The following is a 144,179-nucleotide window of genomic DNA, read 5'->3' as shown; positions in this document are numbered from 1 at the left end:
GATGTGCCTTGGTGTGTTTCTTCTTGGATCCAACTTCTTTGGGACTCTCTGAGCTTCCTGGACTTCCTTGAAGTCTATTTTCTTTGCCAGATTGGGGAAGTTCTCCTTTGTTATTTGTTCAAATAACTTTTCCACCTGTTGCTCTTCCTCTTCCCCTTCCGGTACCCCTATAATTCAGATGTTGGAACCTTTAAAGATGTCCTGGAGGTTCCTAAGCCTCTCTCATTTTTAAAAAATTCTTGTTTCTTCATTCTTTTCTGTGTGGTTGTTTCTTTCCTCCTACTGGTCCACTCCATTGATTCGAGTCCCAGTTTTCTTCCCATCACTATTGGTTCCCTGTACATTTCCTTCATTTCACTTAGCATAGCCTTCACTTTTTCATCTAACTTGTGACCAAATTCAACCAATTCTGTGAGCATCCTGATCACCAGTGCTTTGAACTGTGCACCTGATAGGTTGGCTATCTCTTGGTCGCTTAGTTGTATTTGCTCTGGAGCTTTGATTTGTTCTTCCATTTGGGCCATTTTTTTTTTGTCTTGTCACTCCTGTTACATAGTGAGGAGCAGAGCCTTAGGTGTTCACCAGGGCGAGGCACCCCAGTCGCTGGGTTGTGGGGGTGGTGTCCAAGAGGGAACAATGGTGCTTGTTCTGCTCTCTGTCGGACTTCAGTCCCTTCCACCACTTCCCCCAAGCAAACTGGGCCTTTCTGATGCTAATTCCCGTGCGGTGGGCTTGCGCACGTTCTAGGACCCTGTGGGTCTCTCCAGTGAACTCTCCTGTGAGGCTGGAGTCTCTCCTAGCACCTCAAGCCCAACAGGTGTTTTCAATCAGTGCTCCAAGGCTCTATTTCCTGGCACTGGGACCCTGGGTTGCGAGGTCTGTCTTGCTCCCCAATTTCTCCTCGTTTATCTGCGCACAAATGTGGGACTGCTCGGTCAGCCTTGCGTGCAATGCCTCACTTCATAATCGCTGCCTCGCTAGGTCTGCAGTTGCCATCCTATGCCCAGGGTCTGCCAGCTGCCACCTGTGCACCCAGGGTCTGCCTGCTGTGGTCTTGTGCCCCCAGGATGCCTTACGTGCTCAGTGCCACTGCTTTTTGTGCCGGGACACCTCTCTGCCCAGCTGCCCCATTCGATCCTTCCTACTGGTCTGGATGAATGTGTCTATTTTAACTTCTTGGTTGTCTGACATCCATACAGGTCAATTTTCTGTCAGTTCTGCTTGTTATTTTGTTTCTAAATTGTTGTTGTCCTTATTTTGGTTGTGCGAGGAAGCACAGGGTGTCTATCTATACCTTCATCTTGGCCAGAAGTCCAAAAACTTTTCTTATGGGTCATTGTTTTATATCTGTGTATAGGACTTTGAAGTTTATCAGTATTAAAAGCTGGTAATATGTAGTGATACTTTGCAAAATGATAGAATAATAGATATATTTAAATGATTACAAATATGATCAGAATAATTTTGAGAAACAAGCTCTAAGGGAAAAAATCTATAAGTGTCTTTGTTTTCCTAGATCATGTAAAATTCTGATGGAAACCCCCCCAAAAAATCCAGGAACAAAATCCATTCTACTACTTCAGTATATAGTATCTTTAGCACTATTTTTTTCTATATCCATATGGCATTTCCCATCAAATGTGACGACAGTATTTGTGTGTCTGTGTTTGAGTGTGTGCACATTTATGTAGGCAAGAATAATATTCTTTTCCTTGGGTATATTCCAAGTAACTGTGATAGTGACTGAAAGATAAAAAGCAGAAGAAATATTCCAATAAAAAATTCTGACTGTATGAATTTGACATTTTCAAAGAAAGTGGGATTAAAGTAACTAATTTATATTCTCCTGAAATGGTAAAAGTAGTAAGCTTTTCAAAATATGCCTAACTGTTAGAATCCTGCTATTCGGACCGCAATGCAGTCTTTTACATCAGAAGAGAGGGGAAAAGAAATAAAGTAGAAAACAGGAGGTAAAATACTGTATTCTAACTAATACTATCAGATTTTCAAAAGTAAATTACAACACTTTGTGTTCTGAGATGCATTTTTGTCTGTATAAGAACCGTATTTCCCCATGAATGAGAATAGATGTGAAGATTTCTAAAATGTCTTTCAACTATAATTTTGTTGGTTGATTATACTATACATCATATTCTTTCATACCATCACCCTGAATCATTTAACATGGGACTTAAAAAAAATCTCACAAGCTTTACTTTAAACACAGATTGTATCAAGTTTTTAAAAATCCAAAATAATTTATGCTTTGTTTCACCTGAGTTATACCTATGCTACTAAAGTACATAAAGACAGAAAGGTATAGTATACATATATATTGTTAGTTGTTTTATTGTTGTTCAAGTACAGTTGTCTCCATTTTCACCTCACCAATGCCCCACCTCCCACCCTTGAACCTACCCCCATTGGCTTTGTTCATATGTCCTTTATAGATGTTCCTTGATGGCCCTTCCCCTATTGTCCCCTATTATCCTTACCCCCTCCTCTCTGATTACTGTCAGTTTGTGTTCTTTATTTTATTGTCTTTGGTTGTATTTTGCTTGTTTGTTTGTTTTGCTGATTAGGTTCCACTTATAGGTGAGATCCTATGGTATTTATCTTTCACCACCTGGCTTATTTCACTTAGCAAAATGCTCTCCATATCCATCCATGCTGTTGCAATGGGTAAGAGCTCCTTCTTTCTTTCTGCTGTGTAGTATTCCATCATGTAAATGTACCATAGTTTTTTGAGTCATTCATTTACTGATAGGCACTTAGGCTGTTTCCAGCACTTGGCTATTGTAAATAACACTGCTATGAACATTGGGGTGCATAGGTTCTTTTGAATTGGTGTTTCAGGGTTCTTAGGGTATAATCCCAGCAGTGGAATTGCTGGGTCAAAGGCAGTCCCATTTTTAGTTTTCTGAGGAAATTCCATACTGTTTTGCACAGTGGCTACACCAGTCTGCATTCCCACCAACAGTGCACTAGGGTTCCCTTTTCTCCACATCCTCTCCAACACTTGTTGTTTATTGATTTGTTTATGATAGCCATTCTCACTGGTGTGAAGTGGTATCTCATTGTGGTTTTAATTTACATCTCCCTGATGGCTAGTGATGTTGAACATCTTTTCATATGTCTCTGGGCCCTCTGTATGTCATCCTTGGAGAAGTGTCTGTTCAAGTCCTTTGCCCATTTTTTAATTGGATTGTTTGTCTTCTTGGAGTGGAGTCATGTGAGTTCTTCATATATTTTGGAGATCCAGGTTATCATTGTCCAAGGTATCATTAGCAAACATGTTTTCCCATATGGTCGGTGCTCTTTTCATAATAATGCTGTTTTTTTTAGCCATCCAGAAGTTTTTTAGTTTGATGTAGTCCCATTTGTTTGTTCTTTGCTTTATGTCCTTTGCTCTAGGGGACATATCGGTGAAAATATTGCTGCATGAAATATCGAGATTTTCCTGCCTATGTTCTCCTCTAGGACTTTTATGGTGTCTTGACTTATATTTAAGTCTTTTATCCACCTTGAGTTTATTTTTGTGTATGGTGTAAGTTGGTAGTCAAGTTTCATTTTTTTGCATGTAGCTGTCTAGATCTTCCAACACCATTTGTTGAAGAGGTTATTTTTACTCCATTTTATGCTTCTGCTTCCTTTGTCAAATATTGACTGTAGAAACTTGGGTTTGTTTCTGGGCTCTCTATTCTGTTCCATTGGTCTATGTGTCTATTCTTATGCCAGTACCATACTCTTTTGATTACAGTGGCCTTGTAATACAGGTTTTTTTAAATATCAGGCATTGTGATCCCTCCTACTTTCGTCTTCTTTCTCAAATTTGCTGCAGCTATTCAGGGACATTTATAGTTCTGTATAAATTTTTGAAATGTTTGTTCTGATATAGAACTGGCTCGCAGTGTCCACATCATTATGGATGAAATGAGACATTCACACAGACTACCGAGTCTGGTGGAGGAAAAGGGACAGCATGGCTTTTCTCTCAAGGGGAGCAAAAGCCTTGGCCTCTGCCATGACAGGCCTTTATTGGGTTGCTCCACCCATTACAAGATGGTCCTCATTTACTTGGCACAGATTTGCTTTAGGTGGTTACCTTTTACAGAAAACAAAGGAGCCAATGCTGCTAATCACATCACAGAAGAGGGATATTTGCAAATGAAAAGGCAAAAGTAGTTGGACTAGTTATACTCATCCTTGGAAGGTTTAGCATGGTTTTTAGGAAGCTGCTTTGCAGTAAATGTCCTCAATTCAGGGTGAGGGAGTTTTAGTGAAAAGCAAGACTCATAGCAGCCTAGGCACATTGCAGGCCTGATTCCCCACAGGAGAACCTATCTGTGGGTGTGGGTTCTGTGCATCTCCGAGTGGGAGCTGGGCCCACACCATGCAGTATGGTCTACTACATGTTCTTTATCTGTGAAATATGCCATTGGTACTTTAATAGGGATTGCATTGAATCCATAAGTTGCTTTGGGTAGTATGGACATTTTGATGATGTTAATTCTTCCAATCCATGAACATGGTACATGCTTCCATTTGTTTGTGTTTTCCTTAATTTCTTTCTTTAGTGTTGTATAGTTTTTTGAGTACAGGTCTTTTACCTCCTTGGTTAGGTTTATTCCTAGGTACTTTATTTTTCTTGTTGCTATATCACATGGGATTTTTTCCTGATTTCTGTTTCTGATATTTCATTATTGGTGTACCAAAATGCCTTCTATTTCTGAATATTGACTTTGTATCCTGCTATTTTGCCAAATTCACTTATTAGGTTGAGTAGATTTTTGGTGGAGTCTATAGGATTTTCTGTGTATACTATCATGTCATCTGCAAACAATGACAGTTTTACTTCCTCTTTTCCAGTTTAGATGTCTTTTATTTCTTTTTCTTATCTGATAACTGGCCAGAACTTCCAATACTATGTCAAATAGGAGTGGTGAAAGCAGGCATCCTTGTCTTGTTCCTGATCTTAGTGGGAAAGCTTTTAGTTTTTGCCCATTGAGTATGATGGCTATAGGTCTCTTGTATACAGCCTTTATTATGTTAAGGAATGTTCCCTCTATTCTCACTTTGGTGAGTGTTTTTATTATAAGTGGGTGCTTTTTCCTCAACTTATCAGTTGCTTTTTCAGATGCTTTTTCCTCATCTATTGATACGATCATGTGATTTTTGTCTTTCCTTTTGTTTATTTGATGCATTATGTTTATTGATTTGTAAATATTGTACCATCCTTGCATCCTTGGGATTAATTCCATTTGATCATACTGTATGATCTTTTTAAGGTACTGCTGGATGCAGTTTGCAAATATGTTGTTGAAGATTTTAGCATCTATGTTCATCAGTGATATTGGCCTGTAGTTTTTTCTTTGTTGTGTCTTTGTATGGTTTTGGGATTAGGATGATGCTGGCCTCATAAAAAGAGTTTGGGAGTCCTCCCTCTTCTCTGATTTTTTGGAATAGTCAGAGAAGATTTTCTGGAATAGTCTGAGAAGAATAGGTGTTAGTTCTTCCTTAAATGCTTTGTAAATTTCTTCTGTGAAACCCTCTGGCCCGATGTTTTTGTGCACCAGGAGCTCTTTGATCACTGCTTCAATTTCATCAGCTGTTATTGCCTTGTTCAGGCTTTTTGCTTCATCTTCACTCAATTTTGGAAGATTGCATTTTTCTATAAATTTGCCCATTTCACATAAGTTTTCAAATTTCTTGGCATATAATTCTTTGTAGCAATTTCTTACAATCCTTTGTATTTCTGTGGTATCAGTTGTAATCGCTCCTCTTTCATTTAGGATTGTGTTTATTTTGCTCCTCTCTTTTTTTTTTTCTTGATGAGTCTGCTTAAAGGCTTGTCAATTTTGTTTATCTTTTCAAAGAACTGGCTCCTGGATTTACTGATCCTTAGAATTGTGCTTTTATATGTCATTTAATTCTGCTCTGATCTTGGTTATTTACTTCCTTCTACTTGCTCTGGGCTGTCTTTGTTGTTGTTCCTCCAGCTCTTATAGATGTAGGGTTAGGTTGTGTATTTGAAATGTTTTTATCTTTTTTAGGTAGGCCTGTATCACTATGAACTTCTCTCTCAGGACTACCTTCATTGTGTCCCATAAATTTTGGACTGTTGTGAGTTCATTTTCATTTGTTTCCAGAAACTTTTTGATTTCTTCCTTGCTCTCATTCTTAAACCACTCATTGTTTAATAGCATGCTATTCAATCTTAATGAATTTGAGTGTTTTTGAGTTTTTTCCCTGAGGTTGGTTTCTAGTTTCACCAACCTTTGGTTGGCGAAAATTCTTGATATGATTTCAATTTTCTTGAATTTGTTGAAGCTTTTGTGTCCTATCATGTGGTCTATCTTTGAAAGTGTTCCATGTGCATTTGAAAAGAATATGTATTTTGCTTCTTTAGGATGAAAGGTTCTATATATATATCAGTTAATTCCATTTGATCTAGGGCATTGTTCAATGCTGCAATATCTTTGTTAGAGCTTTCCTCAATCCCTGCTCATCGTAATTAGAAGAGCTAAATCCATTTATTAGTAACAAAGTAATAAAATATTAGCAAAATATATTAAAAATCATATTTTACATTTTTATTATTTTAAATGATATGCAAATTATCAAAATAAAAATAATGATTTGGGGAGCTTTTTTTAATCAAATAATGATGACTTTTATGAGTAGTGTTGCTAAGTTAGAGCCTCATTTCAGAGGCCACATTTAACAATTTTCACATTCTACCCTGCACTGATATGTTGGGGGAAAACAGAGGAATATAGAAATTGCTCATCACTCCCCAAAATTACCAGTTGATTTGCCTCAGGAAACTCACTTTTCCATGTGTAAGAAATTTCAGGTTGGATTTTTACGTTTTTACCTTGAAATGTTAGGACTTGTTGTTTGCTTCTGCCAGTCCCTGTTGGAGAACCATGTAAAAGTTTTTTAGTCACAAAGCCAAGTGAACATGATTGTGTGATTAAAATCTTGGATGTTCATTAAACTGAATAGTACCATAAACACATGGTGAAATTAAAACTCAAGTTATGTGACAGAGACCAATAAATGATCAACATGACAGTTAGTATGATGGGGAATGCCAGCAGTTCACCAAAGTCATTCTATTCTCCCCTTCTTCTTGGGCAACTGAACAGAATACATTCCTCAACCTCCCTCAGTGAAGTGTGGTTATGTAATGAAATTCTCACCAAGAAACATTAGCATGAGTGATGGGTAGCACTTCTGAGTCATTTGTGTAACTGGAAATCCTGGCATTTCTCTTTTCCCACTGGCTGGAATGCTGTGACCAGAGTAACCGCCAGAGCTGGGTGTTGAAAATGGCAACACTGTGCTCCACCTGGGTCCTTGAATGTCTGGAGCACTGGACCTGTGACCCAGATCATGTACCTCAAATTGTTATGTAGGAAAGCCATGAACTCTTTTGTATGTTAAACCACACAGCCCTGGGTAGGTAGCTCAGTTGGTTAGAACATTGTCCTGATATGCCAAGATTGTGAGTTCAGTCTCTGATCAGGGCACATACAAGAATCAACTAATGAATACATAAATAAGTGGAACAATAAATCAATGACTCTCTATCTCTCTCAAAATTCAATCAATAATAAAAAATTAAATCACATTAATGTTTCATCTTTTGTTATGACAGCTTAGCTCATCCCTACTGATATAATTGGTCTCAATGGGTAGATCAAGCATCTCATGTTCCTGTTATCAGTGATTTACTGTGGGGCAGCAGGCTTGCTTAGGAGTGCCTTGACAAGTCTCAAATCACATAAGAATATCATAATAATTTAATAGCTTATATCTGACTCATCATCAATGGGGAAAAGCAGCACTTTATGAGCTTCTAATAAAAATATCTTTTGAAAATATGGGGGCTCTGCCATTTTGCTTTGAAGAAAAAATCTAACTATTCAAATGTCTCACATGTTGTTATTGAGGTTTCTTCCTAATATAATTTTAAGTTTCATGTAAACATTGCCTTGATATTTGAACCAACATATTGCCTCAAGCTCAAGTAGCAAAGCAACTAGTAAAGCAGCACAATGAATATCTTCAAGTATTTAACTGACTGTAATTATAAAGTATTTAAATTCATATTAATGAAAAATTTAAAATACCATATCACAAAGCCCCCACTTTTTTTTTGACAAAATAAGAGGGCCAACACTTGGTGCTAAGATGGACTAAGCAAAACAAATAACCTAGTTGACTTTTACAGTTCACACTGAGCTGAACTTTAAGTTTGAATTCTCAATCATTAATGATCTTGAGCTTTCTAGGTGATGTTCACTGCACTATGAGAAAAGATAAAGAGAGAGGAGGAGGAGGAAGTAGATCCATTTTGTCATGAATTGTGTACAATCTCATACAGAGGTTGTATATACCCAAGCTGCCTCCCCTAACGAACTGAGATGGAAAGACACTTGCGTATCACTTCCTCCGGGAGGCCTTTTCTTATCCTCTATGCTCAGTGTTTCATAGGATTTGTCATGCTGTGTTGTAATCCACTGTTTATATGTCTTTTCTTCCTTTGGTCTGGTGGCTGATTTTTAGGGGAGTTAAGAACACTCCTGAGAGTCTGATGTAATGTATGGTTTCTTCCCTTGAAAAAAAAAAGTTCATCAGCACATACTCAGTAAGTCGGCAGGCTGTTTCAGAAAAGTCATGGGCTCTTTGAACCTCAAGGGCCTGAGGTCACAGATTAAAGGTCTCCATGCCAAACTGTGGGCCTCTAGAGGCTGGGCCTGACCCAATTTATCTTTGAACTCATGTCACCCAACAGGTTGGGTCACACATGTGGTGTACAACTGCTATTTGTTAAGGTGCATCTGCATTAAACTATCACTAACATATTTTAAAGCGATTTCAGACAAATTCTCTGTGAGCATGACATGCTAAAGTTGTGTTTCAAGCCTGCTGCAAGGTGGTACTTTCCAGTAAGTCCATTCAAAGATTTCTTTCCTAGTAGATATATATTTTTTTCTTAGAAACAAAGGGTAGCTAGATAACATTTATAGATTAGATTCAAGAAAGGAATATTTGGTTAAAAGTGACTAAGTTTTTCACAGGACAGATGGCCTGTGCAAGTTGGGTCTACATTTATCAGAAAATTATTCAACTCTATTATCAGAAATGTTTAGTGATTCCCAGAATAAACTGTTCCTCTCATCAGACTACAAGTTTCTGACCCAGATCACCTTATCTTTGGCTTGAGGCAATTTTCTAACAGTAAAAATTGACCAACACTTATGTTCATTATAACATGAGCAATAGAAATTCAGGAAGGGAGCCCTGGCTGGCATGGCTCAGTGGATTGAGTGCCAGCCTGTAAACCAAAGGGTCGTCGGTTCAATTCCCAGTTGGGGCACATGCCTGGGTTGCCGACCAGGTCCCCAGAAGGGGGCTCATGAGACACAACCACACATTGATGTTTCTCTCACTCTCTTTCTGTCTCCCTTCTTCTCTATCTAAAAGTAAATTAATAAAATCTAAAAAAAAAAAAAGAAACTCAGGAAGGGAAAAGTTACCAGGTTGCTATGATTTCGAAAGGCCTAAAAATTATCCTTGAAGGATGGGTGTAGCCTTGATAGGTGGACACTGAGGTAGCAAGGCATGGTCTGTGGTTCACCTGAATAGGAATTCCACAGTCAGGTAGTGGAAGCTAAGGGTAGAAACAGGAGTTGTATTTAGAGTGGGGTGAACTTTGAAGGATGCCATAAGATGTTTGGACTTTAGCCACTGAAGATGTCTAAATAGGGGCAGAACATAATCCAATTGACATCATAATTAGCCTGAGCTGGTGCAGAGTGCAGAAGAGAGTAAAGTTACAGAGGAGATTGGATACACAGCGATGCTAAGATGCTCTCCAGGCATGAAACGATAAAGGTCTGAATGAGGTGATGCAAACTGGAATGGCAAGGTGGGATGATGTCAGAATATATTGCAAAGGAAGAATGCAGCTTTAATACCGAGTATGTAGAGAATGGAATCTGTGAGCTTTGACTTCCTTCAGGTCTCATTTCACCTTCTGTGATTGACTTAACTTAGGGGTGGACCCATCCCACAGCACTCTGTTACTTCACCTTGCTCGTTTTCATCATTGTGCTTCTCACATGCTCTCCAATGGAATTCATTTCTTGTTCACTTGACTGTGATTGGTTATCCTTTCTAGGATTTTAGCTCCCTGAGGGGATCGTGTCTCTCATTTGTTTTTCTATGCCTGGGGCCAAGCAAAATGCCTGACCCACGGCACATATCTGGTGATGGAACTAAAGGGTGCCCTGAGCAGATCACCTAGCCTCGAGGAGCTAATCCGGTCTCTTTAAAGTATTAATTGAATTCAGTGGGATGTAAGACAGCGTACCTGAAAGAGCCTTGTCTGCAACCTGGCATAGAGCAGGTGTTTATTAACTGTTAGCAAGTTTAAGTTAAATAATAGTGCATCCAAAAGCTTTTAATCAATCTGGTGTGAGGTGCATCACATAGTTGATAGCTCTACACCAAGTGTGGCAGCCATAGAGCTTATTATATACACAGACACCCTGGGCTGTGCTTCCAGAGACAGGGATTCTATGGGTGCTCATCTTCATGTGTAGTAGAGTCTGAGATCCAGTGATGTAGAATACACATTAAAGTACAGGACTGGCTGTATCAGTAAGGGTTCTCCAAGATGAAAAAGAGGATAGAAGATTTTCTGAAATCTGTAGGGTAGGCCGGCAGTCTGGAAATTCAGCCAGGACTTGATGTTGCATTCTTGAGTCTGAATTCCATAGGGAAGCAAGCTGGAAAAACACACAGGGTTGTTTTTTTTTAAATCCTCACTCAGACATATGTTTATTGATTAGAGAGAGAGAGAGAGACAGAGAGAGAGAGAAACACTGATGTGAGAGAAAAACATCGATCTGTCACCCCCTCACCCATGCTCCCCTGCTGGGGATCGAACCGACAACCTAGGTATGTGTCCTGACTGGGGGTTGAACCCACTACCTTTTGCTGTACGGGTTGATGCTCCAACCAACTGAGCTACCCAGCCAGGGTCAGAGAGGGTTTTTATGCTTCAGTTCTGAAGAGAATTCCTTTCACTTTGAGGAACTTTAGTCTTTGTTCTTAAGTCCTTCACCTGATTAGATGAGGCCCACCACATTATGGAGGATAATCAGATTTACTCAAAGCTACCCATTTGAGTAGTAATCACACCTAAAACATATCGTAACAGAAACATCTAGACTGGTGTTTGACCAAATCACGGGGCATTCTGTCCCAGCCAACCTGACACATAAAATTAGCCATCACATTGGGTGAATATTTCAATGATCAGTTTTAAGAAGATTGAAATATTCTAATCTTTCTTCAGTTCTAGGCTAGGTTTCATGGAAAGCCTATGATACAAAATCTTCATTTCCTCCTGCCACCTGCTGGGGTTTGCTGTTGATTTATTTTCTTTTCAGTGTCCCCTCTCCTTATTCTTAACAGGTTTAATACTACAGAGTGGGGAGGGATTCCCAGTTAGGAGCTTATCAGTAACCACCCATCCAGACTGGGAAGCCTAGAAATATCTCTCTCCTTAAAGGAAAGACATCTGTGTGTCATATTCCTCCATCTCAGATATCAATTGCTTGTTATTTCATTCAAAAAGCCAAAAAACAAAACAAACAAAAACAGACCCATCCAGAACTCCAATTGCTATGTCAGGTGCTCATTGCAATGACAAGGAAAATGAGGCCTCTGCTTTCTCATTGTTTTTTTCTGGTTGTCCCAAGGCCCCTTAATTCTCATGATTTGCTAAACCAAATAAAACAAAAGCATGGAAAAAGCAACAGGAAAACCCCTTAACTTCTAAGATACTTATTGGAACTTGGAGAGATTTGTTATAAAAGGATACAAAGCATTGTTCCAGCAGGAAACGGTTTGGTCAGAACAGTTCCCAAAGTGCAGTGATGCTCTTTGTCAAACCCAGTTTTCCCAGCCTGTTACTGCTTGCGTCCACTAGATGGCACCAAAGGACTCACCATAGCTAAGATGCACTGGCTCCTATTCCAAAACTGAAAATGTTTTTAAGGCCAGCGTCTTAAGGAAAGTACTCATATTGTCTGAGACCCGTTCTTTTTCTCCGTTGTACTGTGACGTGTGGATTAAAACAAGTGGACAGGGAAATGATTGCCTCCCCTGGACCCAGAGGCGGCCCGGGGAACTAACTCCCTGCGTGTGTGTGTGTGTGTGTGTGTGTGTGTACTCATTCTTCTGAGATTAGACAGTGAAGAACGGAAGTGATGAAAAATACTTTAAAAAAGTAAAAGTATTGTAGAATAACAGATAAAGAGAATAGAAAAGTTGGAGAAGATGAAAGAAAAAGATTCTCAATCGAGCATGGGGCTAGGAACTTGGTTTAAAAGTGTTAGTAGGGGAAGTCCGGCAAAAGGATCCTATTCCTCTATTTCTTATAGTCCTGATAGCAGGTGACTTGGATTTCAATGATATCATACAAGTAGAGGCTTACAAAAAAGACACCAAATCTTCTAGAATCAATTCAGTGGAATTTATTCTCGTTAAGGGACTGACTCTAAGTGTTCACGAAGACTGGGAATGATCCCAACCACAGGCAGTACCTGCTGGGGAAGGTGACCTCAAAGCTTTGGGGACTGAAAGAGGAAGAGCCTACTGTGGAGAAAGAGAAAAGAAAACGGCAAAGTTGAGTGGGAAAGGTAGACCTATTGGGTTCACTTTCTCTTTGTTAAGCCTTTAAAACCTCCCATTAAAAGAACAAGTCTGCATCGACAAGGTGGAAGATGGGAAAGAGGGGGTCATTCCCGCTGTAGCTGAGGGTTTATGGCTCGGTCTAGAAGCTGCTCCCAGAGAAGGACCATGGACAAGTTCGGAAAATGACTCCAAGTCTGTGTCCTAGGTCACCTACCCGGTGACATTTCAAAAATGAAGACAAAGGAGAACATCCATGAGATAGTCCCAGGAGTGCATGGGTGACAACCGAGTACGAGACTGAAAAGCTACGGTAGTTTGCCCTCGGGAACGCTGCTTCCCTCGGTGTTCCCTGCAAGTTAAAAATCTCCTAAGTGAAATGACGCTACAGGAATAATATGTAATGCATAATAGTATGCAAATATTACGGGTTTTGCAGTTTACCACAATTCCAATTAATTTAGAACATTGGGTGCCCCACAGCTAAGAGTCCCTCTTCTCCAGGAGAGTTGATTTCTTACAAAAAGAGTATGATACCCAGACTGTTACCAGTTTGAGCTCAATTACAAAATCTGTGGAGGGGAGTGGTGTTTAATACAGATTATTCCAATTAATCATTAAAAATATTTTCTAAGCATATTCTGATAAGCCAGTGGCTCCTAAATTTGTGTGCTCAAGAATCACAGGAGGTGCTTGTTAAAATGCAAATTCCTGGGCCCAGCTCCAGGCATTTGGGTTAAAGGGATTGGGGGTGGGGCCTAGGAACTTGCATTTTAAACAATCATTTCATGTGATTCTGATGCAGAAGATTGAAAGAGCCCTTTTAAAGAAACATCGTCTTAGGCAAAGGCAGAATTGATCAGTCAGAAAGGCCTTCAAAATTCCTTCCCTCCCTCCCTCCCTCCCTCCCTCCCTCCCCCCCTACTCACTCTCTCCCTCTCTCCTGAAGACATTAATTCAACAAACATTTCTGGTACCCTAACATTGTATTTGGTGGTGTGGGACATAGTAAATATAAAGACTCATTTCCTGCCTGAAAGGAACTTATGTCTAATGCCTGAGATGTATATATACTGCAGACATTGGATTTATTGTATATATAAGCATTAGATACATATGCACATATATTAGGCATTAGATATATTACATATGTGTATATACACCATTAGCATAATATATCTAAGGCCTGATATAGATACTTATACACATATGAATGACAATGTCAGGTGGTATTGAATTTGTAGATGTGATGTTAAAGAGAGTGTTGCAGGAATTTGGAAGGAAGTCCTATCAAGTGAGCTAGTGTGACTGGAAAAGGAGAAGGGATTAGGGCAAGGGTGGGGCATTGCTTAGGCCCTGAATGATGAGGAGTGAGCAGCATATTTGAGAGGAAGAGGACGAACTACCTATTATACTTACTAAGCAAAAATGCTATTAATATCCCTAAGCCTATACTAAAGATAGCAGGGTGGCAAAGCATGACCAGGGATTAAAACTATAATCTTGTTATCTATTCTCAGAGGAGAAATAAAGGATGAGAAGTCAAAAGTCCTTGAAACAGCAATACATCTTGTTTTTTTTAAATATTCTTATGCCAATTGGACCATTTTAAAAAAAAATTACTTTATTGTTGTTCAATTACAGTTGTCTGCATTTTCTCCCCATCACTCTCCACCCCACCCAAACCCAACTCCCTCCCTTGCTTTCACCCTCCTCCTTGGTTTCATCCATGTGTCCTTTATAGTAGCTCCTGAAAACCCTTCTCCTCTCTGTCCCCTCCCCCCTCCCCTCAGGCTATTGTTAGATTGTTCTTAATTTCAATTTCTCTGGTTATATTTTGTTTGCATTTTTCTTTTGTTGATTATGTTCCAGTTAAAGGTGAGATCATATGGTATTTGACCCTCACCACCTGGCTTATTTCACTTAGCATAATGTTCTCCAGTTCCATCCATGCTGTCCCAAAGGGTAGGAGCTCCTTTTTTCTTTCTGCTGAATAGAATTCCATTGTGTAAATGTACCATTGTTTTTTGATCCACTCATTTGCTGATGGGCACCTAGGTTGCTTCCAGCACTTGGTTATTGTAAATTGTGCTGCTATGAACATTGGGGCACATAGGTTCTTTTGGACTGGTGTTTCAGGGCTCTTAGGGTATGATCCCAGCAGTGGAATTGCTGGGTCAAAAGGCAGTTCGATTTTTAGTTTTCTGAGGAAATCCAATTGGACCATTTTTACTTCAATAAGTTGGTAAATAATAGGAACACTTGACGTGACATGTTTATTATAGATATTCTGCTTTTCTGTAGATCCATATTTATTTTATACAGCTGCTTTCAAAGTTAAAATTATGATTATAAAACACATGCAGTAGATACAATTAGCATCCTAAGAAGAGGATTAGGACTGTATGAGACCAAGAAAGGAAGATTCATCTAAATTGAAAATCACTTTTTATTTAACAAAGAGAACTGTACTTCTTTTCTTTTTCTTTTTTAAGTATATTTTATTGATTATGCTATTACAATTGCCCCATGTTTTTCTCCCTTTTATTCCCCTCCACCACCCCCAGCATCCCCAACCGAATCCCTTAGTTCATGTCTATGGCCTGTACATTTAAGTCTTTGGCTTCTCCATTTCCTACACTATTCTTAACCTCCCCCTGTCTATTTTGTACCTACAATTTATGCTTCTTTTTCCCTGTACCTCTCCCCCTATTTTCCCCCTCCCCCTCCCCACTGATAACCCTCCATGTGATCTTCGTTTCTGTGATTCTGTTCCTGTTCTAGTTGTTTGCTTAGTTTTTGTGTTTTTAGGTTTGGTTGTTGATAGTTGTGAGTTTGTTGTCATTTTACTGTTCACAGTTTTTGATCATCTATTTCTTAGATATGTCCCTTTAACATTTCATATAAAAAGGTCTTGGTGATGATGAACTCCTTTACCTTATCTGGGAAGCACTTTATCTGCCTTTCCATTCTAAATGATAGCTTTGCTGGATAGAGTAATCTTGGATATAGGTCCTTTCCTTTCATGACTTGGAATACTTTTTTCTAGCCCCTTCCTGCCTTCAAGGTTTCTTTTGAGAAATCATCTGATTGTCTTATGGGAGCTCCTCTGTAAGTAACTGTCTCTTTCTCTTGCTGCTTTTAAGATTCTTCCCTTATTTTTAATCTTAGGTAATGTAATTATGATGTGCCTTGATGTGTACTTCCTTGGGTCCAGCTGCTTTAAGACTCCCTGAGCTTCCTGGACTCCCTGGAAGTCTATTTCCCTTGCCAAATTAGGGAAGTTTTCCTTCATTGCGTTTTCAAATAAGTTTTCAATTTCTTGCTCTTCCTCTTTTCCGTCTGGTACCCCTATGATTCAGATGTTGGAATGTTTGAAGTTGTCCTGGAGGTTCCTAAGCTTCTCCTCATGATTTTGAATTCTTGTTTCTTCATTCTGTTCTGGTGGAATGTTTATTTCTTCCTTCTGCTCCAACCCATTGATTTGAGTCCCAGTTTCCTTCTTGTCACTGTTGGTTCTCTGTACATTTCTCTTCATTTCATTTTGTACAGCCTTCACTTCTTCCTCCATTTTGCAACCATATTCAACTATTTCTGTGGGAATCCTGATTACCAGTGTTTTGAACTTAGCATTTGATAGGTTGGCTCTCCTCGTCACTTAGTTCTTTTTCTGGAGCTTTGACACATTCTTTCATTTGGGCCATATTTCTTCATTTTGGCGTACCTGTTATGTTGTAAGGGGTGGAGCCTTAGGTATTTGCTAGGGCAGGGCAACCCACATCACTGTGTTGTGGGTCTGTCTGTGGGGAGGGGTCTGAGAGGAAACAATACTGTTTGCTTGGTTCTTGGCCCACTTTCAGTCACTTCTCCCACTACCCACAAGCAAAATGGGCCCTTCTGGTGCTGATTCCCAGGTGGGTAGCTTTGTGTATTTTCTGGAACCCCATGGGTCTCTCCAATGAACTGCCTTGTGAGACTGGGAGTTTGTCCCATTGATGCAACCCCCCAGATTTTTATAGTCAGAGGTTTTGAGGCTCTATTTCCTTGAACTAGAACCCTGGGTTGTGCGGTCTTTCTTGCTCCCCAGTTGTTCCTCGTGGCTTATCCACACATGAATGTGTGACCGCCTGGTCCTCCAGCCACCACTGGTCTACCACCTCTCCTCATGTACTCTGTGCCCCAGCTTCCTGTCTCTCCCCCTCCTACCTGTCTGGATAATTATTTCTTCTTTAAGTTTTTGGTTGTTGGACTTCCATACAGTTCGATTTTCTGGCAGTTCTGGTTGCTGTTTTTTAAAATTTGTTGTTGTCCTTTTTTGGTTGGGCAAAGACTATCTACCTATGCCTCCATCTTGGCAGGAAGTTAATATCTGTATTTCTTAAATTTATATTTAGATATATTATTTTAAGCTATATTTTGCCCATCACATTACATAAAATAAATTTTAGTCTAGTCATCTTGTTCTCTGTCTCCAGCTCTTCTTGGCATCATCCTACAAAGCATCAAAAACAAAATATCTAAGCAAATTTGTCTGAGATTTCTCTCAGCATTTAGATAGGTGGGATTAGTACACCACCATGCTAGATGGAAAAGGGTCAGACTCTCCTGACAGACAATTGGGTTTTTAATCTTGGATACACCCCTTACTATCTATGTGGCTTTGGTGAGGTTACTTAACCTTTATGTACCTCAGTTTCCTTATCTGTAAAGTGGACATAAAAAACCCTTGTTTTGATGACTAAATGAATCCATACATAGAAAATACTTGAAACAGCCAAGCCCAGTAGTCAGGGCTCAACCCATGCCAGCCATTGTCAGGAGCTCTGGTGTTGAGAAAAGTGCACAAGAGCAGGTTCCATGGGCATAGAGGTGGGTGGAGGGGTATTATATTAAAGAATAATTATAATTCATTTACATATTTTAATATATAAATTATCAATTCATTGACAACATTTTATATGAATTTATATTGATATGGAATTAACACATGCAATTAATTTATGCAAAAATTTTATCAATAAATTGCATGCTATTGTTTATAAATAAATAATAATTGTATTAATATGAAAAATACTTGCCCTGACCAGTGTGGCATGGCTCAGTGTTTTGGGCACATTCTGCAAAGTGAAAGGTTGCTGGTTGGATTCTTGGTCAGGGCACCTGCCTGGGCTGCATGTTTGGTCCTGGTCTGGGTGCATGTGAGGAGCAGCAGATTGATGTTTCTCCCCCTCTCTTTCTCCATCCCTCCCCACTTATGGTCCTGTAAGCAACTTCTTGTCCACAACCACCTCCCAAAGGTTGGAGTTCCCCAGGCTGCCACCTCTGATCCTCTCCTCAGCACACACTATGCGTATGCCCTGGGAAACCAAATCTCTCTTGAAATCAGCTGCCATCTTGAGAACATTAATTCCCAAACTTACACAGTAGGGATTGGAGGTAAGAATGGCATTTCGTCAACAGAAGACTTGTTCTGTGTTTTTTTCAGTCTAATAAGAGACCAAGGCAGCAGTCTCAAATTGAGAGTGATTAGGAAGAAAGCTTGCTTTAAAAACTGGTATCATGTTGAGTGGTGACATGTTCGTATTGTGAGGACACAAAAGGGAAATGAGACCATTGGAGGAGAAGAAGGCTGTTTTGTCCCATTTCATAGTCCTGTAGAGCTTATAGCCATGGGGTGAGTTGGCAGAAAGAGAAAATTTAGGTGATTCATCCCCTCTCTCCACTTAATTATTTATTTAAGACCATGCACAGGTGAATTTGCATATGCTAATGATGATTCCAGGGGTTCCTGCAAACTCTCACTGTGTGCCTAGTAGCCATTTTCATCTGGTTGTACCACAAGATTTCAAAATTAACATGTACAAAATTTAATTTATTGCATTTATGTCCCACTCTTTTAATTAGCTATAGCAAGAGATCCACTCTCTGTTATTCTTGTAACAAAGGTATTCCCAAATTTTGGTGGCTTAACCAGTAAAAATTTGTTTCTCACCTGTATAACAGTCCAAGGTAGGTGTTCTAGGTCAGGATATGGGATTGAAACTGGGCGCAGAAGGTCCTCTCCACAAGGTCATTCATGCCCTCCCTGCCTCCCCATGTCTAATTTGTTCTTCCACCGATATTTTGTGTCTCCGTCTCCTCTTTTGTAAAATGGGCCAATGCTAGTACTCTCTGCAGTAGCTGTTATAAAAATTGAGCTAATCTATACAAAACAATTAGAATGTGCCTGACTTAGAGTTAGTTGATGCTCAAAAGTTCATTAACTATTATTGGTATTAATTAGTTGCAGGATTTCATCAGCTGCCAAGTTGTACCAAGTTGGAAACTCTCTTCTATCATTGCTGACTTTCAAAACAGCCAGGAAGTCCTGCTTACCTAACTAAAAATACATACAAGCTCTGTCCAGAAGGTATCCAGCCAGTGTTATGAAAAATAGACATTTATTGAAGAAGATATGAGATACAAGAAACCTTGTACATAAGACAATGATGCCTCAGTCCCCTTCAAAGTAGGTACCCTGGGACCTCACATAGTTCTCCCAATCACCATCAGCTGCCCCATCCTATTTTCCTGAATCTCATCAACAATCCTGAAATATTTTCCCTTTCAAAAGTGATTTTAGTTTTAAAAAAAGCCAGAAGTTGCAGGGTGCCAATCTGGGCTGTAGCGGGGCTGAATTACCTGGACGATTTGATGTTTCACCAAAACCCTGCACAAGATGTGATGCATGAGTGGGTGTGTTGTTGTGATAAAGTTGTCAGTCTCCAGGTGCCCATGGCTGTGGCCTTCTGAATCATCTGAATAGTTTCTGCAGAGGAATGTTCAAGCTTAATACAAAATTTGATGCAGACTCATTTGCTCTACTCACTCAGTCATTTTGAATGTGATGGCCACACAGTACACATGCTCATTCAACAGCATCTACTGCCCCCACTGGCTAGTACAGTGAAGTCATCATTGTCCACACATGTGCATTCCAGTCCTTACTCCTTGGCTGCCAGGTTACATTGATGTTGCACAAATTATTCTCATTATATTAACAATGGTTGGACTTTTTCTGGATAGACCTCGTACATATTTATGTTTCTTTAAATACAAGGAATAGGTGTTTCTTATATAAAAATCAAAACAGATGGATTAGGGCCCTGATGAGCGCTACTCAGTTTATTGGGCATCGTCCTGCAAAGTGAAAGGTCGTCTGTTGGATTCCCAGTCAGGGCACACGCCTGGGTTTCAGGTTTGGTCCCCAGTCGGGGTGTGTACAACTGATCCATGGTTCTGTCTCACATTGATGTTTCTCTCCCTTTTTCTCTTGGTCCCTTCCTCTCTCTCTGAAAATAAATAAATAAAATCGTTTTAAAAAGCCAATGGATTTGGCTTTTTAAAAGAAGAAAGCAAAAGCCACTCTCCCTGGGGATCCGATGCATTCAGATGGCTTCATCTACTTTCTTTAAATGAGTCATAGAAGAGATTGGATTAGAACTTTCAGCTGAAAGGGATCTAGACAAGTCTTCTTGTTCCCTTATTTTAAAACAGAGAAAACTGCAGCCCAGGTAACGACAAAGCTGAGACTCAGTTCTAGGTTTTTTGACTCCAGTCAAGTGCTCCATTTTACTTAGTTGCCTTCCTATGGAAACACCTTCACATAGTCCTCTTGATTCTCAATCCTGTGTTTACCTCCTTGTTGAATTTCACAGATAAGCAAACCAAGCCAAAACCAACCAAACAACTCCTCCCCCTCATTCTTACAATTCCTGGTTACTGTCCATGAAATGAAGACAACTGCTGTATGAATTTCCCCTAATCTCCTATGGTTAGCAAACCACTTAAGTTTCCACAGCTTGTACTCAGTTCTGATCCTTCTGGCCATCTTCCTGGGCTCCCCAACTCAGTGCAGCTTCCTTTCCCTCCTTTCATTCTGAGCAGCAGATGGTGCTATGCACACATCTGGAAAGATGTTTTCACACTCAGGGAAAGGGGAGGGAAAATGTGCTCACCCCATCCTTAATTTTATAGGTTTGCTCACCCTCCTCATCCTGGGTCTGAGTGTTCACAGTGAGTGTGAGCTGTGCACTAACAGGAATAAGTAATGCTGTGTGCATAACGTATATGGTCCAGGACACTGTGGTTGCTGAACTTGTTTCCTCTCCTTCCTGGGCACACAGCTAGACTACATTTCTTGGTTTCTATTGCAGCTGAATTTGGCCATGTGACTGAGATATGGCCAATGGAATTGATGAAGTGAGAGGAAGTGATCCCTGCCATTTCCAGGCCTGGCTTATAAAAATCTCCCGTGCTTTCTCTTCTTTTTTAGCTATTCGTCACTGCCCAGGATGACCTTGGAAGTCACAGGTCAATGATGGCAGCGTTGCTACCACTTCAGTTTCTTGAATGAGTGTGTGGAGCCCAGTGCCCCGTTGACTGGGGCCCACTTCCCTGTATTACTGATAGGGGGCTCAAGAGTTGGAAAATTTTAGTTTAAGTAATAACTAATAGGCTTAGTAGTCAATGCACGTAAAAGCTTTGTTCCAGGAACTGGAGGTGTGACCCACCCTGACTCTGGGAGACCATGAGCAGTTCCACTTTTGTGCCTCAGGAGGACTGCAAGCAATTCATGATGGTACCTGAGCCATTGTGCTCCAGGGTGTGATGACCACTGCCTAGGACTCAGCTGAAGACCACTGCCCAGGGTGAGAATGCTGCAGTTCTTTAATCCAATTAACTTCCCTGAATTCCAAACCCTTTATCTATACTTTATTCTCCTTATAAAAAGGGCCATTTTAAAATGGAACTTAAGACAGTCTGTTAGGGTATGAACCAGCCATCTTCTCAGATCGCCAGCCATCTGAATAAAGCGCCCATAAAGATTCAATCCCTTTTCTGCTTATTGGGTTCAGTATGTGACAGTCAGCACGAACACTGGTCTTTTCCAGTTTCATTACAAATAAAATTAAACTCTGATGTGTTAAGTCACTGAAATTGTGGGGTTTGTTGTTGCATTGATTAGGCTACCTTTACTAATACAAAACTTAACTAATGAAACCCTACTGCTCCATGTGGTGTTCCTGGGGAAAACAGTCAATGGTATTTTGTAGGAAGCATCCAAGTTTCTGCATAATAGGGTGTCTTTTTTCCACATTAGACTCCAAAGAGGAAGTGATTGCTCCCTGTCAAAGAGGGCTTTAAAGGCCTCCCACCCCAATTGTTTCAGCAAAACAAAGGGCTGATGTGGAGACCGGAGGGCAGGCATTTAGCAGGGAGAGTGCAAATTAGCTTAGGATAGAGAGAGAGGGCCCTCATCAAGTGGTTGAGTCTGTGTAGGAGTAAACCGGGCAGCTAGCAAGGTGCCAAGCCCAGTGGAGTAAAGTAAACCCTTCAGAAGAACTGAAGGCCCTGTAATAAGGACCACTCAGGGAAGGGAGATGGTCTTTAAAGCTGGTCACCAACAATATCTCCTCCCCCTGTGTCCAGGAGCTTCCCCTGCATCAAGGGGTGGGTTCTGCCTCCTCTCCTGTTGAATCTGGCTGACTTTGTGACTCGCTCTGGCCAACAGAATGCGGGGAAACGATGTGGTGCATAGGCAGCTTCCGCTGGTTTTGAACTTGGCTGCCACATGGTAAGGAAGCCCATCTGGACTGTGGAGGAAGAGGGGCCATATCGGGGAGAACTCACAGGCCCCAGCCAACGGCCAGCACCAACTGCCTGTCACCTGAGTGAAGCCTGCTTGGCTGTTCTGGCCCAGCTAAGCCCCCAAGTTGAACGAAGCCACACACATGACCACAGTCTCTACCAGAGGGAACTGAAGAATTGTTGATATAAGTTCAGCCCACCCACTGAACCATGAGAAATACTAAATCATGTTTCCGGGCACCAAGTTTCAGGGTGGTTTATCATGTGGCAATGGATAACCAGGGTACAGCATAAGAGATAAATGCCCTTAGCAAGAGGTGGACACTCCAGGCAAGGCAGCAGATAAAACACAGTGGGGTGGAGAAGGCAATCATACAACAACAAATGCTGGAGCCTCCTTAGACAGAGTTGTTGGGCCAGGGCCCCCAAAGACACTGAGATGCTATCACTGCTCTCACGGAGCTCGGAGCAAAGCTGAGAGAGACAGAAATACAAACAGCTGGTTATGGGAATGGTATTGAGTGGGGGGGCAATGGAAGCAATCCATTTTTAAAAGCTTAAGTGGAGTTTGTAAGGTGAGTAGCTGAAAGGGATCACAGGAGAGGAGCAAAAACACTCCAGGTCGGGGAGCTCCTGCACATAGTCGGGGAGGGCGAATCTTGTGTAGAGAGGGCGCGGAGCAGTCTGCAGGTGCTGGGCTGAGAGCAGGCCAGCCCGGCGAGGCGGTGCCTAAGGACGCCCTGAGTTGTGCTGCCTTCACGCCTGCCCACGGGGCTGCCGGGGACGAACGAGGCAGCTCTCACTTTGGTCTGAGTGGTGCTCAGATAAAGCGTCAGGTTCAGGTTTGTAAGCGGCAAGTGGGTCAGAGATCAGCATTCCTACTCGGAGAAGCGGTAATCCTCCCCCTGTTTCTATCACCTCCGGTTTTTCTCGAAAGCATCAGCTTGGGCTCTGTGTGCTTTCAGTACATACATCAATTGTCATCAGATGATTTTCTCTCTCTGATTTTAACCCTCTGACCTACAAAACAAAACAAAAAAGTAATTCTACTTGCACTCTTTTCAGACTGCTGACAGTAGAGAAAGAAAAATGAAGTATCTTTGTGAGGGTGGAGGGGGAACCTCCCTCCTGTGACCACCTCCTGTTTGGGGGGCCGGGAGTGTCAAAACTGGGTGCACAAGCAGACCCACTGAGGACCAGGAAAAAACATTGAAACTTCTATTTTTTTATTGTGGGGAGAAGAGTGAACGTGTATCTACCTCCTGACCAGCTTTTAAACCTGTGATGCAGCGTTGTTAGCTGCAGGCACAACGCTGCACACAGATCTGAGTTGGTTTCTCATCTAAGCCATACTGTATACATTATCAATCAGTACAGATGAATAACTTACAGATAAAAGTATGCATATGAAGGTATCTGAGTTTGCAGGGCACGCCGTCCCAGCGGTCTGCCCCCCCCCCCCCCCCCCCCCGCCCCCAGTGGGGCCCTCCTCACCTTAGCTTCCAAGGGGCAGCTCACGCCTTCCTCTGGAGAAGCCCGTGCGCGCGCGATGCGCACTCTCCTGTGCATCCCGGCAGCACATTCCTGGGCTCCACTCCATTTCTGCTTGGTCTTGTCGAGGCAGAACGTTTCAATCCCAAAGTCTGCCCTGCCCCAGGTGAGAACTTTCTGTCCAGTCTGATGATGTCACTATTTCCCTGTCCTTCCTGCTCCTCCCTTCCCCCTGGGTTTGGGGCACGGCGCTCACCTGTCCCAGGTACATCACTCCCTCTAGCAGTCAGCCTCCCCTTGGGACCTCAGCTTGGTCTTGCAAATGTGCACAATTCATCCTTAGTAGACCAGTGTCACCCTTAGTGACAGTGTTTCCAGGGCTGGGAGGAACAGCGATAACTTGATAAGACCAGTAGTGACTTCTGCCACTTGCAGGGCTGCTGTGTGCCTGTGTTTCGCACGGTGACCCACAGCGCCCACAGCAACTGTGTAAGGGGAGGCCGTCATCCCCACTTCAGGGGTGTGATCATTAAGGCCGAGAGTCCAAGGTGAATATCTGAGCTGCAATTTGCACGCAGATGGCCTGCCTGCCACCAAGGCCGAATCTTTCTGCCACGGCCCGTGGCTTTTCTTGCCGAGGCCCAGGTAGTGGGGACTCATTTATGTTGATGCCACATCAGCACTGGAGCAGCCTCGCTATGAGAGAAGTACCAGGGTCATGTCCCTCCCCAGACAAACAATCGAATGTGCAGTCAGTTTGCACGTAGACAGAAACATAGAAAAAGTAAGTTGATTATAAATATTTGAGGTTCATTTGGGGAAATGTCAGAAAAATAGTTTAAAGAAACTCCAACATCTAGAGCTTTGTCTAACCCCATATTACTAAAGTGTCTCTCCTCAAAGCCCTGGGCCCAGGAATGACCCACGAATTCTGTCCTCCTACAGATATCGCTTATTCATGGATTTAAACACCAGCAGCACCAGCCTTCACCGTCGGATTTCCTGTATTTTCATAGCTTCACAGACTGACCCATGTGGATGCAGGGCTGCACCGTCCTGCCCACGGCCCCGTTTGTCCTGTGTAAATAAGACTTCCACCACACCACCACATTCACAGGCAGAGCCCCCTCCAGCTCTGCCCAAGGCAGCCCTGACCACCACCAAGAACATTTCCCTCCACCCTGCCTCACAGCCAGGTAACACCTGGACCCATTTTGCTTTTCCACCTTTCAGGCGTGTGGTGGCTTCTGCAGCGGAATCAAGATGACAGATTTATGCAAGGCTGTGGGTTTGGATCAGAGAATGCCCTTGAACCACATGGTTACTCTCTGCTTCTCCCTCCCCTTAGCTGCTGCCTGGAAGAGCTGATGGAGAGGAAACCATTGTTTCTCTTTCAAACCCGCTGCAGCTGTTCTCCACACCTGATGCAGTGAAGCAGAAGGTAATGCATCAACCCCCAAAAGGGCTCCCAGACTTTGGTGGCACATTCTCGCCTCCCCCCACCCCCCACAGGAAGGGGACAGATTGGTGAGTGAGGGTGTAGAAAACTTTTTCCCCTTGAGATAAGCACCAAGCTGATGGTCTGGCTTCATGCCATTTGTTCCCGGGCTCTTCAGGGGTGGTTTTCTCTGAGCCTTAGCCCCCAGCACCAGAGCCCCACGGTGCCAGTATCAAGGGCCCTGTCCTGAGTCTCACCTTGATTGGGCAACCCCTGCCCCTTACACTGCAGGCAAACACTTGGTTTCTGCTGCCTTTGTCTTCCCAGAAAGGGAATTTGGGGGGGAAATTCTCCAGGAAATCCCAAGTGACTTTAAGATCAAAAGCTCATTTTGGTTCTTTATCTCATTTCTTCCAGCTTTTCGGAGTTTTGTTCTCCTGCATTTGTGGAAGCTCATAAAAATGCACTAGTTATTTTCCAGCTTCCCAGGTGAGAGCAGAGGTTTTCAGGGGGCAAAGCGGATTCCGGCTGAGGCAGGATCAGTAATCCGTGTCTTTGGTTCTGCCAGACTCGCTTGTTCCGAGCAGGTGTGTAGAATGAGTGACAAGCAGAAGCGCTCCATGTGCCTCTGTTCCCACAAACAAGGAGCTCAGAGGCTCACTCTTCAAGCATTTTTTCCAGCAGGTACTGACTGATTTGTTTGAATTTTGAGCTCCATTTGTCTGAATGGAGAGTGTAATTGTATCTCCACTCTAACCAAACTGTTTAGGACGTGTGCATAACTAACTTGTAGTCTTGGTGAATGAAGGGAAAGGGCAGCAGGGGCTTAATTTTGCATACTAGAGAGATAAGATGTCTCAACCCACAACCCAGGCCACCTGACCCTCATTCATACGCAATAAATGTCTCAGGAGGCTTCTCTCCCAGCTGTGACACTGGACATTTGTATGGTCATCCTATTATTGTTGTATAGCTTACTCTGGGTTTTTTTGCCTTGAAAAGATGGAAATGCAAACCAGATGATTAAAATCCATGTGGCTGTGCATGTAATGAAAGCTATACAGTCACATGGTCTTTCTCTTACACACTCACACACGCACCATTCATGTTTGGAGTTTTACTTCACTCTGCAGCTGGTCATATTCCTGTCTTGGCCTGGTCCACATTACCGATGACCAGGGGACCCAGAAAGACAGCTGGAGAAGCACCAAGCTGACCGTCCACGCCCACTCGGGGTTATCTGAGAGTGGCTCACAATGCTTAGGAGGCGCCTGCAAGTATGTGGCTGCAGCGGGTGCTGCCCAAGTCAATTGCACAGGAACTTTCCTGTCCTACAAAACCCCACCTAAAAACGGCACCAGCAGGAAACCAGAGCAGAGACAATGTTGCCTGAGCAGGGAACAGGGCCTGTGGGAACAAACCAGTCTCAGGCCCAGGTCCCTTGGGAGTATGTGAGGGTGATCCCTGTGGGTCGGGCTGCGCAGGCAAGGCAGGGGAGCCTGTGGCTGGAGTTCAGGACCATACACATGTCTAAGGACCCTTCATGTGTAACTACGTATCCTTTGGAGAGGGAGGAAGGTTGTGGGGGGTGGGGGGTGAATCCAACTGGGGAAATTCTGCACTAAACAAAGTGAAACAAGGTTCTTTAGCCTTTGATATTCAGGTTTCATTGCAAAGCTCTAAGAGGTGGAAATATAAAAGGGAACTTTCCCCAAACTTTTTAAAAGTGACTTTGATTTTAATTATCCTAAGCCTTATGATCACATAATTTACACTTTTGTCTTAACGATCTGTTCTCCTCTACTTGAATCTTTCTAGTGAGCTGGCAAAGGCACCATCACGAATCACACACGCATGTAGTAATTCCACAGTCGTTTTTGAATAGCTATTCAAGACAATCCTGAATTATAATTCAGTCTCACTTAAAGAATTCACAGTTTGCTACTATGTCTCATCACGATGAATTTTAACAGCATCTGACCTTGCAGATCATCTATAAAATGTGAGAAGTGTTAGATACTCTTCATTTCATATTATACACAAACCACACTAAAATGTCTTTCATTAAGCAAAAGGCAACAGGTTAGATACAGGGCATTTTAATTAAATTGGCATAGTTAGGACCAAAAAGATAAAGTGGCATGCCAGCTTATTGGTGGCCCCTGCCTTTTAACAGGCTAACGACCACGCTGTGAAGCACAAGCGAGGCTTGCTTTCCTCATGTACAGCGAAGGAGTTTCCTCAGTATTTAAACACCTTAATATACCAGTAACATAAATCTAAGTTTAAAACCCATCTCCTACAGGTTTTGAGGTGGCATGCACCATGTCGGTGAAGAGTTGAATATTACGAATCACGCCCAGTCATATTTTTAGAAGGGAAAACTGTGATAGCAGTTGCTGAACTGAGATCACCATCAAAGTTCAAAACACCGATCATATCCATTTAATCACAGGCCAATCTTATTTAAATCAGAATTGCCCCAAAGAAATGTTCCATCAGCCTTCCATGACCTGAATTCTGGTGTGTGAGGACCATTTCAGTATGGTACACATATAAAAACCACACGACCTTTGTAATAAATCAGGCTGTAGCCAACATTTACTCATTAATAGCTTTTTTGAGATAAGCTATCAAATCTGCCCTTTCTGAACTCTTCTTACTGCCAGCAAAGACGACTTTTGTTCCAGGCATGTACTTCTTGGGATTCTCCAAATACCCTTCAGTGTAGCCTCTCCCCAGAAGATGTTTTTGTTCTTGTTGGCATCCATGTAAGAAAATCCAGGGGCATGACTTGTCTTTTGCCCAAAAAGACCATCAAGATTTGGTGCAGTCTTGTGCTTGCCTCCTTATTCCAAGGTAAGGCACCAGGCACCCTTCTGAACAACAATCCTCTCATCCTCCTCAGTGTCACCCATTTTAAAATTGCTCTTTTGTCACACGAATTACAGGGGTTCCCATTCACACACTGGATGTGTCCTGCTCTCTAATAACCTCCCAAACTGTTGTTGACCTGGGAGTCTTCACTAGGAATCACTAACATGTCCAAGGGCACAGATGTCCCACAAAACCCAGTTTGGAGAATGTCATTTGGAAAAGTCAGGGAAGCCCCAACTGTCCAGGGTCACCAGCTCCACTCAGACTCAGCTCCCAACCCAGTGGGGACATTCCAAGGTGTGTCCCCCTTACTTAACATTTGGGGACCCACATCCCTGGTGGGCACATGAGGGCTCGCTAAGGGTACATTGCATGTGGATTTGGAAAAGGAAATCCTGGGCCTGCCCCTCACAGGTGCACCCTTCCCTGAAAGAGCTCTGCCAAGAGCTGGAAGGCAGTGAGCCCTGCCTGCCTGAGGCTCGGAGGGTCTCCCCCATCTCCCTTTCACAGCATCCGTCTCACAGAAGCAAGAGGTCCCTTCACTCCCCGCTTCTCAGTTTGTGCATCGCCCCGTGAGGCTGATCTCTGGGATGACAGACAAATGCGGTTTTGTAAGAACGTGAGTGAATGAGTTTGTCGACTGATTAATAAATCTCTTTGTAACTCAGGTTTCTAATTTTCTGCTTTCATGAAAATTGAGAGAAGACCTAATTGAGTTGTCAGAGAATTGGATCATCAAAAATAATTTTGATGATAGAACATCGAATCAGGAGGAGCTCTGTAACTGACGTTGCCATGATAAAATTCCTTTCCATCTCACCTGGTCGTTTTTATGAAAAAGGTTTCATAGTGTGTACAGTAACTGTTAATAACAACAATTGTAAAATTGGAATACTGTTGAAGAGGAACACCATCTATGGTAGTTTTATTTTGCAATAAAATTTTACTCTTTATCCCCTGGTTGGTGTGGCTCAGTGGACTGAATGCTGGCCTGCGAATCAAAAGGTCACTTGTTTGATTCCTGGTCAGGGTACGCATCTGGGTTGTGGGCCAGGTCCCCATTTGGGGACATGTGAGAGGCAACCAATTGATCTTTCTTTCACACCTCGATGTTTCTCTCCCTCTCTTTCTCCCTCCTTTCTCCTCTCTCTAAAAATAAATAAAAATAAAACCTTAGCCCTGGCTGGCGTAGCTCAGTGGATTGAGCACGGGCTGGGAACCAAAGTGTCCCAGGTTCGATTCCCAGCCAGGGTACATGCCTGGGTTGCAGGCCATAACCCCTAGCAACTGCACATTGATGTTTCTCTCTCTCTCCCTCTCCCTCTCCCTCCCTCCCTCCCTTCCCTCTCTAAAAATAAATAAATAAAATCTTTAAAATAAGTAAATAAATAAATAAAACCTTTAAAATTTTACCTTTCATATCTAATAATTTATGAAAATTTATATTTGTTTTGCTAAATTACAAATGAGTAGTGCCTACAATGGTGATTGTCCGGCACTATTTCTTTGATACCCACAGCTATGTGGTCAAAGGAAAGTTTTAAAACTAATTTCAAATTAATTAAAGTGCAAGATTAATTTCATAGTATGCAGATATTTTTGCTGGGTGGTTAATAATCGAATTTCAGACATAAAATACATCACATTAACAAAATTATTTGGGGAGAATGAAGTGGAAATACCGCTTCAAGGAGTAAATGAAATAATTTTTTGCCTACTAAGCACAAGCTTGTTTGTGTATATTTAGAGTGAATTATGATGGAAACCAAATTGCCATAGTATTGGATTATACTGGAAACATTTAAAAAAGTCACACAAGTTTAATTTTTAAATGTTCAATATTTCCAGTGCGCCAAAAGTTACATCTTTTGCAGCTATTTAAACTTTTAAAGACATGTTTCAGATATTAACTTCGAAGTCTGTAAGAAGAAAAGCAGTTTTAAAAAATTATTTTAAAGGGTAATCGAGAAAGAAGTTGGGGGTCTCACATCCGACAGCACGTAAGGAAAAGGAAAAGGTGCGGATCCAGAGGTGGCGATATTCGGCCTAAATCGGGCTTGGGGCTGCTCTGCCACCACACTTGCCCCTTCTGCCGTCCCGCGGTCTGGCACCCTTGTCTCTGCAGGTCTAGGTCCCCTCAACTTCCACCTTAATGCCCACAGCAGGGCTAGCCTCCCGCTCCCAGACGTGCTGCTCATTTCTGCTGTGCTTGACAACCAGCCCTGGGACTTGACCCTGAAACCACCTCACAGACCTGACCGTCCCAGGGGCGTGGCCCCGCCCCACGCTCACTGCCTCAGTCCCTCCCCAAGTTCCACAAACCCTCCCAAGTCAATGTCGGTTCTGGTCCCTGAGGCCTCGTGCCCCCATCACCATCTCATGAATTAGCATTAATGTGTAGGCTGCGGTTTTCAAAGGGCTTCCCTCTCTACCTTATCTAATTTAAGTCCTGCCACAACCTGCTGTGGTAGATGAAGAAACTGGAGCTGAGAGGACTGATGTGGTTTGCCAGTGATTTATCCATGACATCTCATTGTTCCTGGGAAGTCTATTTTGGTCGAAGGCCAAAGCACACCAGTTGGGATCTCCTGAGTCTGGGGTGTGTCTCCTTACTCCTCAGCTCCCTGAGTGAGCCCCATCCCTGGAGATGTGGATGGGCATTAGCACAGTCTCCTTGTCTCATTGTGGTCTCCCCTGGGGTCTCCTTCAGGATTCTCCACCAGACACTTGGAGTGGGTGAGCAGACAGCAAGATGGAAATCAGCACGTTTGCATACATAACTTGGAACGAGATGCTACAGTGCGCAGCCAAGACGAGATGAGTACAGACAAATGTTCACACAAAAATGTGCAAGATTCGCCATGAGCTGTGTTGCAGTCTGTACAACAGTTGTACCAGAAGTGAGACTTGGTCAGATGTCAAAATGCCAGTGATCTCACTTCAGTTTTGATTTTTAATTAAAGACAAAGACATTCTGAAGCCAGAAGAAATACTAATCTGTTTCAACTTACCTCACAGGGCACAAATTAATAGGTGTTTCTGGTTGAATAAGTCAACTTCATGCTTTGTGTGTTGTTTTTGAAAACATTTGGAGTGGTGTGTGTGTTTTACTGCATCCAGGTTGCTAGACATGCATATTGGAAAAAAATACTCCATTTTTGGGTGTGATTTATTTGTTTTATCCCTCAGAGTGAGGTATTTCATTAAGGCCGAACCCTCAAGAACATTATAACATTAGTAGGAATTTCTAAAAGTGATTGATTCTTTAGGACTTAAAGGAGTAGTTCTGTGGGTAAGATACACAGTAAAAAGTGTCAGGCCACTTAGTGCACGCAGGACATCATTTACTAGAAGGAGGACAACAGTACTGTAAAAAGCCCAAGGTCATCTTCAAAGAGCACAAGGACCGCCTGGAAGTGCAGGTATGCAGGTGGCCAGGACTTGAGTAACCAGGAACTTACGATACCTGTCCTTGTTGGTCGGCCTCAGCTGTCACTTCTGAGCCCAGTCTGGCTCCACTGGGGCCCCATTACCTTTGTCAGAGTCATTCTTGGGCTGCCCAGCATGTTGACACAAGTTGGTCGGGTTACGAATATTAAATTTTCGAGTGGGACTCAATAGCCAGTCTGGGTGGAGCAGTGGGGCCTTTCCCGAGCCAAATCTGGGAATCCTGAAAACCTTGCAAATGAGAGCCTCCATGCCAGTTCTCTGCCAGTTCCTAGTTCTAAAGTGTCCTCATCATCCTTGTGAGCAGGAGACAGACCTTGGGAACAAAGAACCTCCATACTTTGTGACCCAACTCTCAGAGCCACCTGCATAGACTGTCACACTGGGAAGGAAGTGAGAGGTCACTGACCAGTGTGAAGGGTCACCTGGAGTGCTACTGGCATTTGGGGCAGGAAAACCTTTTTCTGTGAAACTTTCTTGTGTAGGAAAAACAGCACCCTGGCCCTTGGTTATCAATAATGCATCTGCCAGTTATTATGACAACTGAAAATCGCCTCTCCCATGGTTCTACATATTGGGAAAGCGGAGAAAAACAGTTGCACTACTTTCAGCTGACACTGCTTTTTACAGAGGACACCTGGATTCCTGAGGGGGGAGTGATCTGGCCTGAGGTCAGAATTCAAATTAGTAATGAAGTCAGAATTTTACTCTGAAGCACAGAGTGCTGGTTGCCAGAGGGAAGGGGGCTTTAGAGGATGGATGCAAAAGGTGAAGGGATTGAGAACTACACATTGGTAGTTACACAGGGATGTGAAGTACAGCATTGGGAATACAGTGAATGATATTGTAATAACTATGTTTGGTGCCCATTGGGTACTAGACATATAAGGGGGAATGCTTTATAAAGTTTATCATTATCTAACCACTATGTTATACACCTGAAACTAATATAAAATAATATTGAATGCAAACTGTAATTGAAAAAAATTTTTTCTCACCAAAGGATATGCTTATTGATTTTAGATAGAGAGGAATGGAAAGAGAGACAATGCTATGAGGGAGAAATATCGATTTGTTGTCTCCAATATGCACCCTGACAGGGGATTGAACCCACAACCTAGGTATGTGCTCTGACCAGGGATTGAACCCACAGGCATTTGGTGTATGGCACCATGATTCAACCAACCAAGCCACCCAGCCAGGGCTGTAAGTAAAAACTAAAAAAAAATTGAGAATTAAAAAAGAATTTTACTCTGAAGTTCCTTGAATCATCCTCCTGCTGTTGTTCACCCATGAAATAGTAATTACTTTATTAATTACTAAAGTAGTAATTTAGAAATTGCTAATTGGACTTCTGGTCAATGGTTGCATAGGTAAACACAGCTTGCCTCCTTGCACAACCACATCAAAATTACAACTAAATTATAAAACAACCATTACTCAGAACTGGCAGAAATTGAGTTGACCGAAAGTCTGACAATTGCAGAATGAAAGAGACCACATCCATCCAGACTCATAGAAGGCACAGAGACGTGGAACGGACTGGTTGCATATCCATGTATGGTAGATAAAATATCAGGAGGAATATCTCTGGATATGCAACCAGCCCCACACTGGGGTCCCCCCAGCCCTGGGCTGCAGTGCCAGGAAGATAAGTCCCCATGACTTCTGGCTGCAAAAACTAGTAGAGATTGAGTCAGTGTAAGAAATTACTGGAGTCTCAAGCAGTTCCTCTTAAAGAACCAACACATGAACTTACTAAGACTCACTCCCTCTGAGCTCTAGCACCAGGGTAGCAGCTCAAAAGGCACCAGCAGCATATGCGGAGGAACTGAAGTGTCTGGTGTCAAGGTGAGAGCTGGGGGACAGCTTCCTCCCAGACAGAAAGGTGGGCAGAGCCACAGAACTGGCAGGTGGTTGCCGTATCTGAGACTCCATTAACCAGGCTAACACTGTTTGTCCACTCTGGAGATCCCCTAAGGATCCTACCCACCCAATTTACAGCTGTTAAGAGTAGCTTTTCCATATGAATGTTTGGTCTTGATTCATGCTGCACAACTTCCTAAATCTTTTTAAACAAGCAACAGCTGGCCTCAGTGAGCCCCAAGGGTCCAGTACCTCTTTTTAACTGGCCCCAGGCCTGGCACTAGCAGCAACCAGCCAGGATTCACAGCTTGGCTTTGCCTGGTAATCTCCAAGCCCAGCACAAGTAGCAGCCTTCTCAGATTGCTGTATAGCTCTGGCAGGGTGACCCCAGGCAAAACACAGGTGGGGGATGACTTTGGCCTGCACCACTTGGGAAATCCCAGGACCTGTGCACCCAGTGGACAGCTACAGGCCACATCAGAGCACCACCACCCTGCCCCTGCACAGTTGATCCTCCATGGAGGGTGGAAATTGATGGTCAGTGGTCACAACCAATCCTTACAATTGATTTGCCTGGGTAAATCCCTTCCATTGACCTGCCAAAAGCAATTAAGTCTCAACTATAAAAGAAGGGTGTACTCAGCTCACATGAAAGGCACACCTCAAGTTTTACCCAGCTTGGGTTATAGGAGAGGCTGTGCCACTGAACCCTACAGGACACCTACTGTAGTAGGTCATGATACCAACACAGGGGGTCATAGAAGCTCTACATAATACATAGAAACAAACACAGGGAGGCTGACAAAATGAAGATACAAAGAAACATGGCCCAAATGAAAGAACAGATCAAAGCTCCAGAAAAAAACAACTAAACAAAGTGGAGATAAGGGATCTAACAGATACAGAGTTCAGAACACTGGTTATAAGGATGCTCAGGGAACTTAATGAGGCCTTGAACAGCATAAAAAAAGATTTAGTCAGAAGCGAAGTATACACTAATTGAAATAAAGAACAATTTACAGGGAAAAAGCAATAGGTTGAATAAAGCCAAGAATCAAATCAATGATATGGAACATAAGGAGGCAGAAAACCCCCCCAAAACCAACCAATCAGAACAATGAGAAGAAAGAAGAATCCAAAAAAACAAGGACAGTATAAGCAACCTTTGGGACAACTTCAAGAGGTCCAACATTCACAGAAGAGAAAGAGTAAGAAATTGGAAATCTATTTGAAAAAATAATTAAAGAAAAATTCCCTAATTTGGTGAAGGAAATAGACGTGCAAGTCCAGGAAACACAGAGAGTCCTAATTAAGTTGGACCCAAACAGTACCACGTCAAGACACATCATAATTAAAATGCCAAAGGTTAAAGATAAAGAGAGAAACTTAAAAGCAGCAAGAGAAAAGAAGTTAGTTACCTACAAGGGAGTTCCCATAAGACTGTCAGCTGATTTCTCAAAAGAAACTTTGCAAGCTAGAAAGGGCTGGCAAGAAGTATTCAAAGTGATGAAGAGCAGGGACCTACAGCTAAGATTGCTTTACCCAGCAAAGCTATCATTTTGGAATGGAAGAGCAGATAAAATGTTTCCTAGACAAGGTATAGCTAAAGAAGTTCATCATCACTAAACCATTATTATATGAAATGTTAAAGGGACTTAAGAAAAAGAAGATCAAAATTATGAACAATAAAATGGCAAAAATACATGTCTATCAACAATTGAATCTAAAAAATCAAACTAAGCAAACAAGAAGAACAGACACAGAATCATGGATACAGAGAGCATTTGATGGTGCCAGATGGAAGGGGGTGTGCAGGGGAATGGGCGAAGAGGTGAGGAGACTGAGAATTATAAAAAGTTACAGAATAACCATGGGGATGTAAAGTACACTATAGGAAATGGAGTAGCCAAAAAACTTAAACACATGACTTATGGACATGAACAAAGTGTGGGGATTGCCTGAGGGATAGGTGGGTGCTGGGTGGAGGGAGAAAAAGGAGGAAAAATTGGGACAACTGTACTAGCATAATCAATAAAATATAATAAAAAATAAATAAAAGTACAAATAAAAAAGAAACCACTAATTAATTTACTATTCATGGTTAGTACTTATGAACTGTTTGAAAGTTCTAGGCAAAAATACTAAATAACCATCCCAATTATATATCTATTTATAGCCTAAGTCACTATTAGTAGGAGTATAAATTACAAATTAATAAATTATATTGTAATCCATTCTGGAAATACTTTATGTAAAGAGATAGATCGGGGATAGACAGAAGAATGCAGCTGTGTCCAGACTGACAGTCCCCGAGGGCAGGTCTGGAGTAGTCTCTTGACATGCCAGTGCTGAGCGCCAAGTCTAGCACACAGCTGACAGTCGGCCGGTGTTTGTCCACCCAAACTGAAGCACATGCCTGTTTGCATTTAAGCTGCTCTCCCAGACAGCTTCTCAAAAGCTGTCTCCTGAAGTTTCATTTCTAATGACTGCACAGGCTCCTATTCAGGCTCCCTGGATTGTGTTGAGGAAAATGGACCCTTAAAAGTAGCCTGGATTGAATGGGAACATGGGCAGGATGTGGCCCAAACATGCCACCGGTGCTGCTGGGTGCGGTGCAGAGAACAGGTCCCGTTGCCAGCTCGTAAATCCCTCCCTCCCAGAAGCTTTAGCAGTGTGAGCAAGATACTGCCTGCCAAGTGCTTTGAGCTGCCTGGAACAAGGTGCGGAACAAATAGCCTTATTATTGTTTCTAATCTGCAGATCCCGGGCTCTGTGTCTGGAAATACAAAGGAAGGAATGGGGCTGGGTAGACAGAAGCCAAGATACGTGAGCCCCTCAGGCTGCGGTTTGCTACGTGCCTTTCCAACAAGAGACACTAAACCTTTGCCTCTAAGGATCAGCAAGTCCTATATTTTTGTCTGTGAGAGGCACTTCCTCTTCTGGGACATATATGCTAATTTTTTTCTTATTAAACAATCAACTTTTGTTTCTTCCCAGCAGAGCTCCTACAAATCCCCAGGCTGCTTTTCCTAACCAAATTGTGGTTAAACTATTCTCTCCTCCAGCTCTCGTCTCAAATCTATTAGAGGCCTCCCCTGGAGAAAAGCTGTTTCCGAGGGTTCTAAGTGGTTAGTTTCATTCTTCCAAATGGATCCAGGGGATAAATAGGGTAGTATAGACACTCAGGTTATATACGCCAGTCAGTTTTACTAAATTCGGTGATGCAGGGTTCCCCCCCACCCTGTGCCCGCCCCCCGCCCCAGGATCCAAGGATGCTCCTTTGGAAGTCTTAGCTTCCAGGGTGTTCAAAGCTTAACAAACAGCTTTGCAAACTCTCTGTAAGCTCATCCCTGATAACTGGCCCTACCTTCCAGCTTGCTGATAGACCAACACATTGGCCTTGGCAGTTTTGTTTTCAAGTCTGACAGAAGAACTGATCTTGAAGCAGCATTTATAGGTCTTTTAAAAATGACCAAGATTGCCATGGAAACTGAAACTCCAAGGGGTGGGGGGAAGCATCCTTTGCTTAATTGCTTATGAAGATGTGTGAAAGGAACAGACAGTTTTGGCCTGGTACAATGATAGATCTGCTCACGAGGAGGAGATGGGAGGACAGGTAACGCCCTTGGGGAGGCCCAGACCAGGACTGCTGAAATTATTGGCTCTGTGGAACCATTTTGATTATAGAGTTTTAGTTACACTGCCTCCCAGATGTATGTAACAATAACGACAAAAAAGGTTATGTTACACTGACTATTGTGTGATTAAACAGAATTGCCAAGGAGAAAAAAAAAATGATGAGCATATATGCTTCTTGGCTAGATTTTAAATACTGTTTAAAGAATTACCTGCAGTTTCATCAAGGATTAAATAAGAATGTAGACTTTTTCCTAAGTGTCAGTAAATTCAGGCATTTCAGATTTTTTTCTGTCACTATGTAGGGAAGACATATACCAGGCGTTCGAAGGGTAGACTACACAGTGTTATAAAACATGAAGTCCTCTTATCCTTTAAAGTTTCATTTAGAACTTAAACATGTAGCAGAGAACAAAATTAAACCTCTCTTTAAAAAGTGCATCTTTGTTCCAAAATGTTCTTTTTAAAGACTGAAGGCCTTTCAGAACTAATTTCTGTAGAACTCTCATAAGGAAGCAGTTTGAAAAAAGCTGTAGGTTATTAAGGCTTGATGAGGAAAGTACTGTTGCATATAATTTCAAGCCACACCTAGTTATCAGCATCTAGTTAGAATTCTGGTGGAAGAGTGGCCATCTAATTCTTCTTTACGAGTAAAGTGTAAAAAAGGTATATCAAGATGACGAATGATATTTTGGTGCTATTAAGATGGTGCTATTTCTGGGGACTAGCAATGCCCAAACTCTGTTTTGTGCTCACTCCTCCTCTACAAAGAGTTCTTGACCTGAGAGTGACACTCCAGGTGCAAAGGTAAGTGGAAAGCAAAACACCAGAACTCTTTATATCAGAGGGTACTTAATACTAGGAAAAGGCCACTCCAATGGAATCCACTTACCAAAATGTTGTATTAGTGCATACCAGGTTTGATTGGTATGATTTTTGGAGGAAAAAAAATTATAAAAATGAGTTTATTTTGTCTTACAATTAACAAAATAATTTTCTAATGACAATTGTACATTAAATCACTTGCTCAACCAAATGATTCAAGTGTTGATTTGAAAGCTATGATGGACTGTTACTTTGGTGGCCCTCAGGGAACTATGCTTCTCTCTATTTGTACTCGTCTCTTCACACCTTCATTCTGGGCCTGGCCACGTGACAAGCTTTGGCTGAAGAAACATTAGCAAAGGTGATTCAAGTGAAGGCCTGGTAATTCCTTGCAAATCAGGCCTTGTCTCCTTAGAAGGTGTAGTGTTGGGTACATCTGTCTGCCATACAATGGGGAAACATAAGCAGCAATGTGGAGAAGCCTACATTGTGAAGAACTGAGTTGAGCTAAAGGATAAACTATTTAGATTTAAAGCAGAATTCAGAAGAACTAAAAATGATCTAGAACTTGTGGATTGATAATAAAATTGTTTTTCTTCTCTAATCTCTTCAAGAAAATCATTCTAAAAGTAAAAAACTTCTCAAAGCCTTGATTTGAAGATAAAAGCCAGGGTACTGGAAGTAAAATATGGCCTCAGGGTCAAGGTCTCTGTTAAAGCATCAGAATATTTTTTTAAAAGATTTTATTTATTTATTTTTAGAGAGAAGAAAGATAGAAGAAAGAGAGGGGGAGAAACATTGATGTGTGAGAGAAACATTGATCAGTTGCCTCTCACATACCCTCAACCAGGGACTTGGCCTGCAACCCAGACATGTGCCCTGACAGGGAATCAAACCAGCGACCTTTCATTTCGTAGGATGATGCCCAACCCACTGAACCATGCTGGTAAGGGCATCAGAAATATTTAAGAGGTATCTTAAAGATCCTCTCTGCTAAACAAGAAGACCTCCAAGAATATTAAGGTTATGTTTCTCATTGTACTCTGATTGGCATCCCCAAGCACAGAGAAGACTGTCTTAAAGAGATTTGTGAATCTTTTATTTTTGTCTAGCAGAGTGGATGATAATTTGATACATAGAGAACTATAAAATTTGTAATAATATTATACTAACCTAGATTTAAAAGATAGAGACAATTCAAAATGAAAAGATGCCTCAGGACCCCCAAACTTTTATGGAGAGGGAGCAAGCTGAGAAAAAAAACTCAGCTACAAATCTGGGTCATTTCTTTTAGGAAAGAAAAAAGGATATTACAGAAAACAGAGCCTGAAGCACAGAGGGTAGAGGTAAAAGCCACAGAGAATCTCCAGTGAATTGAACTGAACCATAGTCAAGAAAATGCCTCCACGTGCCTGGGTGTATTTCAAAATAGCTATGGACCAAGAACTGCTGTGTGCCTTCCACTTTTCAACATTTGAAAATGGGGGTTTGTATTGAAGTTCTCTTGTTGTTGCCCCTTATAGTGTGTGTGGTGTGGGAGGGCTAGAAAACTTGTCTCTTTTGTTCGCACTGTTTCAAAGAGCAGCTGCACTCAAGAGATCTGGTTGCATTTGGATTTGATTTGGATGATGAGATTCTATACCTGATGCCATAATAAGATAAGACATTGGAAGCTTTGAAGAGGGTAAATACATTTTGCATGTGAGAAGGACATGGTTTGGAGGACATTGGAGGCCAGAGAGTGCTCTATAGTAGACAGTACTTTGGTGGCTTTCAGTAAACCTCATCTCCTGGTGTTCAGACCTTTGTATGGTTCCCTCCTCATTGATGCTGGGCTCGGCAATGTGACTAGCTTTTGACAATGGGACTTTAGGAAGTGTAATGCAACTGAAGGCTTGATAAGCACATGCACACTGGGGTGTGTTCTCTTGGAACCTAGACACTGAGCTATGTGAAAGCCAAAGCAATCATGTGGGGGAAAACTGAGGCCCCAGAGAACACTTCAAGCTAAGCTCCCAACCAAAGGCCAGTACCAACTCTCAGTCATGTGAATAGGGCCATGTTAAACTTTTTGTTATTCCAGCATCCTCACCAATAACATGTGGAGCAGAAGAACTACCAGATCAATCAATAGAATTGTGCAAAATGTTGTTATTGTTTAAAATCATTAAAGGCATGGGTGATTTGTTATGCAGAAATAGATAAGTCAGACAGGAGGATAATAATTTCTAGATAAAATTATGTAATGATAGGATAAAATATCTTTTACTTCACATTTGACTTCTGCCAGACTGTCACAGAAGGGCTGTTGTTACAAAAATATTCAAGGATTTATTTAATTTTTCCCAAGTGCTTTGTTAATCCTTTGATACTTGAGTCTTTTTATTTTTCAGTATCTTTTATCTCATTGTTGTTTATTTTCTCTTCAATTGTTAACTGGTCAAATTGTGCTATATTTACATTTATTATTGGCTTGACATCTATTTCAAGCAATTCTGCAATATTTTTTCAACTTCATGAAATCCCGCATCCTTTGCAATATCTACAATTTCTTTTCACAGTAGACTTCTGCTATATTTGAATTTATTATCTGCTATAATGGTGATGGGATATATACTAATGTCTTGAGAGGAGGGGCATTTGGGATTAATTTTATAAATGGTCAGTTTATTCATAACTAGTTTTGCTTTATGATGACTTTGCTTCACTTAAACAACTCAGATAATGGATACTCAGAAAGTGAGGGGGCCTTCTGTAACTCTCCACTTAGAGCCGAGCAGTCCCCAGTAACAGACTATGCTGGGCTTTGTTGAGGTCCGCCTTGCCTGGTCTCAGGAAACTGTAACTGCCCATGGTTAAGGCTGGGTAAGAGGCCTCAGAACCAGGAGACACTAAGGAGACAAAACTTATTTCCCTGGCATGAATGCTGCCTGTTTTGTGCCAGCCCCCAATGCTTGATCAGTTAGCCAATGACAGGTAAGATTTCCCACGGGGGAATCATCTATGATAGGCATGATCACGTGGAGGCCTCAGGGAAGGACTTGTGGGGGTTGTGGAAATGAAAGGGTGATCAACATTGACCCCTGCCCCCTTGGCTTTGTCAAAGCCTGAGTCCTTGTTCCTAGTTACAAGAAATCCAAGTCTCCTGGCTGCCTTTCTCCTCTGCCTGACTCAGGCCTGCAGAAATAACAGGGGTGGTGCAGTCCAGACCAGAGTCGGTGGACCCCCGGGGTAATCAGACCTGAGACATAGAATATGAAAGATCCTGTAAGATCAGCTTGCTGGAGGATGCTCTTTAATTAGAATATGAAGGCACAGGCAGGAAACGAAACTAAGCTTTAAATCCTGTAGTCTTTTTAAATGATAAAACCCCAAAATCCCAGAATCCCAGCGGGAGACTGGCCACTCCCTTTCAAAGTTAATTAATTGTTTTATCTTCCTTATCAGACCAGAATTTGAAAACTGTATTGGTATGTTTAATAAAAGCCTTCTTGGGCAGGAGAACGAGGCACTCTCCCCTAGAGAGAGTGGCCAAGGTGCTCTCCACTAGAGAGAGTGGCCATTTCATACCTATTTCCCCACAGGACTCTCTTGTCCATGTGTATGTTTTTCTCGTGTTTTGGCGAGCATCTGCAGCAATGGATACCACTGGCCTGGTATCCATCTCAGGGCTTTCTGGTAAACCCTAGTTGAAGTATGTGATTTAGACTTATGGTCTAAGATGAGCTTCCTACTCTTCACCCTGAATCTAAATCTTGGCATGACCCACTCAGGTATGACTGGAGGGAAAGAACTAGGGAGCAATTTGGACCTCAGGCCTGTTCTAGCATGCCATTATAAATGCAGAAGAGGGAGAAAACAGAGATGAGTGCTCTGAGAATTCAGCTTTTGCATAGTCTGCAGGAGGAGGTTGAAGAGAGAGGTCTGTCCCCCTGTGTTGTTTATAAAGGCGCCCTGAGTCTGCTCACTGGTAGATGTGACCTAGTGAAGGTCCTGGGCTCTCATCAATAAGATTACTGAATTTTAATCTCTTTTGGGAGGGAGAAAAGAGAAAGGAGGAGGTAGAAAAATCAAGGAGGAGGTAAAGAGGACTGAAGAATTTCCTTTGTGTACAATATCCATCTAATTGTGGAAAATCTACCCATTGGATTGTTGGCAGTTGGGAAGTCACAAAGCAGAAAAGATGTAGGTGTTATACTCTGAGGGTAACTCACTCTATATTTCTTTCTTCATTCTGCCCAGTGGGAAGGAAACAAGAGAACTGAGCAAAGGAACCTCACCTCTGGGCAGAATTGCTTTAGCAACAAACCAAGAGAACTTGGTCACAGGATGAGTTCTTGTCCAAGTTGAAGTTCTCAGGACTTATTGCTGAAAAAAAACCTGCCAGATTTTTTAGAGCCAAGTTTTCCTAAAGTCCAAACTAGGAGGGAGCTGACTCCAAGAGAAGACTGAAGTGGAGTGAGAAGCTCTCAGTGGACAATCTGGAGATCAGTATAAGTTGAAGCCGTGATTGAGAAGAGCAGAAAGGTGGAGATGAATTGATTGTGCCTTGAATTAATTTATTTAAAAAAGTGATTCCAGAAAAGTTACCTACTTTATTGGCAAATGTTCTTCTTAGTTGTTTTCACAAATAGAACTTTTATAGCTGTATTATAGTAAAGGTATAATCTATCTCTCAAAGCCCATGATTTTGATTTGGGACACATGAATTAAATATATGATGAGAACATTTAACTTGAATAAACAATTTTAGTGTGGCATAACTGAAAAAAAAACACCCTAAAAGCTGAAGTTGTACATTTTTAGGTATAAGGTATATAAATTCATGTATTCCCTCATTCAACAAATATTGAATGCCTGCTCAATGCCAGTCATATCTAGTGTTCATACTACTAATGCAGGCTTGGAAAACTTGTGTTTAAAATGTGTAAAGTGGAGTCACTGGCACTAAGTCATAATATTTTTAAATGGAACAAGGTCAGTAATAGAAAATTTAGGAAAAGCAGATGTTCTTCCACAAAGTACTTTACCTTGGGGTGGAAGTTGCTGAAATACTGACCACATTATGTCTTTGTGATGACAGCACAGATAGAAAGATTAATAAATGCAGAAAGTGAGTGAAAAATCACTTAGAGAAAAAATACTCTAATTGTGATGCCTTTGGGGTTTAGTTATAAATGAACCAGTTGGATTTTTCCTTGATGCCAAAAAAAAAGGGCTGCAATCATCACTAGTTATATTTACAGTACATTTCAGAGCCATCTTTATTAACCCTTTCAATGCAATTTTATTATAAATATGAGAATATCTAAACTTCTTCCACACGTTTATTCATTTCTCAACAGTCATCACCAAGCTGAAAATACTATGAGATCCTTGCTCAGGAATTAGAGGCCGTTTCTCCATTGTGCTTTTCAACAGGATTTGAACTCTTCTATGCAGCTGGCAAGGACGTTGAACCAGCAAATTGAAAACACACAGTGGTATGTATGTTTGGAGTGTTTATAAACTTTCCCATGCGTGGTATTCTATCAGCTTCACATATTTCCTGAGCACATTCTGATGAGCTGAGCTATCAGGCAAGTGCTCAGAGGTGAAAATTGGTCTGGTGTGCTCAGTTGTGAATTTCCAGTCTATTGAATGGGCCCAGCTGTGGGTCCCTTTCAGCTGGAGGGGTCTTGCCTTTTAAGAACTGTGCTCCACTCTACTCGCTATGGCTTCTATCACCTCCCCAGGAGACTTCATTTCCTATGAGAAAGAGCTGCTTACTGACAACATGTCAGGGACACTCAGAGCAGCTTCATAGTAATCACACATATTTCCTCTCTCCGCTCCTCCCCACTGTGGCTTATTTCTTTGTTCTTTCATTTCATTCCAAGGAAATTGATGTAAAAAGAAGGTCAATGAAACCTACCTCATCTCAGTCTGAGGGTCGGCTATGTTCTCACATGTAAAGTGAGCCTTGGCTTCTTAGAGACCTGAGACCATGTACTTAATCTTAACCTTGTCAGTTACACAAACATTTAAATGAAAGTGTTCAGAGGATATTGAACATGATTTTCAAGCCACTCTTTCCCAGGCATAGGTTCCATCTCCAAAGGCAAGTTTTTCTCTTTCCAATTTATTAACGGTACTGACTTGAGTGTTGATGGATGATTACTCCAAGATGGCACGGTCTCTGCTTTAATCATCTTGGTGTACCCAGGGCCTAGAACAGTGCCCAAGATGCAGTGGTTGAAGGGTAAATATTGAAAGTTATTTGTTGAAACATAAATGTTCAATAATGACCACGAAGGGTCAAAATGCTCAATTCATGCCTAGTATTTCCGTTTAGTATCTAGAAAATTACACGAGAAGATGTTGGGATTTGGTCTAATGGACTCAAAAGTACAGTAGGAATTCTTAGAACCTCAGATTGGTTACTAGAATAGATCAACTAGTCTACCTATTTCCATTTTGCCAGCTGTGCCAGGGGCTGTTGGCAGTGTCCTTGTCATGACAGCAGAGTGGGGAAGTGAGCACAGTCCTTCACCCAAGTGCTCCTGACACCTTCCAAAGACTGATGCATTTCACTGGGGAGCTGTCAATCCTGAACTTAGCTCGCTCTTTTTCTGAAATGCAGATGCTTAAAATGGTACAGATTAAGATGTGTATCAAGAAGAGTTCAGGCCCTTGATTTCTGCCCTGCTCTGACAGGACAGAATTGTCATGAACTCATAGTCATTGGAAGGGTCATTTGAGCTAAATTTCAGTCCCCAAATTGGGTGAATTTGGAACAATTATAGACAAAGGCTCCATGTTTCAAACCTGACTTCTGAAAATGTAGCATGTATGAATGTGCAGGGGGAGAAAAATACCATTGTCTCTCAGCAGTCCCAGAGCATTCCTTTTATAGAACAAGACTTCAACAAGGTTTAAACATACACAGCTATCTTGTAAGAAGGGGGCCCCATTTGGGAGCCAGAGGACCCCAGGCAGGGATTCCTAACCCCAAGCCCCATTCCCAGCACCCCCAACTGCCTTCAGTTATGTGACCCTGGACAAGGCATTTAACCTCCTGGGACTCTAGCTTCTTTATCTATGAAATAACATTGGCTTCCTGCCTCCCAAGGATACCAGAAGGAAGAATGAATTAACATTTAGATAGCACATTGGGAGCCTCCAAGAAAGGCCGCACATGAGAAGAAATAAGATAGAATAAGGAAAATGTCTCTAATTTTTCATTTGTTGGTCTCTGGTCAGCATTTCTGGGCTTATTCCCCATATCTACCCAGCATTAAAATGGCAGATAAGCATCAAAGAAAGTTCTAAACCTAATTCAGGTAGAATAACTGAATCATAGCTGCTGGACTGTTTTTGTTTGTTTGCTTATTTGTTCATATTTAACTTTGTGAGAAGGAGGTATGGACAGGGAGATAACTTGATTGCTCCTGGGAGAGGTACCTGACCTTGGACTGTATTTAGACAACAGCAGATGAGTAGTCCTACCAGAGAATAGCAGCAGGCATAAATGGAAAGACCAAAGTTCAGAGTCCATCAGAAAGGTCAGCTTTTGTATGGCAGGAATTGTGTCTTATATCTCCACTACCTTTCCAGTGCCTGACATGTAGCTACTACTTAGCTTGTGTCTCTAATGCAGTGATTTTCAACCAGTCACAAGAGGCACACTGGTGTGCCAAAAGAAGTTTTCAAACATGCACTGACCTCTTTTCCCTTAGGTTGTCAAATAAAAGACTGACAATAGCTGTTGGTGTGAATGAATCAAAATTGTACCTACTTTTTGTCATATTGGCATAAAATATACTTTTTGGTATGCCACAGAATTTGAATAATTAGCTTATGTGTGCCATGAGATGAAAAAGGTTACCTTATCAAATTAAAAAGCTTCTGCATGACTAAAGAGAACAACATTAAAATGAAAAGAGAACCAATTGTATGGGAAAACATATTTGCCAATGATACCTCAGGCAAGGGTTTGATTTCCAAAATATATAAAGAACTCACATGATTCCACCCAGGAAGACCAAAAACCCAATTAAAAAATGAGCAAAAGACTTGAACAGACACTTCTCCAAGAAGGACATACAGAGGGCCCAGAGACATATGAAAAGATGCTCAGCATCACTAACCATCAGAGAGATGTAAATTAAAACCACAATGAGATACCATTTCACACCAGTGAGAATGGCCATCATAAACAAATCAACAAACAACAAGTGCTGGAGAGGATGTGGAGAAAAGAGAACCTTAGTGCACTGGTTGGTGGGATTGCAGACTGGTGCAGCCACTGTGCAAAACAGTATGGAATTTCCTCAGAAAACTAAAAATGGGACTGCCTTTGACCTAGCAATTTCACTGCTGGGATTATACCCTAAGAATCCTGAAACACCAATTCAGAAGAACCTATGTACCCCTATGTTCATAGCAGTGTTATTTACAATAGCCAAGTGCTGGAAACAGCCTAAGTGCCTATCAGTAAATGAATGACTCAAAAAACTATGGTACATTTACATGATGGAATACTACACAGCAGAAAGAAAGAAGGAGCTCTTACCCATTGCAACAGCATGGATGGATATGGAGAGCATTTTGCTAAGTGAAATAAGCCAGGCGATGAGGGATGAATATCATATGATCTCACCTTTAACTGGAATATAATGAACAAAAGAAAAAAGCAAACAGAATATAACCAGAGACATTGAAATTAAGAACAATCTGACAGTAATCAGAGGGGAAGAGGGAGGGGAGAATGGGGGGAGGGGTTTTCAAGAACTACTATAAAGGACACATGGATGAAACCAAGGGGGAGGGTGGAAGCAAGGGAGGAAGGTGGGTTTGGCTGGGGTTGGGAGGAGTGGTGGGGGTAAAATGCAGACAATTATAATTGAACAACAATAAAATAATTTAAGAAAAAGAAAAAAGCAAAAGGTTGAAGATGGCTGATCTAATACATGAAGTCACTAGCATCTGAATGCAGCTTCATTGTTTACCAGCCATTGCCCTGTTTCCTTAAGTAACTGAGAGTAATAACATCGTCTTTGCAGGGCTGCTGTGAGGGCTATGTGAGTGCAGAGTGCCTAGCACATGGTCTGACCCACTGTGGGGCACAGGATCCCAGTAACTGTTGTGATGACTGTCAGCTCTCTCAGCACTAGTGCCAGGGACACAGGGCAGTGTAGCAGCCGAAGCATGGATAGATCCACATCCTGGCCTTGGTAGTTTTCAGCTGAAGAGCAATGATTTAACCACTTTGTTTAGTTATTTGTACTTCTGTACACTTAGGTATGTGAATTTTGAATGATGATTTTTTAATTTTAAGGTTTTTGTGTGTGGCAGTTTTATGGAGAAGAATTTCTGGGATCAGTGACTTAGTAGAGGCTCCCTTGCTTGGCCACTCTGCCACCTGATCTGTCTCCATTAGACCTTTTTGTTGTGGGATCATGTCAAAATGGTCATGTATGTATCAACACATCATTCTTTCAACAAACTTGATGATCTAGATGAAATGGTCAAATTCCTACAGCACAAAATACCAAAACTGACTCAAAAAGAAATGGAAAATATGAATGGATCTACAAGTAAAGAGATTGAGTCAGTAATCCAAAAACTTCCTATAAAGAAAAGTTCAGGAACACATGTGTTTATTGATTCATCTACCAAACATTTAAAGAAGAATTAACCCTGATAAATCACAGATTCTACCAAAAATAAGACAGGATATTCCCTTATTCATTCCGTGAGCTTAGTGTTACCCTAATACCAAAACAAAACAAACAAAACAAAAAACCAGACATTACAAGAAATGAAACTACAAACCATTATCTCTTATGAATACAGATGCAAAAATAGAAAAAAAAATACCATCAACTGAATTCAGCAGCACAGAATTCTTTTCTGAATAATTCAGAAAAGAATTATTCACTACAACCAGGTGGGATTAGTCCCATGATTGCAAGGTTGATTCAACACATGAAAATCAATAGACCATATTAATAGAAATAAAGGACAAAGGTTACATGGTTGAATCAATAGAAAAAGAAAAACATTTCATAAAATCCCTTCATGGAAAAACAATCAACAAATTAGAAATTTGAAATGGGAGGGAACATCCTACTTGCGATCAAAGGTGTCTATGGAAACCACAGCTAACATCACAGGTCATGGAGAAAGACTGAAAGCTTTCTCTCTAAGAACAGAAGAGTCATGGATTTTGCTCTTGCCAGTTTTAGTCAACACTGAATTGGAAGCTATAGGCAGGGTATTTAGGCAAGAAAAAGAGATAAAAGGCATTAGGAGTGGAAAAGAAGTAAAACTCTTTATCTGCTGATGCCATGATATTTTATAGAGAAAACCCTAAGGGACAAAGTGGCCAGCCCAGTAGGGATAGAGGCTATGCACAGACTCGGCAACAAGGACTCACCCTCACCGAGCCAGCCTTGCTAACACCTCCACTGAGGGCCTCTTATCTCAGCAACGGAGACCAGTGTTGATCCCCTAATATGGTCACTGGGGGAACCAGCCATTCACCTGGTGGCAGGTTAATAACAACTGGACCTCTTCCATCTTGGAGGGGGCAGATGTTTGTCTTCACTGGAATAGATCCAATCTGGATATGGATATGCCTTCCCTGCCCCACCATGCTTCTGCCAGCAGTACTATCTACAAACTCACAGAACACCTTACCCACCATCATGGTACTGCCCCCAGCATTGCCTCTAATCAGTGCTTCCCATGGCATTGTTTCTTGTACAGCCAAAGGAATGCAGCAATGGGCTCTGGGCCATAGACTTAGTTGCTTTTAGCACACTCTATCACCTAGAAGCAACAGAGCACATTCTGAAAGCTTTCTAATGTGATGTGAGGGCTTACTGAAGACTCAGTTTTCATGTCCGTTGGGAATCAACATCCTGAAAGGATGAGGTGCCATCCTAGAGGAGACGGTATATGCTTTGAAACAGGACAATATCTGGTGCTGGTGCCCAATAGCCAGATCATACAGGTCCTGGAATCAAGTGGTGGAAGCAGCTTGTTTCACTATTAAGCCCCAAAATTCACTCATAGAATTTTTCCTTCTTATCCTGGCTACTTTGAGCTCTGCTTGTTTGGTATTCTCAGTCCCCAGAAAGGAGCTGCTCCCAGGGGTCACCCCATGACTCCAGGTAAGGAACCCCAGACAGTGAGGCACTCTGCCAGAACTTATAGCAGAGAGAAGAAAAGCATGACCGATGTGTCTGTGAAGAATCCAGGCACAGGACAACCTCTCAGAGGGCTCGCTTCTGGAAAATACATTCTGGGTAGTTATTGGAAGAATTTTGATTCTAAGTTTATAAAAAAGAGAAAACAGGCATGCATACTGATTTTTATTTATTTGCTCATCTAAATGGAAAGAAAAGTCCATATTTTAAGGTCTGTAGAAGAGGACAAATCTTTTCCAGGCCTCTGAGGGTCTTGAAGATGCAGTTAAAAAGAAAAACTTTCTTACTACCTTGTCTGCATAAGTTATAGCATAGGATAATGCAGAGCAGGGCTGCTGCTTCATACAAAATTAGTGTTAGTCTTATTACACACCCATCTAGCCATCGCTAGTGATTATGCTAAGGTTATTACTATTTATATACTCCATTTACTTCTAGCTAAAGGGCCAGCTTGTGCCTTTAAAGCATTGCCTATTTTGTCCACATTCTAGGATTGTAGTTAAGTTCAGTGCTCTGGAGCCTGAGGCTGAGGCGTGAATGCTATCTCAGTCACATTCTAGCTCTGTGATCTTGGGTAGGTCAATTAACCCATGTCTGAATTTCCCTCTCTCTAAAATGAGGATGACAGTGATATCTGCTTTGGACTGTTGTGTGGAGAATTCAGTACCATAACATATGCAAACAGCACTTGGCCCATAGTAAGCAATGAATACTTGTCAGCAGCTGTTAATATTATAATTTGGCAATGCTTGCTCTAATTCTCTTTGCCAGGAATATAAACCATTTTATTTCTCTTGTCTCTCTTTCTCTAGCCAAATAACTACTGTGGACTGAATTGTGTCTGCCCCCACTCCCCCACATTCATATGTTGAAGCCTTAACACTCGATGAGACCATATTGGATAGAGGGCCTTCAGGGATGTGATTAGGGTTATATCAGGTCACAAGAGTGGGGCCCTAATTCAATTGGGTGGTGTACTTATGAGGAAGAGATGCAAGAGATCTCTATAAGAGGAAAGGCCATGTGAGGACCGACAGGGAAGGTGACCATCTAAACACCCGGAAGAGTGACCACACCAGAAACCAACTCTGACAGCACTTTGATGTTGGACTTCCAGGCTCCAGAACTGCGAGAAAATAAATGTCTGTGGTTTAGACCTTGAGTCTGTGGTATTTTGTTATGGTGCCCTAACAAACTAAGACAAGACATTGAAGTCTCTGAATTCACCTGTTTAATGAGAAACACACGAGCAGTGCTGACACGGTGTCCGATGCCATCCTTGGATATGTTTACCCACTGGACTGAAGTGTGGTGTCTCCGGGGTGGGGGCTGTCACAGCAGGGAGTCACACGCCATAGACACTGCTGCCCACTTGATTCCCTCTAGTGCTCACGTTTTCAACAAACTTTATTGAGGCCCTAGACTGACTCAAAGATGTGCAGGAGTTAGCTCCTGTGAAGAGCTCTCACTCTTCTTTCTTTCTTCTTTTAGGCCCATCCCAGAGGATTTTGTAAGAATAGTAATTTGGGTGATTGAGTCACCAGATTCTAGAGTAATATGAGCTAATGTCAGCTGTGGCCTCCCATTCCCTCACTTGCTGGGCAGCGCTGACTGGAGTCCTGGCCATTCCACTTCAGGGGATGCCCAGAGCCCTCCCTCAAAGTCTTCTTCCCATGTCCTCTTCCCTCCGACTCCCTGTCTCTATGGGCTGGATTGCACCCTAGAGCTACTTTCAAAACCTTGGCTCACAGCGAGCATGCGTATACATAGTCATCCCAGCTGAAGGCTGAGCGATCTAGGGGAGGCAGCTAGGGGTCATGGGAGGCAAGGCCCAGCTAGGGACCTCCTCTACTACCTGTGCGGCCTCTTTTATGTTGATCTTTTCTTCCAGAATTTCCCAGGAATTCTTTTCCCTTCAGAGTGTGGAACAATGCAACTGAGTTACAAGGCTCAGACTCGCATAAACCCTAGATAGTAAGGTACTTGCAGAACAAAGAGCCTTCCCTTTTCAGGCAATTTTGCTGATACACTTATTATAAATAAGTATTGTATAATATGCATGATATATGTGCAATAACATATTATATATGCATATTACATGTATGATATAATGAATATTATAAATATATTTATAAATAACAAGCATCTCATTTTTCTTCTTTTTACTACGCGAGGAACAGTTAAGGCAATTTGGAGGTAAAAGGGGCTGCTGCGTTTAGAGGTCTTGGTAGAACTGTCCGGTCTGCATCTCCTCAGATTCACTCATTGGCTTGTGGAAAGCTGTTTGGAATTGACCGCAGAATTTACTTCTCAGGTGTAGGGGGTTTAGAATCTGGAAGTAGGAATTCCGTGAATCATGTACCTTTAGAATATAAATCAGGGCAAAATGACTTTTCCAATCTTGTATTAAGGCTTTTATAAGATCATAATTAAATATTAAGCAGAGAGAGAGGGAAAGAGGGAGAGATCCAAAAAGTTTATTAGCTCACACCGACTTTCCTAGTTAACCTTTGTGGGGGTAAAGTCAGATTTGATGCCTATGTATTTTACCTCTAAATGAATTACATAGAAAATGTAAAAATGCATGCTGAGTAATCAAGCCAGCGTTTGTATTTTAAGGATGCAATTATTTTAAGGATGCAACGCGTTTGAAACACGCTCCACCCCTGGAAAGCTCTGCCCCAGCGCCTCAGTGGCGAGCAGCAAGAGGGCTGGGCGGCCGCCCTCAGCAGTGACCCTCTCGGGTGCTCCGCGTACCCTAAACACAGCGCCCGGCCCGGAGAGACAGCCCCCGCGGCTCCTCAACGTCCCGCTAGTCCCTGGCTTCCATTCCACTCTCGCCCCGCCACCTCCCCGCCCTCTCCCTCCGCCCACGCCCCCGTGGGGGGGGGGCAGGGCAGGAGGCGGTGGTCGGCCCGCCCCACGACCCTATTAAAGAGTCCCGGGCGAGGACTGGGTACGGTGAGCCTGACGGCGAGGAAAGTGGTGTGCCGAACTCCCGGAGCGCCGCGCAGGGTGCAGAGCCCAGGACTGCCCTTTCCGGGCCGGGGAGGGCGCTCCGAGCCGCCCCCCTTGCCCCACGCCCCGTGTGCCCCTCGGCCGCTCCCCTGCTCAGCCCTGCGGGCCTTGGGAGGTCTGGCCATGCGACCAGGCTAGTGCGCCAGGGGCGCAGCGCCGAGCCGCTGCCCTGCCGCCCGCTCCCGCCGCCGGCATGCTGCGCCCGCTGCTGCTCGCGGCGCTCTGCTTGGCCGGCCGGCTCGAACCCAGCCGCGGCTGCCAGCTGCCGTCGGAGTGGAGACCCCTGAGCGAGAGCTGTCGCGCCGAGCTGGCCGAGATCATCGTGTACGCCAAAGTGCTGGCGCTGCACCAGGAGGTGCACGGCCTCTACAACTACCTGCCCTGGCAATATGAGGCTGGCGAGGCGGGGCTCTTCTACTCCGCGGAGATCGAGATGCTGTGCGACCAGGCGTGGGGTAGCATGCTCGAGGTCCCCGCCGGCTCTAGGCTCAACCTCACTGGCCTGGGCTACTTCTCCTGTCACTCCCACACCGTGGTCCAGGACTACTCCTATTTCTTCTTTCTCAGGTGAGCCGGGCGTGCCAACAGCACCATCTCTGCCCGTCTGCATGACCTCTCCCAGAACCCTGTCAGTGCTATATGAGAGTATGTTTTGGGGTCCCCCTCTTAAGTTCTAATCTGCCTCTCTCCAAAGATTCCAGGTATCTCTGGCTACGGGGGTTTAAAAAACAGGAATGATTTCTGGGCTTCATGAAAAGAAGAGTTACAGGCAACCGCTCGAGGTGGTTTCCAATACTCCATTCGAGTCAACATTTTTTAAAAAACTGGATTCAGTGGGAGTGGCTTGGGCTGGTGAGAAAGAAAAAAAAAACCTTTGAAGTTGGACTGTTGTTGGAATTCTGCTTCTCCTGATTTTGTCCAAGTTACTGATCTTCTCAAGAGCTGCAATATCCTCGCCTTAGTCATGTGCAAAGCAAGGTTGATTGAGACTAGAACACAGTAACTCATGCAAACACCTGGTGCAGGTTAGATGCAGGAATAGCCACACTCTCTTTTCCCCACCTGCTCCAGTGCCTGGATATGAATGGTGTGGAATGCAGCCCAGCTGTCCTCTCGTTTCACTCATATCCGTTGATATCAGTCTCCTATCAGCTGCCAGCAGACCTCAATGCCAAGCTGTTCAAAATAGCCAGGGTTTAGGGGGGTAGGCTTCTGGGGTACCACCCAAATCACGGTGCTTTGAAGAGGATAGAGGTGAGTCAGGCAGGAGATTGTCTCTGGTTGGAGACTCCTGGAATCTTGTGATGTGCCATGAAAGTTGGCCTGCAGTCAAGATGGGATGTATATGCATAGAGAGTCCGGTCAGCGGTTCCACTAAAGTCTGAAACAGAGAGCAGCAGGTGAAACCCTAAATGCTGCTGTTTCCAGTGGGCTGTTTCCAACTGAAACAGGATAGTGATGCAGAGCAACTGAGGGAAACATCAAAATGGAATCTAACATCTATGTCCAGATAGTGAACTAACCAAAGTTGGGATTGCTACTGGTTCCAGTCTGCCCAGTGTGTGTGCCTAGCAATAAGGATATTTGAATGCGTGTGACCTGGGTCTGCAGATGCACTTTGAGCTCTTGAGATTTCATGTTTCTCGGAGAAGGAAACCAAAGTTACACAGAGGGCGTCCATGAGTCCACGGCAACACATGTTTCCCATATTGAAGCCAGCGCAGCTAAGTTTGGAACCCATGGGGCATGCTTGGTGTTGGCTTGAGTGGTTCAGCTAGGTTCAGTTGAATTTTTTTTCATTCCTGAGGAAGTATAGTTTCTAAATAAAGTCAGCAGGGACTGAGGCTGTACCTATCTTATACAGAGAGGCTTAACTAAGATTTTTCATGTTTTTGTTTAGGAAAAACACTGAGAACCCAGCTATAAAACTACACAACACTGAAATTCCATTTTCCAAAGCAAAAAGAGCTGGAGTACTTGAGTAGACATCATTTCCCCCAACCTCCTGACTTTATAATGAAATACAGTTTTGTCCACTGACTCTGTGGTAACCAGCCACCTCTGTCAGCTTTTGCTCCAACATACTTATAAAGAGTTAGGACAGAAATACAGAGTTAAATAGTAGTCTGATACATTTTCATGTCACAGGGCTGTGTTGTCCTGAAGAGTATTAACAGCTGCATACAAATCATTCCTCCTCTGTTATTTGGGGGCCACTGAGACAGATTCTGGTCAGTGTCATAGGGAAAAGTGTCAGTGGAGACCCACTGGTGAGCTGAAGTGTAACTTCTCTCTCTCCTGTTCTTTTTTATGACTTTATCTTTTCAGCAGGCTATTTACACAAAGCTCTGTAAAAATGTTAACTAACATTTATATTGTACTCATTTCATGCCAAGTACTTTATTTACTTACATTTTCTAATGCAGTCCTCACACTGCCACCAAGAAGTAGGTGCTATTATCTTGTTTTTACAGATTGGAATACTAATGCTTAGAATTTTAAAAATCTGTTTCATGTCAGACAGAAGATAAGTAGTAAGGGTAGGATTTGAACCTGGGTCATTTCAACTGGCTTTCCTCACACCAAGAAACAAGGAACACCCTATAGGAGAAGGAAGGCCTCTTGGGAGATATACAAATAGGTAAACATACATGTAAGCAAGCATTTTCCCCCTGCTTTACCCAAAGTCATCTATTTGAAAACCTTAAGAATAGATGCATGTATCCGAGGCAGAGAAATAATTAGATACAGGAGCTCCTCTGATGAGAGCCCTGTGAGACGTGGTTGTGTAATTGGCGGGACCGTCTCAGTCTTCTCTGACTCTTGATTAAACTGGTACACACCATAGGTGTCCAATCTACATCTGCTTTTTTTTTTTCTCTTTTCCACTAGGATGGATGACAATTATAACCTCTTGCCTCATGGAGTCAACTTCCAAGATGCCATCTTTCCAGATACTCAAGAGAACAGAAGGATGTTTTCCAGCCTTTTCCAGTTTTCAAACTGTTCCCAAGGGCAGCAGCTGGCCACTTTCTCCAGCGACTGGGAGATCCAGGAGGACAATAGGGTAAGAATTGGCTGTATCCTGTGCAGCAGCGACATGATAGAATAGCCACATCTTCTATGAGGTTTTTTTTTTTTAAGTTTTTATTTATTTATTTTTAGATAGAAAGGCAGGGAGGGAGAAAGAAAGGGAGAGAAACATCGATGCAAGAGAGAAACATCTATCGGTTGCCACTCATATGTGCCCTGACCAGGGACCAAACCCGCAACCTGGCATTTGCCTTGACCAGGAATCAAACCAGTGACCTTTTGCTCAGCCAGCTGAGCCACACTGGTCAGGGCTTTATGAGTTTTGTGACCGAAGGAGTAAAGAATACTCTTTAAAAGCCCAGACCAAAGAGTATTATCTTCCCTTCTCCCTCCCACCAGCAGTTAGAAAACATTGTTCATATACCGCAGATTTCTGAGGCTTTGCCATTTGACACAGGGTCCCTCACAGAGTGAGGGAACAAGCCAAGAAGAAGGCTGGCATGCCTCACCACAGCTCCTTCTTCCGTGTGATGTGGAGTCAGTAAGAGCATGCACACCGTGGGGCAGATGCCGTGTGGTCTCACTGTGTGGATGTATGGAGGTTTAAGTCCTTAGCACGGGGCTTGACAGAGTCAGCACCCTACACATGTGGGCCATCGTGACTGCCATCATCGCCATCGTTATTGTTCTGGGGGTGTTCTCGATTGTGTAGCACTCTAAGAAATTTTCTAAGAGGAAAGAGAATGTCCTTAAGGAAGTGAAATGGAATTTTACCACAGCTAACACTTCTATGATGTTTAACTATGGCTGTTAAGACACAGAGGTACAGGGCGGCCACGGTGGTTATGGTGTGTCAGGGTCAGGGTGGTTTGGAGGATGAAGACATAAAGGGGGAATTTTAAGGATCGTTACTTTCCCAAAGCAATGGCCTCGGTGGTGGTGGGATGACTGTGGAACCAGCCCAGTGCCCTGTCTGAGACTTTTTAAGGCAAGGTGACAGAGTGCTGGAGAGAGTTCTGCTGTGGGGATGTGGGGACCCCAAGGAACAAGGGCTGTTTTATGGGTTAATGAACCATTGTGCATATTTGGGAGCTTTGTTCTTCCACCCTTATGTGATGGGTTTGTGCAAAGTGCTTGTCTCTTGTCTGGTGGGTTGGCCTAGGGACACTGCCTCGTTCTTCCAAACTCCTATGCCTTCTGTCCAGCACTCCCTGGCACCTGGGGGCCTTCTTCATACTCCTGCACAGAAACTGTTAGCCTGGTGGGCAGGTACATCCAACTAAGGAAAACTTTATTTTTACTTCCTGGGTATTATGAAGAGGTTCTTCCCTTAGACCTGCTTTATTAATAGCAGTCTAGACTCCTCTACCCTCCTCCCTGGTTTGTCAGGATTTCCTGGACTCTTGTCCTATATTTTGCTCCCAGCATGGTCCAAGCACCCATTTCTTACCATTTTTAACCTGTACTGGCCCCGCTCCTTTTGCCCTGGGCCTGCCAAGTATAAGCCTGAGTATTCCAAGCCTGAGTCATGTCCTAGCACATTCTGGATGAAATCCTTTTAGGCACAGCCATTGGGTTCTCCGTTTTGTGGGAGCCTTGCTTATACTCCTAGAGCCTTGATAACAATGTATTTATATGAAGAGATCAGATAATATTCCAAAACTATTTTAGTAGCTTAGCCCCAAACTCTTTGGTTACATAACTTATTAGTCCAATGGTCACATAATGAAACTATTAACATTTCCTGGAATTAGATTTTCCATCGTTGAAAAAAACAGAACAATAGGACCAGCGGAGAATTGTTTCAGTGTGTGGCAGCCCTGTTTCTGGTGGTCAGATGTTGATCTTGGGCAGAAGCCCTCCTCATTTGCCCTCTAATCGCCCCGGCCACTCAGGTGACGAAGCGAGGGAGGCCACCTGACTCTGAGGAAGAGTCAGGAGCTTTGGGGGAGGAAAATAATCGTTCCGGGTTGCTGAGCTCCTGTGCAGCTGAATTTAGAAGTTAGATCTGATGTGCCTTGCACTTTTTAGCTAGCTAAATTAGCTAGCTAGTTTAGAATTTAATTTCCTCTTTTGTCAATATTAGGATTTACATTTTATGATATTCCTTGAGAAATTTTTATGTACTCTGGAGTGATTAAAGTAGTTGTGAATTGATGATCTCAGAGTTGGGTGAAGAATTATCAACAATTACTTGTTCCTGTCTTCAAAAAAAGATGTTAAACATTTTCTGCCTTTTCTGTGTGAAGGTAAGTATCACATTGTCTCTCCTACCCAGGATGACTATCTCGTGTTCTGTCAGAAGGAATCTATACTTTTCCTGTGGGGGCCCTCACTTTAGGGAGGAGTCAGAGGAGCTGTTCAGGTCACATATTTATTTCAGTGGAAGTAGGTCTGAGGATACTTTTGAAAATCGGAGCCCAGGAACCCTTCACATGTTTCGAGCCCATTACAAGTGGCCTAGGGCATTGCCTGTTACATGCCTTTTCTTTGAATCACATGCTGTATTGTCCATCACTCACGAGATGGGTGAGTCCTTGGGCCTTCTACTGCTCAAGCTGTCACTCTCAGCTTCCAGTCAGCTCGGATGGTGACTGAGGCTATGGACGTGACAGGCAGCTTTTAGTCTCTTCACCGACAGGTCACCCTCCCTCCCTCTGTGTTGGAGGGTCAGTGAATCTGGGACTCTGAAGTCCATCCAGACCCTAAGACATGACAGAGGAGGAAGGTCGCACACAGGGACCCTTTGTGATGCACACCCAAGGCTTGGTTCACCCCAGTGCTCCGCAGCACAGCCTCCCTCTCCCTGGTTCCATTTTCAGCCATCCCACCCAGCCTCGCAAGTAGAAACACAATCTTTCCAAAGCTGCCAGGGAGTCAGCAGTGTTACTGCGTGTTCAGTGCTGCTCTGCTTCAGTGTCATGGTGTTAATGGGACCTTGGGGGGTGCCTTTGGCAAGTTGGAGCATCCAGCAGACTTACTGGCAGGACTCTCTCCACACCAGCCAAGGACATTTTTCTTTCTTCTTTTCTATCCTGCTGGGTGAGTATAACTGTCAAAACAGAAGTTGGATATTTTCCTTTCTCTGTAAGTACTGTCCCCTAGGACAAAGACCCAGACTGACCCATACTTGCATAGATCTCTCACGGAATGTCATGGGGTTGAAATACAATTTGTGAAAGACCTCTGGCATCACTGTTCTGAGTCGGGAATGGTGGGGGAGTTATTCTTTAAGCTGCATTAGAAGGAATATACACGCGATCTGAAGATCTTGATTGGCTCCGCCATTTCCAGAGGAATGACCTTGGGAAGGGCCCTTCGTTTCTCATGATGTCAGTTTTCTCGTCTATAAAACGGGGCTACAATATACTGTGCTGGCCAACAAGTCCATTACATTTTTTCCACACAATGATGCTAGCAGTACTTAGTTGTCTTGAACTTCATTCACAACAATTTTGTTACATTGTATTGTGACAGCTGTCATATCAGTGTGCATTTAAAAAAAATCAAAATTGATGAATTTTTGTGCAGCCATTTAAAAATTGAAGATGGAAGAAAATATGCAACTTTTTGGTATATTATGTTCTATTGTTTTAAGAAAGGTAAAAACACAACTGAAACGCAAAAGAAAGATTTGTGCAATGTATGGAGAAAGTGTTGTGACTGATCAAATGTGTCAAAAGTGGTTTGTGAAGTTTCTTGGTAGTACTGACATTTTGGCCAAATAATTCTTTGCTCTGGGGACTGTCTTATGCATTGGAAGATGTTCAGCAACCCCCCTGGCTTTAACTCACTAGAAACCAATAGTGGGAGACGGCTGACATACTCAAAATGTCCAAATTCATAAAGTTATTGGTGCACATGAACAATATGTCTTTTATTTGATAGAAAGAAATGTAACAGGTTTTTCAGCCAACCCAAGATAAACTCTCAGGTTGTTGTAAGGACTTAACTAGAGCATATTTGAAAGTATATAGACTTAACTAGAGCATATTTGAAAGTATATATACTTTATAAACTGTAAAGGGTGATACAAGAGCTTATTACTGTAAATTGATCATTTTTAAAGTGTGCCTTTAAAAATGACATATTTTTAAAATTTAAAAAGCTTCCTGCTGCTTCCCAGGGGAGTGGCAGAGTGGTGGCAGTGTGGTGAGGGACAGTGTGTTGCAGATGGGGACACAGGACAGGCAGGCCACCACGTGCCTGCTTTCGTGCATTCAACGGAATGTGTTGGATTCCATGCAGGAGCACTTAACTCCTTCACTGAGTTGTAATCACACACTCATATGGGTTCCCAAATCTGGAAGTGTAAAAGGGGAGTTCGTAGTTTCTCTCCCACCTCTGACACCCATCTGTCCAGTTCTCACCCACCCTTGAAACAAGTAGCTGCTGCTTTTAGTTTCTTATAAATGTTCAGTGAGTGTTTTCACCCGACAAATAATGCAGCTGTGCATTGTTTGCTGCCTTTGACACAAGTGGCAGCGCACCATGTGTACTTTGCTTTATTCATGAGGATGCCGTGATCTTCCCATATCAATGCGTACACAGTTGCTTTAAATAGCTGCATAGTATTCCATCATATGGATGTGTCCCAATGTATTTAATTAAGTTCCCATGTTGACAGGGAGTTAGGTTGTTTCTAATGCATTCCTGTTACAGAGAGTGTGGTTATGTATAATATTACACATACCTCATTTTGTGGGACTGTTGAATTTAGTCTTTAGAAAACACTGAGTACCCACTGTGAGGCAATTACTGTGCTAGTTAAATGTTGAGCAAACTACGAATTCCCTAATCTATAAGGTTTATAGTCCTCGTGTTGGTGGTTGGCACAATCAAAAGATCACATTAATGACTTTATAATTTCAGTTGGAAATTAATGCTCCAAAGGAAAGAAAGGAAATAATCAGGGAGTCTGGCCTAGACCTAGAGATACATAAAGCCTCTGTTGCATTGACTTTGGAGCTAAAATATGCTGGATAAAGAGGCATCAGGGGAGATGAGAGCATCCAGAGCAGCACAGTATATGCAAAGGTCCTGTGGTAGGTAGCAGGGTACATGGTGCCTTTGAGGAAATGAAAGGAAGCCCTTATGGTTGGAGCAAAGGAAATGAGGGGAAGGATGAGGAAAGAGCATTAGTAGTTAGGACCAGACCAGGCAGGGACTCATAGATCCTGGTGAGGATTTGCTCTTTGTTTTAACAGTAATGGGAAACCTTTTGTTTTGAAAGCAGAGTGTTAGAATCAATTTACATTTTGAAAACACCAACGGGATTAGAGGGGATCCAAGTGCTGTGGTGAGAACAGGTAGTGGTTGTTATAAAGTTACCAGCTAAGTGCTGAACTATGAGGGGGGGGAATGGAGTAAAGTAAGTAAGTTTGGGAGAGATTTCAGAAGTAAAATTACAGGTTTCTCTCCTCTTTCCCATCTTCCCTCTCCTCCCCATCTCTCCTCCTTCAACCCTTCTCCACCCCCTCTCTCCCTGTCTTATTTTCCAAATTAATATTTAAAATGCACATAACTGTAAAATTCACTTTTTATGATGAGTTTTGACAAATGCACATGGTTGTATAATCACAAGTGCAACCATGATACAGAAAACTCCCATCACCGAAAACCTCCCGCGTGCCACCCCTTCACAGGCAGACCCTTGCCCAGCCCAGCTCCCGGGAGCTGCTGATCTGCCCTCCACCACTGCTTGTGTGTTTTCCAGACTGTCATGTGAGTGAGATCTTACAGTGTGTTGCATTTTTTCGTTTGGCTTTTTTAATTTTTAATTTAGCAGAATGCACTGGAGATTCGTCCATATTGTGTGTGTCAATAGTTCCCTCCTTTTCATTGCTGAGCAGTATCCCATTTTTAGGGATCTACCTGGGTTTTATTTGTTTACCAGACGAGAGATACTTAGGTTGTTTCTAGTGTTAGGCTACTGGAGCTTCTATACACGTACAGGTTTTTGTGTGAACATGAATTTCAGTTTCTCTTGGGTAAGTACCTAGGATAGGTTTGCTGAATTGTAGGTAAATGTGTGTTTACTTTTATAAGAAACTGAAAAACTGTTTTGAGAGTGGCTCTGCCATTCTGCATTCACATTAGCACTGTATGAGAGCTCGGCTCTGCATCCTTGTCAGTATTTGGTGTTGGGAAAAGAAAAGAAAAAAAGTGGACATTCTGGTGTGTGGCTGTATCTTGTTTTTTTAAAAACAGATTCTACATATAAGTGAGATCATATGGTATTTGTCCTTGCCTCTCTATTTCACTTAGTATACTGCTCTTAAGGTCCATTCATGTTATCCCAAATGGCAGAATCTCCTTGTTTTTAAAGACTGAACAATATTTCATTGTGTTTCTACATCACAATTTCTTTATTCATTCATCTGTCAACAGAAACAGGTTGTTTCCGTATCTTGGGTATTGCGAATCATGCTGCAATGAACAGGGGAGGGAAGATGTCCCTTCACCTTCACCTACTGATTTTTCTTTTTTCTTTCTTTCTTTTTTTTTTTTGTATATACCCAGAAGAGGGATTGCTAGCTATTATGGGATTTCCTTTTTTAATTTTTTGAGGAATCTCCATAGTGTTCCCCTTGGTGTTTTCCATAGTGGCTATACCAATTACACTTTCACCAACAGTGCACAAGGGTTCCCTCTTCTCCACATCCTTGCCATCGTGTGTTATCTTTTATTTTTTGGGTAGTTGCCATCCTCACAGGTGTGAGGTGATATCTCAGTGTGATTGTGGCTTGCGTTTCCCTGGTGTCTAGTTGGCTGTCTGTATGTTTTCGAATCTTCTGCCCATTTTTAAATTGGGTTATTTGTTTTTTCTTTTCTTTTGCTATTGAACTTACATGTTTTGGATATTAAACCATTATCAGATATATAACTTGTAAATATTTTTCCCTATTCTGTAGGTTCACTTTTCATTGTGTTGATGGTTTCCTTTGCTGCCCAGAGGCATTTTTGTTTGATTTAGCCACTTTGTTCACTTTTGCTTTTATTGCCCTTGCATTGGTGTCAAATCCAAAAAAAAAAAATCATTGTTAAGACCATGTCAAGGAGCTCACTGCCTATGTTTTCTTCATGCAGTTTTATGGTTTCAGGTCTTATTTTCAAGTCTTTAATCTATTTTGAGTTATTTTTTTGTATATGGTGTAAGATGGTGCTTCTGTTTCATTCTTTTGTATGTGGCTATTTAGTTTTTTCACCATTTATTGAAGTTTCTTCCCCATTGTATATTCTTGCCTACTTTGTTGTAAATTAATTGGCCGCATGTGTGTGAGTTTAATTCTGGGCATTTGGTTCTATTCCATTGGTCTATGCACCTGTTTTTATGCCAGTACCATACTGTGTTGATTATTATACCTTTGTAATATAGTTTGAAACCAAGACGCATGATGCTCCCAACTCTGTTCTTCCTGAAGATTGCTTTGATTATTCAGGGCATTTTGGTAGTTCTATGTGAAATATAGAGTTGTTTTTAAATTTTTTTTGTGTGAGAAATGCCATTAGAATTTTGATAGGGATGGCACTGAATCTTTAGATTGCTTTAGATTCTAGTAATCTAGAATAGAAACATTTTAACAATATTAGTTTTTCCTATCGATGAACTGGGATATATTTTCATTTATTTTTGTCTTCTAAAATTTCTTTCATCAATGTTTTAAAGTTTTTATTGCACAGATCTTTTACTTCCTTGCTTAAATTTACTCCCAAGCACTTTATTCATTTTGATGCTATCATAAATGATATTGTTTTCTTTTTATTTTTTAAGTTGATTTTGAGAGAGACATTGGCTTGTTGTTCTATTTATTTATGCATTCATTGGTTGCTTCTTATACATGCTGACCGGGGATCAAACCTGCAACCTTGTTGTATCGGAACCACGCCCTAAACAACTGAGCTATCTGGCCAGGGCAGAATAGTTTTTTAACTTTCTTTCAAATAGGTCATTGTTGGTGTAGAGAAATGCAACTGATTTTTGCATATTGATTTTGTATCCTGCAACTTAATTGGATTTATTAGTTGTAGTGTTTTGTGTGTGTGTGTGTGTGTGTGTGTGTGTGTAGCCGTTAGGATTTTATACAGTGAATATTGGATCATGTCATATGCAAACAATTCAATTTCCTTAATAGATAGGAGTAATCAGGTTATTTATTTCTTTTGGCCTGTTCCACTGTGGCAGTGCAGATCAGGGGCTGGCCTTAGGGCAAGGCTAACTGAGAAAAAATAGAAGAAAAAGGGAAGAAAACCAGGGACTTTTTCAGGTTTTAAAACTTTTTATTTGCATATTAAAAAATTGTGCATTCCAGTAATTAAAATAATTTTAACGAAAAATGGCACTCTGATTAAACTGCATTTTACAGCCTGCAGGACACCTTGGACTAGCTTGGTTTTTACTCTGGATTTCACTGTTGTCCCACCCAGCTTCTTCCTTCACCAACATGCAAGTTCTTTTCCTTTCCTGCCAGCCAGAGAGGCAGATGGGAGAGGCAGGTGCAACCTTCATTGTCAGTAGTTCTGATGTGAAAAGGGGCAGCACAGTCGTTTAAATTGATCCAACCTCTTTGCAGCTTACAAAGTTAAGCAGCTAAAAGAAGTAAAATATGAAGGCGATGCTTGTGGAATCTACAGTGCATATTGGCAGTGCAGGCCTCATTACGATTTGCCTGCTTGCTTCTCCTGTTCAGTGATTTCTTTGGAAGACAGTGGATTTTTCTCTTGTGTTTCTGTTTTTAATTTCGACTTATTGAATTTCTCAATCTTGGCCATATCGGGTTTATCAGGCATGGTTGCTGAGGAAGCCAAGGGAAGCACATGAGTGAGAGAAGAGTCTGATCTGCTCAGTGACCACCACTGAATCCACGGACTTTTTTATACTCTCCAGTACATGGGGGCCCTTTCTCTGGGTCTTCTGGGTAGGAATAGGGAGTTTCTCCTGGAGATGTTGCTGTGCATTTCCATGATTCATCCCCCATTGGTTCAGGTCCCATTGCTGCTAATTGTTTAGTTTTCAGAGTCCACAGGTAGTTGCCTTTTGTATTATGTGCAGAGAATTTTTAACTGTATTCAGTAGGAGTCATACACATCCAGCTTACTTCATCTTGATTGGCACTAGAAGTTGATGTTGCTTTTTGACTCTGCCCATTGAGAACATGGAGGCCATGGCTAGGTCACTCAGTTCATTAGTGTGTTGTCCCAGTATGCCAAGGGTGCGAGTTTGATCCATGGTCGGGGCACATACAAGAATCAACCAAAGGATGAATAAGGAAGTGGAACAACAGATCGGTCTTTTTCCCCCTCTCTCTCTAAAATCAATCAATCGATAAAATTTGAAAAAGAACACTTGGTCAAACTTGGGTAGAACATACTGCAGGGAGGGGAAGACCAGGATTCACCTTCAGACTATCAGAAGCAAATGGGAATGGGAAAGATGTTCTGTAGTTTTTAAAGTGAGACTGGAGCCCTAAATGGACAAGAAAATCAGAACTCACTTCATCCAGATCGTCCATAACACCCTAGAAGTATTTGATTTAAAATATTCCTGGAAGTTTGCTGAGACAGTCAAGTTCACCAAATTATTTGTTCAAGAACAAAAAGACCCCTTAAGGATAGAGGAGTCTAACTTCAGTTTAATAGGTACCTGAGCACCTGTTAAGTATTGCTTTTTCTGTATTCTTCTTTAGTACCATATCAAAACTCCCAAAAGTGATAATTTCTTAAAAGTTAGTTTCAGCACAGAATCTGAAACTTTACCAATGAACTTTTTGTATTCCGACATGAAAATCCATTAGCCTGTCTTGCACTGCAAATAAATGTTTTTCCTGTGCATTATTTTGTAACATAATGAATTAGCCATTTAGAAAATTCAGTTATATTGATCTTGCATATGTCAGGACTTTTAATTATACAATATTAAAGAATCCCATTCATTAATATACCACCAGTCTCATCAAGAGAGTTTTTAAACATTGAGAATGTCAAGCACACAGGGGCAAATTTTCTAAAATTCTAATTTTTGCTTGAAAGCTTTACTTTTATCACTGGCAACAAATAGTTGTTTTCTTTGAGGTGGCAGGCTTAATTCACCCATTTTTAAGAAAATGTTCTGGCTGGCGTAGCTCAGTGGATTGAGCGCAGGCTGGGAACCAAAGTGTCCCAGGTTCGATTCCCAGCCAGGGTACATTCCTGGGTTGCAGGCCATAACCCCCAGCAACCGCACATTAATGTTTCTCTCTCTCTCTCTCTCTCTCTCTCCCCCTCCCTTCCCTCTCTAAAAATAAATAAATAAAATCCTTAAAAAAAAAAGGCACTTTAAAAAAAAAAAGAAAATGTTTATCACAGACTCAAATCTGAATACCTATAGTTGTCATCATTCTTTCCAGTAAAAACAGTGTCTCATGAAGAAAGCCACCAGTTCAGCTCAGAACTCAGTCACTTAGTGCCTCCCCTCGATACAGCCGCTGCACTTCGATGAGCCGCTAAGGTGCTCCATGCGCGTTTCTGATTTCTTTGCACAGAGACCGACCGCAAACATGTGTACCCAAGGCCGGTATTTGATTAATGAGTTTTCCTGTTTCATCAAGGACATTCTTAAATTCACTTTTCTTTTCTTCCCACACAAGGCACTGAAGAATACAATGACTGTTCGTGTAATTTGGCGCACTGCCTCGGCTTGCTCCAGGTGCCAGCACTTTTACTCACCTTGGCTTTTGCATCAGCAGTGCAAATGTCAACACAGTAAAAAAGACATCTTAGTATTATTATTGAAATAGATGTGATCTCATGAGCCCCCTGAAAGGATCTTGGGATCCCCCAGCAATCTGCAGACCTCAGGTGCCACTGCTGTAGACCAGCTCATTGATGAGAGAATGGCACGAGAGGAGATGTTACCTGAGATGAACACTCAAGGATGGGGATCCTTTCACAGTCTCAGCTATGAAAGGGGGATCTGTGACCTTACATGGCGCCCAGAAGACTGGAGAAAACACTTATTGAAATGATTTTAGCCACTGGGCTTCTAGCATCGAGAACAGTGGGAAGTTGCATAGGTAGGGCTGGGTCAGATTGTAGAGGCTGTGGAAAGAATCCAGTACTGGGATTCAGGAGATTTGGATTATATCTGGACTGTCCCTAATAACTAATATTAATCTAGGACAAATCCATTCATCTTATGTATCTTCGTGTTTGGTACATAGTACATGCTCAATAAATACTTTGTGCATTTGAATTGTTATTTCTTCTTGGGAAAACTAAGTGGTTATATTTTATTTTCCTGAGGGTTCTATAGAAACTGCAATTATTTCTGTTGTTACTCTCACCGTTGAGTTGACTGAGGTCTGATAAGGGAAATGCGAGGCACATAGAGAGTGAAGGATCTGGAAGTGAGGCCACAGTTTCCTGACTTCCAGCCAGGCTATTTTTGTTCTCCATTGTGCCTGCTCACTGGTGTTCTGCTTCCCATACCTGAGACACTTTCTGCTTACACAGTAACTGTCGCTCCCCTGACCCACTTCCTACCTGCTTTCCTTATCCAGCTGGTCTGATTTTGTCCTCCAAGAATGCTGTTAGCACACACTTCCTTTGTGGCACTTATTACAAACACAGTTAAGCAGTCAGCAGGACACAGTTCTCATTCTGGTTTGTTGAAGAGACTTCACTGAGTGTCCTCATTCTTAATTGTATTTCTTTTCTTACATGATAATGGTCTGTCCTGAAGCCTTTCCAGAGTACCTCAGTACTTATATACTAAGATGGAGGGGGAAGAAATAAAAATAAAGAAATAAAAAAGAAGACCCATCCTGGGTCTCCTATGTCCCCAAAGAGGAGAGTCCTCCATCCTCCACCCAGCCTTATGAAGACTTCCCAGTTCCTGGAGTTACTGTGGAAATGTGCTCCAATACCGAAAATAAATTAAAGTATTCTGAGAGTCTTGCAGACCAGCAAATAGAAGTTCTGACTTTTGTTCCCAAAGTCTGTGGTTGCTTTCTTCATTAAATTCTTTTTTAATGTCTCATTGTCCCCATGTGGCCATGGAAGCTGGGTGTGTTGATTCTCCTTGCAGAAGCTTTGCCAAGAGGCATGAGAGGTTTGTAAGCTCTCTGGCCATCAAGCTGTGATTTTAAATGAGAAATGATGACCATTTATCTCCTTTCTGTCTTGGAAGCAGAAAATCTGCCACCATCTGAGCTCCCTCTGTGGACATCTTAGCTCATGCAGACTTTTCTTGGGAAGGGGAAAGGGCCTTTGCCTTTATGCTTTTTTCTTCCCCACACTCCTCCTCCCCAAAAGCCCTTCACTTCTGTGTCATCTCATCCTGTTGCCCAACGGCTTCAGCTCTCCTTGCTCACCCTGCACTGTGGTTTTGCAGGCAGGAGGGGACATGCCTGGGCATTGATCGCAGTGGTTAGAACAAGCACTGCCTGTGCATCTTGGGTGGAGGTCTCTTGTCTTCCCACACTGCTCTGGCTCTCAATGGACAGACCCTCTGGGATGCTGTGAAGCTTCAGTTCCCCTGACTGGACCTCATCTTTCTTTTATTTAAATCAGCTGTGACACCTGGCAGACCCACACTCCCCCGAGGGGCCTAGGCAACCCCAGATGCCACCAGCATGTTCCAGGGTCATTGTCTTCAGAGTGCACTCAGGCCACTCCATTTACTTCGTACAGACACAGGATGAAGAATGTCAGGGCTAGAAGGGAGCTAAGAAGTCATGTAGTTCAGCCCCTTGCAACAGGGGCACATCATGTGCAACATCATGAAATAATTTTATAGGAAGACGAAGACTCACTCTACAGCTACAACTGTTAGCATGTGGCCTAGTGATGCTGTTTTGACTTTAAATAAAATAATCCTAATTTCAATGCTAAAAATAATTTTCAAATGTTAGTAGAAACGAGCACAGGGTTCTAAAAGTGTGCAAACCTTTGTCATTGCTTTGTAATAAAGCAAAACTGTCATACTGAAAGTCAAAGGCAGTAAACCAACACATACCTGAAATTATGTGTGCATGCATACACACAAAGGAAGGGAAGGGCATTCTTGCACAGTATTGGGTGGTAATTCTGTGGGTGCTTTCTTTGTTATTTCTATTTATTTGACCTGAGGAGAGGGTCCTTCTTCCATTTCCTTGCTCTGTGGCTGGAGAGAAGTATCAATTCCTGTTTTCTGGGAAACAGTTGTAGTTGTGTCTGGAGACCAGTGTGGTCTCTCTGTGCTGTCTGTCTGTCCATCTTTCTGTCTTGTTTTCCTGCTCTGGGTTCTCCCAGCAGGCCCCAGGCTGTCCACCTGCTTGATGCCTCCCACCTGGCCCCTGCTCAGTGCCACGTTCACCAGGCTGCACAGACTTCTGCTGATCTGTGCCACGCCACCCACCCCAAGGCTCTGGGGGACAGTTGAAACTGATCCTAGGGAATAATTCAAGTTAAAGTGGTAAGGAGTAGTAATGGCATTATTTATAAGCATGTGCATTTTAAAGCTTTTGATCCCTTAATTCTAAAAAATGTGAGTGCAACAGACCACTCAAGCAAGAGGCAGAAAATAGCTTTTCTTCTCTGGATGATGCATTGAATCGCTCAAGCCATAAAGTTGACACCAGCCATGCGGAGCCCAGGCCGAGTCCCTTCCTTGGTCCTGCTGCCTAAGTCAGATTATACCACATGTACTCCAGGGGTGTCTTTCATGAGTATTTATCTGTCTCTAGCTAGCTCATAAGCTACTAATGAAAAGGCTCCCTATCTTTTAAATCCAGTTCTTTTGCACAAACAATAGGAACTTAATACGTGTTTGTCAAAGATGAAATATTACTAAGGCTGAAGGAGTCAGCAATAAGTCTTTCCCAGTGTTTGGAAACTGCTTATAGAGCCTTATTGGAAAGGCCTTGTGGAGGCTTGGATTTTGTGCTGCTTATAAATACCAATTAGCTGAAACCCTCCAGTGAAGGTGGTTTCTTCTCCCTCCAGCCAATTCCTGTTGCAGGTTTCTCTCGTGGCTGGAATGTCTGCTTCCTGCCGAGACTTGCCCGGGAAATGAGCCTTAGGTGCTCATGGTCAGCACTGCCGTCAGCTACTGACTTGAGTGGGGTGGTTGGTTTGCTCTCTTCCCCTGAGAAGCAGTTATCAATGCTGGTTGGGCAGGCATTCAGGATTGCCCAGAAAAAATGGAGAAGGCACTGCTTACCCTCCTGTGGACACTTAAAAGTGGGGGATGCCATTGGATCAGAGCAGGCCCTGCGGCTGTGACCCAGCGCCACTGCAGACGGGTTCTGTGACTGTGGGCAAGTCATTCAGCTTCACTGAGCCTCCACTTTTTCTATAAAACTGAAATATTTTCACATGTTTATTTTGAGATTTAAATGAGATATTCATGCAAAGACGTGGCACAGAGTAAGAAGGGGCCAGCTGGTGAATGGGAGCTCTATAATTTGGTAGATTCCCAAATGCATTTGGCATTTGCATTTGGACCCATTAAATTGCCATCTCAGAATGGTGTGTGGGGGGTAGAGCTTTCAGATCAAGAAATTTGGGTCCCAGGTGGACACCTCTTATTTTTTTAACAGAAAATGTACTTTGTTTATTTATAATACTTTATAAACAATCACACTGTGCAATTTTAGCTTAATAACAATTTTTTCTATGAATTTATAGCAAACCCCATATCAAGTCAATGAGTTAATGCAAGGGTAAAGATAAATAGGGTAGAATAATTTCTGGAAGATGTTAAGTCACAACACTCGATACAAAGACAGATAACTATCTGTACCATAAAAATTTGCATGCCATAAAACATTAATTTATAGTTTTAAATATGGCATAAAACACATTTATTTAAAATGCATCACCAGTAATTCTATTATAAACCAATGAATTACTCAGAGGAATATTTATTAAAGCTTACTAAAAATCAGTAAATATTCCAACTACAACTGAGCTAAAAAATTATAAGTAAACAAAACAATTGTTTGTAAGGGCGAAAAGGTAAATGGAAGGGCAGACAGCACTTTCTGAAGCCTGGCGACTGCTTGGTATTTAGAAGCAGCTTTGATAATGTGACTCAACAGCCTACTGAACACTTCTGAAGTGCAGGACTGCAGCTAAATCTATAGAATTACATTCTGAGTCAGTTTCAATGGTTGGGTCAGCTCCATTTTCTAAGAGCATTTTTACATATTTTGCATGATTTCCATGTGTAGCATAAAGCTAAGTTGTGCCTCTGTTCCAATCACATGCATTGACAGCAACGCCTCAGTCACCCAGCAGTTTGACCATATCTGCGTAGCCTTTCCTACAGGCCAGAGGTCCTGCCGTCTCTGCACCTTTTCCTGAAAGCTGGGGATCAGCACTGTTCTGAAGTGAAAACTCTATCATAGCAATTTGACTGTGTGCTGCAGCCCACATCAGAGGAGAAAATCCTTCTTCATCCATGTGTGATTGACAACATTGTCTTACAATTTCTTGTTTCATAACAGTAGCCAGGTAGAGCATCTCTTGCTGAGCAGCCAACTGGTGAACAGATAACGAATCAGCTAAGAGACGGGTGGTTGGGACCTCATTTCCTCTGTGCTTGTGGCTTAAGGGAGCTGACTGTTTTATTGGTGGGAAGTGCTTATTGCTGAGGAAGTCCTCACTTGGACTTCCAGAGAAGAGATGCATGGATATTGCATTCAGCTTTAAATAGGACAGATGCCACCTCCAGGTCAGAGACAACCTGATCTTGACCCTTTACTACCCTTTTCTTTTAAGGACTTTACTACCCTTTTCTTTTAAGGACTTTGCCAATCGAGAACACATACTCATACCAAATCGACTCGGCACTTTGAATTCCATTCCCATGGCAACACCCTGAGCTGATTCCAGGTCCTTCCGCACTGAGTCCAGCTGATGTTCTATGTGAGCATCTGGCATGCCAGTTAGACTGTTGTGGCTGGGACACTCTTCCACACTTCACTGGGCTCCATGATCCAGATGTAGCCATGATTTTAACTGTGGTTTCAATAATTAAAGCATTTCTTCATAATTTCCCCTGGGTTTTCTAAGAGTGATATCTGGTGTATTCTCTAAATTTAAAAAATCCATGGCAAACAGTCCCAAGGACAGCAGTGGGAGGCTGAGCCAGTGGGAGTGTCGGCCCCGCGACCACCTTCTGCAGCCAACGGTATATCAGGCCTGTCCATCTGTGACCAGAGGTTCACTATAGGTCCCTGAGTCCCAGCTCATTCAATCTTGTGACTTTGCTTCTGGTTTCTTTTCTCACTTTCTGGACAAAAAACATTTTGCATCATTGTCTCCAAGAGGCTTTCCAGGTCCTTTCCTGCCACCTTGCTTTGTGGCACTTACTGCCCGAGTATGACAGAGACATAGTCATTTCAGGGGGCCACTGAGTTGCCAGAGCAAGGCCCCAGCCTTGCCCTTGGGTCACGTCTCCTCCTCCCCACCTACACACCTTCCTGGCCAGCCTGGACATCTCTTTAAATCTTGAAACCCAGAGGGTTGGCATGGAGGGTCAAATGCCTGGCGTGCTACTATGAAACATCTCATTTTGGGGTGTGGGAGTCTCCCTCCAGGTGAGAGCATAGGCTTGATTGCTGCCGTGGAGAGAACACTGTGCAGAGAGAGCTGTCAGGGCAAGTAGGCTGGCTGGATGCCAAGGGCTTCTGCTGCCACAGACTGAATGTCTGTGTCCCCCAAAATTTATGTGGCAGCAGTCAGGTCTTGCATTCCATGAGGTTGGTTCCTACCATTGCAGGAGCTGACAAGAGAGTGTCCTTTTCTGACTTTGGGGCCTCCGGGCAAGGGGAAAGTGAGCAGAAGTGAGCCCAGGTTCAGGCATGCATGGGGTTTCTCTGGGCAACAGGGAGATCTCACATAAAACACTCTGCCAGTTCCTTTTACGTGGGATTCAGGGTGGAGATCCTACCACTAGGAAAAGCTGGACCTTCTGACCCTCTCATCCACCCTTACTTTCTTCTAGAAAGACTAGAGGTGGGCTGGGGTCCTGGGGCCTGGAGGTGCAGCTCGGCTTTGGTATTCCTGACTATGAATAGTCAGCTCACAGCTCTGCTGTGACTCATAACTGGAGCTCACTGTCCTGCTCCACGCCCTCTGCTTCCAGTGGCTCCTGTTCTGGCCAGGTCATAATTCCCATTCCACTTACCCCCCCTTCCCTGTACCAGCTGAAGGGTATTATGAGGTGGCGGTTAGGTGGATAAAATGGCCACATATAGGATTTTCCAATTCCGTTTAGTTGAAATTGCTGAAATATAACAGTCTACCATCAGTCAGCTCCATCCCCTCTGCCAGTGGAGATAACAGCGGTAAACACACACTGGGAGAGCAAAACAGGAGGAGGGGAATATGGCCAGTCCCTGCCAGGGGGACAGTCATTTTGGCGGCTGTGGAAACAGACCTCTGGCCTGCGCCAAAGGGTTCTATTCTTGTTCTCTGCTGGTGATGCTGCTCGTGGAACACGCCAGCCACCAGCCAGCTCGGCCACGCCCAGAAGGCAGCCCGTCTCCCAGATGGAAACTCCAGAGAGGAAGTTCGGAAGCCTTGCCCTGTTTTCTGCCTGCAATGATATTTTGCTCATCGTGCTCAGCAGGCCTTCCCTACCCAGTATATTTCAGCAGATTTGAGATTTGGAATGCTCTGTTCATTGCCCCTTATCTCCCACTGTTGGAGGGGCTATTGATCATGCCTTTGACCATCTATGAACTTCCTAGAATGCTGCCTAGTTCTTTGGGCACTTGCATTTCTCTTCTCATTTAACCTTCACAACCATAGATGTTGTGACAGAGGAGAACATGGAAGTAAGTGACCCACTTAAGGTCACAGATGTTGTTAACTGCTAAAGAAAAATAATCCAAAGCCTCGGATGTCCAGTTTGGTGCCATCATGCTCCTTGGGGAGAAGCTGGGGGCATGTGCCAGAGGCCTTGGGATATGAGGCCTGAGTCAGATGTGCCTGGAAACCCACAGTCCAGGCACGCCTTCATTTTTTGTTCTTTGTAGATACTACATTTTTACAGATTGAAGGCAAGACCCTCCACCAGCAAAAAGATGACGATTTACTTCATTGCAATATTTACTTGCTTTATTGCTGTGGTCTAGAACTGAACCCACAATGGCTCCAAGGATTGCGTGTACAGTAGAAGTTAGGTAACGTGCAGTGAATGGGAGGGAACTCAACACCTCACTGACATGGAAGCAGCGACACCTTTCTGCTGGCACGAGGAACCCACCAAATGATTGCTGCCTTTGACCTTGTGGAGGAGACTTCCATATTGCAAGAGGGTGGTTGGACCCCCTTACCTTTTCTTGAGCAGACAGTGCTGGTGGAGATAGGCCAGAATTGGTGGCATCCTCCAGGGCTCGGGAAAGAGGCTGGGCCTTGTGCTGGTTTTTGATTCTGTGCCCTTTTCTGTTACTCAGAGATTGTTCAGGAATGGACTTGGTTGGTCCCTGTGGAGCCTCCTCCCTGCAGCTGTGTGACTTACCCTGGGGGCGGGCAGCTGCTGTGGGCTCTGTACCAGGACTCAGGGCTGGGGCAGGGGCTTGCACTGTGTTATGATATTTTGTCTCTTGCTTCCCCAAAGGCAGGTCTCATCTGTTCTCCTTTCCCTGATGATCCCTCAGACTGTTTATTAGCAAAAGAGTCCTCATGTCTCCTCCTGGTCCCTAGCAAAGCACCTGGCATGTAGTAAGGACTCAATACCTAGTAGCTACTGCTACCAGGACCTCCTTTATTTGTTGCAACTCCATAAGCAAGGTGGTGATGTCCTCACTGAACAGATGAGGAACCAGGCTTGGATAAGCCTACCTGGTCCCACAGTCAGTGAGTTGTGGTGATAGGATTTGAACCCAGGCCTGACCACATCCACAGTTGGGTTCTTTCTGCTCTATCAGCCTACTTCCCCTGCTGTCCTGCTCATGGCAAGCCAAGTTGATTTCTGGGATTCCTCATTTTAAAAGCATCTGGAACATGACCTGGGGACTAAGTGCTATGGGCCAGCTTTATGGCCCACCCTGATGAAAGGGGACTTGCAGTGAGCTAGGAAGGTGTCAGGGCTCCAGCTTAGAATGGGATGTGGCTTCAGGTCCAGCAGGAAACCCAGGAAGCTAGCCTGGGAAACAAGGCAGAAGTCAACTGCATTATCTGTGCCTATGGCAGAAGCTGGGGGCACTTGCCTCTGTCCAGCTTTAGAAACTGGAGGTGAGGTATCAATGAAGCCCAAGTACGTTGTGCACTCTTAGAGTCTAGGCCTGCGTGGCCATGAGTACTATGTCAAAAGCAAAACAACAAAAGCAAAACAAGATCACAAGTGAGGTTGGAGAGAGGGGTTGCTTTCGAGGCTTTGGGGAAGAACAGTGAGCACATTCTGGGTTTGTGGATGGTGTGAGGTGACACTTGACAGTGAGGGTTACAGGCCTGCAGGCAGTGGGGGTGAGAGATGGGGGGAAGATAACACCCCCAGCTGGGAGCTGATGGTTGCAGCTGGGAGCCGGAATGAGTCCATCTGAGGACCAGCCATAGGAGTTTTGTGGCAGGTGGGGTGGGAGTAGGGGTAACACTCAGGGGACAGAGAGGGGGCCATGGGAAATGGTGGTGGGAGAGCCGTGTGGTGGGACCCACATGAAGAGAGAGCCAAAAGGAATAGGGCAGTGGTGCCAAGAAATTCAAGGTGTGGAAAGGACACTGGATTTGGCCAGGAAGAAGTCATCAAGGACTCCCTGGGTCCCCCTGGAGCTCTCTCCTCCCTTTGTACATCTCTGCCTACCAGGTTCTACAAAAGAAGCTGTGCTCTGAGCCAGCGAACCGGGGGCCTCTGGGCGTAAGTTGTATTCAGAGTACATGGCCAGTTAAGGCAAGAAAATGTCCTCATTCATTTTAGAAAAGATACCAGCCAGTTTTGTTCTCTGCCCAACCATTGGCTCAGCTGAACACAGTAACCCCTTTCCTGCCCATCTTAGTGACTTAGAGCCCTGCTCCATGATGTAAACTAGCCCACAAGGCCCTAGGAGCAGGGAGGGCAGCAGACAGCTTGGGGTCTGATTGCACTTGGTGACATTCAAGGACTCTTCTTCCCTTCAAAATATGATAACTTGGTAGATTTATGTGTTGGAGTAATTAGCCTTGACCCTATGCTTCTTTTTTAAAAAAATTTATTTTAATTGTTGTTGCAGTACAATTTTCTATCTTTTACTCCCATCCCAACCCACCCACCCAGCCCTTCCATCCATCCTCCCATTTCCACCCACCCCTAGTTTTTATCCATGTGTCCTTTATACTCAACCCTATGATTCTAAATAGACAGATTCCCTATTACAACTGTAGACACTGAGAAGTTGAGAATTAGAAGGGTTTAATGAATTGTCTAACTTTGCAAAGTGCTTTATAATTGCTTAGTTTATTAGTTTGTTGAGTGACTTTTAAAGAACTTTTAACAGTCTTAAATTTGGGTAGAGATGTGGTGCTTAAGAATGAAAAATAAGTCTTACAATAATGAAAGAATCAATATAATTATCTTCTTTGCCTGGCAGAAGCCTCTGAAGCTCAGAAAATTAAAGTTGGGGCTTCCAGTAAATTAGGCTATTTGTTAAATGACACCAAAGTAGATAAGCTGTGTAGTGTGTGAAAGCAGCCTTTTCTTTTTAAAAAAATTTATTTTATTTTATTTATTTTTTATTGTTGTTCAAGTACAGTTGTCTTCATTTCCCCCTCACTACTCCCCCTGCCCAAGCCATCCCCACCTCCCACCTTGATCCTACCCTCTTTGGTTTTGGTTTTGTCCATGTGTCCTTTATAGATGTTCTTGAAAACCCTTCCCTCTCCCCCCACCCCCATTTTCCTTTCCCTCCTTCCCTCTGGTTAATGTCAGTTTGTTCTTAATTTCAATGTCTCTGGTTATATTTTGCTCACTTGTTTGTTTTATTGATTAGGTTCTACTTATAGGTGAGATCATGCAGTATTTGTCTTTCACCACCTGGCTTATTTCACTTAGCATAATGCTCTCTAGTTCCATCCATGCTGTTGCAAAGGGTAGGAGCTCCTTCTTTCTTTCTGCTGCATAATATTCCATCATGTAAATGTACCATAGTTTTTTGATCCATTCATTTACTGATGGGCACTTAGATTGATTCCAGCATTTGACTATTGTGAATTGTGCGGCTATGAACATTGGGCTGCATAGGTTCTTCTGAATTGGTGTTTCAGGATTCTTAGGGTATAATCCCAGTAGTGGAATTGCTGAGTCAAAAGGCAGATCCATTTTCAGTTTTCTGAGGAAGTTCCATACTGCTTTCCATAGTGGCTGCACCAGTCTGCATTCCCACCAACAGTGCACTAGGGTTCCCTTTACCCCACATCCTCTCTAACACTTGTTGTTTGTTGATTTGTTTATGATGACCCTTCTGATGGTGTGAAGTGGTATCTCATTGTGGTTCTGAGCATCTTTTGATATGTCTCTGGGCCTCTGTATATCCTCCTTGGAGAAGTGTCTGTTCAAGTCTTTTGCCCATTTTCTAGTTGGGTGTTTGGTCTTCTTGGAGTAGAGTCATGTGAGTTCTTTATATATTTTAGAGATCAAACCCTTGTCCAAGGTATCATTGGCAAACATGTTTTCCCATATGGTTGGTGCCCTTTTCATTTTAATGCCATTTTCTTTAGCCGTGCAAAAGCTTTTTATGAGATCCCACTTGTTTATTTTTTATGTCCCTTGCTCTAGGGGACATATTGATGAAAATATTGCTGTATGGAATATCTGAGATTTTATGGCCTGTGTTCTCCTCTAGGACTTTTATGGTGTCATGAGTTATATTTAAGTCTTTTATCCACTTTGAATTTATCTTTGTGTATGATGTAAGTTGGTGATTGAATTTCACTGTTTTGCATGTAGCTGTCCAGCTGAAAGCAGCCTTTTCAAGGCAGAACTGCTGTGCTGTGGAAGATGGAGAGAGGGTGGGTCCACATTATGCCCCACCTTGGGTGAGTCACTCAGGTCATTGGACTCAGAGCATTGGAGGCACTTGGGAGGGAAAGAATGAACAGAAGCACAGCAGCTAGAGATCGGGGGCATTGTATGGGTTTGTGTATTGTGGACAGATCACTTAACACTTCTGGGTCTCAGTTCCCATGCCAGAGTCCATTTGGGATAACAAACCCTGCCTTCCCCCTAGGTTTGTTGAAAAGCTCAAAGAGATAAGATAGGTCAGTGCTCCCTATGCCATCAAGCATTATACACATAAAAGTATGGTGAAGTCTTTCCATTTTTAGAAAGTGTTGGCATTTCAGCAAGCTCAGTAGGTAGCCACCAACTTCCTCTCCCAGGTTCTGATTTAATTGCATCAAAGAGTGCTTTTTAAAAAAAATCTAATCAAGATGGTATTGGGAAACGGGGTTCCTACCTGCAGGTGAGAAGGCTGTTTCCAACCTAGGATTTGATGCACTCGCCCATCCAGGCAGGTGCAGGTGGCCCCAGAAAACCACAGCCCAGGTCCTTGCACTCTGACACTCGAACATTTTCAGCTTTGATGAGAAGATTCGGCAGGGAGCTCTCTGTGCTCACTTAGCTCCCAAGAGGATAAGGAGAGAGGGTGAGAATAAGCAAGTTCCTGTTCCCAGTCCACCAATATGGATTCATTCCCATTCCTGGGAGTATAAATGAGGGGCCTGGAGAGACCAGAAACAGACCTCTAGTGAAGAATGCACCACACAGAAATGAGATGGCAAGGGAGGCAATTTCTCCCCACAGATACTGCTGCTTAGAAAGAACTCAGCCCCTAAGAGCTGATGCTGTGGCCTCTGAATTTATTAAAACCCATTTGCATCACTCCTAGATGTTTCCTGTCCATAGACTGTGACAGATACATGGAGACATGGCCTTAGGAACATCTGGGGAGGGGTTGGCAAAGAGGACATATAAGTAAAAATACTTGGATAGATTTCCTTTCTATAGTGGAAGCCTAACAATGTGTGGTCACAAAAAAATGAACTCTTGCCCTGGCTGGCATAGCTCAGTGGATTGAGCGCGGGCTGCGAACCAAAGCATCACAGGTTCAATTCCCAGTCAGGTCAGTTGCCTGGGTTGCAGGCCCCCAGCAACCACACATTGATGTTTCTCTCTCTCTCTCTCTCTCTCTCTCTTTCTCCCTCCCTTCCCTCTCTAAAAATAAATAAATGAAATCTTTTAAAAAAAAAAAGAAGTCTGGTGCTACTTTAAAAAAAATGAACTCTTGGTTTGCTTTCATAGAACTCAATGATTTTTTTATCCAAAATGAATTATATTTCGAGTCTCATTTGGGTGGAAGTACCTTCTCCATGTATCATTTTATAGCTCATGTAGAGTAATGAAGACTTCTTTTTTAGGGTGAGACATCTCTGGATTCTGTTTTGCATTATATCTCTGCATAGCTGAAACCCCCACACTGCTAGTGTCCACAAGTTAATGAACTAATAGTCACATGAGAAAAGAAACTAGCAGTTAACAGCAAATTACTACTATATTTATGTACTTGGACTCTCATGGCTACTCACTTGATTTTACCAAGATGAACTAATAATGTCAAAACTATTAGAGTTTGATAAAAAACAATTATTTGCCTTTCTAAGTACCTGTGACACTTTCAGTGACTTACACTTGTAATCTTTCACATACAAGCAAAGTCAAAATCTAACAGTTTTCTCACCTTGGCTGGTGAAGCTCAGTTAATTGGAACATCATCCCATACACCAAAAGTTTGGGGGTTGATTCCTGTCAGGGTACACACATACCTATGCTTATGGGTTATGGGTTCAGTCCCTGGTCAGTGTGAATATGGGTGGCAACCTATCAATGTTTTTTCTCTCACACTAATATTTCTCTCTCTCTCTGTCTCTCCCTCTCTCTCTCCCCTTTCTCTCCCCCCTCTTTAAAAATCAATAAACATATTTTTAAAAATCTAACAACCTTTGGGAGTAGAAATCAGAAATATGTATTGAGCTGTAGTTGATGAACTTGCTAACCATTATTTCAAGATTATTTGTGATGTGAGAGTGTGTGGGATTATAAAAGTGTATGAACATATATATTATAAAATGTTTGGTGTTTGGAAGTCCTCTTAGCATTTCTTTTAAGTTTTATGTGTAAGCTTTAGACCCTAATGCCTGCATGTTCTTAGTGCATTTGCTAAGTGTGATTGTAGGTAAGTTACTTGCCCTCTTAGTCTCTTTCTTTCTTCGTCTGTGAAGTAGAGTTCATTATATCATTAGGGATGCCTTTAGCTGCAAGTAAGAGAAAAACCTGGATTCGCTTAATTTAAAACATTTAATACATTTCCTAGTGAGGACTGTATTATCACATGAAGTAAGCCAAAGCTCTAGCAGTTCCAGACACAGAATCAGGGCTTGGGTCCCCTCTGGGCGACTCTCTTGGCTTGGCATTCTCTCTGTGGTGCTTCTCTCCTCAGGCCAGATTCCCTCATGGTTGCAAGAAGACTGCAGTATTTCCAGGCACCAACTCTGGACCCAACAAGATTCAGGAGAGGGACACAGTCTTTTCTTTTGTGGCTTTTAAAAACAGCAACAAAAAAAAATTCTCCTGAAGAACTTCTCCCTCCTCACAATGAGCAGACTTTCTCTCACATGTAACTGGCCAGAAGTGTGTAACATGTCTGTACCTAGCAAGTCTCCTTGATTAGTTTAGACCAATAAGGACCTGCCTCCTAGGTCACCTGAAGTAATGATCATGTGGAAAAGGGTGAAACTTTAATAAAATTATGGTTTATTAGGAATGGAAGAAAAATTTAAACAACCAACAGAATAAACCCTATAGGATTATAGGATTATTATTCCCTAGAGGAATAGATGATATAACATATGGTTTAATGAGTGAACACATACAAAACTCTTCAAACAGTGCTTAGGATATGGGAAGTACTATATATGTATTTGTTTATCATGATGAATAAATGGCTCATTGGCAAGTCTCAGAGTGTCATACCAATCTGAAATAGTCTTATGACTGGTGTTGTTTTATTAGAGGTAAAAGGAAACAGATGGACACCAAAGATAAACAAGAGGGGAAATCTAGCTGATGTTCAGAGGCAAAGAGGAGGCAGTGAGCAGTTGGCCCATATTTGGTCATAGTTTTTACACTGGGAGGAGTTAGGGCAGCTTTCTAAATAAAGAAAAACTACTATTGCCCAATGTGTTAATGAATTCCAGCCCCAATAGTCTCCTCTTTCCCACAGCTATTTGTTTTCACTATTTGAAAGTGGTATTCATTTGCTGAAGTATTTTTAAAACAGCCAGAGGTCGCTTAAATAAAAAGTTTAGGTTTTATTACTTAAAAAAAAGGTTTTATGTATTTATTTTTAAAGGCAGGGAAGGAGGGAGAAAGAGAGGGAGAGAAACATTGGTCAGTTGCCTCTCTCACATCCCCAACCGGGGACCTGGACTGCACCCCGGGACTGTGCTGTGACTAGGAATAGAACCAGTGACCTTTTGGTTTGCAGAATGATGCCCAGCCTACTGACCCACACCATCAGGGAAGATTTTATTACGTTTGGCAGGGGGGTAATGGAGGTGAAAGACTGTGTGTTGTGTATCTCTGTATATAAATTTAAATATTTCTTTATGAAAAATGTACATACTTATAAGAAACTGTATAAGAGCTATAGTAATCCTAGCCAAGAAAAAGGAACAGAAAAAAAATGGTTTCTTAAAGCTTTTAGCTATAACTAAAAGTTATCTTCCTAGTTCATGTTTGAAACATTACTCCAGAAAAAATTCACTCTGTGTATCCTGAATGATTTTAGAGTTCATTGTCATTCTGTGTGACTTCTAGAGGATCCCTGTTATATCTGACAACATGTTACACCATTTGGGACAGGCTTTGTTCTGGCCACTTCACATGGCATTTTAAACATAATGAGGGACAATTGTAGCTACTGTTTGTGTCTTCAAAAGAAAAAAGGAAGATGCAGTTCTAAAGGTAAAAGCTCATTTCATGTTGATGCATCAAGTTTTGTTTTTATAGCCTTGAAGAGATTTGGAGGGTTTATTGATTGTTATGTACTTTTCCTAAATACAAAGCAAATTACTTTAAAAACTGGTTGTCTGTTGGACAGGAGAATTTGTCTTATCCATTCCCTTACTTGCAGGGCAACAAAAGAAGACACGGAGAAGTCTTGGAGGTCTTAATTCTAGCATGAAAACAGCAGTTTCTGTTTTCATCCTTCTTGGCCTTATATCAAATTTTACTTCCAGCCTTCTCAGAAAGCAACATTCCATTATTTATAATCAATCTCATAAAGCTGATATTTGTGCAATTCTGTCTGCTTTAGCACTGAGCATCCACAAGTCCAAATTATAATTTCTTCCTTTATCAGAGGTTTACAGTTTTTCCCATGCATACCCTCTCAAAGAAGGGTCAGAGGGGTATTCCTCTACATTTGCAGAGTATTGTCTGTAAAGCTGACTGTGGCTGGCTCTGGATCCCCAAGGAGGGAATTGTAATAGAACCTCTACTGATTTTGGCTGATTACTTTGGATGGGAGGTCCTTTCTGCTTCCCTAGTGCTACAAGCTTAAGCTTCATTGACTTCCTAATGCTAAGTCCCGCTTTGGACGTCAATCTAATGGACATCACCAGCTGTCCCGAGTTGTTCCACGCTTGAGAGCCAATATACTGAGCGGTGCTAGGATATATCTGTACAGTGACCACAGGGCCTTTGGGAAGAAACAACAGAATAAATACCCAAAATTATGGATGCCAACATCTTTTCAAAGGCTCACAATGACCATTTCTGTTCATAGATTTGTTCCATGGACTGTAGCTAGGATAATTTAGGACTGACAGAAGTTTTCCCCCCTTTCTCCACTTTTCATGCTACTCAACTTTATTCTTCTTTCAAGGAAATACTAGTCTTCAGCAAGGACTTGACCCACCTGCTGTTTCCTTTCCTGGTGCATTCTTGGGAACAGGTTTAGTGGGAAGCAGTCACTTGGGCAGGCTGTTGTGGCTCTAGGTTTTCACAAAAGCCCTGTGATATGTATACTGTTACTACTTGCGTGTCAAAGATGTGGAAACTGAGACGAGGTGGGATTAAGCCACTTGCCCAAGCCACTGGGCTCACAAGGGCAGAGCCTGGGCTGGGGCTTAAATCTATGGGATTCCAAACCCATGCTTGTGTGTAGCATCACGCAGAGCTGTTTCTGGATGGTGCTAAGTGGAGGGTGTATTTCTAGGTTCCACCCCCGCTGTTAGGCACTTCTGTTCTTCCTTCTGCCTATTTTTTCCCACTGAGATAGCATATTCTAAGAATACCACCCCAAACTGTAAAAGTAAGGAAGTCAGAAGGTTACCCCAAACTCCCTTTGTGTAGGTGCAAAGTGGTTTATACCCTATGGAATGCTTCCCCATGTACTGCCCTCCTTGGTTTGGTCAATAGGGCTCCTTCTGGGTATCAGGTGAGAAGTCCCAAGCTTGTGATATTTGGGCGGAGCTTGGGCAGCAGCTACTCTGGATCTGTGCTGGCCTTTCCAAACCCTTGGCTGTAGGGCAGGGTTGTGTAGCCTTGACCCCTTCAGGAGCCTGCTGGTCATTTTCCACCTTTCTCACCTTTCCCTTCTGCCCCTGCCACACCTTGTGTTTTGAGTTTGCATGGTTTGTCATTGCAGTGGGAAGCTTCGTGAGCCTGTTACAGAAGCATTCACCATACATTGAGTAGTATGGGCTTTGGTCTGTTGGTTTCACACCATTCAGGGCCGGAATGTCACAATATAAATCTCCATGCCTGGAAGTGCCTTCTCTGGGCCAATAAGCAGATGAGCCTTAAACCCAGAGATGGGGAATTTCCATCCTCTGAGGCACCAGGACACAAAGACTTCTTTCTGGCTTCCAGTGATCTCTCATGTCTCCTTCTGGCTCTCCTCCTCCCCTCTTCCCAAACACACAAAGGAAACATGAAAGAAAACAATGCAACCATACAAATGTCTGTAGAGCTGAGGGACAAAGACAATGGATATTCAAAAGACACATGTCTGTTGTTTTCGTTGCTTCACCCCTCAAGGACAGTACAGTTATATTGAGAAAATCCTTAACAAAGGAGAGGAAATTTTAATTTTCCTTGGGTCTCACATGGAAGCATTCTGGGTGCCACATGACACAGTGGTAAGCTTGGGCTGGGGAGAGGCTCCAGCCCTGGTTATGACCCTGAGTAGCCCTGATGTCCAGGCCATGTCACTAACCTTCTCTGAGGTGTGAATTTTTTGCCTGTAGCCGAAGCATTTGGACTAGATGATTTATAAGGTACCTTTTTACGTCTGATATTCTGTTGTTTGAACAGAGGAAATACTGTGTCCATAAGGATGGTTTCCCATGGGTTGATCCTTGACTCACCCTGACTCTTGACTCACTCTGACCCTGTATATTCAAATGGTAGAATACTTGGCTAATTAGTATTTGAGTGCCTATTATAAGCCAGGTACTATGAGAAGAAATCATAAAGCATATTTCTACTCTTTGTAGCTTGTCATGTGGGTGAATGAGATGGGACTGGTGGCCATCTCTAGTTTACAGTGCAGTAGGCTGGCTGCAGTAGTCTGTTGATTAGAGTCTAAAATTTAATTCATCATCCCCTCCATGAGTGGGTATCTGCTATTTCTGTCTGCCTCTTGCTTTTGGCAATGGCACCCTGACTTTCCTGTGGTTTCCCTTCCCTGTTGGGCTGGTCACATTCCTGTGACTGAGGTCTGGCCAAACAGAGCTCAGATCCCCTCGCTATGGTCAGTGGGTAGAGAAATGGGCAGAAATCTAAGCCAGGCAGGTTAGACTTTTGTTGGAACTGTGCAGACAGAGGTCCCCTGTTCTCACTGGGGTTGCCAAGCTGGAGAAATATCTGCCTGATGCTGCTGGTCCATCACCACGGCATGGGGTGGACCTAGTGAGGATGAGGTTGTCACTGGGGAGAACAGAGAAGAGTGGGGCTTCTGATGGCATTGCTGGCACACCTGAGTCCAGCTCGGCTGGAATCTAAAATGAGGCCAGGACTTGTTAGTTATTTGGGCTAGTATACTATTCTTTTTCTCTCCTAAAGTTTTGGATTGAGTTTTTGTCCCCTACAATTGAGTCACAGTCAGTATTACTCTTAAGGTATGACTGCATTTCTGCCACATTCTCTGGGAGGCCCTTTACCCAGTTAGGATGCATTTGACTTCAGGACCCACACCCAAAGCAGCTTAAGTGGTAGGGTGTTTATTAGTCCCATAACAAGCCTCGGGGGCAGCATGGGTCCAGGATGGGTATTTATTGGCACCAGATGCTCAGGTTGTCAGGGTCCTGGCACCTGCTGGCTGGTCCGTAAGTCTGTTCCCACATGGTACAAAATTGCAGCTCTAGAAATCATTTTCTCACATGGCTGCTGTATCCCAAATGGCAACTTCTCCCAAAATTCCTTCATAGAGTTGGATCATTGGGCTTCTTTGGTTTCTTTGCTTTTTTTACTTCTCTTTATTTTAGATCAGAAAAAAAAATTCTACCAGCAGCCCTTTATCAGAATTTCCTTTATGTTTCTGTTAAAGCAAAACAAAGCCTGGCACTAGTTAAAGGAGGTAAAGGCAGATGTCACTGAGCACTGCTGCAGGAGGGAGAAAAGCTGAGGCATCTGTGGGACCAGCTCAGCTCTGATCCATGTAGAGGTGGCTGGGAGTTTTAAAGGAAAAATTTAGAGGAAAGAGTAGACGGAAAGTGGAAAATTACAAAGAGCAGGTATGCTGGTCAGTGTTACTAGGCCATCTGGGTTTGCTAACTGTTGCTTATTGAAGTTAGGCTCCTCCCCTCCAACAGAGAGTGGGAGACAGGGCTGCTGTCCTTCCTGATGGTGGCATTTCAGTGGAACGGCTTTTGGGGCCTTGAGAAAGACACCCCTGGGTTGTAGGAGATACATGTACATCTCAAAGGGGCAATGGGATGATTCACACTTGTAAGTTTTTAATGTAAGTGCTTTAAGAAAAGGGAAGGCAGGGGCCTCTCAGGTTGTTGGCTGGAACACGTGGTGAATTTGATTGGCAGCCTTGAGTTTTTTCTGATAAGAACTCAAGGGGGCCGGGTGGTCCAGGGACGTGGCCTGGGGTTGCTGGAAACCATGTTAGAGTTTGTTCAGGTCAGTTAGTGTGGTGGGGCGGACAGAACTGTTTGTGCTGAAAGGCGCAGCTCTTACAGGCCCATGCTGAAGCTCAGGGGAACATGGCTAAAGTATGGTCAGGGAAAGGGTCCATTATTTCCTTGGCCAGAATTGCATTATGAGTCCCTGATCAACCAAGCCACCAAAAGTTCCAGGCATGTACTGTGGCAAAAGATTTGTAATTTTCATTATTAGTGTAGAGTATAACCTTGGACTCATCAAGATCCATCTTCTGGAGCTGGGAAGGGCCTTTTCTCTGAGCCCAAGGCCAGGAGGAAGGTGACAAAAATCAGAGTTCCAAGGGTAAGAGAAGGGGGTGAGGAGTGTGTCGGGGTCCACCACTGGGTTTCTGAGCCGACTCCCCAGCTGTGATGGGTAGCGGGGCCATTACTGTCCATCTTAATAATTCGTCTTGCTCCATGGAAATGCCAAATGGAGGAAAATTGGTCTGAAGAGTGTAACATGTTTAGCTCTCTCAGGGACAACCCATTAGACCTCAAAAGGCATGGAATGATGGAATAAGAAAGTTTCTTTTTATTTTTGACCATGGAAATGGTGGCTTGGCAGAATGGCAACACAGTCACAAGTCATTGGAATGAGGACAAATTTCCTGAATCTGGTCTTGGTTACAAACCAGATAATCCACAGGGTTCACTTTGAACTTACTTTCCTCGCTCCCAATATCCTGCCATAATAACTAAGGACAGGCCTAGAAATAACTTGGTTTTGCCTCAGAAGGGTGGTGTTTTCAGACAGGAGTCAGAATCTAAGTGATGGAGTGGAAAGAGGAGTGGAATACTACTCAGAGAGTGGGTACTAGGGTTTTCTTAAGCAAAATAGTACAGGTTGCTTGGCAGATATTTCTTTAAAAAGTTAATTATACTTTATTTGCATTAGAAGAGCGTGGTATTTAAAGGTGTCTTATAGTGACCCTTTATGAAAATGGAAGTAAACAGTTTTGGTGACTCATAACTCCATGTGGTATACCAAGGAGTCTAAACACCAGACACATTTGAAAAATTACAGAATTATTCTAAACATTTAAAACATAATAAAAAATCAAAGTATGGTTTGCTGTTGCAGGGGGTGTGTGGTGACCATGGGAAGCTCTGCTGTGTGAGTGACCAGTGGTGAGATGTGGGTGGGCCATTCCTCGTGCTGAAAGCAGAGAGGCAGGTGGCGGCAGACGCTGGCAGGCTGTCCCGCAGCCTCACACTGGCACAGGCGCCAGGACTGCCTGCTCTCTCACGTGTTTTCATTTACAACAGTCCGTCTGGATGTTGGATCCTACTTGGGCAGATGTGTATTATGTACCCTGTTCAATAACCTGTGTCCTGGAAAGGAAACATCAGACCATTCACAATAAAAAACATTTGGGTTGGGTGAAGTCTTTCATGAACATTGTGATTGTTTGGATTCAAAATATCCCAATTCTGCAAATCCTGATTAATTTAGAACAAGTCAGGAAATGGGCATTCTGGGTAAACTACCGTTTTACAAACAAACTAGTGTTTGTTTTCTAAGTGAAGATTTTCAGACATGATTACGTAGCACGATTTCTCCACACTAGATCAGAGGTCTGTGAACTTGGGCCCACAGGCCACATCTTCTCAGCTGGTCACATCCAGCCCACTGCCTATTTTTGTATGGCTTGTAGCTAAGTATGTTTTTACATTAAAAAGGTTTTTCTGTTTGACACTCATGAGAATTGTGTGAAATTCAAATTTCAGTGTGTGTAAATAGGGCTTTTTGGCAGCCTTGGGTGGTCATTGCATTTTGTGTGTGGCTGCTTCTGTGCCACAGTGGCCCCAGGTGAGTAGTTGTCAGAGGCTGTGTGGCCTGCAAAACTGGACATATTTACCAACTGGCTCTTTACCAAAAACACTTGTCCACCCCTGTGCTAGACCCTTTTGGTGGCTTCCGTTACTCTCCTCGTCCTGCACATGAGGTTCATTTTCCTGGGGTCAGGCCATCTGAGCAGTCCCTCAGGCTGAGTGGCTGTGAGCGCCCCAGGCTCTTCCTAAGTCACAGTTCCACAGGGTTAAACCCGAGGGTCCTGTCCTCTCAGCTGGTTATCAGCTGATTATCTGTGAGCAAGGCGGCAATGAGGCGCAGGGGAGTTTTCCCTCCCACGTGTAAACAGCTGGTGCCGGAGAAGCGGACTAATAATGTCTCTGTGGAATACCTGTGAGGTGATCAACCACTTCCCATTTTCCTTTTACTTCAGGCCATATTAGTATTTCATTTGCCTGTGTACATTTTAATCTTTTTATTTCATTGCTTCAATATTCCTCACACACGTAATTTTGGGGGACATGATGAGATGGGCTCAGGGTAGGCAGAGGGATCCAGCAGGCCTCACTGGGTTACTCCTTCCAGTAGAGGTGCACAGTGCACAGCACAGGGGAAGCGTAGATGAGAGCTCGCTCAACTCTGCAGAGGCTGGGGGGAGGGGCATGTGATGAGGGATGGCTTTGAGGAGGTCACACCTGACCTGGGGTTTAATGGTATTATTTGGCTGGGCTCTCAAAGAAGACAAAGGATGCTGAATATGCAATGGAACCAAGGCATACTACACTCCCAAGAATTTGGAGAATTTAAATAGGTTCATTAGTGCTAAATAAATAAATATATTTCAAGTTGTGATGAAAAGGAAGAAAAAGGTATAGCTAGAAAGGTAGACAGGAACTTGGGTATTAAAAGATGGCCCGGGCCAGGTGAGTGTTTCATGTAGCTGATGCTATCAAAGCATTTCAAGCTGGAGATGAATAATCGTGGTTCTCCTTCTAACTAGTTCTCTAAGTCCAGTGGAGGCTATTTACTGCACCTCAGTGAAACATGGTTTCTGTGTAGGGTCAGCTAAAAGTCTGTCAGTAAATAATTGTTTTTGAGTTTGGGGATGTCCTAATACATTACTTCATTAAATTACTCCTTCCACCAATATTTATTGAGGGCCCACTTTGTGCTGGGGCCTGTTCTAGAAACTGAGGTTAGACTGCTGAGCTAAACAAAGCCTGTGCCCTGGAACTCACACTCTAACTAGCTGCTTGAGGCCGTTCATTGCTTGGCTACGCAGGAACTTTGAGAACTGCACAGGCCTGGTTTTTGGGTCTTACTGGATTTTAGCACGATCGTTTCTGGCTCTGTTCTTGTGTGGCTACAAGAAGTCATTTCCTACTTTGCACCTGTGTTTCCTTACCTGTCCAATGGGCATCATCGTGGCCACCTTTGGTGAAAACAGCTGGAGAACAAATCAGATGTTGTGCCAATGGAGGTCGTATTAAAAAGAGGGGTTCCCAGGAGAACACAGGTTCTCCATCCTTCATTCAATTAGTGGCTTCCCAATGTTTTAGGCTGTGGTACAGGCAAAGAAGAACATTTTGGAGCCAAACAGAAGTTTCACAAAATTATGGAAGTGATGTCCTGATACTTCATCTCTTCTACTCTGCTATACTCACAAATGCTGGTGGAGAGCTGCTATGTTGATTTCACAGCCCATTGTGCCTGGACCCCAGCCTCCAGGCTAAGAACAACTGCCTAAAGGTGCTGGCATTCCTTGCCAGCAGGGTTTTAAACTTGATTTCTCCCGTTTCTACTTGTTGATGGATTGTTTCAGCTTGTACTTGGACTTTTATAACCCAAGTAACTGTTTACAAGCTGAGCTAGAGATCACTCATAGTTGATATAACCAGGGAAATCAGTCTCCATGCCCACTGCACACTCTGCCGACCACAAGGTGACCCAGGCTGCCCTGGCATAATCAGATGTGGTGGGTGAGAAGCCCTCCTTCCTTCCAGAGGGTCTTGCTGTCAGCTCTGAACAAAGGAGCATGATGTGACACCTTCCCCCAGAGAGAAACACGGGTCTGAGCTTGTGCAGCCGGTTCTGGTTGTGGCGAATGGGCTCCTCTAAGGGTTTCTGATGTGGGCGAGGCGGTGGTAAGTTCAGAACTGTTTGTCTTCCCTAGTCTAATGTACAGAAAACCCAGGGTAAGGGGGGAAAATGACAATCAAATGCACATTTTTCTGGGGTTCACCAACTCCAACATGTTAAAGCACTTCACACTGTTTGTTTGGATAGAGAACACCTCATTTCATTCTGCTGGCTGCCCCAGAGCTGATCTCAGGCACAATGGCTTGAATTCCTCCACCACCCTCTCAGAGTTAGCTCAGCATTTCAGCAGAGCCATATCCTTTATTGTGTCAGTTTAAATAACCTGGTGACTCCTTAGGCTGATTCTCTCTTTCTCCTAAACATGTGTGTATATACTGTATCTTCATCATGTAGTTGTCTGTTGATGGACATTTAGGTTGCTTATATATCTTGGCTATTTTAAATAATGCTATAGTGAATATAGGGCTATCTATATCTTTTTGAATTTGTCTTGGTTATCTTTGGATAAATACACAGAAGTAGAATTGCTGTCATATGGTAGTTCTATTTTTAAATTTTTGAGGAAACCCCATACTATTTTCCATAGTGGTTACACTGATTTATAATCCCACTAGCAGTGCATGAGTGTCCCCTTTTATTTTTTAAGATTTTATTTATTTTTTTAGAGAGGGGAGAGAGGGAGAAAGAGAGGGAAACGTCAATGTGTGGTTGCTTCTTGAGTGCGTCCCACTGCGGACCTGGCCCTCAACCCAGACTTGTGCCCTGACTGGGAATCAATCCAGTGAAACTTTGGTTCACAGGCCAGCACTCAATCCACTGAGCCCACCAGCCAGGGCTATTCTGTTATTTTTTAGAGGGAGGAGGAGGGAGAGAGAAACAGAGGGAGAGGGACATCAATGTGTAAGAGAAACATTGATTGGCTGCCTCTTGCAGGCTCCGGAATGGAGACCTGGCCCACAAGCCAGGCATGTGCCCTGACCAGGAATCGAACCAGTGACCTTTCAGTTTGCAGGCAGGGCGCTCAATTCACTGAGCCATACCAGCCAGGGCTGGGAGACTTCCCTTTTCTCCACATCCTCACCAACACTTGTTTGTAGATTTTTTTGTTGATAGCTGTTCTGACAGGTGTGAGGTGATACCTCATTGTGTTTTTTTAATTGTTATTCTATTACAGTTGTCCCAATTTTCCCCCCTTTGCCCTCCTCTGCCCAGCCTACCCCCCACTTCACAGTCAATCCCCACACTGTTGTCCACATCCATGGGTCATTCATATATGTTCTTTGACTAACCCCTTTCCCTTCTTTCCACCTTTATTCCCCTTCCCCCTCCCCTCTGGCTGCTGTCAGTCTGTTTCATGTTTCCATGCCTCTGGCCCTATTTTGCTCATTATTTATTTTGTTCATTAGATTCCTCTTGTAAGTGAGATCATATGGTATTTTTCTTTCACCACCTGGCTTATTTCACTTAGCATAATGCTCTCCAGTTCCATCCATGCTGTCACAAAAGGTAGGAACTCCTTCTTATCTTCTTCTGCATAGTATTCCATTGTGTAAATGTACCCTACTTTTTTGATCCACTCACTGATGGGCACTTAGGCTGTTTCCAGCACTTGGCTATTGTAAATAACACTGCTATGAACATTGGGGTGCATAAGTTTTTTGAATTGGTGTTTCAGGATTCTCAGGATATATTCCCAGCAGTTCCACTGCTGGGTCAAGGGCAGTTCCATTTTTAGTTTTCTGAGGAAATTCCATCCTGTTTTCCACAGTGGCTGCACCAGCCTGCATTCACACCAACAGTGTACTAGGGTTCCCTTTTCTCCGCAACCTCACCAGGATTTGTTTTTTGTTGATTTATTAATGATAGCTCTTCTGACAGGTGTGAGGTGATATCTCATTGTGGTTTTAATTTGAAATTCCCTGATGATTAGTGACATAGAACATCTTTCCATATGTCTATTGACCATCTGTATGTTCTCATTAGAGAAGTATCTATTCAGGTCCTCTGACTGTTTTTAAATCAGATTGTAGAATTTTTTTGAGTGCATGTTAACATGTATGAGTTCTTCAGAAATTTTGGATATTAACCCCCTTATCAAATATATCATTGCCAAATATCTTCTCCTATTCAGTAGGTTGTCTTTTGTTTTGTTGATGGTTTCCTTGGCTGTGTAAAAACTTTTTAGTTTGATGTAGTCCCATTTATTTATTTTTTTCTTTTGTTTCTCTTGCCCAAGGAAATATATCAAAAAAATGCTACTAAGAGTGATGTCAAAGAATTTACTGCCTATGTAGTCTCTTAGGAGTTTTATGGTTTCAGGTTTCACATTTAGGTTTTTAATACACATGTTGAGTTTATTATTGTATATGGTGTAAGGAAGTGATTCATTTTCATTCTTTTGCATGTATCTGTCTAGTTTTCCCAGCACCTTTTTTGAAGAGACTGTCTTTACCTCATTGTATATTCTTTCCTCCTTTGTCATAGATTAATTGATCATATAAGGGTGGGTTTAATTCTGGGCTCTCTGTTCTGCTCAGTTGGTCTATATGTCTGTTTTTTTTTTATGCCAGTACCATGCTATTTTGATTACTGTAGCCTTGTACTATTGTTTGATATCAAGTAGCATGATACTTCCAATTTTATTCTTTTTTGTCAAGATTGCTTTGGCTTTTTGCATCTTTTGTGGTTCTATACAAATTTCAGGATTATTTGTTCTAGTTCTGTGGAAATGCCATTGGTATTTTGATAGGGATTGCAGTGAATCTGTAGATTGCTTTGTCTACTGTAAACATTTTAATGATATTAATCCTTTCAATCAATGAGCAATGTATATCCTTTTATTCATTTGTATTTTCTTCAATTTCTTTCTCCAATGTCTGATAGTTTTCCAAGTACAGGTTTTTTACCTCCTTAGTTAAGTTTATTCCTAGGTATTTTATTATTTTTGAGGCAATTGTAAATGGCATTGTTTTCTTAATTTTTTTCTGATGGTTTGTTATTTTTTAGTGTCCAAAAATACAACTGATTACTGAATATTAATTTTGTATCCTGCTACTTTACTGAATTTATTAGTTCCAATAGTTTTGTGTGTGTGTGTGTGTGTGGTTTTTTATCATGTCATCTGCAAATAATGACAATTTTACCTCTTCCTTTCCCATTTGGATGCCTTGTATTTCTTTTTCATGTCTGATTGCTGGGCTATGACTTCCCATACTATGTTGAATAAAAATGGTGAAAGTGCACATCCTTGTCTCATTCCTGATCTTTAAGAAAAAGCTTTCAGCTTTTCACCATTGAGTATCTTAGCTGTGGATTTGTCATATATAGCCTCTATTGTGTTGAGGTATGTTTTCTCTATCCCCAGTTTACTGAGAATTTTTATCATAAATGGATGTTGGATTTTGTCAAATGCTTTTTCTGCATGTATTGATATAATCTTCCATTTTGTTTATGTGGTGTATCACATTGATTAATTTGGGATATTGAACTAGGCTTGCATCCTGGGAATGAATCCTGCTTCATCATGGTGTATGAAATTTTTAATGTATTGCTGTATTTGGTTTGCTAATATTTTATTTTATTTTATTTTATTTTTATTTATTTATTTTTAGAGAGGGAAGGGAAGGGGGAGAGAGAGAGAGAGAGAGAGAGAGAGAGAGAGAGAGAGAGAGAGAGAGAGAGAGAGAGAGACATCAATGTGCGGTTGCTGGGGGCCATGGCCTGCAACCCAGGAATGTACCCTGGCTGGGAATCGAACCTGGGACACTTTGGTTCCCAGCCCGCACTCAATCCACTGAGCTACGCCAGCCAGGGCTTGGTTTGCTAATATTTTATTCAGGGTTTTTACACCTATGTAAAAATCAGTGATATTGGCCTATAATTTTCTTTTTTTAAATAGTATTTTTGTCTGTTTTTGGTATTAGGTTAAGTCAGGCTTTGTAAGATGAGTTTGGGAGGCTTCTCTCCTCTTCAATTTTTTGCAATAGTTTGAGAAGGATAGGTATTAATTCTTTGAATATTTTGTAAAATTCACTGTGAAGACATTTGTTCCAGGACTTTTGTTTGTTGGGAGTGTTTTTAATTACTGGTTTGATTGCATTAATATTTCAGATTTTCTTATTTTTTTTTCCTGATTCAGCCTTGGGAGATTGTATGTGTCTAGGAATTTACCCATTTCTTGCAAGGTTTTCAATTGGGTGGCAGACAACTGTTCATAGTATTTTCTTATCATCCTTTGCATTTCTGTGGTATAGGTTGTTATTTCTCTTCTTTCATTTTTTATTTTATTTATTTGGGTCCTCTTTTTTTCTTGATGAATCTAACTAAAGGTTTATCAATTTTGTTTATCTTTTTCAAAGAACCAGCTCTTGTTTTTATTGATCTTTTCTATTTTTTTTTTACTCTTTTTGCTTATTTCTGTGCTCTTTTATTATTTCCTTCCTTCTCACTTTGGGCTTTGCTTGTTCTTTTTTTCTCTAATTTTTTAAAATATAAGGTTAGATTATTTGAGATTTTTATTTTTTCTTGAATTAGGCCTATATGCTATAAATTTCCCTCTTACAACTGCTTTAGCTTTGTCCATAGATTTTTGGGTCATTGTGTTTCAATTCATTTGTTTCAAGATATCTTCTGATTTCTTCCTTGATCTATTGTTGACCCACTCATTGCTTAGTAGCATGTTATACAGCCTCCATGTGTTTTTAATTTTCTCCTTATAATTGATTTCAAGTTTCATACCATTGTGATCATAGAAGATACTTGATGTGATTTCAATCTTAAATTTATTGAGACTTGTCTTGTGGCCTAACATGTGATCTATTCTGGAAAAGATCTCATATGCACTTGAAAAAAAATTTATATTCTGCTGCTTTGGGGTGAAATGTCCTAAAAACATCAACTAAGCTTGTCTGCTCTAATGTGTCATTTGAGGCCACTGTTTCATTGTTGATTTTCTGTCTGATTGAGCAATCCATTGGTAGCTGTTCCTGTACTACTGTCAATATTTACATTTATGGTGGTCAGTGTTTGCTTTATATATTTAGGTGCTCCTATATTAGGTGTACAGATGTTTACAAAATTTATATCCTCAGGTTGGATTGATCCCTTTATCATTACAAAATTCCCTTCTTTGTGTCTTTTTGTATCCCTTCTTTTAAAGTCCATTTTGTCTGGTAGAAGTATTGGCACTCCGGCTTTCTTTCATTTCCATATGCGTGAAATATCTTTTTCCATTCCTTTACTTTCAGTCTCTGTGTGTCTTTTGACCTGAAGTGGGTCTCTTGTAGGCAGAATAAGTACAGGTCTTGTTTTCTTATCCATTCAGCCACCCAATATCTTTTGATTGGAACATTTAGTCCACTTACACTTAATGTAATTATTGATAGGTATGTGGTTATTGCCATTTTATTGTTTTCTGATAGTTCTATAGTTCTTCTTTCTTCCTTTATTCTTTTGCTCTCATTTTCTTATTTCAATGACTTTCTATAGCATTGTGTTTGGGTCCCTTTCTCTTTATTTCTTGTATATCTCTTGCAAAGTTTGGTTTGTGGTTACTTCATATATCCCAAGCTATGTTTATAGCAGTCTGTTTTAAGTTGATGGTTGCTTAAGTTCAAAATTCTAAAATCACTACAGTTTTTACTGAACTCCTCCACACCTATATTTTTGTCATCAGTTTTTACTTCTTTTGTATGTATGTTTTTTGTATCCCTGAATTTGTTGTTGTAATCTCACATGACCTTCTTCCTTTTGCCTTTTAACCTTTTATCTGGCTTTATAGTTGTTTGAACTACTTTTAGTAGGTGTTTTCTCAGAGATTCCTTTGGGAATGGGGTGCAAGCAATGAACTTTCTCACAGTAAAATACATTTAGGTATGCACTACACTTTCATTCATTTTCTAAAGCCTACCCACAGAACACCAGGGGTCAGAGATGAATAATTCCTACTCAGGGATCAGAGACCAATGCTCTGCAATTGCAGCACCTTCCTGGCCTTTTACTGGATAGTGCTAAATAAATCCTGTCATGTTCACAGATTCCCATTTCTAGATTCCCATCAGCTGCTACCTGTTGTCGATCACATCTTTCTTTAGAACCAGTAATGCCAAAGGTTAGACTAAAGGCTCTTTGTCCTTTAATTCAGCCACGTTTGATTTAAAGCCAGGAGACAAGGGAGAAGACTAAATTGTCCACCTCTTATGTAACTTGACTTATATTCTTTTTTTTAAGTAACTTGACTTATATTCTTTTTTTACAGTTGTCCCAATTTTTCCCCTTTGCTGCCTCTGCCTGGTATTCCCCTTCCCTCCAGCATTCCCCTACTGACCACTAGTTCATGTCCATGGGTTGTGTGTGTAAGTTCTTTGACTTATCCCTTTTCTATACTATTGTTAACATCCCACTGTCTATTTTGTTCCTACCAGTTATGCTTCCTGATCACTGCACTATTTCCCCCTTTTCTCTCCCTTCTCCCTCCCAGTGGTAAACCTCCAAATGATCCCTATGCCTGTGTTTCTGTTCCTGTCCTGGTTGTTTGCTTAGTTTATGTTTGTTTTTATTTTTATTTTTTAGATTCAGTTGTTGATAATTGTGAGTTTGTTGTCATTTTAATATTCATAGTTTTGATCTTCTTTTTCTTAAATCCCTTTAACATTTCATGTAATAATGGTTTGGTGATGATGAACTCCTTTAACTTGACCTCATCTGGGAAGCACTTTATCTACCCTTCCATTCTAAATGATAGCTTTACTCAGAGTAATCTTGGTTGTAGGTTTCACTTTTGATCACTTTGAATACTTCTTTCCAGCTCTTCTGGCCTGCAAGTTTTCTTTTGAGAAATCTGCTGACAGTTTCATGGGAACTCCTTTGCAGGTAACTCTCTGCTTTTCTCTCGCTGCTTGTATGATTCTCTCTTTATCTTTAACCCTAAGCATTTTAATTATGATGTGTCTTGGTGTGGTCCTTTTTGGGTCCAACTTGATTGGGACTCTCTGTGCTTCTTGGACTTACATGTCTATTTCCTTTATGAAATTAGGGAAGTTTTCTTTCTTTATTTTTTCAAATAGATTTCCAATTTTTTGATCTTTCTTTTCTCCTTCTGGCACACCTCTGATGTGAATGTTGGACCTCTTGTAATTGTCACAGAGGCTGCTTATACTGTCCTTGTTTTTCTGGAGTCTTTTTTCTTCTTGTTGTTCTGATTAGTTGTTTTTTGCTTCCTTACATTCCAAATCATTGATTTGGAATGTAAGCTTCCAATGATTTGGAATGTTAGCTTCATCCACCCTACTGTTGTTTCCCTGTAAATTGTTCTTTATTTAAATTAGTGAATCCTTCATTTCTGACTGGATCTTTTTTATGTTGTTGAAGTCCTCACTAAGTTCCTTGAACATCATTATAACCAGTATTTTGCACTCTGCATGTGATAGATTGCTTATCTCCATTTTGTTTAGCTCTTTTTCTGGAGTTTTGCTCTGTCCTTTCATTTGTGTCATGTTTCTTTGTCTCTTCATTTTGTCAGCCTCCCTGTGTTTGTTTCTATATATTAGGTACAGCTGCTTTGACTCTGTGTCTTGGTAGTGTGTCCTACTGTAGCAGGTGTCCTGTAGGGTCCAGTGGCACTGCCTCCATTATTACTCAAGCTGGGTACTTGAGGTTTGCCCTTCATGTGGGCTGAGTACACTCTCTTCTTGTATTTGAGCCTTGGTTTTTGATGGCAGATTAATGGGAAGGATTTGCCCAGGCCAATCAGTTGCAAGGATTGGCTGTGACCACTGATAACCAATCTCACCCTCTGTGGAGGATCATCTGTGCAGGAGCAGGGTAGCAGTGTTCCAGAGTGGTCTGTAGACACTGGGTGTGCTGGTCCTGGGATTTCCTGGGTGGTGTAGGCCAAAGTCAGCCCCCTGACCCTTGTTTTGCATGAGGCTGTCCTTTCTCAGCTATAAAGCAATCTGAGAAGGCTGCTACTTGTGCTGGGTTTGGATATTCACAGGTGAGGCCAACCTATGAAAGTAATCTGGCTGCTGCTAGTGCCAGGCATGGACCTCACGGAGGCCAGCTGTTGCTTGTGTGATAGGATTTAGGAAGTTGTGAAGCATGAGCCAAGACCAGTCATTCATATGAAAAAACAGCTTGGGTGGGCCTATAAGTTGACTGGGGTAGAGTCTCTGGGGATATCAAAGGCAGGTCAGTGTTAACCAGCTTGATGGAGTCTCATATAGGTACTAGACTGCTGGCTCAGTGGCTCTGAAGGGAGAGGACTTAGAAAAGGGACAATGGCCTCTGCTCTCCCTAATGCCAGACACTTCAGCCTCTCTAGTATGCCACTGGTGCCCTTGAAACTGCCACCTTGGTGCTAGAGCTCAGAGAGAGTCAATCTGAGTAGGTGAGTCTGTGTGTGTTCTTTAAGAGTAACTGTTTGGGGCTCCAGAAGTTTCTTCCACTGACTTAATTCTTGCTGGTTTTTATAGCCAGAAGTCATGGTAACTTGTCTTCCTGACACTGGAACCCTGGGCTGGGGGACCTGGTATGGGGCTGGGCCTGCTTGCTCCTGTGATATCCCTCACAAATTTTTATCCACCATACATGGGTGAGAGACCATCTTGTTCCGCATTTTGCCCCTCCTACCAGTCTGGGTGGATGTGGTTTCTTTAATTCTGTAGTTGTCAGACTTCCATTCAACTCTATTCCTGGTGGTTCTGAGTAATGGTTTCTTTATATTTTAGTTGTAATTTTGATGTGGTTGTGCAAAGAGGCGAGCCATGTCTGCCTATGCCACCATCTTGACCAGAAGCCTCTGGACTCATATTCTTTCTTAACATAATCCTCACCACCAATATAGGTAGTAAATGTGATTAGATATGGAGGACAGTCACGCAGTTAGTGGTTGAGTAGGATTCAAACTCAGATCAGTCTGACATAAGACCATCTGTTGATTTTGCTATACCAACAGCCTGACACCATTTCCCCCCTCTTTGACTAGGGAACCACCCTGACCCTAAAGTGGCTTCTGGAGACATCTGAGCTCATCCATTTTCTGGATTTTATTAGTGCAACTCTCAAAGGTCATGTGATTTTGAAGTCCTTGTTGACCATTTCACTGTGGTCTCCTGAGTACCAGTCACGTATTTGAAATGCAACCATTATCTTCCAATCACATTTCCCAACCATAAAATCTCATTCCCAGGAGAAACAGTGAACTGGAGTTTGGCTTAGGGAAAAATACTATTTTAATTGCTTTTTTTCCAGATGCCTTATGTTTCTTCTTGCGTTGTTGCTTCTGTGACTGAAATAGTCTGATGTATTTTGAGCTATTTCCTTTTCCATGTAAAGCATCTGCCAACAGGGTCCTGTACGTTGTCAGAAAAATCAGCATGTGTTCAGACATTTAGGTCTGAGGTATTTACTCAGAAGTAAAATTAGAGATGGTGGAGACCCTGGAATGGGCATTTAATCCATCCTGGCCAGGTTTATTTTATTTTTAAAGGCTTCTAATCTCCTTTGATGAACTGTGCTGTTATTTAACAATCTCTGCGTTAAGTAAATTGTTATTTAAAAATTATTGCAGTTAATATTATTAAAGTATATTTTATTGATTATGCTATTACAGTTGTCCCATTTTTTCTCCCCTTTATTCTCCTCCACCCTGCATCACCCCCACGAACATACCCCCCACCCAGTTCATGTCCATGGGTTGTACATGTAAGTTCTTTGGCTTCTCCATTTCCTATACTATTCTTAACCTCTCCTTCTCCCATCTATTTTTTATCTACCATTAGTGCTTCTTATTCCCTGTACATTTTCCCCTATACTCTCCCTCCCCAATGATAAACTTTCATGTGATCTCTATTTCTGTGAATCAGTTCCTGTTCTAGTTTTTGCGTAGTTTATTTTTGTTTTTGTTTCTCTTAGGTTCATTTGTTGATAGTTGTGAGTTTGTTGTTATTTTACTGTTCATATTTTTGATCATCTTCTTTTTCTTAGATAAGTTTATTTAATATTTCATAGAATAAGGGCTTTGTGAGAATGAACTGCTTTAACTTTACCTTATCTGGGAAGTACTTTATCTGCCTTTCCATTCTAAATGAAAGCTTTGCTGGAGAGAGTAACCTTGGATGGAGGTCCTTGCCTTTCATGACTTTGAACACTTCTTTCTAGCCCCTTCTTGCCTGTAAGGTTTCTTTTGAGAAATCAGCTGATAGTCTTATGGGAACTCCTTTGTAGGTAACTGTCTCCTTTCCTCTTGCTGCTTTTAAGATTCTCTCTTTGACCTTTGGCATTTTAACTATGATGTGTCTTGATATGGTCCTCTTTGGGTCCAACTTCTTTGGGATTTCCTGTGCTTCCTGGGTGTCCTGGAAGTCTATTTCCTTTGCCAGATTGGGGAAGTTCTCCTTCATTATCTTTTCAAATAAGTTTTCAATTTCTTGCTCTTCCTCTTCTCCTTCTGGCACCCCTATGATTTGGCTGTTGGAATGTTTAAAGTTGTCCCAGAGGTTCCTAAGTCTCTCCTCATTTCTTTGAATTCTTATTTCTTCATTCTGTTCTGGCTGAATGTTTATTTTGTCCTTCTGCTCCTAATTGCTGATCTGAGTCCTGGTTTCCTTCTCTTCACTGTTGGCTCCCTGTATATTTTTCTTTATTTAGTTTGCATAGCCTTCACTTTTTCCTCTATTTTGCAACTATACTCAACCATTTCTGTGAGCATCCTGATTACCAGTGTTTTGAACTCTGCATATGATAGGTTGGCTGTCTCTTCATTGCTTAGTTCTATTTTTGGAGTTTTGATCTGTTCTTTCATTTAGGCCATATTTCTTTGTCTTGGTGCATCTGTTACATTGTAAGGGGCAGGGCCTTAGGTATTCTCCAGGGTGGAGCAACCCACTTTGATGCACTGTGGTGCTGTATGTATGCAAGGGGTCCAAGAGGGGACAGTGACACTTGCTCAGCTGTCAGCTGGCTTTCAGTCACTTTTCCCACTAACCACACACATATTGGGCCCTCCAGATGCCGATTCCTGGGTGGATGGGCTTGTGTACATTATAGTATCCTGTGGATTTCTCCAATGAGCTCTCCTGTGAGGCTGGGAGTTTCCCCTGAAGCTGCAACCCCTACAGGTTTTTATAGCCAGAGGTTTGAGGCTTTCTTTTCCTGTGCTGGAACCCTGGGTTGTGCAGTCTGTCTCACTCCCCAGTTGTTCTTTCTGGGTTATCTGCATACAAATGTGCGACCACCCTGTCCTGTAGCTGCCACCTTGCCACATGTCCTCTCTGCCCCACCTGCCCATCTCTGCCCCTCCTACCAGTCTGAACAAGTGTTTCTTCTTTAATTCCGTGGATGTTGGACTCCCATACATTTCAATTTTCTGGAAGTTCTGGTTATTTTCTGTTTTTTTAAATTGTTGTTGTCCTTCTTTTAGTTGTGCAAGGAGGCAAAGTATATCTACCTACATTTCCATCTTGGCTGGCTGTAGTTAATATTTTTATTAAATCATTGGCTATATATAGTTATTTTTTGGTTATTCTTAATAGGATTGACCAGGCTTTGATTTCATCACCCTTTTAGGTATAATTATTATGATTTTCTCAGACTCTGTATTTTGTCATGCAATAATTTTTTTTCTTCATGGCTTCAGTGTGAGAGAGACTGACCTCCCCAGAGTGTCTTATTTATTCTTAGTGATCAGCTGATAGCTGGACAGAATTGATTGACTTCTACCATTTATTATGAACTAACCTTCATTATAAAATATAAAGTTTCTTTCTCATGCAGCTTAGAAGCACTACCAGTTGGATGAGCTGGACAGAAGTTGAGCCCTGGTGTAGGAATTTACCCTACTGGAGAGGATAACATCTGTTCTGTTGGAATGAGGGAGATTAGAGGATGCAGATGCCTTTAAGGAATGGGGAAGGAAGTTGAGGAGTCTTTCTCTCTCTATGTAGATATGTGGAAGACTTCATTTCTCTATATAGTAGGAAACAGTCATCTTCCAAAAGTGAAAGAAGAGGTGAAAGGAGAAGAGGGGACTTGAAGAGAGTGTTTAAGGCTAGAAGTCACTGTTATAAGGACTAGAAAGAGAGTTGACTTGTGACACAGAAAAGAATGGCCCAGCAGAGTTGAATTTGGATGCTGAACCTTTAGTGGAAACAGTCTCAGGGGTAGGAGGTGAGAAGATAGATTTCTGCTTAGATCTGGGGCCAGTGTATCATTGGGTGTGTTTATTGAAAAGACAAGAGGGCAGAGGGATTAAGGGGATGGATGAGAACATAGTTGAAGTTATGAATCATTGATTGTGTCATCCATTAAACAAACATTTATTAAGCAACCATGGGAAAAGAGTGGCTGGATTAGGAAAGAGATGAATGTAGAAGTAAATGAATACTATCAGGGAAAACGGACAGTCAGGAGATCAGAAGCCTCAGGTATTCAAAGGCCAGGAAAGGAAGTGAGGACACGAGAAATCTGGAAGGATTATAAGGGAAGCCAGTATTTAAATAGCTCTGTGTGTATGCTACACATTATTTTAGATTATTTTCACACATTAACTTTTTTAACTCTTATAATAACCCTATGAGAAAGGACTATTATTATTCATATTACAAGCATGGAAATGTTCAGTAACTTGTCTAAGGTCTCCCTGCTAGTGTGGAGCAGAGCTGGGATTTGAACCCAGGCAGACTGGCATTGAAGCGTAAGCTTTCCACACTGTACCATCCTGCCTATAGTGGGCTGTGGTCAGGATGGGATGCAGAATGCTAAAGGTGGAGTGGTTCCAGGTGATGACACAGTATTGGATATATCTAGAGGAGAAAGTAGCTGAAGCTGGGTGTGGGTAAGTGTCACTGGAGGCAAGACTGGCAGGTTCATTATCTGCATAATTGCTGATGTCACATCTAGAATGACAGCAGAACTGAGGGGAGAGAAGACTGTGTGGCTGGGGGGTGAAAAGCAGGCATGTGTGTAGGCTGGTGATTGGAAGACCAGTAGATGGCAAAATGAAGAGGTGGAGATGGTGATGCAGTCAGATGGCATGAGTCCCCAAGCCCCAGGGTTTTTATATGTGAGTGGAGGAGAAACAGTGTGGACATGCTATTGTTCAGGGTGGAAAATGCTAACCCATCTTTCCAACCCTGAAGCTTAAGGGACTGGGAAGCTGTGTTTGGGGGATGGAGCCATGCTTCAGCTAAGTAGGCAGATGGGGGGAGAATTCTCCATGTGGGCTGAAGATGTCTGGGAATTTATTTTCCATATTGCAGAGTTTGAGGGCTTTTGGAGGGAGATGTGGGGAACCTGGATCAAAGGCATAGGAACACAGAGGAAGCTGGGTTGAGGGTAGGACAAAGGATGGGAGATTGAAGGGACCAACCCTTTGGGTGATGGCTGAGGCACGGGCAGACTGTCTGCCTTCAAGTTTCCACGTAGGGCCCTAGTATAAAGTTGCACAGCCCTCCATGTGGGCCAAGGTCCCAGGCAGTGGCCGTTGTCCAAGGGAACCAGGTGGTCCTTCCGTCTGAGCCGGGCCAGTGAACGCACTTTCCACGAGATAGTCCACATTCCCTTAGCCACTACAGAAAGCTATGAATGGGCTTGTTCTGAGTCACACACTGTCCCCACCCAATAGGGATTTTTAACCTTTTCTGTGCCATAAAGCTCTTTGACAGTCTGCTGAAGTTATGGACCATTTTTCACAACAGTATTTTTAAGTGCATTTGATAAAATGCTCAGGATTACAAAGGCAACCAGCTATATTTAATAGGCTATCAGAATATTAAAAAAAATCTGTGATGTAGAAACACACTGCATTAACACTTTACAGTATAACAGAAGAGCTGGCAGCAGATCTAATACCTGTTATAATTTCAAAGCAATGATGAGCATATATAATGTATTACACTATAACGTGAGATGAAGATATCCATGAGACCTCCCTGTGACAGAATGTCAGGTGCTGCTGTGCTGCTGCAGCTTCTTGATCACATGAATAATAGAAGGAGATGCTACTTTTCAGTTAGAGATTAGCGGAAATAAACTTATAATATTTTCTCACTCAAATCCACATGGTCTCTGAATTCTCCTCACAGCCCTTTGGGCAGTGGGGACCCCAGATTAAGATCCCCCACATAGAGGAAACATGCAGGACTGAATTCTTGATGGCTGGTAGGTTTAGAATTTCTGGCTTTTTCCCATTTCACCATATCTGCCATGCACCGTAAAAATTAATTAGAAACTAATGAAGTTATTAACTGCTGCATTTGGGCTGGCCTTGTTCGTAAAGGTTTGTGACCACAGTATACTTGTCAGGGCTTTAAATCGATGTGCACCTCTTGCTGTGGAGTCTCAGCTGGGGCAGGCACATGCCATTGGAGGCCTCGCTGAAGCTTCCTCCTCACAAGCTCCCCCTGGCTCTGTGCTCCAGAGCCCCTCCTCAAATGAGGTTTCTCAACATCAGCACTGTCGACATAGGGGGCTGGAAAATTCCTTGCTGTGGGGGGCTGTCCTGTGCATTGTGGGGTGTATAGCAGCATCCCTGCCCTCTGTCCACCGGTGGCAGTAGCAAAACCCCTAAGTTGTGTCAGACAAAAATGCTTCCAAAACACTGTCAAATGTCCTCTGGGGGGTAGAATTGCCCCCATGTGAGAACCATGGCTCTAGGATATGGTTTCAGCTGTTAACCCAGTAGCAGCAGCCGCTGTCTGCTGTGGCAGTTGTCGGTGGCACAGGAAGACCTCTGCCCATGTCAAAATGACCTCCCATCCCCTTAATGTGGTAGTGACCTCTCATAAATAAAAGGGATCTCTCCTTATGCTTTTCCTCAAAATAATATCTGGTTGTGCTCCCTGCTAAATGCAGCACGTTGCTTCTGTGACGTCCAAACTTTCAGAGTGCTCATCGCAAGTAGGTGACCTATTACCACTGAATAGAAAAGAAACTGAAACAAGTTGAACCATTTTGTAGAGAAACTTTACAAACTCTTCCCCTGGAAAGCCTTTTAAAAGGATTAGAAACCTGTGTGATGAAAATGATTTGGCTAAAGTTCTGCCCAGAGCAGGAGTTCGATGCCATCAGGAAACCTGCTCTGACTGCAGTTACGGCAAACTCAGAACCATCCTCGAGGCTCGCTCCCAGGTTAGCGTCTCCCATTGTAACACGTAGATGTGCATGAACAGTAATTTTTTGAAAATGAAATGTAACTATTAAACATTATTTCCCATCTTTTCTTCAAAGACTGCTTTCTAATACTGTTCACCTTCCACCTACTCATTACAAAAAGAAATTTCAGTGGCCAGATCAGAACCAGAAAATTCTCTCTCGGCCTAGCTCTTCTCTGACTGTGTCCTACAGAACATAACTTCACTTCCTCCCGAGCTGGTCATTTGGCTCGGTTTTGTGCAGCATTTACAGTCTTCAGAGACCTTCCACGTATGTTTTCCGTGTTTGATATTTCCTCCAAATTCTCTCAGACTGACATCGTTAGTCCCATTATAAACATAAGAAAAAAAGCCAGCCTCAAGAGGTGAAGGCTACCAGCTCAGGATCCAATGATGCTGGATTGTCTGGATGGGGTCAGCCTCGAGGCATGCTGGTCTTATGGACCAGTAGGGAAGGGGCGAAGACCTCTGCTGGAGTGCCAGGAAGGGCAAGGGGGTCACTGTGTTTAATGCCACGTGGCTGACAGAAAGAATCTGTAGCAGCGAGGGGCAGCGTGGGCTTGAATCCCTTGGATGCTAACCAGCACTGGGTATGTAGGTGCCATCCATCAGTGCCAGGATCCAGGCCTCCCAGGGAAAATGATAGAAAACGATGGAACCACTAAAGCAGCAGCAGCTGTTACCTTGTGCTCACAAGCTCTGTTTCCGTGGAATGACTTCTGTGGAAGTCATTCATCAGAGCCCCTCATAGCTCTTGCATCCCATTGGTGATCTTGAGAATAGGCAGAGGCAGGCTGAGTAGCTAGTCAGTCTAACATGACAGAGTGCTGTCATGTTAATAAAATGTTTAGGCAACATTCTCCTGTTGAACTTTCATCCTTTAGTTGGATGGTCCCAGTTGGCCTGGATCCCTGCTGTATCAGTCAGGGTTCTCTGTTTGGGTTCTCCAGAGAAACAGAAATAGAAATATTTCTAAATTCTGTATGTCTAAAGGTTTCTATACTTCTAAAGAAAGACTCTAATGAGGGAATGATTAAGTTGGTGAAGCTGGATCTGAGCCTGAAGGTCTGAGCACCGAGGGGACCAATGGTGTTAAGTCCTGCTCCGAGTCTGAAGGCCAAGAACCCAGAGAACTGGCATCTGAGGGCAGGAGGAGATGGGTGTCCCAGCTCCAGCAGAGAGCTAGAACTCCCCCTCCCTCCACCCTTCTGTTCTATTCTGTTCTTTTTGTTCAGTCCTCGAAGGATTGGATGAGGCTCCACCACTTTACTGAGAGTAGATCTTTACTCAATCTGCTGATTCAGATGCTAATCTTTTCCAGAAACACCCTCACAGACACACCCCGAAATGTTTTACTAGCACTCTGGGCATCTCTTAGCCCAGGCAAGTTGACACAGAAAACTACCCATCACACTCATCTCCAGCTGAGGTCAGCCAGGTGCCTGCAAAGCTGTTCTTGTTTTCTCTGGGGCATGTGTCAAAGAGGCTCCTTTAACAATGGTTGCCTGGGTGATGGGACCCTGTCTGTCCCCTCACTTTGGATGTGGGCATGTTTTCAGTGGAAGGTCTTCAGTGAAACAAGAGCTCTTTGTTACGTCAGAGCTGGCCACGTTAGGGGAGGACTGAACTACACAGTGCTGCTTCATGGATGGCGTGCGGATCAGAGGACAGGACACCCGGTGCTTCCCACTGCTCTGCACAGGGCCCCTGTGTGCAGAGTTCCTCCTGCAGTGAGGCAGAGCAGGTGACTTGGCTGAATGTTAAGACTCGGCTGTCGGTATAAATTTGTATACCCCGAAAAGGCTTTCCAGAGGGAGGTTACTGAGGTTATTCAGCCTCCCTACGTGAAGAGGCAATTTTCTTTATGGTGGTGGCCAAGCGCAGTCCTGCAGAGGGGCAGGAGGACAGATGGCTAATGACAAGCTGGTGTTGGGTCATTTGAGCTCACTGATGTGTCTGGCTGAGGATGTCAAGTGTGGTCATTCCTGAAAAGACTGGAAGGAAATGGAGCCCAAAGCTGCTGGGGAATAGTGATCATGTCACACTTCCTCTTTCCTTCCTTTTGTCCTGTCTTCTCTTCTGTGCCTGGGGCTTTTTGAACTTTCTTTTTCCCAAGATTTTGGCTTTCCCAGCTCTTTAAGAGAGAACAAAGTTTGGGTTTGCTGTGGGCAAGGGTAGAGATAGTTCCCTGGCTGACTCACTTCCTGTGCCATTGCCACACCCCCTATCAGCACCCCCTATCAGCACCCCCTCCAAGCTCTCATTGTCTTTGCATTGTTGCATTTGAACAATGTTGTGGGTTCATCTGCTTGGCTGGTTTGAACACGGGGAGGCCCTGGGTGTGCACACCTGGGTTCCTCCACGGCTCCCGTGTGCCCCAGCAGGCCTTCAGGTTAGGGAGACAGTTAGTTATGGCTTGGCAGTGTTCTCCTTCAGCCTTCAGAGACCTCTTTTCTCTGTTTTAATTACTTTCTGGATTTACCTGTCTTTTGAAATCAATAGAACCTGTGTGTCTTTTTTTAAAGAGCCACTCTTTACTATTTTTAATATATTTATTGATTCCAGAGAGAGAGAGGAAGGGAGAGAAAGAAACATTGATCGGTTGCCTCCCACACACACGCTGCACCCCAACTGGGACTGAAGGTATGTGTCCTGACTGGGACTCAAACTGGTGACCTTTCAGTCTACAGGGCAATGCTCCAACCAACTGAGCCACACTGGCTGGGCAAAGCTATGTGTATTGTTATAGTGCTTTTGAAATGGTGATGGAATTTCACTTGAAGTTGAATTAGAGTAAGTCTTTGCTCCTGATGGTTCTAACAAGGTCCCTATACTCTAATGGGGTTCAAATAGGCTTACCCAGAGGGTCATTGGTCTTGCTGGGCAATAAGAAGCAATCTCTTTGGAGTGCTTTGGAACAGAATACGTATTAGAGAAACCCCTCCTAAACTTCCATATTATTGTTCTTTATGTGGCGATAATAGTCATCTCTGGAAGAGGTCTTTAAGTCAGAAAGAGATCTTTTTTTGGTCATTTTGTAGCATAAATGACCCAGTTCCTCTTAAGAAATCAATGGCTTAGACAATAAGAAAAGGAGATTATTATAGCATAAAAGAGGCTTGGGAGTTATAACACCCAAATGGCAAAATGTGGGCCTTATTTGGATCATGATTTAAACAAACCAAATAAAAAAAAGAATCTGTGAGGGAAATATACTGGGTATTACCTGATATTAAGCAATTATGATTAATATTCTTGAATGAGATCAAGGTATGATGGTTATGCTTTTTTAAAAGTGTCCTTACAGCTAGAGAAGCCCACTGAAGTATTTCCAGGTCATCTGATGTGATAACTGGGATTGCCTCTGAAACATGCTTTTAAAAAATAGTCGGGACGAGCCACTGGGTAGATGAAACAGGAGAGGCAAAATGCTGGGAATTGTTGAAGGTGGGTGGTGATGAGTATATGGAGGTTCACTGTACTAATCTCCTCCTTTTATGTGTGTTTGGAAACTTCCATAATAAAAAAGGGATCTTTTACAAAAAAGATTCCTTTTCTGGGTGGAGATGGAAAACGGGATGTGGCAAGCATCACATCAGCTGATATGAAGACGACCAGGATGGTGGGCTGTCTTTCCTTGCTGCCTATACTCTGAAAATCTTTAAATACTTGTTTTTCTTTGCAAGACAAAAGGTATCTGGGGGAAGTGATTTTCTTATTTATCTTTCTAATGCCTATGATGCTAAATACAGGTTTCCTACATGTATTTTTTTATTTTAGGGGCAATAACCATTTATGATTATAATGTCATCATGATGAGTTGGCCTTGCTGAGATGTCCTGTCTTCTTGAGGAATGATGCTCTGTGTCCTCTCCTCAGGTCTGCTTTGCCTGCTAGCAGTGTAGCCACACCTACTTTCCTATGCTGAGTGTTTCCACGATATGTTTATATAATTTTCCTATCCTTTTACTTTCAAACTGTTTGGCTGTAGTTAAAGTTCATTTCTTGCAGATACTATATAGTTGGGTCTTAGTTTTATACAGGTTGATCACTTCTGTCTTTTTTCTTAATTCTCATCTGAGGATATGCTTACTGATTTTAGAGGGGAAAGGAGGGAGAAGGGGCGGGGGGAGGGAGACACAGAGAGAGAAACATTGATGTGAGAAACATCAATTGGTTGCCTCCACCAGGGATCGAAACTGCAACTCAGGTATGTACCCTGACTGGGGATCAAACCCTCAACTTTTTGGTGCATGGAATGATGTTCCAACCAACTGAGCCACCTGGCCAGGACTCATCTCTGCCTTTTTAGTTAGTATTTAGTCCATTCATATTTAACAGTTCAATTTAGCTATACCATTTGCTCTTTGTTTTCTATTTCTATCTGTTATGTAACCTTTGTTCCTACCTTAGTAGACAGACAGGATGCAGTGAAGAAAGGAGTCTCTCTCCCTGTGGGTAGATGCAGAATTTCAGGATACATCCTTTGTACCCCATTGTTTGAGAAGCATGCTCCTGGAGCACAGTTCCAGCACACCCTGCCTGAGCCACCCTAGAGTCCTCATTAGCTTGCTTGCTTTTCTCTGGACCTTGTGGCAAAGACCGCTGTTTCCTGTCATTCTCAGGTTACATTCAACCAGAGTTCTTGGTCTACTTGAGAAATATATGAATGGCTTTAAATACATGGCCCCAGCTGAAGAGCTTAGGGTTATGTCAGTTTGTTAATTTGATGACCACTACCATTACACACAGTCCGGTGCATGGAGTAGGGACCAGCTTGTTATCACTAATTCACAGCTCTTCACTCCACCTGTGTTCCTTGGCCATAGCATGGATTGATGTTCTTATTTGGGTTTCCCCTCCTGCGTGTCCACCTGTGTCCATGCTACTCAGTATCCTAGTCCCCACCTGGGACTGGAGCACTGTCCTGTACTTCTAGTGTGTCACAGGGTGCCCACCTGGCCTGTGACATACCACCTCAAATACCCTAGGGCACCTGCAGATGTTCCCTCTGCAGCCCAGTAAGGCCTCCTGAGGCCTGGGAGGACTCCCCTCCTTTCTCCTTCTTGCCTCATACATAAGGTTTGAGCTTTAACAGTTGTGGTTAGACCAACCCTAGAGCACAGTGCTCAGCTGCGGGAACTACATGAGAATGATGGATTGGTGGATTCCAGATCTTGAAGATGGGAGAGGTCAGATCATGGAGTGTCTTGAAAAATGTGACATGAGAAATGATCTGGGGAACTGACATGTTCACCTGGGGATAGAGGAGGTTTGGAGGAGGCATGATGCTGTGCACAACCCTTTGGCATGCTGCCCTGGAAAAGAGGAAATGGCTTTATTCTGAGTGATTCCATAAGGAGGAGTCAAAACCATTTATTTTATATTTTGTTATAAGGTACATAGTTATACTTACCTTCAGAATAGGTAGTTGTCACAGGAGAAAGCAAAACAAAAACTGGGCTGCATGCCATGCACAGGCAGAGTATCTTGCCCTGGAGGCTGACTGGCCAGTTTTCAGAGGAGTCATGTTGGAAGCCACACTGTGTGGCAAGGTAGTGTAAAGACAGAGTTAGAAATATGGCATGTCCAGCTCTTTGACTTCCTGACAGCTTTTTGGGAGATGGAGAAGGGCTCTAAAAACCCAGAGCTTCACCTGAAGGTTGCACAGCCAGAGCTAATGACACCGGATGCCTCAAGCAGAAACTGAGGCTGTAGCAATTCTACAGCCTCTGAGACCAGTCTCCTTCAAGGCACAACACTGGGCACACAAATGAATCCCACCCCAGACTTAGTGTTTCTTCAGTTTCTCAAAGGGAGGACATTCTGCTCTCCCTGCAAAGGGTAGCTCTTCCAGGTCGGTGTTTGCATCGCTGAGTCCAGGCACCCTCACCACTGTTTGCAAAGACACACGTGGCACAGGAGGTTGTGTCCACAGACCGTGTGCACAGAGTAGGGTTATTGACTTGTACAGCTTAACAAGCAAGTGCTTGCTGAGTACCCAGCAAGTTTCAGGCATAGAGAGAGGGTGGTGAGTGATGGAGACCAGGAGTAGACACACCTGTGGCCTTCAAACAGCTCATCATTGAGCACAGAGGTGAAGACGAGTATGTACATGACTGTGATATATAACCCAAAGGCATATGAACTTTATAACAAAATATAACATAATTGGTTTTCATTTTTGCCTCTGTGAGATAAATGCAAAAAGGGAGGTTCCAAGCACCATGGGAGTCCAGAGAGAGGGTGGATTCCAGTCAGGTGAGGGATCCAGGACAGGCTCAGTGAAGGTGGCATCAGAGATTGGCCTTGGAGAGCATGCTGTTTAAGGCGTGGTGGTGGGAGACACGCCAGGTGGAGGAAGCATCAAGAGCAAAGGCTCAGATGTGATGCTCGGGGTGTGTTTGGGGAGCAGCGAGACTAGTTCAGGGTGCCTGTAATCTAGTGCTCCTGAAAGAGTAATGATGTCACATTAGGAAGTGAAGTGAGGACGGTCCCCTGGGGCTCTGGTTGCCTTTGAAGGTTTCTGAGCAGAGAAACGACAAAATGCAAGTGTGTTGGCCAGCATGTGTTCCCCAAGTAAGGGGCTGTCACCCAGAGAGACCTTTGCCATCTAGAAAATTAAACTTACAGATGGGGGGCCCATGGGACGTCTGTCGGAGGCCACTCTAATGTGGCTTCGTCTACTCAGTTCTTTCCTGTGTTCTCAGGTTTTCAAAGCCTCCATCCAGATGGTCTCCTCCCCCCGACTGACTTTTAAAAATAAGTGATTTATTCTTCAAGGCCTGTCAAGAGATTGTCTTTCTTATCTCAGCAAGGGGGAAGGCCAGGAAAGGATATCACACGTTTGTCTGTTGAACATTTGGCAAGTATCGGAAGAAGAGCATGTTTTCCAGACTCCAGGATCCCCTGTGAGGCTGTAAAATGGCTTTTGGTGAATCATCCTCCTTACACTCCACACTCTGAGACATGACACCCAAGTGGGCATTTTCTGCCAGATTCAGCCAAAGGGGAGAAAGGAAAAACGTGGGCTCGCTGGGGCTCAGGCAGCAGAGTCAGATTGCTAGTTTCTACCCCTCCTGGGATAACATAAACTTTCTGGGTTCCCATGGAAGGTGGAGAATGAGGTGGGGGTGGAGGAGGATGTTGTGGGAAGAAGGAAATGAGGAAGAAGGAAAGTGATGGAGGGAGGGGACGCTGGAGAGGGATCAGCAGGTCAGGATGACTTAATAGGCAGAGTGTGACAGCGTATGACATGGACTTCCAGGCACCAGGCACTTGATGAGTCTCATTTCCAGTCCTCACAACCACCCCAGCAGTTTGATTCCATGGCCTGATTTTGGGGAGGGTGAATAGGCTCCCCAAAGTTTGGTCAACTGCTCAGGGCCACGTAGCTGCTAAGGAGGTGCCATGTTGTCACCCAGGGCATGTGGCTTCAAAGCATCTCCTGGCATGGAGGAGGCTGAGAAGGGGAGAGGTTGGAGGAGGGGCCTGCTAGTAGGAGGCTTTGGAGTTAGCACCAGCGGCAGATCCTGAGCCCTCTGGACAGGAGGTCTGGCCGGGCCTGGAAGGAGGCCCCAGAAGCCCTCAGAGACTACGCAGGGTGGCCATGAACACCGCAGCTCTGGAGAAAGCAGAGGACCATCTGGAGAGTGGACATCAATTTGCAAGGGCAGAGGTGGAAACAGACCGTAGAAGTTAGGGTTTGGGAGGAAGCACTCCGGGAGTCCAAAGGCGAGGCCTGGCGGTGGGTGGGGTGGTGATGGCTGTGCAATGGTGTGAATGTGCTGAATGCCACAGGACTATGCACATAAAAATGGTTAATTTTATGTTCAGTGTATTTTGCCACAATAAAAAAATCATTTAAAAAATAGGGCCTGGCTTTTCTACTCGTATCAGTGAAGTCTATTAGTGGGCAGGGCTTCTTGGCTGTAAGTTCAGTCAATCAGAGGACCCTGTTGGGGCCCGCTCTCTTGGGCCAGCCTCACGAGCAGCCATGCACGGCCCTGGGATGGGACTGCGGCACAGAGGTGGCTCTGGCCGCAGAGGATGGATCAAGTTCATGAGTCCAAAGGTCACCTTCTCAGGGACTAGAGTGGAATTTGATGTTCATTAACTGTGAGTTTTTAAAGGCTGGGGCTGCCATTCTTCCTCACTTAAGTTGCTTCCTTAATTCATTTTAAATTGAATATCCAGATTGCTCACAAGTGGGATTATGGAAGAGGATGAGAAGGCGGTCATCTGGAATGGTGGTTTTAAGTTTTATTTTTTGGTAACTGAAACCACCATGTCCCAGACAAATAGTATCATGTGTGGTTTGCCTGGGGTTTTCTCAAGAGCTGGAAGGCGGCTGTGCTGTGAGGAGCGCGCCCTGTGTGTGCTGCCAGGGGTCAGGGAGAGCCGAGGGGAGGGCAGAGGCTCCTGAAACTGCCACTGGAGCTTCTGGTTTGCAAATGAAAGCTGATCTGAAGACATTAGGAGTTTATCACAGAGCTTAAGAGCATGGGAGCACAACCTTTTAAGGTAGATGGTCTGATTTCAAGTTCAAGCTCTATCACAGACCATGGGCCTTAGGCAAGTGACTTCAGCAATCTAAGCTTTATTTAAATCTAAAATGGGGAAAGTAGTACAACCTACTGTGTGGGCTGAATGTCAGAATTTAGTAAGAGAATGTATCCAAAATGCCTAGTGCAGGACCCGGCACATAGTAAGTACTGTTAGTAGTAGTGACAGTTGTTCTTTCTCTGATGCCAGAATCTAGTGAAGATCAAGCCCCAAGGCTGAGGACCTTAGTTCTCTGGGTAAATGACTACTCCCCCCCACAGCTGTGAACCAGCTCCGAGGGCCACATCTACATTTGATGTCCCCAGGCAGTTAGCAGGCTTAGCAACTGCTCCTTCGGGAGGCTCGGTGGGGAAGCCTAGCTTCTGCTTGCGTCTGCGGTAAGTCGGTGCCAATTCCTGGTCAAGCCCCCACTCTTTCCCAAGCTGGGCTTTTTTTAACCTAAAACGGCATCTGCAAGTCCTTGTAGCTCCTGCAGGGCTAGGACGTAGTCATCGCACATCTCCCTGGGGGCCAAGCGCCCCTCTCTGCTGCAGTGTGCTGATCACTCGTGTGCCAATCACTCATGTGCTCTGTGGAGGCTGAGTCTGCACGGAGCACCTGCAGAAGGGACCATGTGACCTGTGGCACCCAGGTGCACGCAAGAGAAATGCAACCCCCGATAATCCCTTTAAAGAGAATGGCTTTTAAACTATTTACTAATTTCTAATGGCACTAGAAAGACAGGTGTGGAAATATTATCTGTGCAAAAATGTAAGCATTACAAATAAAAACACAGCTTCCTTCACACACAGCCTCATGCCCCCCCCCAGACATGACCACGCTGGAGGTAAAGATGCTTCCCAGTTCTGGCTGGGGCTTTACATGCCATATGTGGGCCCTTAAAAAGAGGTTTTCTTTGAATGCAAACTGTGGTTTGAAAAAGCTGACATGAAAAGGAAGATTAGTACCAAAAGACTGTCATTTATTGTCAAATCCAATGGCTCATTTTAAATGGAGTTCATAAGTATTGGCTTTACAGTATTTGAGTTTGGCAATAAAATACATATCTTTAATGCTAAAAAATAGTGTTGTGGCATTTTTTTTCCTTAAATGGTATCATACTATAGGAATGGTTCTAAAATTTGGTGGTTGTGTTTTTTTCACTTGATATATTTATAAGAGCTCTTTCCCCTCATCCTTTAATTCTGCAGGGTATTTCATGGGGTGGGGGTGATATAGTTTATTTAACTATTCCCTTTTAAAAATTTTATCTTTTTATTTTTCAATTACAGTTTATATTCAGTATTATTCTGTATTAGTTCCAGGTGTACAGCAGAGTGGTTATGTAATCATATAGTTCACAGTTTCCCCCCAATATTTCCAGGACCCACCTGGCACGAGACAGTATCATTGACTATACTCCCGACGCTGTAACTTTTTACCCCCATGACTGTTATGTAACTACCAACCATACTTCTCACTCCCTGTACCTTTTACACCCAGTCCCCCAGTCCTACCCTCCGCTCCAGCAACCCGTAGTCTGTTCTCTGTCTCTCTGAGTCTTGCTGTTCCGTTGGTTCACTGTTCTTTAGATTCCACATGTGCGTGAAATCACGTGGTATTTGTCTTTCTCTGTCTGATTTATTTCACTCAGCATAATGCTCTCTAGGTCCATTCATGCTGTCACAAACGTAAGATTCCCTAGTTCTTTACTAGCCATTCCCTTCTTGACAGGAATGCAAGTTGTTCCCACTTTTCCAGTCTCACAAACGAGTCTGCAGTTCCGCAGTGGCCGTCCTTCTTTGTCCCCATTAGGAACATCTGTGCATATTTTCATAGATGGGTCATGAGAAGAGTGGAAAATACAACTTTTATAGGTTAAATGAAGAATGAAACATAAAATTTTATGGCTTTATTCCCTGACTAGGAATAAGACATAGATAGAATCAAGAGTGTATCTAAGAAAAAGCAATGGGCAGGAAGACAAATCAGGAAAGCATATACTCTAATTTTTAACATTGTCATTATCAAATATTAGTCTGTAGCTTTTGATCCATTCAAAATATGTGTAGAGCTGCATAGTTTCCATACTATAATTTTAATATTATGATAGAATCCTGGGTTTTAAAGAGTTTGGCCAAAAATTTTTGAAAAAGAGGAATATCCTATTGCATATTCAAACTAACTTAATGAAAGCCACATGGCATGGATATAGGAACCCACAGCTACACAGGATGGGGGAGGCCCAGTCAGAAGTCTAAGGAGGAGGTGATATGATCTGTGGGCAAGGGAGGGTACTCAATAAAATGTGGGGGAATGAATCAATTTGCTCTTTAGAAAAAATTTATATACTATTATCATACCATGTACACAAATACATTCTAGTAAATTAAAGAAATAAGCATGAAAATTAAACCTTAAATTAGTATAATACTTCTAGAAAACAATTTGGTAACATAAAGTAAAATTCTTAGAAATGTTTAGTACTTCTAATCTAATAATCTAATAACTTCACTTCCAAGTGTCAACCCTAAAGAAATAATCCAGATAAAGAATAAACACAGTGTCTTATTTTCTTGAATGTTATTTAAAATAGTACAACACCTAGGTATGGCCTGTGTGCCCAACAAAAGCTGAAGCTAAGTAAATGAAAGAGTAAAATAGTTGCAGCCATTAGAATAATGAAACCCTTGGATTATAAGTTTTTTTGTAAAATGTAAGTTTAAAAAAAGCAAAACTGAAAATGGTGTGTTTATAACCAGGATGAAATAATCATGCCAGGAATAAAAAATGAAGGTGGTCTTCTAGTGGTAACATGATAGGTGACTTTTTTTACTGTCTGCTTCTCAGGAGTCCAGTGTCACAAACAGCCAGCACCTGATCATTCTGGAATCCGTCGCTTCATTCCTCAGTCATGCCTTTGAGCACTCACGGTGCACCAAGCACTGTGTCAGGCAGCGGGGCTGTTGTCACAGTTTTATGGTAGAAGAAAGAGACTATTTACCATTACTGGGTAAACCTGATTGTCCGAGGCCATTCGGGCCACAAGCAGGTACCGAGATGGAGTCATGGGGGGAGGCCACGCACAGGGAGGTGGGGAAAGATATCTGATGAGGTGACAGGAAACAGGATGAGAGCAAGCCTGCCATGCAGTATCACAAAACAGCACCCCTGGAAGATGGAATAGCAAATTGTTGAAGAGGTTGCTAGGAATAATTTAGACCCGTTTGCAGAGTGGAACAACAATTAAGGCATGTTTGTAAGTTCTCACAGCTAATATCCATTTTTCACTTGTCACAGAGTCTGGTCATAACCTTGCACTGGGTAGGATTCTGTAATCTAATGCCCTTCACATGGCAATTGTGCCCTGACTGTGTTATTGAAACTTTCGGGTTTGCAAGGACTTGTGCCAGATACCAAGCCAGAAAGGAAGCCTTTGAAAGTCAGCAGAAACATGTCACTTAAGTGCTTTAGTATCCACTTCTCATCTGTTGTTTCAAGGTTTTCCAATAATATTGTCCCTAATAAAATATTAACTGAAAATTATTTTGGACAGGAGGTTATTGATAGCCCAGCAGTCTGTAGGAATAACAGTTACCACTGAGTGGCTTTAAGGTCTACTGAGTGAAGCTGTGCACATTCTGAACAATTTCTCAGCATCTCTACTGTGTGAAAGAAGAAAAATGCCTGCCAAGCCAGCAAGAGGCAGAGCCAGGTTTGAAGCGAGGGCCCACTAAATCCCTGCCCCGGCTCTCTTTTAAAAATTAAGTTTATTGGGGTGACATTGGTTAATAGCATCATGTAAGTTCCAGGCGTGCAGTTCTACAACACAATGTCTGTATAGTGTAGTGTGCGCTCACCGCCCGGAGCCTAACCTCCTTCTCTCACAATAGATTTGGCCCCCTGTACCCTTCTCTTCCTCCCCACCCCTTCCCCTCTGGTAACCACCATACTGCTGTCTATGTGTATGAGTTTGTTTTGTGTGTTTATTTGTTGCTTTCTGTTTTTTATCCCACATATGAGTGAAATCATAGGGTTCTTGTCCTTTTTTGTCTGACTTATTTTGCTTAGCATGATATTCTCGTGGTTCATCCATGTTGTCCCAGATGGCAGTGTTTCATCCTTTCTTATGGCTAAGTAGCGTCCCATTGTATACATGGCCCACATCTTCTTTATCCTCTCATCCATCAAGGGACAATTAGGTTGACTTAGGTTGTTTCCATGTCTTGGCTATTGTGAATAATGCTACAATGAACATAAGGGTGAACATATAATTATTTTCAAAATTTTCAGGTAGACACCCAGAAGAGGGGTTGCTGGGTCCTATGGTAGTGCTAGTCTTAATTTCTGAGGAACCTCCAGTTGTTTTCCATCGTGTTGGCAGCAGTCTGCATCCCCACCAGCAGTGAATGAGGGTTCCTTTTTCTCCACATCCTTGCCAACACTTTCATTACCTGTCTTGTTGAGAATCGCCATTCTGACAGGTGTGAGGTGGTATCTCATTGTGGTTTTGATTTGTGTTTCCCTTATATCTAGCAAGGTTGAGTATCTTTTCTTATGTCTCTTGTCCATTTGTATATCTTTTTGGGAAAAGTATCTGTTCAGCCTCTGCCCATTTTTTAATGGGATTTTTGTTGTTGTTGTTGAGTTGTATGTATTCTCTGTATATCTTAGATATTAGCGCTTTATCAGATACTGCGGGCATCTTCTCCCATCCTATTGGCTGCCTTTTTGTTTTGTCGATGGTTTCTTTTGCCCTGCAGCTTTTTAGTGTGATGTAGTTCCATTCGTTTATTTTTGCCTTTACTTCCCTTGCTTTAGGGGTCAAGTTCACAAAAGCCTCTCTGGAGACCAAGGTCCACAGGTTTAATACCTATGCTTCCTTCTACGTATTTTATTGTTTCAGGTCTTATATTTAAGTCTTCAGTGCGTTTGGAGTCAGTTTCTGCGTGTGGTGTCAAATAGCAGTCTCATTTCATTCTTTGGCACGTGCAGGGCCACCTGTCCTGATTCAGTAGCAGAAAAGCCAGTTTCTGGGTTTGAAAAGTTCTCCCAAGCAGACTTTCAGCTGAGTCAGGCCCTGGATGTGGCCACATGGACAAGTTGTCTGTCAGTCCCTGAGAAGTAAAGAGGATTGCCCTCACAGCTCGTAAATCTTCATCACATTCCCCGGCAGGGCGGGTGGCAGGAGCCCTGTAGGGTTTTCAGCCAGTGGTGATGATGCCAGGAAAACACACCAGCTATTGAGAGAAAAAGTAGGGCCTGGTCCTTAGTTGCCCTTTGCAGGAGGGTGGCTGGAGACTGAACCCAAATACTTCGAACCTGGGACGTGTAAGTCCCCAGTGAAATGGACATCAGATCAGAGAGGGGTCAAGCCAACAGCTCTGTTGGAGAGAGAGCAGGGGTGGAACAGGCTAGCATTTGCTCTGGGCCAGTCTTCCTCTAGGCTTCCCCACCTTGGTGGACCCCAGCGGTCCACGTCCAACCTTCCCAGTCTCAGCAGCCTCACTAGTAGGCATTGAGGTCAGAGGGGACTGCCATGTGTACGTAGACCAAGTTCAGAGGTCCACAGGGGGGCGTGGAAGCTTTGACGTGGTTAGCGACCTACTACTGTTCTCTGGGGCAACAGCAATAACCAGAGACATGCTGCTTAAAAAGCCAGTGAGTGGGTCAGTGCACCTCACTCAGCAGTGATGCACACTCAGGGCAGGGGCAGGAGTGAACTTGGCTCCCATCCCCAGTGGTAGCACATCTGTTGACTGCTGGGTTTGGAGCAGGCGGCTACATCATCAGTCCTTTCGTACTTCCTCTCCCATAGCTCATGATACCCTGGAGACTGAGCACGCACATATCAGAAGGCCAGCGGGCAGATCTTCACAAAACCCTGAGATTCCAGTGAGCATGGACAGCTTGCATCCCTCCCGAGGGAAAGCAAGTCTGCAGTGGGCCTGTTTCCTGCCTGCTGTTTTCATGGGAAGGAATCCCAGCCCTGGCCGTGACTGGCCAGCTGGGGACTGAGATGCCCACAGAAGCTTTGAACACACCTGCGTGGGTATCAGAGGTGGGAAGATGTCTTTCAGAGGCTGTGACTGAGGTTCAGGAAGGACCATGCATGACGCAGCAAGGTCACTAATTCATTGGTGGCAGAATTGGGACCAGATGGAGGAACCCCTCTGCAGTGATGCTGATTTTCTGGGATCCTAAAAAAGTAAAATACCCACCTTCTCATTTTACCTGGAAACTTTTTCTTCAGTGCACCCCAGAAAGTGTTGGGTGCTAAGTGAGCCCTAGCAGCCTACTTACCCAAGGAGCTGTGTTCCTTCCCCTTGGTAGGTCCAGAGAAGCATTGTGGGTTGGAAGTGCTATATAGCCAGGCACTTCCTAGTCTTCCTTACATCATAAATAACAGAAAGTTATGCTTGCAAAATTCCCTGGGTGAGATACTGATTCACCCACAAGAAGCTTAGAACTTAAGACTGACATGCCACAGAATGGGACGGGCTCAGCTGCCGTCGGTGAGTCCACTTGCGCACAGCTGAGTGATCCTAGCTAGAGCACAAGCGAGCTAGTGGAATGCAATGAGAAAGTCATTCATTTTTTTGGACCAGTGGTAATTAAAATATCTTCAAATTAACTTATTTTAAAAGTTACTGAACTCCTAGACTCATTATGCTATTTTCAACAATAACAAGAAAATTTTTGTTATGGACATTGAAAAAAAATCCACTGGGAAAAATGTAGCAGGGTGCCCATAGCTCACTGGATTTGTCAGGGGGCCTGCTCCCCTTCAGGACCAAGAAGATGAAATCTCTGCAGCTTGTGGTCCATTCTCGGTGTCTGTTGGAGGGCTCTGCCTGGGGCAGGTGAGATCCAGGATCAAACGGGGTCACAGAGGTTGACGCACTCCAGGGCCAGTGTGCAGGGGCTGACGTGTTAATGAGCATTGCCTCAGAGGGAGATGCAACACGTTGTGTTTCTCAACTTTGTTAGACTAGGAAAACCCCTTCACTCCCATGCAAGCTTCTCATGAGCTGAGCACCCTGTGGACCCCACTTTGGGCAGCACTTTGGAGGGAATTTATCTAAAGGTACAAATGTATTTCTCTGTAGCTGAACTTTACTAATAAACTTTCTTTCCACGATGGCAGGAGTCGACCCAAGGCAGTGAAGTCATTTCTGGTTTTAATCACCATCAATTCACGATTTAAGCTTGGGCTATCTAAGGCCCCTCCCCTCCCCAGGCCCCTCTGCAGCCAGCCTCTCAACTGTGACCCTGTCCCCTAAGGTACCCAAGTTTTCTGCAGTCTGGCATCTCCCCTCTGAAATTCACTGTCTTTTCTCATCTCCACCATGACCTGCAACTTTTGTGGGATTTGGTACAGATGTATAAACTAGCCCAGTCAGGGGTGTGGGGAGAACTTGGGGGGAAAACATGCACTAATTTCAGCAATCTTTAAGGCCAGCTCCTAATCTTCCCAGGACAGGCCGTCAAAACTGACTTTCTTCTTGGGAAACAGGGCTTCACAAGGATCGTGATGAGCCTGGCACCTACTTTCCAGAGGTAGCTCCTGCTTGTCCATTTGTTGCCCATTTTTAAGTCATTGAACTTATTTCCATTTCAATCTGCACTCCTTTCATTTATTAAGTGCTTGCCGAGTGCTAGGTGCTAGATGCCAAGATGAAAAGATGAAACCCTTGTAAAGATGGGCTCATGGTCTAAGAGAGAGTGAGGCTTGCTAACAGAGTGTGACGCAGTAAACTTGGTGGTGGGTCAGGGTACAGTTAACAATGGCTCTGCCTGGAGGAATCAGGGAAGGCTTCACAGAGGAGGTGGCCCGTGAACGGAGACTCAGAGAATAAGTAGAATTTCATGAGTTGGGTAAAAGTGTGAGGAGTGTGGATTGGTAGAGATTTTCTAAGCAGGACCTAAATATACGTGCGAACACGCAGCCACTTGAGAGAGCCTAGTAGTGTGGTCAGGGAGTAACAATGTGATAAAAAACGCTCAAACTCAGGACAAATAATAGTAAAAGCTCCGTTTATTGTTGTTCACTCCATGCCAGGTGCTAGGTCAAATACATTGCATGTATTATCTGATTTAATCTTCGACAGAGGCTTATTATTCCTGTTGTAGAAAAGACCGAGCACAGGCAGCTTTGTTGACTTAAACAAGGCCCCACTGCCAGGTAGGTGATGGGGAGGCAGGACAGAATCTCACTGCCTGATTCTGAACAGTTTTGTATGGTCCTACCCAGGGTACTGGATGGTCCCTGCTTTCAGGGGTGAGCGGTGGGAGGGGAGCTCTGGAGTCAGTGCCACAGTGGGGAGGGCAGACCTGCCCACAGCTCCCTCCTGACTTCCTGTCTGACCCCAGGCCTGCGTGCCTGTTTTCGCTCCCCTCACCTTCCTGCCACAGCCTGCCTGGGGCCCTTGCTTCCCCTTCTGTGGGGCTCTTGGCACAGGAGACTCCTCTTTCAGACTTTGGGTGGAGCAGAGAATTAGCTGCCAAGTTGAATATGGTCCCAGGAATCTCAGGTTGTGCCTCCAGAGTCCTCAGAAGAACTGCCCCGTTGTCACCTCTGTGGTCGGGAAGCTTTCTCAGTAGCTCTGGGTGTCATCCAGCTTGTTAGTGTTGAACCAGCAGGACACCATTTCACACTAACTTGACTCTGCTGCCCTTCCTCACACACCTCTGTGCCTGAGGGGTCGAAGACAACACGCAATGCAGAGGACCACAGAGCACCTGAGCTTAGGCCTGTGCACGCTCCATCAGCCCCCAGTGCCCGAGGCACGTGGACAAGGTGAATCTTGGCTTCTGCCCTCAGCTGGGTCAGAAAACACAGCGCAATGCAAATGTTTCAGATCTGACAAACTGCATGTCTAGAGTCCCCTGAGCTCCACTTTGATCATTGACATGCAGGGGTTCGTGCACATTTGTGGGTTCTAGTAAGCTTATCTGTCCAGTGCCACCGGGGAAGTATTTTAGAAACAGTTGCTAGTCACTCTGGAAAGAACTGTCTTGTTCACTGGAAGGGCTGAAATTGGCAGCAGTCTGCTAGATGGAGTCAGAAGGATCCTTGCTGACAGGGATTATCGAGAACTTGAGCTAAGGCCTGGCGGCCAAAAGCCGTCATTGCCAGTCACTGTTTTCAAAGTTGTGTGAAAAGGTGTGGTGGGGCTGGGGAGGGTCCTGTGACACCCTGGTGACCAGGTGTTTTCCTGCCCCTTTACCCTCCTTTCGTCCTTTGGCTATTTCCCTCTGAGCTCATCCGGGGGTCAGCTGTTGCCTTGGCACCCCACTTTGCTTTGAGCCCCTCTCAAGGTTAGGGGTTGGGATGTTTTCCCTGTAAAGTTTCAGAGAAAGTATTTCAGGCTTTTTTGAGCAGACTGTGCCACAACTACTCAGTTCTGCCACTGTGGCATGGAAGTAGCCATGACAACGTGTAAACAATTGAGCGTGGCTGTGTTCCAGTAAAACTTTATTTGCAAAAGCTGGTGGTAGGCTGCACTTGGCCATGGTTGGCTAACCCCTGCCCTAGATTTAAACTCTCTCCTTTTTTTCCCTTTCTTCTTTTTTTGAACCTGAAGAACAGGAACAAAGTGTTGAAAAGGCAAGCTGTTTGTCTGTGATGTTGCTTTTGGACTCTCCTCCTCTCATTTTTAACATTTTAGAAAGTACACTTTGTCTTGTCTTAATAGGTGGTTATTTAAATCCAAAGCAGCCGTGAAGGCAAGAAGGCAAGAATCCTCTCAGCGAGCATTTGGTAGGTCTGCTGTCGGGAAAGTGAAACAGTAATTTTTAATACTCTTTTTGTTTAGCTCGATGCACAGATTACTGGCATATTGCAGAATAATTCAGGAAAACTTTCTGCACCACACAGTGCCAGGCATGGAGTAATGAATGCTCCTTGCTGGAATGAGTGAACATATGGAAGCTGAAACTGTTTAGAGATGATTTCTTCACAAATCAGTTAGCGGGGACGATATGTGGCAGCACAGACACAATCCTTCAGCCTCCATGATCTGGACTCTGGAGGTGTCCCACAGCAGACTGGTCTTCCTGGGAGACCAGAGGACACAGGAAGGCTTCAGGTAAAGGTACAGGCGAGACACTCTCCAGAGGTTTGTCTTGTCATTGGGACAGGTGACCCTCCCAAAGGTCACACTAAAGTCACTCAGCCTCACAGATGCAAAAATGCCCCGCTCAGCATCCTTCCCATGGGCCCATGTTCGTAGAGAGAGCAGGATTCACAGGTGGGGTCCAGCTGTGCAGTTCATGGCAGCGGCAGCGAGGCACAGCCCTGGCTTGGCCTCCCCCAGCTTCCAAGGAAATAAATGCTCAAGGGAAGGGCGCAAACTGAAGTGCAGGAAACAGTCACGATGCAAGGCCGCAGGGATCGTGGTAGAACAGAAAATGGAATGAGGGCATGACTCTAATTTTGTTTAAAACACTATCTCTACTCCACCCCTAAAGACAATTCTAGGAAGAGTATATTAAAATGTCAGCAGTACCTCTGTGCAATAGAATTAGGTGACTTTAATTGTTCTTCTTTGATCCCATAATTTAAAAAAGTTTTCTACAATAAACATGTTTCTTAAATAGTTTTAAAAGGTATTATTTCAAAAAGAGAAAGAATAGTTGTCCCGGTCTACATTTTGCCTTCTCAAGAACCGGCAAGCAGGCTCCCCGGTGACTGCTCGCTCCTCCGCTGGGCGGCAGGCTCCTATTGGTTGTGTGGAGCTTTCCGGGAGAAACGAACCACAGACACCCCTGCACACCCCTGCCCTGGGTGCTTTCTCCGGCTTAGCACCTCAGGGTCAGGGTGATGCAGGCCGAGGGAGGGGTGTGCCCTAAGAATCTGTTGCCTCGGGGCCAGAACGCTAGATCATTTGTTTTTCTTTGGTTCTTCTTCAGGGAAAGTGTGGCAGTACCTGTTCCAGCTGGGCCGGGCCTTCCCCCCTCCTTTTCTCGGCTCACAAAAAATACCGCAAAGCTAAATAAGCAAATAATGTGTCTTGACATTTTATGCATTTTTTAAAAGCAGTTTTCTAAAGACATCGATGACATTTGGAAACTATTCCAGAGAAAGGACAGTTTCTTAAAGACACACACCTATCTGAAAGCACAGCTCTTGGGTAGAAATTGCTGCTTTCTTGATGAAAAGGAATTTTCTTTTGAGGTGTGGCCAGGATTCGGGGGGCCTCTGTGAGACACTGTTGGCAGTGGCTTCATCATATGATGGGGCCTAGAGTCTCCCTACTTGGTGACATAGACCACTTTCCTGCAGAGATCAAGACCTTCTGCTTGGTTAAGGGTCCTTGGGTCACAGCTGTACTGTTGGTGACATTGGGCAAGTTATTAAGAGTCCTTCTGTGTCTTTCTGCTGCTATTCAAACCTCACCCATGTCACAGAGAGGCTGTGGGGGTCAAGAATGACAAACACCCCAAGGTCCCTAGTCCTCCCACCCATCTCAAATTAATAACTACAGCCTTGCCACCACTCAGCACCCCCTCCCACCCCCACACACTTCCAGGCGTCCTTTTCTTCTCCCCCAGGTTTCTTGAGGTCATCATTAAGGTAGTCTTCCTCTTGCTTCATCAGACTAGGGAATAGCTGGCCCCTTGGACTCTAAGGGATGCTTATGAAGAGTGCTGAAGTCTCAGAAGTGACCACTAATGTCCCACCAAGGGTACAGATCTTGTTGCATCCCACTGTTTGCTTGTATATTGTTTAAAAATGCAGCCTTTGGAGGGCATTATAAAACATGACTTAAACCTCTCTTTGATGTGGGTTCCAGCATACTGAATTCTGTCTGTTCAAACTTCAAACTAACAGCCATGAGAAAATCTGGTCCTCTTGTTTTAATAGACCTTGCTTGGACTTTCATCCCATTTTTTAAAAAAATTTTTAATATAGTTTATTGATTATGCTATTACAGTTGTCCCATTTCCCCCTTCTCTCCCCTCCACCCTGTACACCCTCTCCCACCCACGTCCCCCCCTTTAGTTCATGTCCATGTGTCATACTTATAACTTCTTTAGCTTCTACATTTCTCATACTATTCTTACCCTCCCCCTGTCTATTTTCTACCTACCATCTAAGCTACTGATTCTCTGTACCTTTTCACACGCTCTCCTCCTCCCACTCCCCTGTTGCTAACCCTCCATGTGATCTCCATTTCTGTGGTTCTGTTCCTGTTCTAGTTGTTTGCGGTGTGGTTGTTAATAATTGTGAGTTTGCTGTCCTTTTACTATACATGCTTTTTTTAATCTTCTTTTTCTTAGATAAGTCCCTTTAGCATTTCATAAAATAAGGGCTTGGTGATGATGAACTCGTTTAACTTGACCTTATCTGAGAAGCACTTTATCTGTCTTCCATTCTAAATGAAAGCTTTGCTGGATAAAGCAATCTGGGATGTAGGCCCTTGTCTTTAATGACTTGGAATACTTCTTTCCAGCCCCTTCTTGCCTGCAAGGTCTCTTTGGAGAAATCAGCTGACAGTCTGATGGGAACTCCTTTGTAGGTGACTGTCCCCTTATCTCTTGCTGCTTCTAGGATTCTCTCCTTCATTTTTACCTTGGCTAATGTAATTATGATGTGCCTTGGTGTGTTTCTTCTTGGGTCCAACTTCTTTGGGACTCTGAGCTTCCTGGACTTCCTGGAAGTCTATTTCCTTTGCCAGAATGGGGAAGTTCTCCTTTATTATTTGTTCAGATATATTTTCAATCTGTTGCTCTTCCTCTCCCCCTTCTGGTACCCCTATAATTCAGATGTTGGAACGTTTAAAGATGAACCTGGAGGTTCCTAAGTTTCTCCTCATTTTTTTTTGACTTCTTATTTCTCTATTCTTTTCTGTTTGGTTGTTTCTTTCTTCCTTCTGGTCCACTCTATTGTTTTGAGTCCCATTTTCTTTCCCATCACTATTGGTTCCCTGTGCATTTTCCTTCATTTCTTGTATGGTAACCTGCATTTGTTCATCTAATTTGCGACCAAAATCAATTCTGTGAGCTTCCTGATCACCAGTGTTTTGAACTGTGCATCTGATAGGTTTGCCATCTCTTGGTTGCTTAAAAGGATGAGTTCTGGGGCATTGATTTGTTCTTCTGTTTGAGCCATCTCTCTCTTTTTCTTTTTGGTCTGGTTGCTCCTGTTACAGTGAGGGGCAGAGCCTTAGGTGTTCACCGGGGCTGGGCACCTCAGTCGCTAGATTGTGATGTTGTATGTGGGGGTGGGGTTGGGAGGGAACAATGGCGGTTGCTCCATTCTCCGTGGGACCTCAGTCCCTTCTCTGGATTCCTGGGTTGCGTGCTCTGCCGTGCTCCACAACCACCTCCTTACTGGGTCTGCCAGCTGCCGCTTGCATACTCAGCGTCCACCCACTGCAATCTTGCATGCCCCAGATGCCTTTCATGCCCCTGGATGCCTTATGTGCCCAGCTCTCTGCTCTCCATGCCGCGATCCACACCCGGCTGCTCGTCTCTGCCCCTTCTACCGGTTTGGATGAACAGGTCTATTTCAACTTCTTGGCTGTCCGATTTCCATTCAGATAAATTTTCTGTCAGTTCTGGATGTTATTCTGCCTCTAAATTGTTGTTATTCCAATCTTGGTTGTGCGTGGAGGTACGGTGCATCCACCTATGCCTCCGTCTTGGACAGAAGTCCTCATCCCATTTTTTTAAATATATTTTATTGATTATGCTATTACAGTTGTCCCATTTCCCCCCTTCTCTCCCCTCCACCCTGTACCCCCCTCCCACCCACATTTCCCCCATTTAGTTCATGTCCATGTGTCATACTTATGAGTTCTTTAGCTTCTACATTTCCCGTACTATTCTTGCCCTCCCCCTGTCTATTTTCAACCTACAATCTATGCTACTTATTCTCTGTACCTTTTCCCCCTCTCTCCTCCTCCCACCCCCCTGCTGCTACCCCTCCATGTGCCCTCCATTTCTGTGGTTCTGTTCCTGTTCTAGTTGTTTGCTTAGTTTCTTTTGGTTTTGCTTTAGGTGTGGTTGTTAATATTTGTGAGTTTGCTGTCCTTTTACTATACATGTCTTTTCTTTATCTTCTTTTCTTAGATAAGTCCCTTTAGCATTTCATAAAATAAGGGCTTGGTGATGATGAACTTGTTTAACTTGACCTTATCTGAGAAACACTTTATCTGCCCTTCCATTCTAAATGAAAGCTTTGCTGGATAGAGCAATCTGGGATGTAGGTCCTTGTCTTTCATGACTTGGAATATTTCTTTCCAGCCCCTTCTTGCCTGTAAGGTCTCTTTGGAGAAATCAGCTGACATTCTGATGGGAACTCCTTTGTAGGTGACTGTCCCCTTATCTCTTGCTGCTTCTAGGATTCTCTCCTTCATTTTTACCTTGGCTAATGTAATTATGATGTGCCTTGGTGTGTTTCTTCTTGGGTCCAACTTCTTTGGGGCTCTCTGAGCTTCTTGGATTTCTTGGAAGACTGTTTCGTTTGCCAGATTGGGGAAGTTCTCCTTTATTATTTGTTCAAATACATGCTCAATTTGTTGCTTTTCCCCTTCCAATTCTGGTACCCCTATAATTCGGATATTGGAACGTTTAAAGGTGTCTTGGATGTTCTTAAGGTTTTCCTCGATTTTTTGAATTCTTATTTCATCATGCTTTCCTGCTTGGTTGATTCTATCTTCCTTCTGGTCCACTGTATTGTTTTGAGACTCAGATTCCTTCCTTTCACTATTGGCTCTCCTCTGTATATCTTCCTGCATCTCTTTTATGGTAACCTGCATCCTTTCATCTAAATTGCACCCAAAATCAACCAATTCTGTGAGCTTTCTGATCACCAGTGTTTTGAACTGCGCATCTGATAGATTGGCTATTTCTTGGTTGCTCAAAAGGATGAGTCCTGGGGGACTAATCTGCTCTGTTGAAAACATATTTTTCCCCTGTCTCTCCTTTTTTTTTTTTTTTTTTTTGGTCTGGTTGCTCTTGTTATGGTGGGGGGCGGAGCCTTAGGTGTTTACCGGGGCTGGGCACCCCAGTCACTAGATTGTGACGTTATATGTGGGGGCGGGAGTGGGAGTGGGGACGGGAGAAAACAATGGCGGTAGTTCCGTTCTCCTGGGCTCAGACCCTTCTCTGGGCTCCCGGGCTGCGAGTTCTGCCCTGGTCCACAATCGCCACCCCTCTGGGTCTGCCAGCCTCAGCTTGCATACTCAAGGATCACCGCTGCGTTCTTGCACCCTGGATGGCTGTTGCGCCGATTTCGAGCCAAACTTTCCCCGACCTCCTTGCACCACCGACCCGCGCCAGCCCTGCGCCCGCCCAGCTCGTCTTCTCCTACCAGTCCGGATGAACGCATCTACTTCAACTTCTTGGCTGCCCGACTTCCATTCAGATAAATCCTCTGCCGGATCTGGGCGTTATTCTGTCTGTAAATTACTGTTGTTCTAATCTTGGTTGTGCGAGGAGGTACGGTGCCTCCACCTATTCCTCCATTTGCCAGAAGTCCTCATCCCATTTTCAATTGAAGAATCTATTGTAACTCTTAGAAAGGCCGTGACTTAATGAGAGTGGATAAAAAGTGCTTGGCCTGGTACTTGGCCCCGTTAAACCCTCAGTTATACAGATAAACACAGCTGAGCCTTGAACAGCGTGGGTTTGAACCGCACAGGCCGTTATATGCAGATTTAAAATGAGTAAATGCCTGTGCTATTTGGATCTGTGTTTGGGAAACCACAGGTGTGGAGGGCTCACTGTACTCATCGTTCTATGCCATGTTATATAGGGACTTGGGGATACCACAAGACAACTAAGTTTTGGGGGAGTCAAAAGTTATATGCAGATTTTCAGCTGCACGGGAGTTGGCGTCCCTAACTCCTGCTCTGTTCAGGGGTCAACTATAATGAATTCTCCAGGGTCTCCCTGCCCACCTCTTCTTTTTGAGGGGATTCTTTGGCCAGAAGAGGGCAGTGTTGCGCACATGGTCTTCCCCAGAACAGTGGAAGCCCCAGGAGGCCAAAGCTCTTTATTAAATGACAGGTATTTTTGGAACACTTACCTTGATTCAGATGTTGCCTTGTATGCCTAAAGTGGCCAGGGCAACAAGGCTACAAAGAGCAAGGTCGAGCTGGCCCTCAGGAGTCTACAACCTAACAGGGCAGTGAGTGCACGTCGGTGCTGCGCTGCGCTTGGTATGTGCTGGACGAACAGCTACAGGGGCACTAAGGAGACATGGGAGCAGGAAGCATGATGTACAGCTGAAGGCCCCGTGGGCAGTGGCATGGAGGACCCTGCAGCATGGTGATAGCACTGCCAGACAGAGGTGAGGGAGCCAGCCTTGCAGGAGGGAGGAGGGCTGTGGCAGAGGCCCAGGATGGGGAAGAACTGGATGTGCTGGGGAACAGCCAGGAGATGGGTTGTCTTGCACATAAAGTGGGGAACAGGATGGAAAATAAGACTGGAGGCACAGGCGAGGTCTGATCACAAAGGTTAAGGGTTTTAGAAGATCCCACACTAATAACTAACACCTGGAGATCATTTACTATGTCTTAGTCCATTCGGGTGGCCCTAACACAGGTTGGGTGGCTTATAAACACAATCTATTTTTTCACAGAGCTAGAGACTCGCAGTTCAAGATCCAGGTGCCAGCATGGTGGGGTAAGGGCCTTCTTCTAGGTCTCAGAATTCTTACCTTTGTGTGGCAGAGGAGCAAGGGAGTGCTGTGGGCTCCTTCATGGGGACCTTAATCTCACTCATGAGGATTCTGTCCTCAAGACCTAATGACCTCTTGAAGGCCCACCTCCAAATACCATCACATTGGACATTAGGATTGCAACATATGAGTTTTGGAGAGACACATTCAAACACCAACACAGGGCACGGTTTCGAGCATCACCACTTAAACTCATTAAGTCCTCGACACAGCCCTGTAAGAGGGTGCCCTGATTCTCCCCTTGCACAGGTGAGGACTGTGAGTGCTGCCAGCTGGGTTCTCTGGGACACAGACTGAGCTGAGTGATTCTATGCATATGTAGGAGGTTTTGTCTTTTTATTGAGAACTCCTTGGATCAACACCTGAGGACGAGAATGGAAGGAGAGGAAGAGTGGGACTGGGCAGAGGGAAAAGCTGGATTGCAATGCAGTCTCACAAAATGCAGCCTTTCGAAGGCCATGCCTACCCCAGGCATGCTCAGGGGCTGGGTGTGCCCTGGTGTCACATACCCTTATGGTAACCAACCAGTCACTGGGTGTGGGCACCCTGGGGAAGGAGGAGTGATGGGAGTGAGGCAGCTCCCTTGAGTCAGCAGCAGTTTCTGGAGAGAGGCTCAGCTGAGGGCTGTCAACACTGCAAGAATCTGAGGGAACAACTCCTTTAGTCCCTGGTCGGGGTGGGGGGGTCTGGCAGGTGCAGCAGAGATCCCACTATTGTGAGCTTAAGGACAGGAAACCAGTGCAGGCGACTTGTCACCACTGTACTGCATCACAGGGTATGTGTTGGGGGCTGATGGATAATTCCAAGCAGAGATGACTGGCAACTCAGGCCTTACTTTAGAAAATGTATTCTTGATAGTAGCATGTAGAATGGGTAGGAGAAGGGAGTTGGGAGATGAGAATATTTTAAAAATAAACATATAACACATAATTCAGAAATTACAAAAGGGTACACATAAATCTCACCCTTGTCCCCTCTGGACACAGCCATCCTTTCCAGTTTTTAATATATTTTCCCAAAGACAGCATATGCATACAGAATCTATATTTTACATTCTCGTGTCTCACAGTCCACACTGCTCTGCGCCTTGGTTTCCTACTAACAACCTACCCGAGATATTGCTGCAGTGACACTCACAGGAAACTGCCTTGTTCTTTTAAAGATGGCAGGTGTTTTATTGTATGGGTTTACTGTAATTTGTTGAACCAGATGTCTCTTGATAAGCATTTTTAGATTGTTTTCATTTTCCCCTAGCTTAACTGAGATATAATTGACATATAACGGTGTATAAGTTTAAGGTGTACAGTGTGTTGATTTGATACATTTACAAAATGATTACCACCTGAGCATTAGCTAACACCTCCCTCCTGTCACAGAGTTAACCATTTCCTTTTTGTGGTGAGAACACTGATGACTTACTGTCTCAGAAACATTCCAGTAGATAATACAGTGTTGTTAACTGTAATCACCATGTTGCATCGGGGTGTCCAACCTTTTGGCGTCTCTGGGCCACACTGGAAGAAGAGGAGTTGTCTTGGGCCACATACTAAATGCACTGTGACGTACCACCACACAAAAATATCATAACGTTTAAGTAAGTTTACAACTTTGTATTGGGCCGCATTCACAGCCATCCTGAGCCACATGCGGCCCACAGCCTGCGGGTTGGACACCCTGCACGTTATTAGATCCCCAGAACTTTTCATCTGATACTCAAAGTTTGTAAATTCGACCAACATCTCTCCACTTCCCCCACCCCTGGCAATCATTATTCTACTGTTTCTATGAGTTTAGCTTTTTAAAGATTCTACATATAAATGACATAATACAGTACTTGTCCTTCTCTGTCTGACTTATTTCAATTAGCATAATGCCTTTAAGGTCCATTTATGTTGTTACAAACTCCAATGCTGGGATTTGCCTCTTTCCCATGGCTGAATATATGTATGTACACACACTCAAATACATACACACACACCCTCATCCACTCATCTGTTGACAGACACTAAGGTTGTTTACACATCTTGGCAATTGTGACTAATGCAATGAACTTGAGAATGCAGATGTCTTTGCGATCCTTTTTTTTTTTTTTTTAAGATTTTATTTATTAGAGAAAGGGAAGGAAAAAGAGAGGGAAAGAAATATCAATGTGTGGTTTCCCCTCATGCCCCCTATACTGGGGACCTGGCCCACAACCCAGGCATGTGCTCTGACTGGGAATTGAACCAGTGATCCTTTGGTTCACAGGCCTGTGCTCAATCCACTGAGCCACACCAGACAGGGCCTGTTTTCATTTCTTTTGGATAAGTACCCAGAAGTGAGATCGCTGGATCATATGCTATTTCTATTTCTAATTTTTTGAGAAACTTCCATACTGTTGCATAGTGGCTGGACCAATTTACATTCCCACCAATAGTGCATAAAGGTTCCCTTTTCTACACATCTTTACCAAAATTTATCTCGTCTTTTTGATAATAGCCATTTTAAAGGGTGTGAAGTGATATCTTATTGTGGTTTAATTTGCATTTCTCTAATGGCTAGTGATGTTGAGCATCTTTTCATATACTTGTTGGATTTCAGTATATCTTCATAGAGATGTCTATGCAGGTCCTATTCCCATTTAATTGGATTATTTGTTTTGTTTTGTTTTTGCTATTGAGTTACAGGAGCTCTTTATAGGTTTTAAATATTAACCTTATCAGATATGTAGCTTACAAAAATATTTTCCCATTCCGTACATCATCTTGTCCCTTTGTTGATGGTTTCTTTTGCTGCACAGTTTTAGTTTGGTGTAGTCCAAATGCTGGTTTCTTTCCTTGCTTTGCCAAATTCAAAAAATTATCACCAAGGCTGATGGCAAGGAACTTACCGCCTATGTTTCATTTTAGGGTTTGGCTTCAGGTCTTACATTCAAGCCTTTAATCCATGTTGAGTTGAGTTTTGTGTATAGTTTAAGATAGTGGTCAAGTTTCATTCTTTTGCATGTAGCTGTCCAGTTTTCCCACCATTTTTTGAAGAAACTATCCTTTCCTATTGTATATTCTTGGCTCCTTTGTCATAAATTATTTGACCTTAAATGTGTGGGTTTATTTCTGGGCTCTCTATTCTGTTCCATTGATCTATGTGTCTGTTTTTATGCTAATACCATACCGTTTTGATTACTGTAGCTTTATAATATAGTTTGAAATTAGGGCACATGATGCCTCCAACTTTGTTCTAGCTCAAGATTACTTTGGATATTTAGGGTCTTTTGTGGTTCTGTACAAATTTTAGAATTGTTTGTTCTAGCTTTGTGAAAAAATACCATTGGAATTTTGATAGGAATTGTTTTGAATTTGTAGATCACTTTGAGCAGTGTTGCTATTTAAACAATCATTTTTCCAGTCCATGAGCATGAAATAGCCTTCCATTTACTTGTTTTCAATTTCTTGAATCAACATTTTATAGTTTTTAGTGTAGAGATCTTTAACCTCCTTGGTTTGTATTCTGCAACTGTACCGAATTAATTTTAAGTTTCTGGTGGCATCTTTTGGGTTTCCTCTGTCTAGTATCATGCCATCTGTTAATAGTCACAGTCTTATTTCTTCCTTTTGAATGCAAATGCCTTTTCTTTCTTTTTCTTTCCTAATTGCTCTCTGGCTAAAAATTCCAGTACTATGTTGAATAAAAGTGCAAGAGAGGGCATCCTTGTCATGTTCCCAATCAGAGGAAGAGCTTTCAGCTTCTCACCATCAAGTGTGATGTTAGCTCTGGGCTTCTGGTATATGGCCCTTGTTATTAATATGTTGAGGTATATTCATTCCCTTTACTCATTTGATTGACAATTTTTATCATAAATGTTCAGTTTTGTCAAATGTTTATTCTACAACTATTGAGGTAATCATATGATTTTTATCTTTTGTTTATGTAGTGTATCACCTTGATTGATTCACAGATGTTGAAACATTGTTGTATCCCTGGAATAAACCCTACTTATCAGGGTGTATGATCCTTTTCATGAATTGCTGAATTCTGTTTGCTAATATTTTTTTGAAGATTTTTACATCTGTATTCACCAGAGGTATTAGCCTGTAATTTTCTTTTCTTATGTCACTTTTGTCTGGTATCAGGGTAATGCTGGCCTTGTATGAGGCAGGCCCCCCCACCAACCTGGAATTATCTTTTGGAGGGTGGGCCTTTTGTAGTGCAGGCTTCCCCCACTCAGTGTTATAGGAATCCATCTGTATCGCTGTACCAGCTGTCCTTGTTGTGAGAGGCAGAATTTGACTTCAGTGAATTTATTTGAAGACCCTTTCAATGCATTTGCTCATTTCATAGTGGGTGACTAGTGAGTGCACTTGCCCACACTGTGCTGAGTGTTCAGCAGTTTTTGACCAAAACCAGCATGACCCCAGTGCCCCACCCTCCCTGTTCACCCAACCTCACCCTGAGTGAATTTTTGTTTTCCTGGAAGAAAAAAGTCCTCAAGGGGAAACATTTTGTTGAAGAGGTGAAACAAAAAATGGCAGAAGGATTTCAAAGCACCAAAATAGAAGAGTTCAAAAATTGTTTTGAACAGTGGAAAAAGCATCTCAATAGGTATATCACATCAAATGGAGAATACTTTGAAGGTGAATGAAGTTTAAACATGTAAGAATACACATTTTTTTATAAATAAGTTCCAGGATTTTTGGGTCCTCCCTTGTAAATGAGTCTGGAAGTGTTCCCTTTTTTTCTTTTTTCTTTTCTCTTTTCTTTTTTTGCAAGAGTTTAAGGAGGACAGGTATTACTTCTTTAAATGTTTGGTAGAATCTACCAGTGAAGCTGTCTGGTAATGGACTTTAACTGCTTGGGAGGTTTTTGATTTCTGTTTTAATCTCCTTACTAGTAATTGGTCTATTCAGGTTTTTATTTCTTCACCAGTCAGTCTTTCTAGGTTGTATATTTAGGAATCTGCCCATTTCTTCTAGGTTGTCCAACTTGTTGGCATGAAATTGTTCATAGTAGTCTGTTAGGATCCATTGTATTTCTGTGGTGTCAATTATAACATCTCCTCTTTCATTTCTGATTTTATTTTTTGAGTCCCCTTTCTTTTGCTTTTGTTAATTTTAGGTAAAGTTTTATCTTTTCAAAAAGCTCTTAGTTTTACTGATCTTTTCTATTGTTTAAGTCTATATTTCATTTATTTCATTTCTGATTTTTATTTTTCCTTCTACTAACTCTGGGCTTAGTTTGTTCTTCTATTTCTAGTTTCTTGATGTATAAAGTAGGTTATTTATAGGAGGTATTTCTTGTCCTTGATGTAGGTATGTTTCACTGTGAACTTCCTCAGAACTGCTTTTGCTGCATTTCACAAGCGTAGGTTTGTTGTGTTTCCTTCTGCATTGGTCTCAAGGTATATTTTAATTTCTCTTTGGATTTATTCTTTGGCTCATTTATTCATTAGCATGTTGTTTAAGCACCTCATATTTGTGAATTTTCCGTTTTCTTCTTCTACTTAATTTCTAATAGTTCCATATATCATTGTGGGTAGAAAAGATGCTTGATGTGAGTCCAATCTTCTTAAATTTACTAAGACTTGTTTTGTGGCCCACCATATGATCTGTTCTGGAGAATGTTCCATGTGTACTTAAGAAGAATGTGTATGCTCTGGCTTTTGAATGGAATATTTAAGATATGTTATTTAAGCCCATCTAGTCTAATGTCGAGACCAATGTTGACTTATAGATCTTTTGTCTGGATGATTCACACATTGATCAATGCAGGGTATTAAACTCCCCTACTATCATTATATTTCTGTCTGTCCCTGCTCTATACAGGGGTGGGCTAAAGCAGGTTTGCAGTTACGACCTCATGAAACACAGAGTTTATCTTGTATTATTTATTAGTATTCCAACTTTAAACCTACTATCGCCCACTCCTGTATCTCTAGGTGTTCCTATATTGTGTGCATGTTTACAAAGGTTATATCCTCTTGTTGGATCAATCCCTTTACATTATTTAATGCTCTTCTCTGTTTTTGTTGGAAGGTCTATTTTGTCTGATGTAAGTGTAGCTATGTCAGCTTTATTCTGGTTTCCATTTGCATGGAATGTCTTTTTCCATTCCCTTGCGTTCTCTATGTCCTTAAAGCTAGTCTGCATTTCTTGTAGCCAGCATATAGTTGAGTCTTTTTTTTTAAACCCACTCAGCCATTTAGTGTCCTTAGGAGAATTTACTTCATTTACACTCCAAGTAGTTACTGATACGTATGTTCATATTGCCATCTTGTTGATTGTTTTCTGGCTGTTTTGTAACTTCTCTGTTGTATGTATTATGTTTTTGAAATCACAATTTACATCTGTGTATCCATTAACACACTATTGTAGATATAGCCATTTTTACTGCTTTTATCTTTTAACCTTCAGAATGGCTTTACATGTGATTCAGCTGCCACCTTAGTACAGTCGGGCATCACTTGAGGACAGGGATACATTCTGCGAGACGTGTCATTAGGTGGTTTTGTCATGGTGCAAACATCGTAGAGTGCATCTACACAGGCCTAGGTGTTGCAGCCTGCGCCACACACCTAGGCTGTACGCCTGCTACTTCTGAAGCTCCAAGCCTGTGCAGCATGTTAATGCATCGAACACCATAGACAACTGTAGCACAGTAATAAATATTTGTGTGTCTAAACATATCTACACACAGAAGAGCTACAGTAAAATATAGTATAGAAGAAAAAAATGGCACACCTGTATAGCACACTGACCATGACTGAGGCCTACAGGATAGTAATTTTTTACTTTATAAACTTTAATTTTTTTACTTGACTCATGTATTAACACTTAGCTTAAAACAAAGACATTGGTACAGCTCTACAAAATATTTTCTTTGTATCTTTATTCTATAAGCTTCTTCCTATGAAAACTTTTTTGTCAAGAACTAAGATGCATGCACATTAGCATCGCCTGCACAGGGTCAGGGGCTTCAGTGTCACTCACTGTCTCCCACACTCATGTCTTGTCCCCCTGGAAGGGCGCCAGGTGCAGTAACACGGAGCCGTCGTCTCCTTCGACAGCAGGGCCTCCTTCTGGAACACCTGCTGAAGGACCCGCCTGTAGCTCTTCTGGAGGATCAGTCACCCTTTTCAGAAATAGGTCCATGGTGGTTTGCTTGGTTTCCTTTTCTCAGTATAGATTTTCATCATGTGTAATGCAACGTGGACATTCCGTTAATGAAAACCTTTTGGTTGTTGGGGGGGCATGTTTTCAAAGTTTTTAAGGAGCTTCTTTGAGGTCTGCTAAAGCTTCTGCTAAGCCATTCACTGTGAGTTTTCTTGGGAGTGGTTCTTTTTCTTCTCTTGCAGTTTCCTTTCCTCTTGCCTCTTCTTCAGTTACGTGTTCCTTTTCCAACAATTTCTCAGTGAAGTCCAGTGAAGTCCTCAGGAACCAGCCCTAGGGCTCCTCGATGTCATCCTCACCCATAGCCTTGTTGGTTTTTGCAGGCTCCTCCGTCCTGGCCCATCCTTTGAGGTCATGGATGAACCTCAGATGCCATCTGTACACTCTTTGGTCAGGTCACTTCAAGCCCAAGCAGGGGTCTTCAGTCGGTTACAGAGGTTGTGGTCCTTCCAGAGCTGCATCCGTGTCGTCCTGTTGCAGCAATGGCCCGGGCAGAGGTCCTCCTCAGCAGTAGGGTTTAAACGCTGCTATAACTCCTTGCTTCATTGTTTGGATTTGATATCGGAAGGAAGATGTCTGTAAGTGTTACCAACAACAAACATCATCTTGACCCTGGCTGGGTAGCTTGGTTGGTTAGAGTGTCATCCTGATAAGACTAGGTTGCAGGTTTGATCCCAAGTCAGGGCACATATAAGAAGCAACCAATGAGTGAATAAATAAGTAGAACAACAAATCAATGTTTCTTTCTCCAAAATAAATTTTTAAAAAATCTTGAAAGGTATGTTATTCTCCTTGTCATAATTTTCCATTTTGCTGGCATAACAATTCAGGAGGGTGTCCCGGAAAAGAAGCCGGGTCACCCATGACTTCCTAATGTGTGTGCTTCTTGATATGCTCTGGCCCTGGGTTCTCACTGTGCCAGGTCACAGGGATTTCAACATGTAGCTGCAGCATTACCCCCACTGTGCCCTGAGGGGGTAGCTGGTTAAGACTACTTCTCTACTTTTACAGTCCTATGGGATCTGCAACAGTGAGTCCTGCTGGCCCAGAACCAAGGGATCAGGGGGTGTCCCCTGAGCACAGCCACCGCCACTGGGGCACCAGGTGTGTGCACAAGCTCTTTTCTGGGTGGTACCTGGAGCAAGGCAGAGGCCAAGTCCACAGGGTTTGCAGAATACTGCAGTAGGCCTCTAGATGTGCACTTAGTCTCTCAGGCTGGAGGTTTAAAAGCAAACAGGCCTCATCAGAGAAGGACTGGGTGCTTTTCAGTCTGCCACCTGGGCTGGGGAGTCCATGGGTGAGTCCTGTAAGAACCGTTTCTCAGTTTGTTGTAGCCTTGTGGACACAGCCCCGCTGGCTCTCCATGGGGATCCATCTCTCAGGTGCAGGTCTGAAAAGTTGGAGTCCCCACCCAGCACGTGGTTCAAACCCTTCACTCCTCAGGGAGAAGCTGGGAGCTGAGTCCCCACCCGCCTGTGGGTCACACCAGGGCTTTATGACAAGCTTCTGTCTTAGTCTCTCCTTCCCGTTCCACGCAGGTTTTTTTCTCATTTGCCCAGTGTGTGGGAGTCACTCACCTAGTGACGGGGTTTCCTTCATAGGAAGCTGTTCTGTATGTAGCTGCAGATTCGGTATGTCCATGGCAGGAGGTGGGTTCAGGATCTGCCAATGTCACCATCCCGTACCATAATGCTACCTCTTATCTTTTTGATGACAGCCATTCTAACGGGTAAGGTGACACCTCATTCTGGTTTTGGTTTGCATTTCCTTGGTGATTAGCGATATTCATGTTGGCCATTTGTATGTTTACTTCGAGGCCCTTTGCCTAAGAGGGGCTGGAGCCAGTTCATGGGCCACTGCAAACTGCACACTGGGACCAAGGTCTGGCTGATGCATAGGGGGCAAGACTCTTCCTGGGCCCCTCAGTGTATGGCCCCTCAGTACATGAAACCCCCCAGTGTCTCATGTAGTGAGCAGTGTATGCTCACTACAGCTCCCAGAAGTGCACGTATGCTCACGGATGGATGCTAAATTTTTGTTTTTGGAGGGTGGACCAAAAATAAGGGGATCTTAGGCCACCATGATGCTAATGTCACGTCTCAATCTTCTTATATCTATAACAAGCAACACTATCCTATATTCCTTCTGCCTGCGGCAGTTCACACACATGGGAGTATTTCTATGAGAAAAAGCCCAGAATCACTAGGCCAAAGGGTATGTGATGCTTTTGTTCAATAGATGTAGCTGGACTGCTTTCTACGGCGGCTTATACTAAACCTGCAGAGTCTGAGAGTGTCTATCCCCCACACCTGGGCTCAGTTTGGGTGAAATAGCAATTCATCGAGGCTGCAATTGGCATTTATCTTACTATGAGAGAGGCTGAGATGCTGTTCCTACATTTGAGAGGTTTATAATACCTTTCCTGTGAACTATCCACATCCTTTGCGCATTTTTCTGTCTTGGGTTTTGGTCTTTTACTTCTTGATTCCCTGAACCTGTTTCCTTTTTGATAGAAGTGACAAATATTTAGAATATCTTTTTAAAACAAGATTACCCAAGGACCCCAAACACAGAAAGCAAAAGAGAGGCTCAGTCTGAGGTCTGGGCGGAAGCCACAGAGTGAGAAAGGGGCCTTGATGGATGCCCTTGTCCCGGAGTCCGGGCCGTGGGTGACACCAGGGTTTGGGATGTCAACCTGGGCCAACTTCCCAAAACTCACCTGCCTCTTCCTGCGCTGCATTTATGTCCCCAGCTCATGTGTTCATCGGTGCAGAAGGCCCTGTTTGAGGAGGAGGACCATGTCAAGAAACTGCAGCAGAAGGTGGCCACCCTGGAGAAGCGGAACAGGCAGCTCCGGGACCGGGTGAAGAAGGTGAAGAGGTCACTACGGCAGGCGCGGAAGAACAGCCGCCACCTGGAACTGGTCAACCAGAAGCTCAGTGAGAAGCTGGCAGCCACCGCGGGAGCCATCCCGCACATCAACGCCCTGGGGCGGGAGCCCGCACGCGGCACCTACCTGCGGGGATAGCGGGGACCCCGAGGTGCCACAGCCAGCACCGCTGGGGCGCCTTGCCTCTCGCCAGGGTGTGGAAAATGATGGTGGTGTTGGACGTGCATGTATTTCAGACCTTGTAGAAGATGTTTTTTACTCTGAGTTGGGTAGTGTCTAGTTGGCTAAAGGGCAAGTCCCATTGCTCCTACCTGGCCCAGCCCCACATACGGTGCTTTGAAGTCCAGAGGCAGCAGGATCAAGCAAGCTGTGTGCTTGCCTGGGGCCTGTCCTGCAAAGTGCAAATACTGGGGAAAGGACACTTTAGACTCTCTAGATGCATGAGACTACAAGGAGGTTGGCCTTTATTTCAGAAGAGGCGGCAGTGCAGCCTCAACTCTGAGCTCCAGAACAAATAGTTTTAAGGAGTGACCCGAATCCAGTCACGGAACTGCCCCGTGTCTCATTTTCCAGATCTTTGGAAGGAGGACAGTGGCCTTGCAAAGCTCCCAAGGATGCCTGTAAGTAGCAGGTGCAGGGTGTCCCTACTCCAGCCAGCATTTTCTCCCAGCTGAGGCATGTGAAGACTTAATGAACTCGGCACAGGTAAGGGAACTGAGTTGGGCAGCAGGCCATTAAAAAGATACATTATACCTGGTTTCCAATACCAGCTGCCCAGAGCTGAAGGTGACAGCTAGGGGTCACTTTAATCAAGAGGGACATGACCTCATGGGCCTGCTATGTTTTATCACTTCATGTTCCTAAGGGAAAACCCTGAGTAGCATCGCAGCCCCTTCTAAATTTTTATTGTTCACTCAGTAATTTCTTCCCAGTTTTCCAAATTGAAGGTGAGCTTCCCTAATACTCTGGACTTCTGTAAAAACACCTCCTTACCTAGGGGGATCAGGTGACCTTACCTCATTCCCAGGCAGGCCTTGTTCCAGGTGTTCCCACCTCCTGCTGCTGTATGCAGATGCTTTCCACCAACCGGGACGGACCTTGCCTGGAGTAACATTTGTACATCAGTCCACCTGTCTCAACTGCACCCGTTCCCCTTGGGAAAGAAGCCGTTAAAGACAGCCCTGCAAGAAAAGAGCAGAGTGTTCACTATACCTGACACTGGAGCTCTTGACCTAGGCTCATGTGATCAGGCCCCAGCTGTGTTATTAAGAAGTCATTTGAGTGTCCTGTCGGTGATCTTCTATTGATGGTAGGAGATAATGACCTTTCCCTTCCCTGCTTGTCCAGATAGAAGCTTCTGGCCCTTCACTGGGAGGTCTGCTACCCACAGACCACCCAAGACACCACAGGGCCCGAATGTTCTGTCTTCTCCATTAGAAGTGGCAGTTCCTGTCAGGTGTCCATCTCACTGGCAGCCAGTCTGAGGACTGGACCTCGTGTCACTTGAGTCTCAATGGCAGGGGCAGACTCTGTCTTGGACTGAGTGGCACTGGAACTTTTGGCTTGAGGACTCTTCATTTCCAAGCTTCTACCTGCACTTTGTTAGCTCATGCTTCAGTGGGGCACAGTGGAGGGGTGTCTTCTGGGTTACTCTTCCTGGAGACATTCCCTCAGAGAGGTTGTGCTTTCGGTGAAGGGGATGACAAGCCCAAGGGTGACTTACAGTCACTGTGGGAAGAATGTGGGAGCTGGGTCTCTACAGCTGCACTATGTCTCCCTTTTCAATAAATATGAGTGATATTTCAGCCACAACAATAAAGTGACCCTGTCTCTGTGTGTCCAACACCTGCAGAGAAGCAGTGCTGTCCTGGCCTGCCCCACATGAGGGACAGCAGCTTCAGTAATCAGTGTCATCAAACACACCCTCAGATCAGTTGTCAAAGGGAACTAACTCCCTGGGTCCCTGTTATCTGCTGCATTGCCATCTTAACCACAGTCCTTGACACTTGTTTATTGTACTGGCAGGAACTTTTTTATGCAAGAATATTCCAGCTATAAACACTCACCAGAACTTGATATATGTCAGCCGAACTCTCCTAGCCCTATCTCTGAGGTGCAGGCCATGGTTCAGTCCACTTTGTGGTTCCAGGAGGCCAAAGTCATACAATAAACAAGAGGCAGATAGAATCTAGAATCTTTTTGAATAGAGTCCCCAAGAGTCACAAGCTGGTAGCATGTGGGCCACACCTAGTGTGGGGAAGAGGTTTCTTGGGCCTCACCATGGTGTGTGAATGTGAACACCTTCCGTGGCTTCAGTTCAGGCCACTGTCTCTATTGCTGTAGCTCCTGTTTTTATGGTGTAGCACTAGGCTGCATCACGCTATGGCGCCTGCCTGGAAACAGAAGTTAACAGGGATTCTTGCGGGGCCCCGCCCTCCTTTGGGGAGAGAGAACACGAACTCAGATCACGATGACCGAACCAACCACTGGCCTGGCATCAGTCCACTTTCCACGCTGCTTTAAAAACAATCGAGCACCCAGCTTGTGTGAGGCTCTTTCACACACATCACAATTCTATAAAATAGTGCCCCCAATCCCCATTCTCCAAAAGGAATCTGGGGCTTCAAGGGATTAAGTAAATCATCCAATGCACGCAACTGGTGCAGGTGGCTAGTCAAGGTTCAACACCAGCTTCATTTCTCTCTTCATACTTGCTCATCTGTGAAGTGGGGATAATAATCACACCCGCCTCAAAGACTGTTAAGAATACTGAAATTATTCAGTATTCTTAGCAGGATGCCTGACACTCCACAAGCACTCAATAGATGTTACTTACAATAATTTTTATCATAATGCTCACCAGAAAGGTCCAACGTGTGTGAGAAATAAAAATACTTGGTGGGACTCTAATTTTCTTATTAATCTTTACCATAAACTTCAGCCTCTTTTCGAATTGCTTCTCTATTTCTGAGCCACCCCCTTCTCTTTCACAATCAGTAGATATCTGCTCCTCCACTATATTTACTGAGAAAATACAGTCCATGAGAAATGTGTTTCCTCAACTTCCTAGCATGTCACTCACACTTCTCTCCTTTCTCCCACCTCAAAGGAAGGCTCTCACTACTTCACATCCAGGGTCAACCCCTATGTTGCCTCGAGTTCATATTGCTTCTCTCCACACCAGGCTCCATCAGAGTTCCCTCTTCTATCATAAGTTTTTTTTCTCACTGGGGACTCCTGCCATTACCCACCCAGCCAAGCTCAGATCTGTTCATCCTTGGACCGAAAAACAAACAAACATAATTTGGAAAGTATTTTTTTCATAAATTTAATTTACTTATCTTTAGAGGGGAAGGAAAGGAGAGAGGGAGAGAAATATCAATGTATGGTTGCCTTTCATGCATCCCCTGCTGGGAACTGGCCTGTAACCCAGGCGTGTACCCTGACTAGGAATCAAACCATGATCCTTTGGTTCGCAGGCCTGTGCTCAATCCACTGAGCTACACCAGCCAGGGCAATTTGGAAAGTATTGAGGTGGTCTTCACAGATGATGACATAGAAGGCTCCTGAATTCCACCCCTCCCATAGACACACCTGAATGAAAAACTGCATAGGGAGCAATTTTCTCTGAAAGACATTCAGAAACTAGCTGAGTGCCTCTCATTTGTCTGGTGAACAAGACAATACTCACATTGAAATGAGTAGGAAAGACTGAGATACACTCTAGCAATAAACCCCATACTTAGCCCCCAGCTTTTAAAACTTTCACCCAAAGGATAGGCCCCAAAGCATCTAGCCCTGAAAGCCAATGGAGTTTGCATCCAGAAGACCACAAGACTAGAGCAAACTACCCAGAGGCAGCTGGTGATGGGCACAGTAGTCACCACAGCTGTTGCCCCAGGATCAGTGTGCAGGGGCAGAAAAAACACACCTGCCCATTTCTGTCTTTTCCTGAATGAGGGCTATCCGCACACTTTGACAGCTGCTGCCCGAGGGCCAGGCCGGGCTTCTAACTTAGCACACTTCTAGGGCTTGCTGAAGTCTTCCCCACACCCAGAAAACCAGTGGACACCTTCTCTGCCCTCTCCCTCTCGACTGCTCCAAGTCACCAGTATCTCCCCGGATGGAACTTGTACACTCATCTGTGATTCAGATGGGTCTCCAGATCACATGGCTCTGGTAGCCAATGGGGCTTCCACTCAGGAGTCCCACAGGACCATACCAAACAAAGAAGTTCTTTCTGGCCATCCCCCCAGGGCTCAGTGTACAGGGGTCAGACTGAAATGCCCATTTCCCAGTCTTTCCCTGAAGAGGTCTATTTGCATAGTTCGAGCTGCAGGCTTCTCACTCAGCGGGCACCTGGAGGCTGACTGCATCCTTCCCAAAGGCCCAGAAACTGGCATACACCTCCTCTGCCCTCCCCCTCTAGCCCACTCCAAGTCTCACTGGTTTTCCCCTGAAAGGAGCCTATGCACCTGTCTGTGGCCCAGCTTCAGGGGCTGTCACCTGAAGGACAGGCCTCTGAACTGCCTGACCCTGGTAG

At 43.3% G+C, this 144,179-nt stretch overlaps 1 protein-coding gene and 2 pseudogenes across 3 annotated transcripts; 1 reads left to right on the top strand and 2 right to left on the bottom strand.

Annotated features, from left to right (window-relative positions):
- Nucleotides 1-27,515: 27,515 nt before the first annotated feature.
- Nucleotides 27,516-28,423, bottom strand: LOC114493189 (annotated as a pseudogene).
- A 14,862-nt stretch (nt 28,424-43,285) lies between these two features.
- On the top strand, nt 43,286-142,912 carry CCDC3 (coiled-coil domain containing 3). Of its 3 annotated transcripts, XM_036024350.1 has the most exons (4): nt 52,001-52,704; nt 55,030-55,204; nt 139,499-139,822; nt 139,874-142,912. In XM_036024350.1, the coding sequence occupies exons 1-3, from the start codon at nt 52,331-52,333 to the stop codon at nt 139,772-139,774; spliced, it is 825 nt and encodes a 274-aa protein (XP_035880243.1). In that variant the 5' UTR covers nt 52,001-52,330; the 3' UTR covers nt 139,775-139,822; nt 139,874-142,912. The 3 variants fall into 3 exon arrangements, with proteins under 3 accessions (XP_035880244.1, XP_035880243.1, XP_028362720.1); XM_036024351.1 differs by lacking the exon at nt 52,001-52,704 and adding an exon at nt 43,286-43,407 and having other exon boundaries at nt 139,499-142,912; XM_028506919.2 differs by having other exon boundaries at nt 52,003-52,704; nt 139,499-142,912.
- LOC114491434 lies at nt 69,724-72,754 on the bottom strand (annotated as a pseudogene).
- Nucleotides 142,913-144,179: the final 1,267 nt, after the last annotated feature.

This window comes from Phyllostomus discolor, chromosome 1 (genome assembly GCF_004126475.2).
Source record: "Phyllostomus discolor isolate MPI-MPIP mPhyDis1 chromosome 1, mPhyDis1.pri.v3, whole genome shotgun sequence".
NCBI lineage: Eukaryota > Metazoa > Chordata > Mammalia > Chiroptera > Phyllostomidae > Phyllostomus > Phyllostomus discolor.
This window is presented reverse-complemented; position numbering and strand designations above follow the sequence as displayed.

What these genes read in the sequence shown, in the direction of transcription:
- CCDC3 (XM_036024350.1), top strand. Translation starts at nt 52,331, where the DNA reads ATGCTGCGCCCGCTGCTGCTCGCGGCGCTCTGCTTGGCCGGCCGGCTC. An exon ending in TCCTATTTCTTCTTTCTCAG is followed by an intron (nt 52,705 to 55,029) that starts GTGAGCCGGGCG and finishes CTTTTCCACTAG; the next exon opens with GATGGATGACAATTATAACC. An exon ending in AGATCCAGGAGGACAATAGG is followed by an intron (nt 55,205 to 139,498) that starts GTAAGAATTGGC and finishes TTATGTCCCCAG; the next exon opens with CTCATGTGTTCATCGGTGCA.